A 121,896-nucleotide genomic window follows, 5' to 3' on the forward strand; every position below is an offset into this window, starting at 1 on the left:
TTGGCAGGCAGATTCTTTACCACTGAGCCACCAGGAAAACCTTTAATGAATGTTAGCACTTGTTAACTGCTCTGTACCTGGCCTTTCACACAAGTTGAGTGTGAATGAGTGTTACGTGCTCAGTCCCATCCAACTCTTTGCGACCTCATGGACCGTAGCCAGCCAGGCTCCACTGTTTACGGAATTTTCCAGGCAAGGATACTGCAGTGGGTTGCCATTTCCTGCTCCAAGGGATCTTTCCGACCCAGGGATCTAACCTGTGTCTCTTGGCGGGTGGATACTTGACCACTGCGCCACCTGGGAAGCCAGTATGGTAACATTACTAGGAAAAAAAAACACCAGTACTATTTCCATTTTGGGCTTCCCTGGTGGCTCAAACGGTAAAGAATCCGCCTGCAATGCGGGACTCCTGGGTTCGATCCCTGAACTGGAAAGACCCCCTGGAGGAGGGCATGGCAAACCCACTCCAGTATTCTTCCTGCTGCTGCAAAGTCGCTTCAGTCGTGTCCGACTGTGTGTGACCCCATAGACGGCAGCCCACCAGGCTCCCCCGTCCCTGCGATTCTCCAGGCAAGAACACTGGAGTGGGTTGCCATTTCCTTCTCCAGTGCATGAAAGTGAAAAGTGAAAGGGAAGTCGCTCAGTTGTGTCCGACTCTTCGAGACCCCATGGGCTGCAGGCTACCCATGGGGTCCTACCATGGGTACCAGGCTCCTCCGTCCATGGGATTCTCCAGCCAAGTATTCTTCCATGGGGTCGCGAAGAGTCAACACGACTGAGCGACTAAGCACACATTCCCATTTTACAGAAGAGAACGCTCAGGTCCTGGAGCCTCATCACCGGGACGATGATGCACACAGATAGATGTAAAGGCAGGAACCTGGAACCGGCCTCCGAGACCGCCCAGTGTACCTACAACTCCCGGCATGCCGCGCGCACCGACGCTCCCTTACGCCTCGCTAGAACAGGAGGCCTAGTTGCGCTGCGTCTCGGGAATTGTAGTCTCGCCGCAAAGGGAGGCCGGGCTCTGAGAGGTTGGTGGATCTGGAGTTAACGAACAAGCAAATCTTATTGAGCTCGGGGCTGAGGAGCCAATGGGCTTGCGGCATCGAAAGGGAGGGACTTCCGGCCGCGAAATCAAGGTGAGCGGCTGCGCGAGGGCGGCCACTTCCTTTCCGAGGGTGGTGGCGGTCGTGGGTAGAGCGCCATGAAGGCCTCAGGGACGGTAAGGCTGGCGCGGTGGGGCAAGGAGTCAGAGAATGCGACGCGGACTGAATCGGGGGTTGCGGGAGGAGGCATGGGACACCCGGGGAGTGCGCGTTCCGGTTAGGGCCAGTGCGCCGAGGTCCCCAGTTGCGGCCAACATGGCGGCCACTGCGGAGCCGCGTGGGGAGGCCAGAGCGTGGCCCGGGCCGGCTCGGGAACCGCGGGGTCCGGGGAGTCCGAGTCTCCTTTCCACAGAAAGAGACAAATTGAGCGGCGTGGAAACACGCGCCACGGGACCTCATCGACCTTCCGAGCCTCAGTTTCTCCTTTTGCGAAGTGAATATGGTGCCAAGGGTGGGAGTTGGCGGGCAATAGTGTTGTGTTTTCTTGGTATGGCTGTAAGAGAAATAGAAGAAAATTATTATAACTCGGGGCTGACATGGGGAGTGGGAGTCTTAACCGCTGTGGCAGGTGATGGGCAAAATCAGCGTTAGGGCTCAGAGATGAAAGAGTAGACCCTGCGGAGAAGCATTTTGGGTGGGTCATTCTCAGCTTTCCAGCTCCAGTTTGCACACTGGAAAGGGGTCTGACCGCATCGGTCCCTTCCTGAATGGGTGGTCTGGGAGGCCGATGAGTCAGATTGAGAGGTTAAAGTAAGAATGGAGTTTGTGATGTTTGGGGTTATTTTCTACTGACATTAATTAGTAAAATGGTGATGAGCCATTTTGTGGAGATGGCTCCTTTCTACTGTATCCCAGGATTTGAACGTAGCAGATATCATCCCTGTTGCATCTGTACAAACAGAGAGCTTCTGCTTGGGAGTCCAAACCTCTTGGACTGCAACTGGGAAACTGAGACAGCTGCAAGTCATGACCTAAGTCCGGGAAACCCATAGCTGGGCAGGGAGCTGGATTCTTGTCCTGATTCTGCCTGGAGTTGGCTGTGAGATTACCAGCCGGTCAGTCTCCGGAGTCCCGAATTTTCATTTTGACAGGTTGTTGTGTACTAGATGAGGTGTTGGAGGAAGGAGGCAACCCCCCCCTCCCCCCGGTCTATGTCTAGCTAATGTGAAGGGAGAGAGGGGCTGAGAGCCTCACCCAGCTTTCCTGAGCCAGGGCAAAGGGCATTCAGGCACCTGGGTTAATCCTCCCCACTCTCACTCCTTTTTATGTGGAAGGCTTGGACACTGGAATGACCCCCAGTCACCCAGATATCCCAGGAAGGCGCTGGGGTGGGACTTGACCCTCTCTATCCCCTGATCCGGTTGTCAACAGGCTTGGGGAAGGGAGCAGAGTGAGTCTCCGCAGTCGCCTCTAGACTTTGGGTGCTGGTCCCCACCTCTAGACTTCGGGTGCTGGTCCCCACCTCAACCACTGTTTCTTTTTTAGCTTCGAGAGTATAAGGTGGTGGGGCGCTGCCTGCCGACCCCCAAATGCCACACGCCACCCCTCTATCGCATGAGAATTTTTGCACCTAATCATGTTGTTGCCAAGTCCCGCTTCTGGTACTTTGTGTCTCAGTTGAAGAAGATGAAGAAATCCTCGGGGGAAATTGTCTACTGTGGACAGGTATGGGGTGTCTGAAGCTGGGTGGGATTGGGGTGAATTTACACTTTGCCATGGGGCATCTGTCACCCTTCAGAGTTAGCAGACTTTACAGCCTCTGATCCTGTTCCTTTGTGGTCTTCATGCCCTACATTAGGATGGGATAGGTGGCTTGGTGCCCTTTACCTAATGAGAAAACCCTGGGCTTCATCTGTAAAGTGGAGGGGGCGGTGCTGGACTCTGCACAGTGAGGCTGCATTGGGTAACTGATGGTTTTATGGCCCAGATGGTCCCAAGAGAATTGTTGGTTGGTTGGGGGGATTCCGAAGTTTTGTCGGTCCCCGTCGGGGGAGCATCCCAGCCTGGACTGCCCTGCATCCCTCTGGTTAGCGTGGAGATTTCCCCTCAGGTGCCTGAAGGTGCTGGGACTGGGAGACGGGCAAGAGAGGTCCAGGGACTGGACCATCCTTCGTAGCTTTGGAGGCAGAGGTTCAGGAATGGTGGGGGGCCCTGGTCGAGGCCCACTTGTTCTATCCTCAGCCCGTGTCCTCTCCTTGACAGGTGTTCGAGAAATCCCCCCTGCGAGTGAAGAACTTCGGCATCTGGCTGCGCTATGACTCCCGCAGCGGCACCCACAACATGTACCGGGAGTACCGGGATCTGACCACTGCCGGCGCCGTCACCCAGTGCTGTAAGCCGCCGGGCCTCTGCTTTAGACTCAACAGGGCAGGCACCTGCAGCTCAGTCTGACACTTCCCTATCAGACAGATGCACAGGAAATGCAAGAGGCTTCTTGGGCTAGGGGGCAGTCCTCAGGGATCGAGGCAGGGGAGGTATTTGCTTTGGGTTAGGAGTGGAGAGGATGCCCCAAGTGTGCCTTTTTCTGGAACCTGGCAATAAGTGGACTTGGGCCGGGGGTGGGTGGAGAGGAGGGGGTCTGGTTCACCAGCACCAACTGCATCTGAACCTCCTCTTGAGGTTTAAGGTCAGCCCTTATATAGATGCAGCTACCTCCCAGAAACCTAGTCCAGCCCCTGTCCGGGGATGGGACCTGGCATTAGCAACCCTGGGTGCTCCCAGCGTATGTCACCTGCCGGGACCAGAATCCAAGCACCTAAACCCAAGAACTGCTGTTTGTTGTAGCAGTGGTTTAAACAGAGGTGCTAACAGCAAATGTTACCTCGTCGCCTTTGTGGGGCTGCAGCCGTGCCCCTCAAAGTGAATTTGGAGGTTCTACACACTTGGTAGCCGGAGCCTGCTGGGGCCAGATGCTTTGGCTATTTGGTCCCCGAGTGCCCTCCTTCCCCACCCATGATGGAAAAGTGTACACATTCACCCTGCCCCCTCCTGGTCTCTGCAGACCGAGACATGGGCGCCCGGCACCGAGCCCGGGCCCACTCAATCCAAATCATGAAGGTGGAGGAGATCGCAGCCAGCAAGTGCCGCCGACCCGCGGTCAAGCAGTTCCACGTGAGTGCCCTCCGGGTCCTGCTGGGCGGGCTGGGCTGAGGGGGCTCTCTTGGAACACCAGACTGGTCTGGCAGCTCCCCCAGCCTTCGGAGATGCAATGAGGCAGCGGGTTTGACGCAGGAGCCCAGTGGGGGGTGGCCACACCTCAGTGGTCCCTGGGAGACAAGGTTAAGAGCCTTCCACCACCGCCACCCTCCCTTACCTGCCTCTTCTTGTCCCAGGACTCCAAGATCAAGTTCCCACTGCCCCACCGGGTCCTCCGTCGCCAGCACAAGCCACGCTTCACCACCAAGAGGCCCAACACCTTCTTTTAGGTTCAGGCCCTCTGTCCCCAGGGCTGCACAAATAAAACTTAGTGGGAAAACTGAGTGCCCATATACACTTCTTGTTTTCTTTACACACCCTGCAGAACTCAAAAGGGTGCAGCCAAGCTGTGAGTGCGCTGGGAGGGGTCCTCTTCTCCTTGAGTAGGGGCCCAGCACTGGATTCTCCCTAAGGGGAGGTGGTCTAGGAAGGGCGAGCTCCTCCCCACTCAGCTCTCTCTTCATTCAGTGCCATCAGGCAGCTCTGCTGTGAGCTTCGGGGTGTGCTGCAGGCCCCAGCTTTGGCCCCAGATCTGGTTTGCCTGCCATGTTATATGTATTTCTCAGCTCTGTGCCACCCCCCGCCGCCCCCCCCCCCCCAATCATTTCTTGGTGGTAAAAGGACAGCTGCACCCTGGGGGAAAAGCCTGTGGGTTTGGTTCTATTCCAGGTGTGATCTTCCCTACCTAGCCTCCAGTCCTGTTGTAGATCCTCAGAGCAGGCACAAGGGGGCGCCCAAGAGCGTTGTGCGCCTGCTATGCTAGCTTGTTTCCCCTCCGCCAGCTGGGGGCCCCTTGAATGAAGCTGTCCTAATCCCACCTAGGAGGCCACGGTCTCTCAGTGGGCATCTGTCTACTTGAGGCCTGGGGAATTCCAGGCATGAAGCTAATCCCACCCTGAGCTCCTCAACCAGGAGGCTGAGGCACAGCTAAGAATTCAGTTCTTGGTGGTGTCACCTTGGACAATCCAGGCACTTTGTACCTTGGTGTCGTCCTCAGAAGATCAGGGCACTGACTAGATTTGCTCAGCTGCCTTGGGGAGTCACTGTTCTGCAGGCAGTGGATACACAGGTCAGTCAGGGCCTGCCTTGTCTTCCAGAGAACCGTGGATGGGGAAGAAGCTGCGGCACAAAGAGGTAGTGTGGAGTGGGGGCTGGGAGGAGCATGGTCCTGGACAAGGGCACAGCCTCCCCTCCCCGACCTGGCCAAGGAGGGGTTTAGTTGGCGTGATGATCTTGGGTGGTTTCCAAAAAATCGGCTCACTTCAAATCCCACCTGTTCTTGGAGAGGTTCCCGGGGCAGGTCTCAGGCATGACTAACCATTCTCACGGGAAAGACAGGCCCTGGGTCCTTGGTGACTGCTTTGCCTGTTCTAGCCCCTGCCTGGGGCTTGCCAGTGGTGAAGAACCTGCCTGCACATGCGGGAACGTAAGAGACACGTGTTCAGTCCCTGGGTCGGGAAGATCCCCTGGAGGAGGGCGTGGCAGCCCACTCCAGTATTCTTGCCTGGAGGATCCATGGACAGAGGAGCCTGGCGGGCTACAGTCCATGGTCACTAAGAGTCAGAACTGAAGTGACTGAGCTCACACAGGCCAGCACCGGCGGCTCTTCCCTACCTCCCTACATTGCTGAGCCCTCTGCCTAGACCACAGATCACTGCCTCACTGGAGATTGTAGACCATACAGTGATGGAGTCACAGGACTGTCCCACACCAGGCTGAGGGCACAGACCACATGTGTCACTGTGACCCCAGGAGGAGTTAAAAATAATCTGAGGGTCATGGTGGCCAATGAACACTCTTCTACCCCCATCTGCACCATGTGGGTAAGCCCAGATCTGGCAGTGCTGGGCCAGATTTTGTGTATTAATGCCAAAATGCCTACCACTAACATACTAATTAACTCAATAAGAGGACTATTTTCCTTCAACCTTGCCAACACCACGGGTGAACTAGCTGATGGCTGAAAGGAAACCTTAGGATTTGCTTTCCCTTATGTGGAAAGCATTCTGTCCTGAGACAAATCGCTCATAGAAAAAAATCTCAGGAACTTGACTCGTTCCTCTCAGGGGCTGCTGGGTTGGTAAGATACAGGCATTCCTTAGTGGTGCAGTGGTTGGGACTCCATGACCAACTGCTGGGGCCTGGGTTCGATCCCCGGTCGGGAACTAAAGATCCTGCAGGCCTTGTGATGTGGCCAAAAAAAAAAGCTCAGGTATGTGGAGCAAAAGGCTGAAGAAATTTCCCCACATACGCTATAAATGCTTTTTCCTCAGGGCAGTTCCTCCTGATTTTTAAGATATATTTGTCCGGCCAAATTTTTCTGGAATATTTGCTTAGATAATTTCATTAACCCTGTGATTTCTGGCAGAAATTCCTGGTTACCCTAAAGATTTCTTCTCTTTCATTAATAGGTGTCTCCATATCTAGATGCCACCCAAGAAAAGTTTGGCAGCTTCCTTTCCATTAAAGGATGGGCGTGTGATACTAGCAGTAGTGATGCATGCATTTCCAGGAAATAATCTGGCTGGGATATAGGAACATGGCTGGTTCTCCAGCAGTAGTTTGGCCAAGAAACTCCTGATCTCTGTTCCTGGGGCAGGTCACAGCCCACTCTGAGCCTTAGTTTTTTCCTGTATAAACTGGAAATGGTGATCCCTTAGGTTTCAGGCTTCAGATGAGCTAGAGGTTGAGAGGCCAGAAATGTCAGGTGGGAGAATATACCACCAGGAAAGTGGAAGGCCAGGGAGGGCCCCACAAAGGCCCCTCATGCACACCCACCCCCGCCTTGAAGCTCTGCCAAAATTTCATCCACATTACAGCCTGGGAACCAGCTGGGGAATGGGGTCAATCTCATAGGAGGCCCTCAGCTTGCTAACACACCTACTCATACCCCCATCCTGCAGTCTACTTGTCGTCGCATAACCTTGTCCATTGACACCACCTACCACGTAACCACCCCTGGCAACTACCCCACAAAGCGTGCATAGCGCAGTCGTCCAGAAGCTGGCGAGAGGTGAGGACCACTGAGGCGAACCCTCAAGTCTCCAGTGGCAGTTGTGCCAGGACCAACCAGCACAAAGGCCCGGAGCCAGGGAGAAACGGGCCCTTCTGTGTGGGCCTGTGGAGCAAGACGGGCCACCTGGATTGCTGGCTCCCCTCAGCGGTCAGCTCGGGCCCAGGGACAAGACTTTTCCCAGGCTCACGCAGCCAACCCAAAGGCGGGCAGGAATCTGCACCTCACAGGCCCTTAGGTGCTGAGGCACTTCCAGGTCCCGCCCCCGGGCTTCTCCAGGTGCCGGGTGTCCCATACTGGACAGGGCTGGGAGCCCTGGAGGAGAGCCGCACCTCCCCGACCCACCCCGCACCTCATTTCTGTGTCAGGCAAGGCAACCGGGGGCCCCGGGTGACCCGTGATAGATCCTGAAACCCAGAGAGACTCTGGGAACCACAGGATCAGAATCCTCAGGACTTGGAATCAGGGAATCTTACAGGAAATGACAGCCACTGGTAAAAATGGTTTGCTTTTACTGAAAGCAGGATGGGATGTTCAAGGACATACCCAGCAGGTCATGCTGGAACAGCTCACAACCTCTCTGACCCCTGCCCTGTCTCCAAGGAGACATGAGAACACTGGGGATGCCCAGTCAGCAGCCAGGAGTGGTGGCAACAGAAATCCTCTCAGCACCCCGACATCCTTGCCCCTTTTGCTTAGACCACTGCTGCTGGGCTCTCGGGGACTGCCCTGTTCCTCTCCCCCATCCAGGGGGAGTCCTCGGGTCCTGCCTGCCCTCCTCCCATCCCATAATTGGAATCACAGTCAGGGAAGGCATAACTGCTTCCCCTTTCTCCCTGCCCTCCTCCACACTTCCCCCCGCCCCCCACCAACCACCCAGCAGGGCTTCCAATTCTGAGCCTACCATCCAGGAAATCCACAACATGTTCTGAATCTACCCATTTTTCCCCACCCTCAACCCCTGCCGTGGACCTGGTGGGTTTTTCAGAACCTGTGGTGATTTAGTCGCTAAGTCGTGCCCAAATCTTATGACCCCATGGCCTGCCAGGCTCTTCTGTCCATGGGATTTCCCAAGCAAGCAAGCATGCTGGGGTGGGTTGCCAGTTCCTTCTCCAGGGGTCTTCCTGACCCAGGGATCGAACCTGAGTCTCCTTTGCAGGTGGACTCTTCATCAACTGACCCATCAGGGAAACTAGGTCCCTCATTTGCTCCAGACTCTCCAATTTCTCCCACCCAGTTCCCTCAGAATAAAATCCAGACCCCTTCCAAGGCTCAAGGTCTACAGTGATCCTCCCTGTCCTGCTCTTTCCAACCTCAGAGCCCTATCCCCAGCTCTCTCCAAACCTGGCTCATTCTCTGCCTGCAGGGTCCTTCTCTGAGGCCTCACATTAAGTGTCCCCCACCTCCCTCCCCCAGGCTGTCTCCATCTCTGACCTTGCTTCACTCTTGTCATCTGTTAGCTTCTGAAATGGGTATTCGTCTGCTGGCTTGATCAGAGCCCTGCGGCCACGAGCAGGGCATGTCCACCTGGATCCTGTTGTGTGCCCAGTGGCTGGTGCAGGGCCCTACACACAGTAGGTGCTTAATGAAAGGGACTCAGCCCAAGTGTTGTCTGCAGCCTGGACCCTCCTTCCACCAGGGTAGGAGAAGAGAGGAGCTGGCAAGGGACAATTCCCCACCCCAAACCCCTTGGGGAGACAGGACAGCTTTTGCCCGAACTTGCATCAATCTGCATATATTTGCATTTTATTGCTTGCCTTTGTGGGGATCTTCCAGCATTTCCCTTTCCCAACAGGTTTTTGAGGAGGATGCAGCAGAGAAGGGAAGGGAGGAGGAACGTGGTATCCTCCGCAGCCTTCTGGCAAAGGCAAAGGGTGTTCAGTTCAGTTCAGTTGCTTAGTCCTGTCCGACTCTTTGTGACCCCATGAACCGCAGCACGCCAGGCCTCCCTGTCCATCATCAACTGCTGGAGTTTACTCAAACCCATGTCCATTAAGTTGGTGATGCCATCCAACCATCTCATCCTCTGTCGTCCCCTTCTTCTCCCGCCTTCAATCTTTCCCAGCATCAGGGTCTTTTCCAGTGAGTCAGCTCTTTGCATCAGGTGGCCAAAGTATTGGAGTTTTAGCTTCAACATCAGTCCTTCCAATGAATATTCAGGACTGATTTCCTTTAGGATGGACTGGTTGGATCTCCTTGCAGTCCAACGGATTCTCAAGAGTCTTCTACAACACCAGAGTTCAAAAGCATCAATTCGGCGCTCAGCTTTCTTTATAGTCCAACTCTCACATCCATACATGACCACAGGAAAACCCATAGCCTTGACTAGACGGACCTTTGTTGGCAAAGTAATGTCTCTGCTTTTTAATATGCTAAGTTGGTCATAACTTTCCTTCCAAGGAGTAAGCGTCTTTTAATTTCATGGCTGCAGTCACCATCTGCAGTGATTTTGAAGCCCCCCAAAATAAAGTCTATCACTGTTTCCACTGTGTCCCCATCTATTTGCTATGAAGTGATGGGACCAGATACCATGATCTTAGTTTTCTGAATGTTGAGCTTTAAGCCAACTTTTTCACTCTCTTTCACTTTCATCAAGAGGCTCTTTAGTTCTTCTTCACTTTCTGCCATAAAGTGAAAGGTGCATCCCAGCAGACAGTAGATGCCCGTGAGGAGCCGCGGCATCGCATCTCCAATGAGGAGTAGGTCGGCTCTGCAGCCCTGCACGGCGACAGAATAAGACAGTCCTGGGTCAAACGAGAGGCTGCCTGGCCGTCACTGGACCCAGCTTGGGTAATGTGTGTAGGCCAGAGGAGGCCACCAGGGGGCGGCAGAGGCCGAGGAGGGTCCCAGTGCCCTAGGAGGACAGATTCTCAGATCCCTCCCGCTTATGGAGGAGGGAATCCAGCTTTTGGAGATCCACCTAGGACTCGAACCCAGGGGCCAGAACCTCCAGATGACAAAGTGTGGGTTTCTTGAGGGCATGACCCAAGACAAGGGACTGCCTCTTCCTCTGTACCTCTGGTCTCATTTGTGGGACATGCCAGACCCTACTTCCCCAGGTAGTCATGTCCTTCCATTTTTTGGGAACATGGTCATAGACAGCCCCTCTGCCATGACCACCATTTTACACTTAATGTCTGGCACAGAGTAGACTCTCAATGCATGTTTGGTGAAGGAACCAATGAATACATGAAGAAATGAATGAATGAGGTACTTGTTCTGTGCCAGGCTTGTGTTATACAGGTTCAGTTTGTTCCTCTGAGGCAAGGGCTATTTTATGCCCATTTACAGATGGGGAAACTGAGGCCCAGAGAGACGCAAAGTCTCTCTCAAATATGGATGGCATTCAGGACTTGAAGGAACCTGTTGCCTTCCACTCAACTTAGCCTGAGGGCCAGGTTTGGTGATGCCCTCCTGCTAGGCTCTAGAGAAATGGAGAGGGTCAAAGTGCCAATTGAGGGAGGGGTTCAAGCAGAGCAAATTTTCCCTATGGGACCGTGCAACCTTGAAAGTAACCCCAGTTCTGTGGGTGAGTGAGCTCCCCTTAGCTCAGGGTACAAAAGCACAACAGGGGTCTGAACGCTGGGCCCCTGCTCCCAGCTGTGTGGCCTCAGTTTCCCTACCTGTCCTAGGGAGACATTAACAGTTTATGGTCAGCGGAAAGTGCCCCACAAAGCAGGGGGGAAGGGGGCATTTGGGAGCCTCCCCCCAGCCCCGAGCAGCCACCTAAGTGTCCTGTCCACAGGGCGGAACGGGTGCGGGTCCTGCCCGCCCCAGGTCTGGGGGCGGAGTCTCGCCGACCCGGAGCCCAATAAATCCGCCGCCCGCCGCCGGCGGGAGCTGCCCCTTTAAGCCCCACCAAGACCTCCTGCTGTCAGCCCTGAGCACAGCTCCCAAGGACGGGGACAGACGTCCGGGCGGGGGGACGTACCGCTTGCACCGGGCGCCTGGACGGAGCGAGAGACCAGGTGGACGGACAGACAGACGCGAAGACGAAGAGGGGTGACAGGGAGGCAGAGGAGCTGCAGCGAGGAGCCAGTTTTCTCGCCCAGGGAGCCCCGGGCCGCGGGGGCCCAAAGGGGACAGGCGCGCAGTGTCGCTGCCGCCGCTGAGCATCCTGCTACCTGCGCGCTGTCTTGCCTCCTCGGCCGCTGCCAACTTCCCTCAGCCGAGACACGCGGGGTGGCTGGAAGGGGCCGAGGACGCACCTCATGGCCACCGTCGAGGCAAAGGAGCGGGCCACGTTCGGAGCCTGGGACTACGGGGTCTTCGCCCTTATGCTACTGGTGTCTACCGGCATCGGGCTGTGGGTCGGGGTAGCGCGAGGCGGGCAGCGCAGCGCCGAGGACTTCTTCACTGGGGGTCGGCGCCTGTCCGCCCTGCCGGTGGGCCTCTCGCTGGCCGCCAGCTTCATGTCGGCGGTCCAGGTGCTGGGGGTGCCAGCCGAGGCCTACCGCTATGGCCTCAAGTTCCTCTGGATGTGCCTGGGACAGCTGCTCAACTCTCTGCTCACTGCCCTGCTCTTCCTGCCGGTCTTCTACCGCCTGGGCCTCACCAGCACCTACGAGGTACTGGGCAGGGACCCGGAGGGCCTGAGGACCTGCCTGACTGTGAACGCGGGGACGCGGCAGGGGAGGCCCTAAGGCTCTGAACCGTGGTGCAGGGGGCCGCAGGCGGGCTCCCGGGTGCTGTAACTGGGGAGCCTCCGAGATGGACAGGTGGGGAGGGTTCTGGGAAGAAGCCGCAGGCAGTGAGGCCGGGGCAGGAAAGAGGAAGAGGAGCCGGCGTCCGGGTTCTCTTTGGTGGAAACTTGCTCAGGGCGGAGCCAGGCTCGGCCAGGGGCGCGCTCACACGTGAACAGGCACACCCCTACCCCCCCGCCCCGCAAGCCTGGGCTTGCGTCCACCCGAGTGACTGCCTGGAGGCAGGCTCCGGATTCGCAATCCCGCTTCCCCGCAGCTTGCTTCCTACCTTCCTCGAGGGGTTGCCTCTCCTCTCGGGTTGCCCAAGACCTCGCTCCAGGGCAGTGAGCACGAAGATTACAATCTTGACCGGTCGTACAGTAGACAGCCAGTCACAGGCACTGTCTGTATCTTGCGAAAGTTGACTCAGAGCGGCGGCAGCCCCAGGGGAACGATCAGACATGCGTGGGAGCGTGTGGGACCAACGTGTGCACTCTTGATGGTGCAGTCCTACGGGTACACGCCCTATGCACAGGCGCGGGGATGGCGAGTGTGCACAAGTGTGTGCAGATAGATTGGAAAGGATGCTTGGCGGGAGCCCTCCGCCCCCCTCTCCCCCGTGGGCAAGAGTGTGGAGTTGGCCTCCTGTGGGCGGGCAGAAGCCAAGAGGGCGGGTGAAGGACCCAGAAGCCTCGGGTCCCTGAATGGGGACTCTCCAGGTGACCACGAGCCCTCGGCTTCTCCTTGTAGTACCTGGAGATGCGCTTCAGCCGGGCTGTGCGGCTCTGCGGGACTCTGCAGTACCTGGTGGCTACAGTGAGTGGCCTCGGCCCCGCACTCGCCCCCAGGGTCCAGCTCGGGTCAAATATCGGGTGGTTACGCCCACAACCCTGCTCCCACCCCTCACGACCCCACTCCCACTCTACAAAGCCTTGTCCAGGCCCCACCCACAATCCTCCTGGCCCCGCCCTAGGAGGCTCTATTTGCAAGTCTGGCCCACCGGCCTCTCACAGACCTCCTACCTGACCCCATCCCGATCCCGCGTGGCCCGGCCCATCTGCCCTCAGTCAAGTACCCCAACCGGCCTCCTCCCCCTAGCTCCTTCCTAATACCCTCTTCGCACAGGTGCCCCCCAACCTCCCGGCCCTTGCCCTCTATCTGCAGATGCTGTATACCGGCATAGTGATCTACGCCCCCGCGCTCATCCTGAACCAAGGTTTGAATGGGCGGGGGTGGGAAGGGGTGGTGGCGGGAAGGAACAAAGGCTTAGAGACTTGCCGGGGTGAGGGACAGCTCTAGGAGAGAAGAATCCTACTTGACTCCCCAAAAGGCCCCAGGACAGTGAAAGCCAAGCTTTCCGCCTGCAAATTGACCTAACAGGAGGGTTTCCTTGCAGTGACAGGGCTGGACATCTGGGCATCGCTCCTGTCTACCGGAATCATCTGCACCTTCTACACTACTGTGGTGAATGTCCCTCTACCCCACCCCACGTGGGCTGCATGCCCACTGAGTGGGAGAGCCCCTGGGCAGGCCCATTCACTTCCCTCCCTTCCCTTTCTCCAGAGGAAGACTGTGTCCCAACTGGGCCTACTTCCTCATCTTTATTATGAAAGGTGATTTGAAAGGCTTATTGCTGAAAGTCCAAGGATAAGGCATGGCTGGATCCAGGGACTACAACAGAGCCCTCTGTGTTCCCTCCCATCTGTTAAGAACCTCATTAGCTCTGGGCTTTCATCCCTTTGGGCTTTATTCTAGCAGAAAGTGAGTTCCTGTTTCAGGATGGACTGACTGAAGTCCCAGGAGGGTTCTGTCTGGCTGGCACTGGTATTCAGTGAAGGATGAGCCATTCGCAGAGGTTTGGGGAGCTAGGATGTTCTGTTGGCTATTCCTGGAGTTGGGAGCAAGATTAGCCTCACCTGAATGACCTGGAAGTGCGGAAGGAAACCGAGGAGCTGCCAAGGGAAGGCAAAGATGTGAAGGCTGGACGGGTAAAAACAACAGCTAATAATAACAGCAGTAGTAATAATGATAATAATAGTGGCAGCCATCACTCACTGAACACTTGTATGTGACAGATGCTCATCCAAATATTTTTCTTGTATTAATTAATTTATTCCTTGCAATGATACCCCAAAGAAGGTACTATTATTAACCCATTTTACAGATGAGGAAACTGAGGCAGAGAAGACCATTGGTCCCAGCCACTACTGGAGGCCAGGCCAAATCCCCGCCAGGTCCCCCATCTGACTCCTCCTCCCTCCCACCTCTGCTCTGCCCTACAGGCCGCAGACAGATCCCCATCTGACCCCCTATCTCCCTCTCTGTCACACCTTGCAGGGCGGCATGAAGGCTGTGATCTGGACCGACGTATTTCAGGTCTTAGTGATGCTGAGTGGTTTCTGGGTTGTCCTGGCTCGTGGAACTGCGCTCGTGGGTGGACCTGGGCAAGTACTCGAGCTTGCCAAGAACCACTCCCGGATCAACCTGATGGAGTACGTGAAAATGTAGAGGAAGATATGGCAGAGTGATGGAGCTGGCATCTCTGCCCTGGGAGGAGCCAGCCAATGGCACCTCCCCCAGGAAGCCCTTCCTGCTCCCCTCCCCAAACAGAAAATCTAGACAACACCCTGGCTCCCCCTCTCTGGGAATTGAAGGCTCTCTGAGATCCCAGTTAAGCACAGAAAAAAAATGTTTTTTTTGATACATGCGGATGACTCAATAAACCCATGAAATTTTAGTCTGGCAAACTCCTGTTCACACTTCAAAACCTAGCCCCAAATGTCCCTTTAAGACCCATCAGGTCCAGAATAGGCATCTGGGGCAACTTGGGAGGGAGAAGTCAGCGTAGCATTCCCACATGGCTGACTTGCCCCGTCCTCATCCAGCTTTGACCTGGACCCGAGGAGCCGCTACACATTCTGGACTTTTGTTGTGGGTGGCACGTTGGTGTGGCTCTCCATGTACGGGGTGAACCAAGCACAGGTGCAGCGCTATGTGGCCTGTCGCACGGAGAAGCAAGCCAAGCTGTGAGTATTTGGCAGGGTGCCTCTGGGATGTGCCGGCCCCTGCCTGCAACCCTGAGACCACCTCGCCCCTCCAGGGCCGTGCTCATCAACCAGCTGGGCCTGTTCCTGATCGTGTCCAGCGCTGCGGCCTGTGGTGTCGTCATGTTCACGTTCTACCTTGACTGTGACCCTCTCCTGGCGGGGCGCATCTCTGCCCCAGACCAGGTGAGTCTGGTCCAGGCTCCTAGGCCACTCCTATCCACCCACCCCCACTGTGAGCCTCTGGGTGAGTCTCTGGGGGTGAAGCTGGAAAAGTATTCCTAGTGGAGAGATAGTCTGTGCAAATGTCCAGAGGCAGGGAAGAACTCAACACAGAGGAGGATCTGGGAGGTGAGGCAGTGTTATGGGGGAGGGGAGGGGCATTTCAGACTCCCTGAGGGATATCAAGGAGGCCATGGGACCACAGTTCAGCATGAAATGATGACACTGCCAGTAACGACCAGCTCTCACGTTCCAAGTACCTACACTGTGCCTCACGCCTCTTCACGAGCACTTAGTTTCCCATCAAAATCTTTCAACATGTGATGAGGCCAAGACTGCCATGGCCCTTGATTTACAGATGAGGAAACTGAGGCAGGAGATCAGAAGTAAAGCAATTTCCTGAGGTCCACAGGCAAGTCAGGGGTAGCACCAAGGCCAGGACCCAGACGTGCTCACTCTGGGGGGAGCTCTGACCATGGGGTTCAGAGTCCATGGGGTCGGATCCCAGACTGCCTGTGTAACCTCAAGCAAGGAGTGACCCCCTTTGGCCTGACTGGCTTCATCAGTAAAGTGGGAATGACTCAGGATCGCAGAGTCAGTCAACAAACATGCGCTGAGTGCCCACTGTGAGTCTGGTCTGCACTGGGTGTTGGGAATGTGCAGTGTGAGGACAGGTAGATGCCCTCACCCTTGGGGCATTGCTGTCCTGGAGGTTGACCCCTGACTCCCTTCAGTACATGCCCCTGCTGGTGCTGGACATCTTTGAGGACCTGCCTGGAGTCCCTGGGCTCTTTCTGGCCTGTGCCTACAGTGGCACCCTCAGGTGAGTGACCCTGCTCTCTCACTTGGCCACATCTGAGCCCCTGGGGCCTTGTTGTAATGTTCTGAGCATGTCCAGCGTTTACTGCTCAGTCCCCAGTAAGTGGGGTCTAGTGGAAGGCATACCCTGGGCACAAGGAGCCCAGATCCGGGATCTTTACCCCTGTTGCGCAGCAGGGTTACACTCAATTCCTTTCCCTTTCTTCTTTCTGTCCTCCCTCCCTCAAACAAATGTTTGTCGAGCACCTACAGGGCAGGTACTGCTGTTCTGAATACTGGGGCACAGCTGTGACCAAGCGGTCCCCGACTCCTGCCCTTGGGCCTCACACTCTGGCAGTTTCAGATCTCCCCTGACTTCTGGTCGCATCGCTGCTCCTGCTGTGACCACAGTCTATGTGGCTCTTCTCTGCACCCCATCACTGCTTTGTAATGAGACGTGTCATTCATGTCCTCAGTCATGGGTGTCCTTGCTCCCATGAGGGTATCTCAGGTCTGCGGGGAGAGTGGGGAGGCGGACCTCTCCTCTGCTCTTGAAGGATTCTGTTGCCCAGGCTTCTGCCCTTGGGCTGGGCTGGGTCCTGGCAGGCCAGTTGGTGTGGGTAGCTGGGGGCCTCCTCAAGCAGGTAAGCCCTGGGGGCAAGAGGTGGCCAGTCCCTGAGGACACCCCTCCTTTGTACTCCCCTGTTCCAGCACTGCATCCACCAGCATCAATGCCATGGCTGCCGTCACGGTGGAGGACCTCATCAAACCTCGGCTGCCGAGCCTGGCCCCTCGAAGACTGGTCATCATCTCCAAGGGGCTCTGTGAGTTGGGGGGACCTGGGTGGGGGGCCGGGGCAGCCTCTCCCCACTGACAGAGCCATCCCCATCCGCTACAGCGCTCATCTACGGCTCAGCTTGTCTCACCGTGGCGGCTCTGTCGTCCCTGCTGGGGGGCGGTGTCCTCCAGGTAAGTACCCCACCCCCTCCAATCTTCCCAAGAGGTGAGGCATCATCACTTTGAGACTCAGAGAAGGTTATACATGTCGATGGCAGAACTGAGTTCTGACACGCCACCAGCAGGATAGCCACCGCCTGGCCTGAAACAGGGATGCTGGGAGGTGGGAGTAGTGACCTAGCAGCAGAAGGGCCTCCTCCTGGCATGGCCACGGAACCAGATTTGTCAGGAGAGAGAATCCGCATCTTTGGGAGAGAGAGAAGAATAGGGGATCCCTTCCCCTTTAGAGAAACGGAGGCATAGAGGAGTCTCAAGACCGCCAGTGGAGTTCCCCAGGTCTTCCTTTCCCAGCGGGTAAACTGAGGCTAGGAAAGGTGGGACGACTCTGCCTTCGGTCGCCCTCGCACCCACTCTCCCAGGGCTCCTTCACCGTCATGGGCGTCATCAGCGGCCCTCTCCTCGGAGCCTTCATCCTGGGGATGTTCGTCCCCACCTGCAACACACCGGTGAGTATTAATAGGCGGGTGAGGGACGAGGAGTGCCAGGGGGTCAGCGTCGACCCCCGCTGACACTGGGCCCCTCACCAGGGCGTCCTGTCCGGGCTGGCAGTGGGCTTGGCGCTGTCGCTGTGGGTGGCCGTGGGCGCCACTCTGTACCCGCCTAGCGCGCAGTCCATGGGGGTCCTTCCGTCGTCAGCATCCGGCTGTGCTGTGCCCTCAGCCAACGCCTCTGGTCTCCTGGACCCTCTTCTCACTGCCAACGCCTCCAGCAGGGTCTCCAGGTAAACTCTGAGCGGGGAAGCGAGGCCAGAGAGAGTGTGGTTGCGGAGGGATCCTGAAGCGGAGTCCCTGCTGGGAAGGAGAAGATGCGGGGCGGGGCTTGGGTATGGGGAGTAGGGCGTTCCCCGCAGAAGGAAGAGAAAGTGCGAAGTCTCTGAGGCCAGGGTTCAGTGTATGCTTTCCAACTATGGTGAGGTTAGAGTGGATTTAATGGCAGAAGAAAGGATAGGAGATGAGGTTCAACCAGAGAAATTGGATTCTTTTTAAACTGTGATATCATTTACAGACCAAAGTAGCCATTTAACAGCGGTTTCTAGTATATTCACCAGGTTATCCAACCATCACCACTATCTCAAGAACATTTTCATTACCTCAAAAACAAAAAAGACAAAAGCCCCAAACCCTGTACAATTTAGCAGTCACTGCCCATTTTCACCTCCCTCTAGCCCCTGACTTCCCTGGAGGCTCAGACGGTAAAGAATCGGCCTGCAATGCGGAAGACATGGGTTCAGTCCCTGGGACGGGAAGATCCCCTGGAGAAGCGAATGGCTACCTAGTCCAGTATTCTGGCCTGGAGAATTCTATGGACTGTGTAATCCATGGGGTCACAAATGGTGGGACAGGACTGACCGACTTTCACTTCTAGCCCCAGGCAACCATTAATCTACTTTCTGTCGCTATGGCCTTGCCTGCCGAGGACGTTGGTATAAATGCAATTGTGCACCATACGGCCGGTTGTGCCCAGCTTCCTTCACTCAGAAGGATGTTTTTAAGGGTTGTCCACACTGGAGTGTGTCCCAGTGCTTCATTCTTTTATGACCTCATAGTATTTCACTATAGGGATGGACCAGTTTGGTTTATCCTTCATCAGTCGATGGGCATTTGGGTAGTTTCTACTTTTTGGTGAGTGTGACTGGTGCTGCTATGAACGTTTGTGTACAGGTGCTGGTGTGGACATATGTTTTCTTTTTTCTTGGTATATACCTAGGAGTAGAATTGCTGCATCATATGGTAATTCTATATTTAGCGTTTAAGAAACCACTAGATTATTTTGCATAGCCACTGCATCATTTTACATTCCTACCAGAAATATATAAAGATTCCAACTTCTCCACATCCTTGCCAATACTTATTATTATCCCCTTCCTTTTTCTGAATTGTAACCATCCTACTGGGTATGAAATAATACTGGTTGTGGTTTCGATTTGCATTTCCCTAATGACTAATGATGTTGACAGTCTTTTCATGTGCTTCTTGGCCATACTTGTATCTTCTTTGGACAAATGTCTTCTCAAATCCCTTGCTCATTTTTAAATTGGGTCATCTGTCTTTACATATTGAGTTCTAATTTATATGTTCTTTATATCTTTATTCTTGATATTAGATCTTTATCAGATGTATGATTTGCAAATGTCTTCTCCCATTCTCTGGGTTATCTTTTCATTCTGTTGACAGTATCCTTTGATACACAAAAGTTTTCCATTTGGATAAAGTCCAATTTATCCTTTTTTTTTTTCTTTTTTACTGGAGTCGGTTTCCATTTCCTGCTCAAGGGGATCTTCCTGACCCAGGGATCAAACCTGCGCCTCCTGCATTGGCAGGCGTGTTCTTCACCACTGAGCCACCTGGGAAGCCCCTCTGTGATTGTTCTGTTTGGCCATGTTGTACTGCTTGCGAGATCTTAGTTCCCTGACTAGGGGTTAGACACAAGCCCTCAGTAGTTAAAGTGTGGAATCCTAACCACTAGACGGTCAGGGAATTACCTCCGTTTTCTTTGGTTGCTTGAGCTTTTGGTGTCATATCTAAGAAAGTATTGCCAAACCCATGGTCATAAAGATTCATACCTGTTTTCTTCTTAGAGCTTAATTTGGTTTGATTCTGAGGGTGATAAGCAGAAGCAGGAGGCAGCCTGAGGTACATTTTATTTGTATGTGCTCAGTCATGTCCAACTCTTTGCAACTGTAGCAGACTGTAGTGTGCCACGGAATTCTCCAGGCAGGAATACTGGAGTGGGTTGCCATTTTCTCCTCCAGGGGATCCTGACCTAGGGATGAAACCCACGTCTCTTGCACCTCCTGCACTGGCAGGCAGATTCTTTTTTTTTTTTTTTGGCAGGCAGATTCTTTACTGAGCCACCTAGGAAGCCCTGAGTTACGTTTTAGTAATGTTCCTCTGCTTGTGTGTAGACATTGCCTGAAGGTGTTGGTGGGATAGCAAGAAGGAAGGAGAATTGGCATACGTCCAGACAAGCAATCATGAAGGACTGGGCTGGGTTGTGAGAGTGTAGACAGGAGGAAGCAAATGAAATGGATTTTAGATTCATGCTCATCTCTCTCTCTCTTAGCTTGGAAATGGACCCTGATCAGCAAACCTTAGCTGACAACTTCTATGCCATTTCCTATCTCTATTACGGTGCCTTGGGCACAGTGTGCACTGTGCTATGTGGAGCCCTTGTCAGCTGCCTGACGGGTAAGGAGGGTATATGGCATCCTTAGAGGTCACCCTGTCCACCTTCTGCCTCTAGGACCCGCAGGGAGGGGGAGGAGGACCGTTCTGTCAGTCAGGCGGCCACTGTATACTGGCCGCATCTGCACCCTTTTGCTGCATCGCCTTCATGACACCCTCCACCTTGTGGGATTTGTCCTATTTTGCAAAGGCAGAAACTGAGGCATCCCCTTTCCACCTCTCTATTCTCTCTTCAGCTCCAAAGATAATGTCTTTGCTGGAGGATGTGGGATGGTGGGGGAGGGGTCACAAGACGCTGTCCTTGGTGCTGAAATATCTTTTCCCCGAAGTCTTGGCAACTCCATGCCCTTCTGGAAACTCTGAATCCTGTCAAGAAGTGGAAAGAGATTAAAAGAAATCAATAGTGATAAGAATACCTATTCTTTCTTCCTGAGTCTCAGACTTTCCATTCACCAGGGCTCTACTGGGTCCTTCTCCAAGTTCGGCAATATTCTAGACACTGGGGACACAGCAGCAAATGGAGCCATGTGTTGGACCTCCTGGCCACCCACTCTTGTCTATTACAACCTCTCACTGTGTAGATGAGAAAGTGAGACCCAGAGAAGGGCAGAGACTTGCCAGTGTCCCCAGTGGGTCACTGTCAGATCTGGGTTTGGAAGCCATCAGAGATCCCCCTTTTCCTCCCCAGGGCTTGGTCTCCAGTTTTCTTGCCACCCTCCCTAAATAACTCCATTTTCTCTCTGCCCCCTCAGGCCCCACCAAGCGCAGTGCCCTGGGTCCCGGTCTACTCTGGTGGGACCTCATGCGGCAGACAGCATCAGTGGCCCCCAAGGAAGAGGTGGCCACCCTGGATGATGGTTTGATGAAGGTCAGTCTCAGGGCTGGGATCCCAGAGCAGGGGGAGGGGCAGTGAAGTGGCTTCAGGTGCTCTGTTTGTGACCTTAACTCAGGGAAGTGACATGGTGAGTCACCGTCTTCTTTCTCAACTTCTTACCGCCAGTGGAAAGGCACAGTTGGGAGCTAGTACGTCTTCAACGCTTTCTATTACTCACTTTAACAAGGACTGAGCAGACTTTCATACTCTTTATTTTCATTGTATCTGTTTTTACAAATACCTCCGGTCTATGACAAGTGAAACTGGCTTGCCTTTCAGTTATTGACATAAAGTCTGTCCTGAAAATAAAATTGCTTAATTCAAACGTGAGTCAACTTAGAAAAAAATCTTACATAAGAAACAGGATAGGGGGTAGACCAACATTGACCAGAGCCGTGTGGTTGCTATGGGAATGCCCTGAGTTTAGGAAACACTGTCCCTGGGGGGTCTGACCCAAGTCTGCTCCTGCTTTGGATTCCCCATTTCATTCCCTTATTCATTAAGCACTAGCTGTGTACCCAGACATGCTCTGGCAGGAGCAGAAGGAAGCTAAAGCAAGAAAGGAATAGGGTCTAAGCAGGTGGTGAGTATTAGGAAGAAAATAAAACAGGATATGGTGATGGGGGTGGCCTCTTGGATGAGGTGACGTTATTAATGTCCAGAATGAGAAGGAGACAACTACTGGGAAATCTGAGTGAAGGAGGAGGGCACAGCAGGTGCAAAGGTCCTGAGGTCAGAGCAGACTCAATGGTGAGGGCAGGGATTTGGGATTTGAAGTGTTTTAAAGCTTCCTCCAGCTGCTGTGGGGAAATAATTTGTTTTCTTGAAGAATAGGTGGAGTCAGAGAAAGGAGAGGTAGAGGCATCCATGGACGCACGGACAGGCTTGACCATAGGTGACACAGCCGTGGGGGAGAGAAGTGGGTCGAGGTTTTGGAGGCAGAAGGGACAGGACTTGCCAAGGTGATATTGTGCCACTCTTCCCAGGCTCTGTCCTCCCAGAGCTTCTGTCCCCATCTGGAGAATATCTGAGCTGACACGGCAGAAATGGGGGCTCTGACAGTGACTTTCTTCTCTCCTTCCCCCAGGGTGCTGAGGAGTTGCCTGCTGGAACCAAGAGGCCTTCTGACTTTCTGCCCACCGATGAGTACCATCTGCTTTACCTGGGTCAGAAGGAGGTGAATGGGGCTGGTTCCAGGCCACCAGGCAGTGAACATGACAAAGGTCTTGACCTGAAGGAGACAGACCTCTGAACCAGTTGGGGACTGACCACCTGGGATGGGACCTCAGGGGGCCCATCCCAGACCATAGGCCAATGGCCCTGGGCTCTGATTGGTTAGGTCACATCATATGCAAATAAACTTGGGGCTGCACAACCCCGCCCTATGGGAAGAGGTGAAGCCCCACTTCCAGAATATCATCTGATCCTGCCTCCTGCTTCCAGCCAGCCCCAAGTCTTAGATGCTATACCCCTGCCCATTCTCCCAAAACAGCCAGAGTTTTCTCTACCTATAAGAGAAAGAGGTTGGAGTCCCCTCTGGACAACATAGGAAACCCCCAGGCCCAACATTGGCGTCTGAGAAAGACCCCAGGTCTTCCTGGGAGATATCTGAACCTTAACAATGATTTTGGAGGTCCTCAGGCCCAAATTTCTGTAACTCACTTCACAGATAGGGCAGTTGAGGCCTGCAAAGGACCACTGACTTGGCCAAGGTCACAGAACAAAACAGACTCATTGAGAGCTGGAGGTCAACTCTCCCTCCTTCATCTCCTCCTTGTTTTCCTCCCTTTGGCCTCTGATCTTGGGAGCAGAAAGACAGGAGAAAGGAGAAATAAGGTTGTCAGCCTTCCTTCTGTGTCTGGACACTTTTACCCATCTCATCCATTAAGGACCATGGACCAACTTTACAGAGGAAGAAACTGAGGCTCAGCAAGTCCAGTCGGGGAAGGGACAGGCCTGGGTGCTGCGTGATACTGAGGCTCCATCAATGACATGTCACTGATGTACAGAGTAAGATGGGCCAGGTGAGCTCACATACCAGAGACACGTCTGACTGTCTGGCCCTTGGTTGGAGTCTTCATCCACACACATCAAATAAATGGACTCTTGATGTTCTGTCCTCTCTGAAAAATCATTCTGGCTGTTACCTTAAATCTCCACAGTCAGATCTGAGTGCAAATCTCTGTATCTCTTGCCCCGAGCCTGCGAAGAATAAACCTGAGTATTTAAAAGCATCAGAGCAAGGTGATCACTCCTGTACCAGGGTGCATTATACTGTCCTTCCAGACACATAGCTCCCTCTCCCCTCCTGACTCACTCCTGAAGCCTCCCCTCCTCACCCCATCCATGCATCAGCCCTTTTCACTCCATCCATGCATCAGCTGCTAGGGTTTCTGAGAGCTGTCTGTACACACCTCTATCCATGCATCTGACATGGTTCCCATGGCCTCCAGGGAACCATGCTCTGCTCACTTAGAAGTTAGGGCCCCTGTACCAGGTTCAATATGGTACCCTCAAAATCCATGTCTACCTGGAAACTCAGAATGTGAACTCCATTGAAAATAGGGTCTTGGCAGGTATCCTTACTCGAATTAAGATAAGGTCATACTGGATTGGGATGGCCCTGAATCCAATGCCTGTGTCCTTATTAGAAGAGGAGAAAAGACACAGACACACAGGGAGGAAATCATGAGGACACAGAGGCAGAGATTAATGCACCTATAAGCCAAAGGATGCCAAGGATTCCTGGAGCCACCGGAAGCTGGGAGAGGGGTACAGGAGGGATTCTCTCTTAGAGCCTTCAGAAGAAGCATGGCCCTGCCAACATCGTGATTTCACACTTCAGGCTTCCAGTACTGCTTAAAAAAAGAATAGTTTCTATTGTTTTAAGTTGTGGCAACCTCAGGAAATGAATACATCCCTCCTGATCTCTCAGCAGCCTGAAACTCTCTGCAGGTTGTTTTATGGATACCTTTAGATTTGGACTTAAAAGTGACCATCACAAATTTTGAATCCATGACTGAATAAAGTGGGACAGACTTTGGGCTCACTGATGGTCCTTCCTCAAAGCAGAGCCTAGATTTGGAGAGGGGCAGTGGTTGGGGCTAAGGCTGCCTAATGCAGGCAGAACAAGCTGATCTGGCTGCTGTTTTAGACATCCAGCCATGTTGTCCTGGGTAGTTCATCCCTTAGTATTGCTGAATAATACTCCACTATATGGATGGACCACATTTTGTTCATTCATTCACTCACATTCATATTACTTCCAGCTTTTGGCTATTGCAAATAAAGTTGCTGCTAAGAACATTAGTGTACAAGTTTTCTAACACACACTTGAATTTCTCTTGGGTCAATTCCTAAGAATGAAATGGCTGGGTCCAGTGGTTGCTGCTGCTGCTGCTGCTAAGTCGCTTAAGTCGTGTCTGACTCTGTGTGACCCCAGAGACGGCAGCCCACCAGGCTCCCCCGTCCCTGGGATTCTCCAGGTTGGAGTGGGTTGCCATTTCTTTCTCCAATGCATAAAAGTAAAAAGTGAAAGTGAAGTCGCTCAGTCATGTCCGACTCTTAGCGACCCCATGGACTGCAACCCACCAGGCTCCTCCGTCCATGGGATTTTCCAGGCAAGAGTACTGGAGTGGGGTGCCATTGCCTTCTCTGGGGGTCCAATGGTAGGTATATGTTTATTTAAGAAACTGTTGGGACTTCCTTGGTGGCTCAGTGGTAAAGAATCAGCTGCCAATGCAGGAGACACGAGTTCGATCCCTGGCCCGGGAAGATTCCACATGCCATGGGGTGACTAAGCCCGTGCCCCCCAACTAGTGAAGCCGGCCATCCTAGAGCCGGAGCTCTGCAACAAGAGCAGCCACTGCAATGAGAAGCAACAAAGAGTAGCCGCTGCTCGCCACAACTAGAGGAAGCCCAAGCGCAGCAACAAAGACCCAGCACAGCCAACAAATTAATCCATTTTTTAAACTGTCAAACTGTTTTCCAAAGTTGCTGATTCATTTTATGTCACAAACAAATGTATGAGTTTCAACTGCTCAAAATACTTGACAGAACTTACTCTGGTCCATCCTTTTAATTTTTCCCTTTCCAGTGGCTGTGAGGTAGTATCTCACGGCGGTGTTGATTCATATTCCCCTGATAACCGGAGATGTTGAACATCTTTTCACATGTTTGTTATTCATCCATGTAGTTTTGGCCAAGTGTTGTTCAAACTTTTGCCCAAATTTTTTTTTCTTTTGCCCAACTTTCAGTTAGATTTTTTATTTTCTTATTGCTGCAAAAATTATTTTTATATTCTGGATACAAGTTCTTCACTGGTTATATTTTCTTCCAACTTGTGTCTTGCCTCTTCAGTTGCTTAAGATTGCCTTTGAAAGATAAGAATTGTAGCTTTGCTTGACCAAAAATTATCTTTTTCTCCCCCTTTTTCTCTTTGTGGCAAAATTTACATAAAAGTCATGATTTTAACCATTTTATGGGTATAGTTCAGTGGCATTAAGTATCTTCACATCATGTACAATCACCACCATCCATCTCTAGAACTCTTTACTGATCTGAAACTGAAACTCTCTGACCATGGATACCAATTCCCCATTCTCCTCTCTGTCCAGCACCTGGTAGCCACCAGTATATTTTCTCTGTCTATGAGTTTGACTATTCTAGGAGTTCATTTAAGTGGAATCATATGTTATTTGGCCTTTCGTGTCTGCCTTATTTCATTTATAATAATGTCTTCAAGGTTCATTCATTCTGTAGCAAGCGTCAGAATTTCCTTCCATTTAAAGGCTGATTAATATTCAGTGGTATAGATATATACATTTCCTTTATATATATACACGATATACCATATTTTATTCATCCATTCATCCATCAGTAGACATCTGGCTTGTTTCCATCTTTTAGCTATTGTGAATAATACTGCTGTGACGTTAATAGCAAAATATCTTGTCAATATTTGCTTTCATTTCTTTTGGGTTTTTTACTCAGAATTAGAGAACTGAGGGCTTCCCTGGTGGCTCATTGGTAAAGAATCTGCTTTCAATGCAGGAAATCCTAGTTCAATCCTCGGGTTGGGAAGATCCCCTGGAGAAGGAAACGGCAGCCCATTCTGGTACTCTTGCCTGGGAAATCCCATGGACAGAGGAGCCTGTTGGGCTACAGTCCATGGAGTCACAAGAGTCACACATGACTTAGCAACTAAACCACCACCACCACCACCAGAAAACTGGATCATGTTGTAGTTCTGTTTAATTTTTTAAATACAGTTTTCATTCCTATTTTAAATACTGTTTACATTCCTGTCAAATATTAACAGACATAAAAGGAGAAATTGCCAGTAACACAATAATAGTAAGGAATTTTAACACCCCATTACACACCTGACATGTCATCCATGTAGAAAATTAATAAGAAAAATTGGCCTTTAGATATGTGGAATCTAAAAAATAAAGCAAGTGAATGAATATAAAAAACAGAAGGAGACTCATGTATATAGAAAACAAACTACTGATTACCAGTGGGGAGAGGGAAGGCGGGAAGGATAAGACAGGAGTGGAGTAGTAAGAAGTACAAACTAATATGTATAAAATAAATAAGCTACAAGGATATACCACAGGGATATAACCAATATTTTATAGCAACTCTAAATGGAGTATAATCTATAAAAAGTTTGAATCACCGTGTTGTACAGCTGAAACCAATATAATACTATAAACCAACCATACCTCAATAAGAAAAAAGGAAGTAATGCAACTTTTAAAAAACTTCCTTTTTCTGATTTGGGGGTGTTGATTTATGTCCTGCAATGTAAGGATTTCCTTTTCCATATCATATATTTGATTTTTAAAGCGATTATTATTTTTTTGGTTGCTCTTGGTCTTCTTTGCTCAGTTCAGTTCAGTTCAGTTACTCAGTCGTGTCCGACTCTTTGCTACCCCATGAATCGCAGCACGCCAGGCCTCCCTGTCCATCACCAACTCCTGGAGTTCACTCAAACTCATGTGCATTGAGTCGGTGATGCCATCCAGCCATTTCATCCTCAGTTGTCCCCTTCTCCTCCTGCCCCCAATCCCTCCCAGCATCAGGGTCTTTTCCAATGAGTCAACTCTTTGCATGAGGTGGCCAAAGTACTGGAGTTTCAGCTTCAACATCAGTCCTTCCAATGAACACCCAGGACTGGTCTCCTTTAGGATGGACTGGTTAGATCTCCTTGCTGTCCAAGGGACTCTCAAGAGTCTTCTCCAACACCACACTTCAAAAGCATCTTCAGCGCTCAGCTTTCTTCACAGTCCAACTCTCACATACATACATGACCACTGGAAAAACCATAGCCTTGACTAGACGGACCTTTGTTGGCAAAGTAATGTCTCTGTTTTTGAATATGCTATCTAGGTTGGTCATAACTTTCCTTCCAAGGAGTAAGTGTCTTTTAATTTCATGGCTGCAGTCACCATTTGCAGTGATTTTGGAGCCCCAAAAAATAAAGTCTATCACTGTTTCCTCTGTTTCCCCATCTATTTGCTATGAAGTGATGGGACTAGATGCCATGATCTTAGTTTTCTGAATGTTGAGCTTTAAGCCAACTTTTTCACTCTCCTCTTTCACTTTCATCAAGAGGCTCTTTAGTTCCTCTTTACTTTCTGCCATAAGGGTGGTGTCATCTGCACATCTGAGGTTATTGCTATTTCTCCCAGCAATCTTGAATCCAGCTTGTGCTTCTTCCAGCCCAGCATTTCTCATGATGTACTCTGCTTTGCTACCTGAGGGCTTTTTCTTTTTCTCATCGGTGAGCAGGGGCTACTCTTCCTTGTAGTACACAGACTTCGCACTCTGGTGGCTTCTTTTACTGCAGAGCATGGGCTCTAGGCACACACGCTTCAGTGGTTGCAGCTCCTGGACTTTAGTTGCCCATGACATGTGGAACCTTCCTGACCAGGGATCGAACCTGAGTCCCCTGCATTGACAGGAGGATTCTTATCTACTGTACCACCAAGAAGTTCCAAAAGCGATTCATTTTTATAATCAGAAGAATATTTTGAAACGCTTCATGTTTGAGCATAGACTATGGGCAAAGCAGTTATGTTAGAAATATTGATGTTTGGGACTTCCCTGGTGGTCCAGGGATTACGAATCCACCTCCCAATGTGAGAGACATGGGTTTGATCCCTGGTAGGGGAATCAAGCTCCCACATGCCACAGGGGAACTAAGTCTGTGCTCCACAACTGGAGAGAAGCAGCTGAGACCTGATGCAGCCAAATAAATAAATAAAATTTTAAAGTCTTTTATGTTTATTTGACAGTGACTCAGCAGTAAGCACATATTTTGTAATTGTTTTACTGATTCATTTTATAAATTTTATATAAATTTTATAAATCAGTAAACTATATTTTAGGGAAGTTTTAGGTTTAGGGAAAATTTGAGCAGAAAGTTCAGAGAGCTTCCATATGTCCCTCTTCCCCCACCAACAGTTTCCCTCATATTGAACTTTCATTAAAACAATGACTGTGCCAACATTACAATCGCTGAGTGAATATTGATGTATTATTACTAACTCTGAAGTCCACAGTTTACATAAGTTTCACTCTGTGCTGTGCATTTATTTCATTCGTTTGATAAATGCATCATGTCATGTCTCGCTCATCACAGTATCCCACAGAATAGCTTTACTGCCCTAAAAAACCCTCTGTGTTCCATCCATTAATACACTGGACTTGCTGTCAGCACCTTCATTAGGTTCTATCCATTTTCGTTTGCTTATTCTTTTTGATTTTCTATAGACGATTGTGTCATCTGGTTTCAGTTTTTCTTCTTATCTTTCTTTTCTTATCTTATTGCATTGACCAGCACCTCTGCATCAGTGTTAAATATTAGCCATGACTGCAGCCATGCCTCGTTTGGGAATATGTTACCTCTTCTGTTTCACCACCCAACACAAGGCAGATGTTTTCTTTCTAGTAATGACCTTGGATCAGACTACTTTCTTCCTATTCCCCATTTACTAAAAAATTTTTTAAAAGATTGGAAGGGGTTGCTGAATGTTATCCAGTGTTTTTCCAGCACGGTGAGATGATCATTTGGTATTTTTCTCTTTTCATCTCTCCACATGAGGCTTCCTGAGGCTGAACTTTCCTTGCTTCCTTGGAGTAAAACCCTGCACACCCCTGGTATGGTGTCCTTTAAAGAGCAGCTGAACTCAATTTGCTAATATTTTATTTAGCATTTTTGCATGCACCCAGGCTCCTGACCCCTTCCTGGCATCTCCATTGCTTGCAGTTGAGCTGATTCCCACAGGGTATGGGGCGGAGGTACAGGGTACATGCTAGGAACATCTGCATGAGTTCAACGGGGTGACTTCAAGCCAGCAGCTTCCTAGCCTCCCTCGGAGAACAACCCCTCCTCCCAGGGATCCTGATGCACTCTGCAACCCTAGGAAGCATCCTAGATTTCTGCTCCTCCTCACTCTCTATACCCCATCCCCCAGTCTTATTGACTCGTTCTCCTAAATGGGGGAAGGGGCAGGTCACACAGCATTCTGCATCCCCTACACACACACACACACACACACACCCCAGAGGGCTGAAGGCATGTCTCAGTCTTTCCTGCTGATCTTGGCATCTGCCACTGAGGCCAAGACAGAGGTCCCAGATTCTTGTTTTGGTGCAGTGGGAGAGCGGTCAAGAAGCCAGCCTTCGCAGAAGACAGGACGTGGGCATGGTCCCACCTGCCTCTCCCCGGGCCCACTGCACCTTCAGGCTCGGCTGGTTCCAGTGCACCTGGGGCACAACGGTGGAAGGACGCGGGATCCACCCTTAAACCCGTCCTCCCCTGGGCCAGCCCTCGGGCTGCGAGCGGGACCCGGGATGCCGCCCCCAGCCAGCAGCTCCTCAGGAGACGGCTCACCTCACGCCCCACCACCCGCCAGGGCACAGTCGTGAAGAAATCAGGTCTGCTGCCCCACTCTGAGTCGTGGACGTTACTTTCTCCAAGTCCTGACCTGACACGGAATCACTCAAAGAACAAGTCTGACTGACAGTAGCCCCAGCCACGCAGAACCCCTACATGATGGAGAAAAGATCTAAAGAGGGAAAGGTTTTCTTTCCCTTTAAAATAAACCTGAGTACCGGACCACGCTATTCATACTACCATGAAATTTACTATTTTCCTTCACAAGTAGAGCATAGAAATATTTCCTGGGAAGTAATTATAAATCTTATTCATCTGATTTTAAAAAATTTTGAATTTTTTGGTTACTTTTTATCACATCATATTAAGGATAAAGAGCCAAGTTGTTCTGAAAGTCTTGTTATGACAATCTGAAGCACCCCCCCCCACACACACACACAGTTCCCATGCTTGATGAAATCAAAAAACAGAACACAGTGAGAAATACGAACCTCTCTCTCACCCACTCCCAGCACCCACTGGTACCCTGCTTCCTGTCATTCAGACTCTGAACCAGCCAGTGCCTCTGTCTCTCCTTCCAGGGCTCTGTCATCTACCCTGCCTCCCCCACCCCAGAAGGGTCTAACACCCACCTCTCTCCCCAGCTTACACACCCCCATAGCTCCCTATTGCCTCAGAACAAAATCCATCTGGTGACGAAATCCACCTGACCCCCTGCTCTCCCTCCTTCTTCCCCTCTTCATCTCTGCTCCTAGAGAGACAAGGAGGACTCTATGTTCAAATCTTGACTTTGGTGTTTACCAGCTAAAGTGACCGGGCAGCTCAGATTTCCTGGAAGCTTCAGCCTTCCAGTCCACAAATGTGGGTGCGAGTTCCAAAGATTGTATGAAAGCATTGCCCTTTACTGGAGGCATTGCCAGGGAGACCACAGGGTCTGAGGGGACCCCAGCCCATGGCTGCTGGTAGACGCCCATGTTTGATGTAGGGAAAGAGGCACCTAGTTGACTGCTATCGGGGCCAAGTGAAAACACACCCGGGGTGTGCGAGGACAGCAGGGAGCCCACAGATCGCATCTACTGGGGAGAAGGGTCAACCCCAGAAAGCAAACAGTGGCTTTGCGTCCTCGAGGGGGCTGGTCACGGGTTAACGCCTGATCCCCACCCCGGCCCGTTCGGTCACTGACATCCACACGGAGGTGCAGCATATTTGCTGAACTCAGCGCTTGTTCAAACATTTGTTTTCAAGACCAGATGCCTGGAGAGGCCTCGCATGCCCTTTAGCCAGGGTTGGATCCCACAGCTGGACTGGAGGAGGAGTGAAGCACCCAGCCAAGGCTGCCCAAGACTGCATGTGACTGGACCCATAGGCTTCTCTCCAGGCCTGAGACTTGGGGCCAGGACTCCTGCGGTGAGTGAACACGCATCGCTTGGAGCTACGGACTCAGCAACTCCAGCCCGCACCATAAAAAGGAATGAAGTACTAAGAGACACAAGAAGTGGATGAGCCTTTACGCATTGTGCTCTGTGAAAGAAGCCAACCAGAGAGTCACAGGGTGTGTGGCTCATCCATTTGCAAGGCATTGGGGTTTCAATGGTAGAATTCTCGCCTCCCACTCATACGAAATATCCAGAACAGGCAAATCCATAGAGACAGAGATCAGGTTGGGGGTTGCCAGGGACTGCAAAAGAGGGGAAAGACTGCTATTAGAGCTTGGGTCTCTTCAGGCTGATGAAAATATGCTGGAATCAGATAGGAGTGGGGGTCACGTAACATCATGAATGTATGAAATGCCACTGAGTTTTACACTGTAATTGGTGAACTTGATGTCGTGTGAATTTCACCTCAATAAAGAAAAATAAAGTAATTTGATAGAGACAGAAAGTAGAATGAGGGTTGCCAGGGGCTATGAGGGAAGAAATAGGGAGTCCGTGTTTAATGGGGACAGAGTTTTAGTCTGGGATGATTAAAAATATCTATGGATGGATGGTGGTGATAGTTTTGCACAATGATATGAATATACTTAATGTGTCACTGAACTGTACACTGAAAAATGGTTAAAGTGATAAATTCCATGTTATGTACGCATGCATGCGTGCTAAGTTGCTTCAGTCACATCCAGCTGTTTAAGATTCTATGGTCTGTAGCCCGCCAGGCTCCTCTGTCCATGGGATTCTCCAGGCAAGAATACTGGAGTGGGTTGCCATGCCCTCCTCCAGGGGATCTTCCCGACCCAGGGATGGAACCCACATCTCCTGCAGCTCCTGCATTGGCAGGGGGGTTCTTTACCACTAGCGCCACCTGGAAAGCCCATGTTATATATATTTTACCCCAAGTTGAGAAAAGAATCTAGAGTTTTCAAGTGTCAGATTCCTAGAATTTGGGGGTTTAGGGGTAAAAACCTTTTGCTCTGAACCACAGCAGGCAGTACCAATAGTCTGTGACACCCTCTCGTGGTCCTGTCACGAGCTCTGGTTGGATGATGCTGTGTGAGTTGGGTTATTGGCTCCTTATGACTAGGAAGACACACGCCATGGCGACCTGTGAGCTTCTCAACCAGAGTTCAAAACCAGGCTTGTTTTTATATTTGACTTCAAGGAGCTAAGGGGCTTCCTAGGTGGCGGTAGTGGTAAAGAACCTTGCCTGCCAATGCGGGAGACATAAGAGATGTGGGTTAGATCCCTCGGTCGGAAGATTCCCTGGAGAAGTGAATGGCAACCCACTCCAGTATTCTTGCTTGGAGAATCCTATGGACAGAGGAGCCTGGTGGGCTACAGTTTATGAGGTCTCAAAGAGCTGGACACAATTGAAGCAACAATTGCATTCATGCATGCAAGTCCTGTATTAGCTATCTACTGGTATGTAACAAATGACCCCAAAACTTAGCAGCTGAAAATAACACTTATTTCACAGTTTCTGTGGGTCAGGAATCTGGGAGTGGCTTATCTGGCATTGACCTTAAACATAAAATAACCAGTTATTTTACCAACAAAATGGGTTTATTCAGGAATAGCAGAGAGCTGCAATTCTGGACAAAAACTAAAGGCAAGTCCAACAAAGGACAGGAATGTTATTTTTAGAGAAAAGGGGGACTTTGGGAGGGGTGGGTTTGAAGGAAAGTCCATTGGAAGACAGCAAGAGTTCAGGGGAGTGATGCTTTCTGGTTGGCTGAGTTGTGACCATTCTCATGGTCTGGGCTGTGACTGTGCAAGAAGAAAACTTTCTTCCTCCTGTTGGGGTAGTAAAGTAGAGATAATTTCCTGCTGGGAATGCAAGGTAGGTCTCTTCCTGCTGGCATCTGTAATTGATATCAAGCGGTAGTGCATGAGAGCCCCTGCTCTGGCTTCCTGACTCCATTTTAAATGAAATTTCCTTTACTCAGTTTCACGCAGGGTATTTGGGGCTTAAGATCTCTTGTGAGGCTGCAACCTGGGCTGGGGTCAGCTCAAGGCTCCACTGGGGTCAGAGATCTACTTCCATGCTCACTCACTCCACAAGGCTGCCTCATGACACAGCAGTTGGCTTCCACCAGGGTAAGTGTTCCAAGAGAGGACACCCAAGACGGAAGTCATCGTCCTTTTTTTTTTTTTGGCTTAAACACATGGATGTATTTTTTTACATAACAAAAACACCAGAATCCGGAACTAGGCAGATACAGGTGTCTTTTCGCCTGCCCCACAATACCACAGGCTTTCTTTTTTGGCTCTGCCATCTTTCGTGTGTCCTCTTTATCGCCAGGCTTTTTGCCTTCTGATTGCAGAATGACTAAATTCAAGACGAAAAGAATGGGGAAGATGCCAGCTGCATCTCCCTTGTATCAGGATAAGAAAAGCTTTCCTTGAAACCCCCACAGCATAGATGGCCTCCTTTACTGCAAAGGAGGCTACGAATTTGGGGTGTAGGTATTCATAGTCTTAGAAACCTAATCTTGGAAGTGGTATCTCATCACTTCTGTTGTGCGATATTTATTAAAAGCAAGTCAAGGGACTTCCCTGGTGGTCCAGTGGTTGAGGGTCCACCTTGCAGTGCAGGGAACACAGGTTCAGCCCCTGGTTGGGGAACTAAGATCCCAGTGTGGAGAAGCGGTTGGGCCCTTGAGCTACAACTGCTGAGCCTGCGCACTCTGGAACCAGCGTGCCATACATAACCAGAGAGTCCTTGTGCCACAACAAAAGATCTCACACAACACGACTAAGACCCGATGCAGCAAATAAATAAATGAATGAAAATATTAAAAGGAAAAAAAATCAAGTCAAGGGAATTCCCGGTGGTCTAGTGATTAGGACTCTGGACTTCCACTGCAGGCGGCTCAGGTTTGACACTTGGTCAGGGAACTAAGACCCTGCAAGCTGCACGGTGCAGCAGGGGAAAACTAAACAAACAGCAACAAAAAGCAGTAAGTCCAGCCCGCTCCAAACGGAGGGATTTATGCACATGGCAGAAAATACTGAGTGGTGGGGGATCGATGGGAGCCATCTTGAGAACTTGCCCTCATGGGCCTCAAAGCCAGGAGCCTAGCTGACCAAATCCAGGCAAAGAAAACATGTCCCACCTCAGCTAGGGGTCTGTGCTAGAGATCTAAGCCGCTTTTTTCTTTCTTCTGGTCAGACTGTTCTGCTTGACCTGCAGTATTATCTTGTGCAGCAGGAAGTGTGTTCCAAAAGCATAGACTCCCCGGGGCGGCTACAACGAGGAAGTCAAGACAGGCGAATTAAATTGAAACGGGTATATGCGGGGCCTCCAGAGCAGAAGCTGGATCTCTGAAGAAGCAGTAATACAGAGAGGGTTTCTCTGCTGGCTCAGTGGTAAAGAATCCGCCTGCCGATACCAGAGACACAGATTTGGTCCCTGGTCCGGGAAGATCCCGCTTGCTGCGGTGCAACTACCCAACTAGTGAGTCTGCGCTCTGGAGCCCGGGAGCCACAACTACAGAAGCCCGCGTGTCCTGCAGCCCGCACTCCACAGCAGGAGCAGCCACTGCAATGCGAAGCCTGGGCACCCAACGGGAGAGCAGCCCGTGCTCACCGCAACTAGGGAAAGCCTGCACAGCCACGAAGACCCTAGCACAGCCACAAATAAGGAATTATTTCTTAAAAGAAAGAAACAGTAATCCAGAAAAGGAGGGGCTTGAATGGGAACACAAGTACTGTTTCCCACAGCAGACATGTCACACACCTGTCTCTTAATGAGAAAGCTTTTCTGAACTGGCTGGCCGAGGCGTCTCTAAGAGGAACGCACTGATTATCGTAGGGAAGATAACCCAAATATTTGGCTCCGTTCTTGATAGGCTGGGTTTGCTGATACAGTGGTAAATGATCTCAGCAGAAGCCTTTTGTTGATCTTAGATCAAGTTCTAATTTTTAACCAAATGACACTTGGGATTAAGTAGGTGAGGAAAGTGTACCTAGTAGGAGGGGCCTAAAGGAAGAAATCTCCTCGATTCATTTCCTCAGAATGCTGTAACAGAGGTCCACAAGTCGGGTGGCTTAAACCTACAGCTATTTATTGGGTTGGGCAAGAAGTTCATGTGGGTTTTTTCCTTAAGATGCTATGGGAAAGCCCCAGCAAACCTTCTGGCCAACCCAACATTCTGACTTCCTCAGGTTGAAATCAAAGGGTCAGCAGGCTGGATCCTTCCGGGGACTGAGAGAGAGAACTGTTCTGGGCCTCTCTCCTAGCTTTTGAGCTGGCTGCTTGCAGTCCTTGGAGTTCCTTGGCTTACAACAGCATCGCTCCAATCTGCCGCCATCCTCACAAGGCCGTCTCCCTCTGTGCGTCTGTGACCATACTTTCCTCTTCTCATAAGGACACCTTCACTGCATTAGGGCCCATCCTAAATCAACTATGACCTCAAAGCAATATGATTATATCTGCAAAGAGCCTATTTCCGAATAAGGTCACATCTCCAGGTGCCAGGGGTTAGGATCTGAACAGATTCTTTGGGGAGAAACTATTCAACCCTCAACATCTACCTTCTGAATTGTTCAAAGGAATAGTTATTACATTTTTGTCAGCAGAATCAGGTGGGGAATGAAGGTGCAACAATCCCAGCTGTTATCCAGAAGAGTAGCTGTGATCTGTGAAACACACACAAGAGAGTTGTTTTCTTACTTAAGTGGCAGAAGAAAATCGTGGAGATCTGTAGTGCAGGATGGTGAGGAAGAGCATACTGAGAAAACTTTCAGCCATTTAATATAGGGTGTCAAAATATGATAATAGGCAAGATGAACGGGGTGAAGACTAAAAACAAGCCGTGAAATCAGAAAATTAATCTTGTCTTTTTGGGTGGAAGCTGTCCAAAGCCTCAGTCATCAGCTTGATCCAATGGTTACAGAGTTGGGGGTAAGGTGCCGACGTTTAAAATAGCCAGTTATTTTACTACAGAAATGAGTTTATTCAGGAAAGGCAGTTCACTTCAGTTGCTCAGTCGTGTCCAGCTCTTTGCGACCCCATGGACTGCAGCATGCTAGGCTTTCCTATCCATCACCAACTCCTGGAGCTTGCTCAGACTCATGTCCATCAGGTTGGTGATGCCATCCAACCATCTCATCCTCAGTTGTCCCCTTCTCCTCCTGTCCTCAATCTTTCCCAGCATCAGGGTCTTTTCCAATGAGTCAGTTCTTCACATCAGGTGGCCAAAGTATTGGAGTTTCAGCTTCAGCATCAGTCCTGCCAATAAATATTCAGGACTCATTTCCTTTAGGATTGACTGGTTTGATCTCTTTGCAGTCCAAGGGACTCTCAAGAGTTTTCTTCAACACCACAGTTCAAAAGCACCAATTCTTTAGCGCTCAGCTTTCTTAATGGTCCAACTCTCACATCATACATGACGACTGGAAAAACCATAGCTTTGACTAAACGGACCTTTGTAGGCAAAGTGATGTCTCAGCTTTTTAATATGCTGTCTAAGTTTGTCATAGCTTTTCTTCCAAGGAGCAAGCGTCTTTTAATTTCATGGCTGCAGTCACCACCTGCAGTGATTTTGGAGTCCAAGAAAATTTCAAGACTCCTCAATTTAAGGTTTCCCAATGGAATGGACACCCACTGGTCAGGATAAGATGGTATAGGCTTTTTAACTGGAAAACACAGATCCTCCCGTCTGCACCAGAGTCTTACTTTTGTGCTTGTTATTTACAGAGCCTGATGAAACTATTTCCATCGAGGTTCAAGGGCAGATTTCCTCTAATGACTTTTTCAGAACACTATCTCTTGAGGTTTCAGGTGATGCTTGGACCACTTGCATGGTCACTATGGAAGGGCAGCTTGCGTGTGTCAGTCATATTGTGTGAATGTCCTCTGAGCTTCCTGCAGTATTTAGTCACATTAGCCTGCGATAGGGTAGACTCCAGGCCTGGGAGTGGAACCATCAAATGCACAGCAGTCTACTGTTTACTCACAATGAGATAACTTTCAGGTCCTTGAGGGGTTTGATTTTTCATGCCCGACAAAGGCTACTCGCAAGTTTAAACCTTGGAATTTGGAAGATTTCTGAGATCTTTGCTGTGTTTTCTTTTAGAATTCCATTAGTTGTTGAAGTCATAATATCCTGGCTATTTTAGGCTAAGTGAAATCTATCAGGAAATGAATTCCACCTGTTCCTTTTTACTTTTTGTGGTGCCTGCCTGCTGCTGCTGCTTAGTCACTCAGTGGTGTCCAACTCTTTGTGACCCCATGGATTGTAGCCCATCAGGTTCCTCTGTCCATGGGATTTCTCAGGCAAGAATACTGGAGCAGGTTGCCATTTCCTTCTCCAGGGGATCTTCCCAACCCAGGGACTGAGCCCGCATCTCCTGCTTCACAGGCAGATTCTTTACCACTGAGCCACCTGGGAAGCCCCTAGGAAGTTTTAAGCCATATTAGTGGCCTACCTTACATTTCTTTCTTTCTTTTTAAATGTAGTTGGCTATGCCGGGTCTTAGCTGTGGCACATGGCATCTTGTGGCATGCCTCTTAGTTGCTGCATGTGGGACCTAGTTCCCTGACCAGGGATTGAACTGGTTCCCCTTCATTGGGAGCGCAGAATCTTTGCTACTGAACCACCATCAAAGTCCATTTATTTCTAACGGACAGCACAGCTTTATAATATTGTCCCTCAGTTGAAATAATTTTTTTTTTAAGATTTCTTTATTTTTGCCTGTACGGGGTCTTCGCTGCTATGTGAGGGCTTTGTCTACTTGCAGTGAGCGAGGGCCACTCTTCATTGCGGCTGCTCAGGTTTCTCAGAGCAGTGGCTGGCTTCTCTTGTAGAGCTGGGCAAGGCTCAGTAGTTGTGACACTTGGGCTTAGTTGCTCCATAGCACATGGGATCTTCCTGGACCAGAGATCGAAACCAAGGCTCCTGCATTTGCAGGTGGATTCTTAACCACTGGACCCCCAGGGATAAGTCTTTAATACAGGGAGGCAATTGTGAATCCTCCTCTGGGGAGGGGAGAAGGAGGTCCGGGTTTATAGTGTCATGGTGATGGAGAGCCATACGTGAAGGAGAAAGCAGGAAAATGTCAATATGTCTCAAGAGCTGAGACATGCTGCTTTCTGTGTGAAGCGCAGTCGGCAGGTATGGGGTCCAATAAGTTGAGCGGAGACCCCAGAACCCAGTCGCTGAAGCTCCCACAAATTCTGCTGTTGTTGCTCTGGCTCTTGCACAGGGTTACAGAACCCAATGAACGATTGAAAATAAACAACGGTGAGGGACGACTCCCATGTGACAGAGTCAAGAACCCCACTGTTCTCCCCAGCCCTTTCATTGAACAACAACAAAAAACAAAACAAAAGAATTTGTGGATCTAGAATGCAAGAAACAAATACTTTTTTTTAAATCAGGTAAAGACACACTGTGTTTTTATTTATGTCTAAATCAGTGAAACAAAGTATTCACTGCAAGGTACAGACTTTTTTAGCTTGAAAAGTACAAAATCTTATATTTGAACATAAAATATCTTGCTGAATTTGAAAAGTATGTCTTAAAGTGAAATTCATTAATCATCAGTTATTTTGAGACTATGGAACAAAGAAAAATTAGGTTAATTGGGGCTGCTTAAACTGTATCTTTTGCAGATGTTTTTTCTTAAAAATTCCTTTATACTTTTACGATCATAATTAGATATAAAGTGATCAATAGATTTTATACTATATTTATTTTCTGGACATTATTATTTCCTTTAATTTATGAACGTAACCAGAAAGTTGTTCTATTGAGTGAGTATTAAAAATTACTCCTCTTGTGTGTTCACTGTTCACACTACTGTTGGGGACATTTTATTGCCTAAAACCTTTTATAATTCAGCTCTAGGGTCTAGGCTTTTTGTTTTGCTTTGTTTAGGCTGAGAATTTTCTCACCTATTTCTAGTTTCTTAAGAGTTTCTGTCAGGAATGTGTGTTTGTTGTGTACTTGCTGAGTCGTGGTTGATTCTTTTGCCGACTGTAGCCCACCAGGCTCCAAAACAAAAACTTTTGAGACTGCTTTTTTAAAAGTAATCTTTGTGCTTCCAAGTGGCTGTGCTTCCTTTAACCTGAGAAGTATACAATGACCATAAATCGAAAGATCTTTATCTTAGCATATTTTACTTCAATACAATGACCATACATTGAAAGATCTTTATCTTAGCATATTTTACTTCAATACAATGAATGGAGGAATATGGCTTTCTTTTTGATTTGTCACTTTTTAAACTAATCCTAAATTTGGTAAATGAAAAAGCTCTAACAGTTTGAAATTAATTAAAATTTGGAGAATTCTAGACAAGTTTGATATTCCTTTTGTCCTTGCTTCTTTAGGTGAAGGAACACATACCTGTGTTACCTAAAGGTGATTTCAGGATGCCCAAAGGGATTTGAGGCATAAAAGACATCTTCTTCTTGTGTTCAGGTAGGACATAGATGGGCTCCAGGTTGGCCATCTACAATCTTCCCCTTGGCATTCCCTGAGATGAGATATGGGTGGGCTCCAGTTGAAGAATTTATAGCCAACAAAAACAGGGTAATAGCCAGTCTTTGTCTCTTAGCTTAAGGGAATAATCATGGCATGGACAAAGGAAAAAACCCTGCCTGATAAGGGAGACGCTACACCTGTGCAGAAAGGCTCCTTGGAGTCAAAAGTCAGAGGGTAATTCCAGGCCGTAATGAGTCTTGCTCCTCCCAGAAGCCTTCATTTCAAGATCCATCTTGGCGAGGGTGCACATGCGCACTCCAGGGGAGGGTCCTGAGACAAATTAACCAGCAGGGACAAACAAGGTGATGACCTGAGGGAAGACACAGATGGAGAAAACAGCCCCTTTATAAAGGATTTAAACTTCCCAAAGGCACAGCTCTCTCTCTGAGCTTGCCCATGCCCCTTTCCACATGTACTTTTCTTTTCAATAAACTTTTTTACATTATTCTTTGCGTTCTGCCTCCTCGATTGAATTCGTTCTTGGCTAGGCAGGAAGAGACTAGGGACTCTAGCCCTAACTGCTGTCTCCTGTGGTCCAGTGGCTTGGAGAAGGCAATGGCACCCCACTCCAGTACTCTTGCCTGGAAAATCCCATGGACAGAGAAGCCTGGTGGGCTGCAGTCCATGGGGTTGCTAAGAGTCAGACACGACTGAGCGACTTCACTTTCACTTTTCACTTTCATGCATTGGAGAAGGAAATGGCAACCCACTCCAGTGTTCTTGCCTGGAAAATCCCAGGGACGGGGGAGCCCGGTGCACTGCCGTCTATGGGGTCGCACAGAGTCGGACACGACTGAAGTGACTTAGCAGCAGCAGCAGTGAGCATCTAAGAGCTACAGAATGTCAGAACAATAGAAGTCAAGAGCCCTCAGGGTTGGGAGACATGACCTCTAGCCTGGGAGGTGGCAGAAGTCACCTTGCAGAAGACTTAGCTTGTTCTGGAACCATTCACTTGACCTGCACCCCCTTAGTTATGTCAATAGACCTAAGAGGCTCCTTGTCCTCAGGAAGGTGTGACAAGTCTGGCTCTTTTTTTGAAATTAAAAAAAATATATTATTATGTTTTAAAAACCTGGCTCTTTACCAGCAGCTTAATTAGGTGTTGCCTTTGGCACCGCCACATCCCACCCAATACTGAACAATGATAAAAGTTTATGCTGAGCCCGTTCTTGTTGGTGACAAATATCACATCAGGTGATATCAGGTTCCATTTTCCAGACATCATAGCCAAAGGGGAAACTGAAAAGAAACACTTAAACCAACAAAACAAGTTGATGCGATGCAGGAAATAAAAAGAGGGCTAGGGGTGGGGCACCAACTACTTGAAGAGGTCCAAGGTCTTTCTCAGAAAGGGATATCTGAGCCAAGGCCTGAAGGAAGTGAGGGAGTAATCCATGGGGAAAGCTGAAGGCAGAGGGAACTGCACTGGAGAATTCCCTGAGGCAGGACTGTGCCTGGCAATTCGGAGAAAGGAGCCTGGTGTGGCTGGAGCTGAGAGAGAATAAAGAGGCGGCAGATGAGATGGGAAGGTGCGGTGAGTCCTGCAGTGCAGTAGGGAACCATCTAAGGCTAGAGAAAAGGGAGATATACAATCCCACTTAGGTCCCAGCAATGTCATTGGTGTTGCTTTTTGAAGAATGAACTCTGTGGTCCTGCCTAAATCGTCCTGTCTAAATCCCTAAATCCCTGCCCTGCTTCCCCCCTACAGCTAGACCCAGTATATCATTTTCAGACCCCTAGTGCTACCGTTTTTACAGATGACACTGCAGAAAATCGTTAAGTATAGGTGCCTACGACAAACAGCGCCCCGCCCCAAACCTAATTGCTGAATAAAAGAGTATTTTATTGTGCGGGGTGGTGGAGAGCAATCCCAGAGGAAGGTTCACTAGAAATTTTGAGTCCTTCGATTACATTTTGCTCGAATTCCATTCCTGGTCTGTAAGCCTGTTTCCTCGACGTGGATGGCGCAGTGTTTTAGTTTCTCTGTTCCTTTCTTCTGCTCCCTACCGCTTAAGCTTCGCAGTAGGGAGGCAGACAAGAGTAGGAGAGCGGCTTCAAAGCACAAAGCGATGGTAAAGGGCCTAGGAGGCTTCCACAAGCGAAGCGCTTATACCGGCCACGCGGGGACCACGGATTCTGGCGCTCCCTGCCGGCCAAGCAACTCTGGACTGACGCCGCCAGACCCGCGTATGAAACCAAGGACGCCGTTTTTCTTCTGGGCAACGGCCATCTCGGTAAGGACAGTGGTCCAGTTTGTAGTTTATGCTCCCCTCTCCTGACTAGTTAGTATATGAAGTGAGCGGAAGAGATGAGGATTTATAAAATATTCGCTTCTTGCACACAAAAACAAATAGCTAACGCCCTTGAGTTGGATTGGAGATAAAAAGCAGTATTTCCTCTACCAAGATGGCGACGAAGCCCAGACGTAATCAGCACGCGCTGCCTGGTGGGTGTCCATGCGCCAGCCCCGCGGTGACGTCACGGAGGTGCGACCGGGCCGGCGCCGGGGGAAGGAGGTAGGAATGGCAGCGGCGCGGGCGGAGCCGGGGGGCGGGGTGCGGGTGAGCCCCGCGGGGTAGCAGGACGTGAGACCACCTCCCCGGGAGGGCTGGAGGTGGGGTTCTCAAAGACGAACGCACTTCCGACCTCCAGTCTCCCGGGTTCCCGCGGGGGCTATCCCCATTTCCCGGAGCGGACGACTGAGATCCAGCGGGACAGCGTCGTGTTCGAAGCTACTTAGTTCTGGTCGTGCTCCTGAGCAGCTTACAGGCTTGCGGGTGACAGAGCTGGGTACGGACGTCCCTGGCCTCATGCAGTAGGATCGGAGCTGGAGAGAGGGACGACGGGTTGGAGGAGCCTAGAAGGGGTAGCTGGAGGATTTTCTTGGAGGAGGCGGCGTTGAGTTTCCTGTTTTATTCTATCTTACTTTCACATCTAATCAACCACGTGGGTATTGATTCCCTCCTAAGTGTACTCCCTGATTTAGCCAAAACCACTCCTTAGACCCTCCTGGTTGAGCTTCATGCTTCTATCTCAGTCCTCCGTTCACCACCTCAGCAGCCCCAGAGGGCTCTGAGGTCCTCCGCACCTTCCCATTACCCTGAAATAGAAATCCGCTCTACCCAGCCTGCCTCCCCCCCGACCACTGGGGGCTTGGGTCTCCCCACACCCTTAGATTTTTCCTTTGATGTCTCCCCCAGGAAGCACTTTTTCACCCCCTGGGTCAGAAGCTCCCTCCCGACTTCCCCTGGCACCTGCATGGCCCCATCACAACTCTGATCTGGAATTAACACTCCTGTTGTCTATATCCCACCCAGCCTGGGAATCCCATTTAGTCTGGAAGCCCATCAGCACTGCCTCTTTCCCCAGCATCCCACTCATAGTAGGTGCTGCTATTGTTTCAGTTCATTTCGGTTCAGTCGCTCAGTCGTGTCCGACTCTTCGCAACCCTGTGAACCGCAGCATGTCAGGCCTCCCTGTCCATCCAACAGTGCATGTTTACTGAATGACAAAGTGTGTGTTTATTAAACAGAAGAAAAGCTGTCTGTTTTAATCAGCTCTGGCTGCTATAACAAAATACCACTGACTGGGTGGCTTAAACAGCAGAAATGTGGAGGCTAGGACGTCTAAGATCAAGTTGTCAACCAGTTTGGTCTTAGTGCAGGCTTCTTCCTGAATTGCAATGGCCACCTCACTGTGTTCTCACGTGGTGAAGAGAGCAAATTCTGGTCTTTTTCTTCTTAAAGGGACACCAGCTCTGTTAGATTAGGACCCCACTCTTAGGACCTCATTTACCCGTTATCACCTCCTCAGATGTCCTGTCTCTGAATACAGTCACACTGAGTGTTAGTCACAAAATCAACATGTAAATTTTGGAGGGACATAACTATTTCAGTCTTGGTCTGAAGGAGGGGGTCAAAAAGCCCCTTTTCAGGCTTTGGGATGGAATCAGAGTCTTAAGCAACAGGGGGAGGGGAGGGGATGCCCCATCTGAGTTGCTGCGAGTGGACAGGGTTTTCACAGGAGGAGGGGGACGGGTGTATCAGGAGAAGGCACAGCTAGAGAAAAGGCTCAGAGGCTGGGAGGAAAGTGAGTGGGAAGAGAAATGAGAAGCTGAGTTTGGACACAACGCAGCGTGTGAAGTAAATACTGAGGGTACCCTGAAAATAAATGCTTGTTTATTCATTTGCTCAAAACATTTTTTGAGCTCCCATTATACGGGACACTGATGAAGGCAGTCCCAGCCCTGCCCTTGCAGAGCTCTCAGCCTAGTGGGGAAGATGGTTGTTGTTCAGTTGCTCAGTCATGTCTGACTGTTTTTGAGTCCCCATGGACTGCAGCAGGCTAGGCTCCTCTATTCACTATCCCCTGGAGTTTACTCAAATTCATGGCCATTGAGTCAGTGATGATATCTAACCATCTCATCCTCTGCCACCCTCTTTTCCCCTTGCCTTCAGTGTGTCCCAGCATCAGGGTCTTTTACAGTGAGTCAGTGCTTCGCATCAGGAGACCAAAGTATTGGAGCTTCAGCATCAGTCCTTCCAATGAATATTCGGGGTTGATTTCCTTTAGGATTGACCGGTTTGATTTCCTTCCTGTCCAAGGGACTCTCAAGAGTCTTCTCCAACACCACAGTTCGAAAGCATCGATTCTTTGGTGCTCAGCCTTCTTTATGGTCCAACTCTCACATCCATACATGACTACTGGAAAAACCATAGCTTTGAATATATGGACCTTTGTTGGCAAAGTGATGTCTCTGCTTTTTAATACACTATTTAGGTTTGTCATAGCTTTTCTTCCAAGGAGCAAGCATCTTTTAATTTCATTTGTTCAATAATCCTGTAAATGAACATAAGATAGCAACCCAAAGAAGTACCTCAAGAGAAAGTTTATCATCTGAGAGTCAAGGGGAGTTTCCAGAAAGGGTTCCTGAAGGTAGCAACACTTTGGAGTTGGGCCCCCGCAGTTTCAGTTGGAATTAACTGGGTAAAAAGAGGAACAAATGTGGAGGGCACAGCAAGTGCAAAGGCCCTGAGGTAGGAACCTGCATGGTAGGTTTGGAAAAAGGCAAGGCAGCTGGTGTGGCTGCCGCTGAGAGTGAGAGGGGGAATTGGGGGAGTTTCCTCAACTGAAACTGTGACCCCCACCAACTTCTTAGAGCTCTCCTGGGGAGTCCAGAGAGGTTTTCTGGTGGGTACATTGTAGATGCTCAGTAATGAATGGGTTAGGGGGCTCAGGAGCAGGATGGGGATCAGGCTGGCATGCTCAGCCCTGCCGTGGCAGGTCTTACATCCTGTGCATAGAGGGACGGTAATCAACCCTACTTCTCAGATGAGGAAGCTGAGGCTCAAGGGGAGCATGTCAGCCACAACTGCAGAGCCAGGACTCAACCCTGAGTCTTCTGGGTCTGCTGATCTCCCCAACTTTGCCCTGCTCTTCCCTGTGGGACTCAGTCCCCCATCTCACCGTGGCGGGACTACCTCCCTGTGTCGGGCACAAGCGGCCTCAGAGACCCGATCTGCCTTGATGTTCCCTGAAGGGCCAGCTGGCAGCCTAGAGTGAGGCAAGGGTTAGAACCAAGTTGGGACTGAGGGGCTGGGCCTGGGTTGGAATCTGGGCCCCTCCACTAAGCCACGGGGTGGCCTTGAGCATGTCACCCTCTCAAAGCCTCAGGTTCTTCATCTGTGAAATGGAAGAAAAGTACCTGGCCTTGCTGCTGTCAGGGGATGACATAATTTAGACTGCAACATCGGTCAGTCAGCGTTCCAGTTATTGCCCAGCTCCATCTGACTCCAAACTTCTGGTTCCGCCCACGGCACCGTCCTAATTCGCTCAGCATTTGACTGCCACCCTCAGCCCCTCGCCCACCCACATGACACCATAAATCAGAACAGGTTCATGACCTGCTCAGAGCTGCCTAAAAGTTCTCTGGTGCCCAGAGAATAAAATCCTTGTTCTTCCTTACCCCTAAGATCCTGATCTATCAGCCTCTCACCTTCCCTGTCCCCTCCCCACCCTCCCTCCCCCCAGCACTCCCTGCCTCCTCCTCCCTCCCAGTCTCTCTCTCCCCCTTCCCTTCTTCTCTCTCCTCCCCCACCTCTCCTCCGCATCTTTTCCCTTCTAACTCCTCACTCACCCACACTGGCCTCAGTGGCTTCCATGCTTTCTCTAGTGCATGACTTTCCTGCCACAGGGACTTTGCACATCCTGGGCCCTCTGTCCAGGAGTCTCAGCCCTTCATTTCCACAGGGCTGCTTCCAATCCATCTTTCAGGTCTCAGCTTGGCCATCACCTGCCAGGGTTGTGAGAATTCACTAAGACACTGTGTGTAAAGCATTGCAACTGCTGCAAATGGGAGCTGATGTTAGAGTTTCCATAGGGGCTCAGAGGTAGATTTCCGCTCCTCCATAAGCCACACAGCTAGGAGGTTGGTGGGGGTGGGTTGCTTGGTGGTCCTGAGTCAGGATGGACCCCACATTCTCTCCCCTTCTTTCTTGGTTGCTGGGCCTACTTCTTCAAGGTTCAGTAAGGGACTGAGCTGGAGATTCTCAGTGGGGAGAAAATGGACACCAGCCCATTTCCCAGATGAGGAAAATTGAGGCTTGGAGAGCTGAAGGCTTGTGCCATGACCTCACAGTGCTTGTGTCAGCACTCTGGAGGGAGGGTGCTCTTAATTTCTTGGTTTCCCTTCCTCACCTGAAAGGCAGGCTTTGGAGGTGAGACCTGAGGCTCAGTCCTGTGCAACTTGGCTAGGTACCTTGACTTCCCCATCCTCAAAAGGGAATAAGGACAGTCGCCGTGTTTAAGACTTTGTGCTGTGTGCCAGTGTGCTAAGTTGCTTCAGTCATGTCTGATTCTTTGCGACCCAATGGACTGTAGCCCGCCAGGCTCCTCTGTCCATGGGATTCTCCAGGCAAGAATACTGGAGTGGGTTGCCATGCCCTCCCCTAGGGAATCTTCCTGACCCAGGGATCAAACCCACATCTCCTGCATTGCAGACAGAGTCTTTATTCACTGAGCCGCCTAGGAAGCCGGTTTAAGGCTTTGGGAGCATTCAATGAAGTTGAGCCATATAAAATGCTTAGTAGGGGGCCGGGTGTGGGGAGGGTGGCTCCTCCCATTTGAGTGTATCGTGATCACCCCAGCACCCGGCGAGGGGCTCACACAGAGCAGGCGCCCACACTGGACAGCAGCTTTACGGGTGTTAAAATTCTCATGGCTGTGTGAGCCTGGGCCGGGTCACTGGGCTCTGCTTAGCCAGGGGGGAACTGCTTACCCAGGGGGAGGGGCATTCAGCTGTGGGATCAGAGGAGTGCGGCCGGCCGCAGAGGTGGCAGGGTGGGAGGGTCCTCTTGCACTGGCCCACGGGGATCTATAGCAACATGACTTGTAAGAGCCGAAATGTAGAAACCACCCACAGGTCCACCATCGTGGACAGATGGATAAACATAATGTGGTCCGTCCATATAGTGGAATATTACTCAGACATAAGAAGGGAGTGATGCACTGCCACATGCTTACACGTGGGTGAGCCTTGAAACCACGGTGCTAAGCGAAAGACGTGCGAAGAGGCAGATCCTCAGAGAGCAGACTAGTGGTTGCGGGGAGGGGGGATGTGGACTGATAGCTAATGGGGTCAGGTCTCCTGGGGATGGTGGAAATGTTCTGAAACTAGATGGAGGTTCCGGTTTCACAGTATTGTGAACGTGCTAAATACTACTGACTTGGGCACTTTAAGATGGTTCCTTGTGTATTATGTGAACTTCACCTCAGATTTTTTTTTGAAAGAGAGATTAGTGAGTCTGAAGCCCTGGTTTTATAGGTGAAGCCCCAAGGGGGCCCCAAGGGGGTCACGGCTGCACAGGTGTGAGTGTGAGGCTGTGGACGGTGGATGCCCTTGACTCACTGTTCCCTGCCCCTGTCTCACAGCCTGCTGAGGGATGCCCAAGAAGTTCCAGGGCGAGAACACCAAGTCGGCAGCGGCCCGGGCGCGGAGGGCTGAGGCCAAGGCGGCGGCGGATGCCAAGAAGCAGAAGGAGCTGGAAGATGCGTACTGGAGGGACGAGGACAAACACGCCATGAGGAAGGAGCAGCGCAAGGTGAGGGCCCCACGCCCCGGGCCAGGCGGGGCGGGGGGAGGCGGTGGGCGCCGGGGTCTGTGGCCTGAAGGGTGAGGGGCACTGGACGTGGAGCACGGCAGGGAGGGAGACGGGAGCAGGGGGGCCCTCTGCCCGCAGGGCAGAAGGCGGCGGGCGCCTTGGGTCTGTGGCCTGAAGGGTGGACACGGGCAGCGGGGGAGACAGGAGTAGCAAAGGCTTGTGCAGGGTCCCGGAGGGGGCTGGGGTTTGGCACATTTAGGCAATCACAAGCCCTCCATGGGTTAGTTTCTCTCCTTTATGTGATGCCAGGATCAGACAAGACTGCCAGTGCCTCACCCTTGAGCACGCAGGGGACACCTGGCAGCAGCTGGAGGCGTGTTTAGTTGTCACAGCTGGAGGGTGCTGCTGGCATGCGGTGGGCCGAGCTATGGGAGGTTGCTCCACACCCAGTGGTGCTGAGACTGAGAGACACTGATAGGTCCCGTTTCTGACGTGCTGACGCGGTTCTTCCAGGTGTTTATAAAATCACAAGAGGGCAGGGATAGTGACTGTCTTCTGCTGGGCCCCAGTGCCTGGCACACAGTGGGTGCTTCATTGATGAGAGGTTCAGGGCTGACGCTGACCCACTTGGTCCAGTAGGTGGCGCCAGAAACCATTCTAAGCCGCTTGTCCTCCTCGCCTGGGTGGGTCCCAGGTTCTAGCATTGCAGTGGTGACGCACCATCCGTGCGTGCCCAGTTCTGGGAGATCCTGGGTGCTTTTGTGAGTTTTTCCCACTGTCTTCCTGTGTAGGGAAAGACGGATCCTGCCTTGTTTTTAGCTGGAATTGAATATCACTGATTCCCTCTCCCCCCAATCTCCCCGCCCCCATGCTACATTCTGGGTCCATGGACATCTTTCAGTTTTTTCTTTTTTTTTTGGGTGGCTCGCAGGATCTTAGTTGCCCGACCAGGGATTGAACTCGTGCCTCCTGCAGTGGGAATGCAGAGTCCTACTAAACTGCCAGGGGAGCCCCTGTCTCTTTTGACTGTCAACATTTTGACAATACAGGAAAGTTAAAACCCAAAAGAAAAAACAGTGTCTGCCAAGGATCTGTTCTCTAGACAGAAAAGCCAGAGACCTTTCCACAGTCCCCGAGGCAGCAGCCCAGCCCAGCCCAGGAGCCCTCCCCAGGCCTGCATCTTTGGTATCCCATCCTCCAGGTGAGGAAACTGAGACACAGACAAGGCAGGAAGCCCCAGTCACAGGGCTGTGAGTGGGACTGGAGCCGGGCTGGGGGTCTGCCTCCAGGTTTGCAGTGAGTGTGCTTGCCCCAGGGGTTGCCCAGGGAGCATCTGCCTGTCCCATCACCTGTGTCGCACACACCTGCAAGGCACACAGGCGGAGGCCAGCCAGGCAGCGGGCGCAGACTCGCTCTCTAGGCCGCTCGACTGTAGCACAGGCCACTGAATGCAGATAGACCACAACCAAAACAGGCCACAGTTTGCCAGCCCCTGGTCTCTAGAACATTCCCAGCCCCCATGCCCCTCCCGGACAGTCCCCCCTCCTGAGTGTTTGTGTTTTTTTTTTTTGCCGCAGCAGCAAAAGTGCTGAGTCCTAACCACTAGACCACCAGGGAACTCTCCCCGCTGAGTATTTTACATGGAGTCTCTGATGGTTCTTCCCCACTGGGTGATTTTCTGGGTTCTGTTCATCCCTCTTCCTGCTGATGGGTGAGGGGGCCCACAGTCTACAGAGCACACCTGGTCCCTCTTTCTTACGTGACAGTTGCTTTAAAAAGATAGTTTCTATGAAAAGAAAATCCGTGTTTGTTCTAAAGCACTAAAAAAAGCAGCACCCCCCCCATCATGTGACACCAAAGGCTTTTCTCACCCAATGCCGTACCCTAAAGGCCATGTCCTCAGTTAAGTGGGATCTTGCAGCCAGATTTCTCCCTGCTGCCAGGATTCAGCCTCAAGCTGGGCCGTAATTCATCGCCCCGCCTGGAGGGTAGCATTTTGTCTCCATTTGTTCCATATTAAGCAACTCGGCGATGAGCACGTGACTCTCTGGGTTCCATCTCGATTATTTATGATGCTTATTTTTGATGGCTCCGGAATATTCCACCCGTGGCCTCATCCTTCACCCGTCACCAGATGCTGCCAATTGTTAATTGCCCTTTGTAAAAAACTGTGAGTGACTTTTTCAGAAAAATTCTGAATGTCAGAGTGTAAATGCTTACGTTCCCTCCTCAGTCCCATGTCCCAGGAGACTCACGGCCACAGTCTGCATGCCCTTCCTGGGTGCTTGGAGCCTTCTGGAATTCATTCATTCATTTGTCCAGCACACTTTTACTTAAGCACCTACTGTGTGCTGGGCCAGGGCCTGCCTCCGGGATAAGCCAGATGATTTGTGGGACACAGGAAAGAGCCATGCGGTAGAGCAGGTGGATAGGGAGCCAGGAGCTCAGGGTGAGCCAGAGTTAACCAGGAGAGGAGGCTGGCAGTGGCGTTCCAAGTGGGGAGAGCAGCTAGTGCAAAGGCCCTGAGGCAGGGTTGTGTTGTGGACAGGGTAAACGTGGGCTGTACGTGCACCACACAGCAGTCAAGGAGCCTCACGAGGACCAGTGGGGAAACCAGTGGGAAACCAAGACTCAGAGCACAACGGCCCTACCCTAGGCACCTGACCACAGATGTGGGAGCCCAGCAGCTGCGTCCAAACAGTCTTCCTCCTTTCCTATCAATCAGGCAGGTTGGAGGTCAGAGGCCCAGTACGTGTCCTCAGGAACCCCTCTTCTGGGGCCCTTAGTCCTGTCACAGGGGCACTACCAGCACACAGACCATCTCCAAGGCACGGAGGGTGGATGGCAGAGTTGCAGGCAGTGGGTGGGCAGGCGGGGATGCCTGTAGCGCAGGGCTCTGTGGGGGTGTGGGGTGGGCGGCAGCAGAATATCTCAAGCCTGAAGCCACATCGCACTACAAATGAACCAGAACCTCGCGCTGTCCCCGGAGCAGTGGAGGGCCAGCAGCCAAGGACAAGTACTCTAGGCTACACGTCTCCTCGACCAGCTGGCATCAGAGCCTTCCTGGGGAGCCAGCGTGGGATCAGTCCCAGCCTCTGTGACACTCAGCTGGGAACACTTCAGCAGTGCCTCCCCAAGGTCTGCTGGCCCATAAAAGAACCACTGCCCCAGCTGGCAGATGGGTTCAGACCCTCGAGTGGCTCCTGTCGCCTTTGGAATCCAGTACAAACCCTTCCCCATGCCCGTGAGGCTCCCTGTGGTCCCGGCTCTGCCCTCCCCACCTCTTCTCCCTTCACACTTCCCCTCCTCACTCTAACTTCTTGCTGTCCCTGTCATGCTAGGTGGTTGCTGCCTCAGGACCTTTGGACCTGCCATTCCTCCGACTAAGGACCCTCCTCTTCCCCAGCCTAGGCATCACTTTTTCTTCTAGAGCCACCCACCCTGCTTCCTTGGCTAAGGTTCCCATAGACATGTAGGATGGGAGCCCCCTGGTAGGCCCATGGTGCTCCTGTGTCCCCTAAGACCAGCATGGGGTCTAACACACAGCAGAGTCTCCATCACATGGGTTGGGATGCGAACTGGACCCCATGCCACTGGGGCAGGATCCATGCCTGACTCTCCATCCCTCAGGAGGAGAAGGAGAAGCGGCGCCTGGAGCAGCTGGAGCGCAAGAAGGAGACGCAGCGACTGCTGGAGGAGGAAGACTCAAAGCTCAAGGGTGGCAAGGCCCCCCGGGTGGCCGCCTCCAGCAAGGTCACCCGCGCCCAGATTGAGGAGACTCTCCGCCGAGACCATCAGCACAAGGAAAGCCCTGACCCAGGTGGGGCCTGGGCCCACGCTGGAGCTGCCCTTTTACCTGAGAAACGAGAGGCAGTGGGCAGACCCCCTGGACTGAGTCCAGAGGGCCTCCTCCTCACCTCCAGAGAAGTTGTGTGGGCTCTGCAAGGGTGGCTGGGTCTCCTAAGGCCTCGCTCTGAACACAGACGGTATAGGCACGCACGTGTGTAATTACTTACGCCGCACCCGACCCTAGCTTGTGCTCTCCCGGGTCCCCAAGGCTGATGTGGTGCCCCGAGGCGAGGAGACAGCAGCGGCTTAGGAGGTGTCTCCTGAGCGGTGGGCTGCAGAGAAGTAAGTCAGGGGGCTTGGGGGCAGGATTGGCCCACCCCGATAGGTAGGACTTGGGGAGGGGGTCGTGTTTCCATCCTCAATCCTCTGCCTGCCTCCCTTTCTCCCCTACTTCGTCCCCTCCGTTGTGTCTCATCTCCCTGGAACTCAGCATCTCTGCTCATGTCTCTGTTTCTGGTATATCTCTGTTCCCCTGCCGCTCCCGCCCGCAGCCGAGAAAGCCAAAAGCCACTTGGAGGTGCCGTTGGAGGAGAACGTGAACCGCCGCGTGCTGGAGGAGGGCAGCGTGGAGGCTCGCACCATCGAGGACGCCATCGCTGTGCTCAGGTACCCGGCAGAGCCTAGGCCTTGGGGGCGGGGCTTGGATCGGGGCGGGGCTTGAACCTCGGGTGGGGCTAGGCCCGGGGGCGGGCGGCCCACGCCCCAGCCCTCCTGACGTCTGCGTCTTCACCAGCGTGACGGAGGAGGCGGTGGACAGACACCCGGAGCGCCGCATGCGGGCGGCCTACACTGCCTTTGAGGAGGCGCAGCTGCCGCGGCTTAAGCAAGAAAATCCCAATATGCGGCTGTCGCAGCTGAAGCAGATGCTCAAAAAGGAGTGGCTGCGTTCACCGGATAACCCCATGAACCAGCGGGCGGTGCCCTTCAACACCCCCAAGTGAGCCTGGAACTGGAGGAGCCGCCCGGGCAGGCGGTCAGGGTCGCAATCCCACACGCCCTCCCGCTGGGTCAGCTCCAAGGGCTACAGATATCTGGGGCCATGGCGTGTGTCCTAGGGGCTTGGTGGCATCACTGGCCACATCTCCCGCTACAGGGCCCCTGCTGCAGTGACGCCCCTGCCCTTCATGCGTGCGCCAGAATCCTGGGGCCGAGTGCCCAATAAAGGTGGCCGGTGAGGCAGAGTGTGCACTTGAAGTCTACGTGGGTATGGGTCGATGTGTGAGTGGGTGGTGGGAGAGGAGAGCTGGAACGAGGGGGCCTCCAAAGCGCTCCTGTCCTAGCAGGCTAGTTGAGATAGTGTAGAGCAGACAGTGCTCTGCTTCTACCTGGGCCAGTGGTCCAGTGAGAGGCCTATACCATTATTTTCTGGAAGATTTGCTGGGTTGCTGCAAAGGGGTAGCTCAGAGAGGTTGAGGCACTGGCTTCAGGTCACACAGTACTGCAGAGATAGAACCAGAGGAGAGTTGGAGATGAGTTGTTGGCATCCTGAGATTCTGGTCCCGAATCAGCAGCCAGGTCACATACTGTGTTGGGGTCAGGAGATGTAGGCTGCTCTTCTGTTATTCCAACACGGGAGGCATCTGCGTCGAGTCCTGGGCAGGCTTTCTGGTAGAGGGTTTCTTTAGAGCACACGTTTGTGGGAAATGAGTCAGATTCCATTGCAGAGGCAGGGCACTGGGCAGGCAAGGCCCTGGAAGCTGGAGTGGGCAGGTGAATCTGGGTAGGAATGAGTGTCCGGTCAGAGGCGCAAGGGCTGGGTGAGATCTCAACTTGGTTCTGGCTTCCTAAAGCTTAGTTGACCTCAGGGAGCCAGTGGAGAGGAAGGGCAGCTGGGAGGTGGGCCCAAGTGTGTGGGGCGGTGTCCACGCATTTACTATGTCACTGCTATGGGCTTCCACCCAAGTGACTTCTCTCTGCACCTCTGGCCCCCATCCTCTCACCCTCCGCCACCCTCCAGCCCCATCATCTGCTTGTTCTCAACTTCTCCAGCACAGCAGGCTTGTTGCCCCTCATGGCCTACATGCTTAGTTCTTCCTGCCAAGAATGCTTCGTCTCCCAGACATCAAGTCTCAGATGCAGATCTTTATAGATGGCCCCAACTGTGTGGGGTCATGGCTGAGCCAAAGGGAGCCAGGCTTTGCCCGGAAGTAGAGGGGTAATAAGGCTTCATGGGGGGAGGGCCTTGAAGTATGGGAGTTCTCCACACTGACAAGGGGCAGAAAAAGCTGAAGAAACCACACGTGCAAAGGCCTGGAGGTCACAACTCCTGTTCTACAGAGTTGTTATTGGTGAGTCACTCAGTCATGTCTGACTCTTTTGTAATCCCCCTGGACTGTAACCCACCAGGCTCCTCTGCCCACGGGATTTCTCAGGCAAGAATACTGGAGTGGGTTGCCATTTCCTTCTCCAGGAGATCTTCCTGACCCAAGGATCGAACCTGGGTCTGCCTGCATTGGTAGGCGAGTTCTTTACCAACTGAGCCACAAGGGAAGTCCCTGTGATACCCATTTCCAGAGGGGAAAATTGAAACACAAGGCTTCCTAGTTCAACGGGGCCAGAGGGGGGATGGTGTCTTTAATAATCGAGTACAGCTGAAGTGCAGTATAGCAGGTGCCTAAAATAATAGCAGCTGACATAAAAACTAACCAACATACATCTTGAGCACTGGCTTAGTTTGGGGATTTCCCCAGGAGCCAACTCTGAGGCAGGACTAGAGGCATGTGAGGGGTCCAGGAAGGACCTCAGGAAGATCCCATGGGATTTGAGGGAAGGAGCCGTTCAGGGAACAGTCTGGAGAGGAGCATTGAGGGTGGAGGGTGTCGGAGACTGGACCAGCCGTGAGAAACATCCTCTGGATGCTGGACCCTGGCCTAGCACATGATAAGATTGCTGGGAGAAATATCGATAACCTCAGATACGCAGATGACACCACCCTTATGGCAGAAAGCCAAGAGGAACTAAAGAGGCTCTTGATGAAAGTGAAAAAGAAAAAAAAAAAGAGAAAGAAAAAAGAGAAAAAAAAAAAGAAAGTGAAAAAGAGTGAAAAACCTGGCTTAAAACTCAGCATTCAAAAAACGAAGATCATGGCCTCCAGCCCCATCACTTCATGGCAAATAGATGGGGATACAATGGAAACAGTGAGAGACTTTATTTTCTTGGGCTCCAAAATCATTGCAGATGGTGACTGCAGCCATGAAATTAAAAGACGCTTACTCCTTGGAAGAAAAGCTATGACAAACCTAGACAAGCATATTGAAAAGCAGAGATATTACTTTGCCTGCAAAGGTCTGTATGGTCAAAGCTATGGTTTTTACAATAGTAATGTGTGGATGTGAGATTTGGACCATAACGAAGCCTGAGCACCAAAAAACTGATGGTTTTGAACTGTGGTGTTGGAGAAGGCTCTTGAGAGTCCCTTGGACAGCAGGGAGATCAAACCAGTTCATCCTAAAGGAAATAAATCTGGAATAGTCATTGGAAGGACTGATGCTGAAGCTGAAGCTCCAATACTTTGGCCACATGATGCAAAGAGCTGACTCATTGGAAAATACTCTGATGCTGGGAAAGATTGAAGGCAGGAGAAGGGGACAACACAGGATGAGACGGTTGGATGGCATCACCAACTCAATGGACACGAGTTTGAGCAAGGTCTGGGAGATGGTGATGGACAGGGAAGCCTGGCATGCTGCAGTCCATTGGATTGCAGAGTCAGACATGACTGAGCGACTGAACAACAAATGTCTTTTCACTGAGCCCTGGGGACAGCCCCCTGTTACATTGATCCTCTTTCTAGATGGAAAAAGAAAGGCGCCTGCCTGCCTGTGTCACATACTCAGAAAGCACTCAGTCAGCAGTGTGGAGGTGGGGCCCAGAATTAGGGCTCCAGGTATCAGCTGAGTAACAGAGAAGCCCAGATGGCTCCCCACAAAGGGAGGCCTCTGCCTCTTACCTCTGGGGGCCTTAGACCAAGGCCTTAATGGGTCCGAGCCTGGTTCCTCCTATATAAATTAGGACTGAAAACAGTAAGCCTAGGCCACCTCGAGAATCAAGATGATGCCTAGGAAGGGCAGATCCTGAAGAAGTCTTGGCAAAGGAGCCTCCTGCATGGCCAGGTTTGGGGTATTTGTTGTGGCCAGGAATTAGGGAAGGTCTGGAACCAGTGATGAGTAATCGGAGGGAAGAAGCAAGCCGAGCCTATAGGGCCTTGGATGCCAAGGGTGGGATGAATGGGGCTTTACCCCAGGGCGAAGGAGAGCCATAGTGGATGTGTGAGCAGAGTAGAAAGAGTACCAGAGCTGTGCGTGGCAAGCTCTGCTGGGGACTTGTAGGGGAATGGCTGGTAGGCCTGAGTGAAGGTAAAACTCAGGACAGAAGCTAGGACTGCCTTCATTCCTCAGACACAAAGACGACGGTAACAACGACTGTTTGAAATAAACTTCTGTCTTCTGGTCCCACCCCCACGGAATCCCAGGCTCGCGCATGCGCGCAGGCAACAGGGAATCCCCGGCTTCGCTGCAGTGCACGGGAGGGGGCGTGAGACAGGAGTTCCGTGCGCTCACAGCCCTCTCCGCGCGTTGCCAGGACGACCAGGCGGGGCCGGGGACGCCGGACACTGACTGCGCCTGCGCGGGGGTTGTCTTTACAGCGCCAGGGCTTTCCCGTAGCGCGCGAGTCGGGGAGGGAAAAGCCTTGAACGGCGCGCATGCGTCGACCCCCGCCCGACCCCCGCCCTGTGGGCCAGGGAATCCTCACCTGCCGCACTGCGCACTGGGGGCGGAGCGGGGAAACCGGCTCAAACTGGAGTGGGGTTTGCTGAGGCGTGGGCGGGGGAGGGAGCGAGCGTGGGGTCTTCCCCAGGTTCCCGCTCCCTTTGTCGCCTTGGCAACCGGGCGAGCGGGCCGCAGTGCGGGGGCGGCGGCAGCCTCGGGGAAACCGGGTGGTTCTGCGCGTGCGTGGGGCTCCGCGCCTGCGGCCGGGGTTCCCCTTCGTGCGCCTGGGGGGTATCGATGGGGGGGGGCGGTGTGTGGGGATGATTGGAGAAGGTGGGTGCCAGGGAAGAGAATGAGCGCGGAGAGAGGGGCTGGGGAACGGGGGAGAATGGTGGTGGAAAGAGGAGGCGGAGTGGGTGCCTGAGAAGGTAGGGGGGCACGGGAAAGGGTAGAGGTGGTGGGGAGAGGGGTACTGGATGAGGTCGGAGGAGGGATTAATGAAGAAGATAGTAGAGGAAAGGGAACAACAGAGGAGAAGGGAGGAGGAACAGGGGGAGCGGCTGAAGGACATGGTCAGTATGAGGGGAACAAAGGGAAGCTTATGAAGGGAACACGGTAGGGTATAGGGGTGGCTACGGGGAGGGGACGAACACCTTCAGGACACCACCCCACCCCCCAACCTGCAAACCACAGGTTTTCTGAGCCAGGAAATCTGGGTCTAAGATTTCAGATTTAGAAGAAGAAAAAGAAAAGGTACAGGACACACCAGTTAAGCTTGACTTTCAGTTAAGCAATGGAATGATTTTTATTCTAAGTGTGGCCCATTCCGTGCACTGTTTTTACTAGCAGCTCTAATTTTGGTCGGACCACTTCCTTCTCCTCCCGGCCAACCCCATCCCCTGCCTGTCCCTTGAGCCTTTCTGAAAGCCACTGGGACCTCTCAGATCAGATGATTCCTTTGTTTCTTATCTCTCTGGTGCCCCACACGCCTGCATACTGGTGCCCTCCCCTGCCATCTCTCATCTTGGCTTCGAACACCACCCTGAGGTGGAGTCCTAGCCAGGCAATACAATGCGCAAAGGCATGGCACCTCCACCACTTTCTCTCTTTGTCTCTCTGTGTGGCTGTCTCTGTCTCTCTCAAGCCCCTCCAAACTCTCTGCCATGGGCCTGATCCTAATGAGATGATATAATGTCTCTGCCTATCCCAGCTGCCATCACCTCCTTCTCCTGGAACCTCTAGGGCTCCTTACTCTCAAGCCTGAGACCCAGGAACCTTGTACACCAGGCTTCCCCTCAATTTCTGGGCATATAAGTATATACTAGATACGTAGAAAAATTTTGGAGGGTAATTTTATGGAGGCAAGTCCTGGGGGTAGTATCTGATGCTTCAACACAGAGAGCTGCATTTTTCGTACCTTAGAGGCACACACACCCTGTCCAAGCTTTTGTACCCTCCAACAAAGTAATTTGCTTTTTATCCTCCTCCTTGGTTTTGAAAACAAGTGAGATCATAAAACATTATAGGAAAGCTAATAACAGAAAAGGTCAGTCCCTGGCCCTAGGCTGCCCCTTGATGCCTCCCCCAATCCCCACTTCTCATCTTTGCCCTTCGTATTTATTTGCCGTGGGAACACTCAGTCGAACCTCCCACCTGGCTTCTGCCCAACAGGCCAAAAACTCGGCCTCGTGGATCATTTTTCCCAGGGGCATGTTATTCTGGAAACCAGCGGTCCTCAGAAGGGAAACATTTGAGCCCCTGACTGTGTTTATAGTTTCAGTGTCCTAGGCAACGCCCCTGTAGAATCAGATCCTGGATCTTTTGTGCCATGTCCTAGGGGTGCTTTCTGGGGGTGGGTCACTGGGCAGAGGGTGATGCCATCCCTTTATTTGGAGCTGGGTAACTTCTGGGGTGGTCTTAGGTCAGAGTTGGACCTCTCCTCTCATCAGCCAGGCCCAGGTGGCACTGGGCACCCCCCATTCTCCCCATCCCCATTTCTGGGGAAGCCAAAGGTGAGTAAGTGAATCCACGACCGCTTCCACTAGGGATTGAGGACAGCAAACTAGGCTGATGTGCCCAGATAAGGAAGGCCTCTAGGCAGGAGGTGACATTGGACCCGGCTTCTGAAAGACAATAGGGGGTGAGGAGAGCTGGGAAAGGGTGATCCTGGCAGAAGGAGCAGCAGATGCAAAGGCCCCAAGGCTGGACAGGGTGACAGCTGAAAAGCTGGGGTTAGCCCAGACCACGTGGGCCTTGCAAGGGGGGAGGAATGAGGATCATCCTTTTGGTTCAAGGAGGAGGTGGCCGGTAATGTGGGGCAGGATGTGACCAGTCACATGGTTGACGATGGAATTCTGTGGCTGCATCAGAGAAGGGACAGTGGGGTGACACTGGGAATACATGAGCCGCGGGACTGAGGGGGCGTTCCCGGGCTTCTACAGGGCAATGGTGGGGTTCAAGGGCGGGGGACACCCCCAAACGATGCGTGTCCTGTCACCAGCTCTGGACTCTCTCCCTCACAGGGGCCTTAGCATCCTCCCACGGGCTGGAAGTCACCCCCTGAGAAGTGCTGGGTGAGGCCCCTCCTCTGTGGAGTCCCCGCGGTTCCCGCAGCCCTCCCCCTCTCTGCCCACACAATGCAGACCCCGGAGGCCCCCCGCCGCTTTGTTCTCTTTCCCTCCACACAGGGGCACGGTCACGCTGGCGGCTCCCTCTGAGCGCGGCTTACACACACATAATGGGAAGGGGAAAGAAAGCGTTCCCAGTCGCCTCCCCTCCCCATTCGCCTCCGCGAGCCGCCTCCCCCAGCCCCTCCCGCACGGCGGGATCCCCGCCTCAGGACCCCTCCCGGGAGCACAGTACCTTTCGCGAGACGCTCCCGGCCCGGGGAGGGGGAAGGCGGGGGGTTGGAGAGAGAGGGCTATTTTTAGAATGAATGGAAGAAAAGGAGGAGGGGGGACAACGAAAAAAGGGATGTAGGTTCGTAGAAACCTTCTGGCTCCCAAGAGGAAATTCCCCACACCCCAGGCCCAGGTGGAAGGTGGGTGGGGGGTTCAGAGACGGGGCGGGCGGAGCTGCGGGGGCAGCGGGCGAAGACAGTGGGCTTTGGGAGGGCGCCACGCTTCCTGGAGGTAAGGGGAAAGTTGGAGGAGACCAGCAAAACGTAGCCGGCAGCCCTACAGATCCCAAGAGCTGGAGGGACCCCAGAGGTGGGCACTGTCCAGTCCAGACATTCCGGGAAACAGACTCGGAGAGGGGCTTGCGCAGGGCCAAGGTCATCGGAGGACTGAGCCCTAGACTCAATACCCCATCCCCTAGTGACCCAGACCTCGGTAGCCGCATTGTTCTAATTTGGCAGTGACCTTCACAAACCCTGCCATCCAGGCCTCTTCCTTTCACGTTCGGCGGGGTCCTGGCATCCTGCATTTAAGAGGGCTGGTTTCAGGGTATCACGACGCAACAGTAATACGGAGAAGTTTACTGTGGTTAGTTTTCTGGACATCCCGGGTCTCCCCTCCCTCTCTGGGACCTTCCAGCCCGGGCAGCATCACCAGCTGCCCCAAACCCCCGATTACCCCTGGAGCCCCCGGGTCCCACTCAAGGTTCGTGGAGGGGGGCGCTTAATAGCCTTCCTCTGTCGCCCTGGCCTCGGCTCCTTCCCCCGATCCCGGGAGCGGTCCCCGGGGGTGGGGAGGGCGGGGACATCTGTCTTCTGTGCTGCTGGGTCGCTGGACCGAGGCCAGGGGCTCCCCCCGCCCCAGGTCTCAGTTTCCCCACCTAAAAAATGAGTGCCGTGGGCCAGCGGCGGCAGAGGGTCCTCTCGGCTCTTGGAACCTGGTCGGAGATTTGCTGGCACGCCCCTGCGGGGAGGGGGCTTGCGCGAGACGGGGATTCCCGCCCCCCACTTCTAGAGCAGCGTGGCGGGGGAGGGGGGCGCGCGGTGGCAGCCGCCCGTTGCCTTTCCCTCGGCGCGATAGGCGCCCCCTCCCCGGGCGGCGGGGCGGGGCCCGGAACGGCGGGGAGGGGGTCAGCTCTGCGGCGGCGCGCACACTCCCTCCCGGCTCACACGCCCTTGCCCGGCCGGGCACTTGTCTTCGCGCTCGGGCCAGGCGCTGGGGCTCCAGCTGCCGCGGCCGACTCCGGCCGGTGAGTAGGCAGTAGAGGGGTGGGTTACAGGGTGGAGGTCTCCGCGGCGCTCGCCGTCTCCCTGGTGGGAGTCTCGGTCAGGGTTTGCCCGACTCTGAGAATTCAAAGCGGGAGCTGCGGAAGGGAAGGAAACCCCCTTCCATCCCTCTCCCCACTCAACACCAAGCCCCGAGTCAGCTCCAGGGCCCCCAACCCTGGAGAAGGGGGCTTCCGCTCCCGGAATTTGGGATGCGGAGACATCCTCCCACGGAGGTGAGGGTGGAGACATGCGGACCCTCCCGCGTGGCCCTCAGTGTGCTGGGAAGGGGGAGGACTGGTCCCACTGCCCCCTCCCCACTTCCTCCCCCCTCCCCCCGGCTCTTTCTCTCCCAGTCTGTGGCCGGGATTCCCCGGCCGGCCTTGCTGCGGAGTAGAAGGAAACCCCCACCTGCCAGCCTACTGTGCGTTTGAGCGCCTGCTCTTTGGAGCTCGGGGCTCTTCTCTCTTCTTCTCTGACCCCCACCCCCACGGACAGGGAGAGAGGCCCAGAGAGGGTTAGCACTTAGCCAAGGTCACGCAGCTGGGCAGGAGCAGAGCAGGGGTTTATGGCTCACTAACCTTAGAAGCCAGCGGGTGGTGTCAGCTCTAGGGTCCTCCACTCCCTGCGTTTAACCACAGGTGTGAGGGCCCTCTCTGGGGGCCCCGGAAAAGGAGGAGGGTTTCTGTCATTCTCCCCAATCTCTCTGCCCTGCCAGAGGCCCCGTGGGACTGAATGGAGAACCCCACACCTCCCCACCCCACACCCCCGACCTGGCTCCTTCCTTCTGGCTTCCAGGTCTCTCATGCCTCCTAGCCCCACTCCCCAAGCCAGCCCAAGACCTGGAAGGAAACCCTTTGGGGTGGGGGGAATTCCAGATGGGCAAGCCAAGCATTGTGAGCCTATAGAATAATTTCCACTCTGATCACTCACCCGCTATTGACTTTCTACAATTCCCTGCCCTCCGAAGGGCCAGGGTCAACTTCAGAAGGTCCCCTGGCTAGATCAGGCAGCACCAGAGCCATGAACCTGGCCATGAGCCCCCACCCCAGACCTCTGGCAAAAGAAAGGGCGGCTGTGATGTTCACGGCTGGCTGAGTTTTCCCTTCAGTCCCGTTCTGAGGTCTCCCCCAACCCTGCGGCACCATGGGACCATCATGTGACCCCTTCTGCCCTCTCCTCCAGGGCGGGATGAGGGTACTGTGCTCACAGGGGGCTTCTGGAGACAGCGAACTCCGTGAGGGAGCCTCAGTCCCCACGACAGCTGCAGACCTGGGAGAATTAAGGGGCAGCCAAGAATAGAACTGGTCAAGCTGGGGATTCCTTGATTCCTTTATCCTCACACGAGCCCATGCCAGCCTCACCCACCCAACTCTTTCTGTGGTGAAGGAATTGATGGGGGTGTGTGGGGGGGCCACGGGAGAGGAAGATAGAGACCAGCACAAGGAAGGGGTGTCAGGGGAAGGAGGGGGGCCTCCAGGGAGGGGGGTCTAGTGTGGGGGGTGTATCTACAGGGGTTCAAAAAGGGGTCCACAGAAGGAAACAGGCCCCCACCTGGACAGACAGTGCCACTCCTGATCACAGGTTTCCCTGAAACTTACACGGTAAAACTCAGCTTGTCAGAGCACAGATCTGTTCTAAAGACCCAGTCTGGGAGCCTCCTGGGACCCTGGCTCCACCCCACAACCCATGTCTGGTCCTTAAGGGCGGGGAGGTGGGGAAGAAAAGTGGCCACAGCCCTCTGCCAGCCAAGTGGTAGCTCAGTAGGACTAAAGCAGACAGCTCCTTTCATCGTGTGGACCCCTGCACTCCAGGGTGAGTGAATCGCAAACTCAGGTCACCTTTGGGAGTAGGGGGGTGGGCCAGGAGTTGGATAGGAAAAATGGTGACTTCAAAGTGCCAACCTTTGAAATAATACTACTAATATAATAACAATAATTACTGTCATGACCGTGTGTTCTAGAGTCCCCTCTGGAGAGTCACTGTCCACTTTCTCAGGTCACTGGTGGTGGGGAACCTGCTCAGAGAGGCTGAGTGATCCACCCAGAGTCACACAGCCAGAAGGAGGGAGTTGAACTGAGTTGGAGTAGCTCTAAAACCCCCATAGTTTCCACAACCCAGATCCTGTGAGCTCACTCCCTAGAGACAACCCTCAGGGAGCAGCTCCTCTGATCCGTTTTTCTCCTATGAATATTGACTGACATTCTGGGCTTGGCAGTGAGCTGCCAGTATGGAGGGGACCAGGTGCCAGTGTCAAATGTGTGGGGTCGTCAGTCGACAAAGACTAAGCAGTTATGGTATGCCAGGCCCAGGGCTGGGCACTGGGAACACGGTGAGAAAAATAAAACACAGAGATGTGTTAGAGAATGACTGAGGGGTAGGAGAGGCTTCTGTAGTTGGGCCTCTCCAGGGAGCTGACCATGAGCTGAGACACAAGAGAAGAGGTGTAGCCAGTCAGGCAAGAGCAGCATACCAGGCAGAGGAAACAGCACATGCAAAGGTCCTGAGGCAGAAACGAGCTTGGCATGTTTGAGGAAAGTCAGGAGACTGGTGTGGCTGGAACAGAATAAGCAAGCGGGAGAGAGGAGGAGGAGGAGAGTGGGGGTTTCTGCAGGCACGAAAGAGTGGCGAAGGAGTGGACAGCAGAACAGTGGGGAGCTGTGGACGGTGTGTGAGCTGGGGAGAGATATATTATGATTTATGATTTTCAAAAGCCCCTGTGGCTGCCGTGGAGAACAGGGACTCCTGGGGCAGGAGTGGAAGTGATAGAAGGCCAGAAGGGAGGCCAAAGGGGCATCTGAGTAGTCAGTTCGGCTGGGACCAGGTTGGGGCTGCAAGGATGCAGAAAAGTGGGCAGATTCTGGAGTGGACTGGGCATGGAGGATTAACTCTTTGGGGCCAATTTTCTGCCTGATGCTGAAGGGCCATGGGGATGGAAGGAGGGACTTATTGTGCCCGGGGGAACTCTAGGAAGGCATCCTGGAGGAGGTGTGCTTGCTCTTTGAGCTGGTCTTTTTTTTTTTTAATTTATTTGTCTGTGCCAGGTCTTAGTTGTGGCACTTGGGATTGTTGTTCTTCGTCGTGGCATGCAAACTCGTAGTTGCAGCATGTGGGATCTAGTTCCCTGACCAGAGATCAAACTCGGGCCCCCTGCAGTAGGATCGAGGAGTCTTAGCCCCCGGACCACCAGGGAAGTCCCTGTTGTTGTTCGGTCGCTCAGTCAGGTCTGACTCTTTGCAACCCAGTGGACTGCAGCATGCCAGGCTTGCCTGTCCTTCACTAGCTCCTGGAGTTTGCTCAGACTCATGTCCACTGAGTCCATGATGCCATCCAACCAGCTCATCCTCTGTTGCCCCTTCTCCTCCTGCCCTCAGTCTTTCCCAGCACTGGACTACCAGGGGAATCCCTGAGTTGGGTCTTGAAGGGAGTTTGCCAGTGGCCAGCTGGAGCCATGCTGGGGATCTAATCATACAGATGCTGTGAGGGCCACATGGAGCCGCTGAGCACTCAGAATTAGCAGCAGCATGATCATATTTTAGCAAGCAAAGATCCCTTCTGGGACCTGGCAGAGACTGGGCTGGAGCCCAAGGGGCCAGGAAGGAGCTTTTGAAATGGTCCAGATCAGGACTTCCCTGGTCCTCCAGTGGTTAAGACTATACGCTTCCACTGCAGGGGCACAGGTTTGAGCCATGGTTGAGAACTAAGATCCTGCATGCTGTGAGGTGTGCACCCCCCACCCCGCCCCGCAAAAAAAAAAAAAAAAAAGGCCAGGTCATGATCAGGCCAATAGCAATGGGGAACATCCAGTCAGCTGTCTCAGTGTTTGTGGCACATTTAATTGGGATTAGCGCCCTAACTCCTCCCCTTGCCCTTGGAGGGTCCTCGTTGCCCTGTTCAGGAAACAGGCTCAGAGAGGGACAGCCCCTTGTCCATGACCATGGTAAGAGTTTTTTGGGGCAGCCATAACAAATGTCTACAACCACGGTTGGCTTAAAACAACAGAAATGTATTCATTTTGGAGGCCAGCGGTCTGAAATCCAGGCATGGTAGGGCCACATTCCCTCTGGAGGCTCCTGGAGAGGTCTCTTCCAGCCTCTGGTGGCTCCAGATATCCCATTGATTGTGGCTGTCTCACTCCAGTCTCTGTCTTCACGTAGCCTTCTGCCCTGTGTGCGTGTCTGTATCTTCATGTGGTCTTATAAGAACATCAGTCTTATTAGTGCCCACCAGATTGGCGCCCACCCTAATGCAGTATGTGAAGTGAAAAGTGTTAGTCGCTCAGTCATGTCCAGTTCTTTGCAACCCCATGAACTAATGTAGCCCACCAGGCTCCTCTGTTCATGGAATTCTCCAGGCAAGAATACTGGAGTAGGTAGCCATTCCCTTCTCCAGGAGGATCTTCCCAACCCAGGAATTGAACCTGGGACTCCCCCATTGCAGGCAGATTCTTTATTGTCTGAGCCAATAAAATTAAGACATCATCTTAATTTAACTACATCTGCAAAGACCAACAATGTGATCAAATAAGGTCCTGTTCTGACGTCCTGGATGAGCTGGAATTAGGGGGAGGGATACTGTTCAAATCAGAAGAGCCACACAGCGGGGCACCATACTTCAGAATCAAGCCTTGTGCCGAGGCAGGGGCTGTAGGGATGGGGACAGAGGGGTGGGCTGGAATGAATTCAGAAGTGATCATGAACTTGTCTGTCAGATGTGGGGGACTCTGGGGAGGAAGAGTTAGTCTGGAGCCTTCGAGCCCGAGAGTGGCAAGGGCAAGAGGGCAGGCTAGAGTCTGGAGCAAGGATGCAGCTACCAGCTGAATGAGCAAGACAGCCCCAGGGCAGGTCCCCTGGTGGGTATGGAGGGTCTCCCTGCTGCTCACGGGAACTCTGTGCTAATGACAGAGGCTTCTCTGCCTGCGTGCCACCCCCAGGCTCCCATCTCCTTCTCCAGAGTAGGGACCAAGGGCTCTTCAGTGGGCTGCCCTGTGGTAAGTAACAGAGGAGGCCAGGCACAGTCCCTTCCCACCCCTTCCTGGCCTCGTTTCCTCTGTGAGCCATCTGCAAGTGCCAGATATATTTATTGATTGATTCAGTATCTTATCTTGCCCACTGGCCTGAAACCCTGCGTTTGGGGGATTTTGTGTGTCTTCATCATCACAGTAGCCCTGAAGACAGGAGGTGCTTAGTAAATGCTGACAGAATGAATGAAGCTTCTGGGGTGGGGGGGTCCCTGAATATTGAAAAGCCCAGGAACAAACCCTCTGCAATGCCTTCCTCCCCCAACCTCCACAGTTGCCAGGACACTAGGGGGATAAACGCTTCATGACTTCTGCTCTGCTCAGAGTCCTGCACACAGCCCCGAGAGTGGGACCCCTGCTTGCCTCTGTGACCCCCACCCCACTTACTCCTTCACTCTAGCCCCACCGGTCTCCCTTCTCAGTAGGCTCACCTCAATGCCTTTGCCCTTGCAGTGCCTTCCTCTGGGTGTACCCTTCTCCAGCTTTTCTAGGGCTGGCTTCTTGGCCCGCCTTCAAATGTTCCTTCTTCCAAGAGGCCACCCCAGAACACCCTAGTTAAAGGCTCCCACCTCCGTTCTCGTTTTCTCAACTTCACTGGATTCTTTGCCAATGCTTTTTTTTTTTTTTAAGCTATTTTTCTTTTTTTTAAGTTAATTTATTTGGCTGTGCTGGGTCTTAAGTGTGGCACATGGGATCTTCAGTCTTCATTGCAGCATGCAGAATGTTTAATTGGGGCATGCAGGGTTTTTAATTGTGGCGTGTGAATCTAGTTCCCTGACCAGAGATCGAACCCTGGTCCCCTGCACTGGGAGCTTGAAGTCTTAACCACTGGACCACCAGGGAAGTCCCTCCCATGCTTTTGTGTGGAAGCCTTATTAGTCCTTTACTAGTAAAAGTTGTTCCCTTCCTCGAGAAGATCAACTCCAAGAGGGGAAGATTTATACCTGTCTCAGACTGCATCCTCAGCACCACACTTGGAGAAGAAACTCGGTGGGTGTGTGAATGAATGAATGAATGTGTGGATAAACGAATGAATGAGAGAGTGAGTGAATACCTTCCCCACTGTGCCATTCCCACACTCACAGGGGATTCAGGGTCCCGCCTCCTTTGAGGCAGTCTTTGGTTAGACCCAGGATGGGTCTGAGACTTCTGTGAATTTGCAGCTTGGGGGTAGGAGGGAGAGGTGGCCAGTCTGCCCCAGCTCAGGCCACTGCCTCTCTGGGTGCTTCAGTTCCTGTGAGGTTCTCCAGGTCTCCTGCACCCAGACCCATAGCCACTGCCCTGAACTTGTGGTCCACCCCTCAGGGCCCTGGAGGAGGGGCTTCATGTTTAGCCTCTACCCCGTCACCAGTCTGTAGGTCATTTTCTGGGGTCTGAGTCCTGAGGGTCTCCCAGCTGAAGTTCATGTGCATGCTCTTTGAGTCCCTTCCAGCTAACTGTGGGCTGCTGAGAGGCTCTGGAATGGAAACTCAGATATATCCCACTCAGTGTGTGCTAAGTTGCTTCAGTTGTGTCTGACTCTTTGTGACTGCCCCCCCACACCCTGGACTGTAGCCTGCCAGGCTCTCTGTCCATGGGATTCTCTAGGCAAGAATACTGGAGTGGATTGCCATGCCCTCCTCCAGGGGCTGACCCAGGGGTTGAACGTGCGTCTTATATCTCTGGCATTGCCAGGCGGGTTCTTTACCACTAGTGTCACCTGGGAAGCCGAGAGCACTACTTTTATTCACCTCTGACCTCTGTCCACCAAGGCCAGCCTTGACTCAGAGGGATGAGATTCAAGCAGACAACAGGGCCAACTTGGGCAGAAGGTGATGGGTCACCAGATTGTCCTAAATGCAGCTCCGTGAAGGAATTTCCTGATCTCTTGGGGCATGTGAGCCCAAAGGAGAGAAAGGGATCTTTCTAGAGAGAGAGAGAGATGGTAAATACAGAGCCTGCAGGGTCTGGTAGGATGGGAGGAGTGGATGGGCCTCTGTGGCCTGTGATCAATACTCTTGTGAATTTCTGGATGTTTACACAGTGGACTTGAATTCAGAAAGCATTGGATACTGCAGCGGCTTCCCAGATGGCGAAGTGATAAGAACCCATCTGCCAGTGCAATAGACACGGGTTTGATCCCTGGGTGGGGAAGATCCCCTGGAGTAGGAAATGGCAACCTACTCCAGTATTCTTGCCTGCAGAATCCCATGGACAGAGGATCCTGGTGCGCTACAGTCTGGGGGATGACAAAAGAGTCGGACACGACTCAGCACACACGCACAGTGCTGCAGGGGAATGACAGCAGTCTGTGCAAGCCTGGGTCAATCCGTAGGCACGACGAGAATGCTTTTTGTGGGGCAGGGACCCATACGGGGGCAGGCACAGGCTGTCGGGCCGGGGCATTGAATGCGACACAGGGATGTGTGCCAGACCCCGAGGGAGATGTGGGTGGCTCCATCACTGCTGTGCTTTAGAAAGAGGGCCCAGTGGCTCAGGCAAGGGAACAGCAAGTGCAAAGGCCTGGAGTGAGCTGAGGGGAGTCTGAGGAGGCCTGGAAAGGGGGGCTGGTAAGTGGATGGAGGGATGCAGGATGAAGCATGTTTGAGAATGCATCCCTTTACGGTTCCCAAACCCTACTCCTGGAGCCCCTCTGGACACAACAGGGCATGGGGTGTCCCCAGGCCTCCACTTCCCAACTAGCATTTATCATGGCTAGGCCTTCCTTAGGGTGCTCCCAGCAGGCTGGGATAAAGGACAGGCTCTGGAGATGAGGGACCAGGAGTCCCATCTGCTGACCCCCCACCCATCACCTGGCTCCACTCACCATCTCACCACCATCACTGACCCATGGGACTACCCCTGCCCAAGCCACTGTCGGCTCATTCATTCAGCCCAGCTATTTTCTGGGCACCGCAGAAAGAACAGACAGCTGCCCCAAGGCAGTGATGAGCAGTCAGATGTTTTTGACCTGGCCCATAACTCAGGGCCAGGAGGAAAATAGATGAGGGACTGGGAGAGAGACAGGGGAACTGCTGCCCCCAGGAGTTCTCAAGCCGGGGAGGACAGAGCCAGGTTCAGTCACCCAGCTGACAGGGTGGGGAAGGGTGAGGCTGAGGTGGTGAGGCTGCCTGAGAATGGAGGAGGTAAGGGCTCTCCACTTTCCAGTCCCCAAGGCTCCTCTGAGTGTCCATGAACATTGAATATGTGTTGCCCAAGGTCATCCTCAGTACCCGGGGAAAGGAGCACCATTGGAACCAAAAACTAATCTCCTGTTGGCCTGCCATCCTGGCATTGGTTTGGGGAGTTTAGGACTGGGGGAGGAGGCTAAATCTGAGTGGATATTCTCCTCTCAAAGAAGATGGCCTTTGCCCCAGCAAGCACCCCCCACCCCCAGCCCTGAAAGCCCCCACACCCAGCTCCAAGGCACTTTCTACTTGCCATCATCTTCTTTCCCCACCCCAAGACCCCCCCACACACACACAGAGCGGAAGTTTGACGAGGTCATTTCAGGAGGGAGGTGGTCAGTCACTCTGCAAAGTTGTGACCTCTGCAAGTGCGTGCTGTGCTCAGCCCCCCCAGGTGCGCCAATGTTGAGAGGTGGCTGGTTTGGGGACCTGATTTTGGAAAACGGGTGGTTAGGAGTTCTCAAAGACGATCGAGGACGGGAGTTTTCGCTTCGCCGTGGTCCTCTCCATCTCGCGGGGCAGGAGGGTGAGCTTGAGGACCAGCCGCGCGCTGGGGGGCGAAGGGGGCACCTGGGAATGAGGGATCTTTAAATGGAGGCGGGGCTTGCGGGGTCGACGGGGGCGGTGCCAACCCGGGCTCGGCCAATAGGCCGCGCCGCTGGCGTCGCACCGCCCCCTCCTCTCCCGGCCCGGGCGGGAGCTCGCCCCCCCGGCCGGGCCCGTGTACAGGGCGGCGGGGGATGCGAGCTCTGCCGCTGCCCCCGGCCCCACCGCCCCGGGGCCTCGCGCCCGCCCGCTGCTGCCCGCCCCGTCCGCAACCCCGGCCCCGGCCCCGGCCCCGACCTGGTGGTCCGTGGCCGCGTGGGTCCCTCTCCCTTCCAGCCTCGTCCGCCCGCCCGAGCCGCGTCCCGCAGGTACTGAGTGGTATGGGCAGGGGTACCCAGAGAGACATGTCCCGGAGTGAGATGCTGTTTGGGGGAGCGGCCAGGAGGGAGGATTTCCGTGGGGTCCGCAACCGAGAGGACATCGCAGTGGGGGAATGTGTGTATGTGCACCGCCCGAGTGAGTCGATTCACGGATCCCCATCCTGGAGGGGGAGGGTACTGGGTTCACTTTGGCGGGGGCAGAGCAGTGAGTGTCCAAACTCCATAGATACGGTGGGGGAGCTCTCGGGGTGGAGGCAGTGACCCAGGACTGACTTGGGGATGGGAGGAACGAGACCCTCACCACTGGCCCTTGTGTCCAGCCGTTAGGGGCAGCATAGCAGGGTTCGTAAAACTGGTCCCCTAGCTCTCCAGGACAGAGGTCGGGTACCCAGCACAGTGCACTGTTCTGGCTGTCCTGGAGGGTGGGGCCTCAGATGTGAGTGCTGGAGACTGGGGGTGCGCCAGAGATGCTGATGGAGACGCATCAGAGTGGAGGGCACTGGGGAGAGCAAGCTAGGGCAGGATAACTGCACCCTGATGGGTGGTGAAGGGCGGAATGCCTAAGGGATGGGGCAGTCAGCCAACGACTTGCTGCACCCACTCTCCAACAGCCCAGAGGGTGGGAGGACAAATGGATCCTGTCCGCCCAGCAGAGCTAGGGCCTGAAGAGTGATGGTGGAGGAGCGTCTTGGGGTCCTTCCCTACCCTCCACAGGGACACACAGCCCACACCTTGCCCACAAAACCTACAAGATTCTGCCATGTGCCACTCTATCCACAGTTCCTGGGAGCAGTGAGGTGGGCGTTTTGCCCCAGGGAGGCTCTGCCTTTGAGCGTAATGGGCAGGGGGGTACTTTCTCCTGGTCCAGCTCTGAAGGACAGATTGCAGTGTTGGGCAGTGGCACCACAGCGTACCCATGACTGTGTGCTAGGCATTTTCCACGTGAGATCTCGTTTCTTTCTGGTCACCGACCCTGCTGGGTTGGCACTAAGATGCCCCGTTACTAAAGAAGTAGCTGAGGAAGTGGCAGTGACCTCGTCCTGGCTGAACACCCAAAGGTCCCTCCGTAATCAACCCATCATTTGTAAAAGAGCTCACTTGAGGGCCTTTGCTCTCTGGTCATTTTCTTTCTCTTCCTGTTGGGTGGGAAAGTTCAGAGGAGCTGGCCTCCTTGGTCCCTGCTGCCTGCACACTTTCTTCCCTGCTTCAGGAGCCTTCCTGGCTCCCCCTGCCCCACTTGGCCAACAGGTTTCCCACACTATCTCTTGAAATGGTACAGAAGGCAGGGTCTGCTCATCTCCTTACCCCAGCATTCAGGGAACAGAGGTCTTGTGCCCCAGACATATGAGACAATTTTAGCAATTCCAAGAACCTTCAAAACCAAATACAGCACAGGGTGTTTCTCCCTTTTTAGAAGTCCTTGAAGAACTTGGGGCCTTCACCCAGAAAAACACACCCTTTCGTGGATATCGAAACCTTGGCTGGGGTTTTATAGGAGTTTCTGGTTCTTTGGGGAAACTCTGAGGATCCCGGAGACCCCACCTTTAGGGCTAGGTTGCAATGAGGAAGGGGAAGGTGAACCTGGGGATGAGTGGGGTCTCTTGTACCCAAGGCCCTCTGGTACCACCCAGTCTTTAGATTATGGGCTGGCCCCTTCTTCCGTGAGATCTCAGGCAGGCCTCTCTGTCCTTCCGCTTCCTATGAGGTCGTGGGAGGTGTCAGACAGCCACCACTCCTGTGCCCTGAGTTCTGTGGTCCCTCAAGAGTTGTGCCAGACTGACTCCTTTTCCAAATAGTCGCTGGTCAAGAGGGATCCAGGCAGATCCTGCCACCCCCAGACTGCAATAACTTAGCCCTTCCTGGCTGTGTGACCTCAGGCAACGTGCTGAACCTCTCTGAGTCTCGTGTCCCATCTGTAAAATGTGAGTAAGAATGCCACCTGCCTCGCTGAGTAGCCATAGGGATTAAATACAGTAATTCTGACCAAGGTCTTGGTCCGCCTGGAAAATCCCATGTACAGAGCCTGGTGGGCTACAGTCCATGGGGTCGCAAAAGAGACACGATTGAGCAACTAAATAACAAATAACCACATTAATGTGATGGGCCCTAGGAAGGACCCCCAGGCCTCCGCCCTCCTGGAAGTCACCTGCTGCCTATCCGCATACCCCTCCCCACTCCCTCTCTGCCCAGGGCATGTCAGGACGCGGCTGCCAGGCAAGGAGGAGCATGGCCGCCGCGTGGCTGAATTTGGCCTGTGTGTTAGGTGGCTGAGTCACATCCCCAAATTGCATCTTCATCGGTGCGTTTCAGAAGGTCGTTTGCAGCGCCCCCACCCCCTCCCGGTCCCGTCTGCCAGGCCATCACCTCTCCTGCCTGCTGTCCCCAAGCCCTGGGCAGGGACCCTTTTGTACCTTCAGGAGGGAAGCTGGGAGGACTGACTGGGTTTCCTTGTCTCTTGGGACAGAGCAGGGCTGGGGCTGCAGTGTGTGTCCCGGGGGCAGGCTCTTAGTCCCACCTAGCAGCTCACGGCCCTTCAGGTGGCCAGAAGGGACCGTAGCTCCAGAAGAAAGTGGCGCCTGACTGCTTGTGAAGACAGAGAGATCAGGGCCAAGATCAGCCTTATAAACTGTGAAGTGGTGGGCCTGCAGGCGATCAGCCCATACAAACTGTAATGTCCTGGGCCCACGGGGGGCCAGCTCTTATAAACTGTGAAGCGTCAGGCCACAGGTGGCCACAGCCTGGTTGGTAGGATGGATGGAAGTGGGACGTGTCCTAAGACTCATGTTTCTTGTGTTCTTCCTGTGTGCTGACACCCTCGTCTGGGGACGTGTAGTGAGTGGGACAGACGCTGTCTGGGGGCGGGGTGGACATGGACACAGGTGGTCCTGCAGTGCATGCGGTGGTTGGTGCCCTGGCCAGGGTCACCCGTGTCTCGCCTGGCAACCTTGCTCATCGTGGTGTGTCTTGGTGTGACATTGTCTGAGTCTCTCACCCCCAGGAATGTGGTTTCAGGGCCACGGAGGTGTCTTGTCTCTGCATGCAGCCCCCTCTCCTGAGCCCCAGCACATGCCAGCTTAGCCTTTTCCAAGAGGGCAACGCTGGACCCACAGCCCACTGCCGCCTGGCTTCTTGGGAGAATCCCACAAGGCAGCCTGATGCAGAATCTGCCTTGTAAGGAGACGGATCCTTCACTGCACAGTGAAGGGAAACTGGTGCCTCAGTTTCCCCATTTGTACAACAGGCCAAATCCTAGGACCCCTTTTTGGGGATGTTGTGAGAATTAAGGAGAAAACTCTGCGTGAAGGACAGAGCCTGGCATGTAGTGGGTGTTCAGTAAACACAGGCTGTGGTGGCAGCTGGGGGTGCCTGTGGGGGTGAGGAGTGAGAGAATGGGCTGGAGTGGGTGGAGCAGTGCAGGGTCTTGCAAGACTGGACTCCAGGCAGGCTCATCCTGTGCATGTCACCGTCTTCAAGGTCCTTGCTCCCGCATGTGACACGCGGGACCTGGCCCCAGGCAGGCACAGAATCTGAGGATATCAGAGTATATCAGCCTGTCTGCTTCTCGGTAGCCAGTTTCCTTTGTGGGGAAACTGAGCCTGGCCCAAGGTCGCAGGACCAGACCAAGGTGCTGTAGAATCAGTTCTGGGGTCTTTTTGTCTTTTGGCTGTATCACATGGCTTACGGGGTTTTTAGTTCCCCAGCCAGGGATTGAACCCGTTCCTCAGCAGTGAGACCACAGAGCCCTAACTCCCGGACCCCCAGGGGGTTCCCTGGGATCTTTTTCTGTTTAAATTTTATGTCTTTTTTTTTAGCCACACCTTGGCTTGTGGGGTCTTAGTTCCCTGACCAGGGATTGAACCCAGGCCCTCAGCTGTGAAAGTCCTAACCACTGGACTGCCAGAGCATTCCTCAATTCTGGGATCTTAGAATTAAACCCTGGATTGTTCCTTGGGTCCTGGAATCCAGGCAGGAGGGAGCTGAGGGTCTCATAGCCATAGTCGTGGTCCCTAATATCTCCCTGGCCATACCCTTTGACTGTGTAAGTATGTTCAGGCCTTTGGACAACTCCACGTGGTGTGGTGGGGAATTGGAGGCTCAGCAGAGTGAGATTAATTTGTCCAAGATTCCAGAAGTCAGGAGTCAAGTCTGGGTTGGAACCATCTCCTGACGGCTCACTGCTGGTTATTCAGTTGCTAAGTCGTATCCAACTCTCTGCAACTGCATGGACTGCAGCACGCCAGGCTTCCCTGTCCTCCACTATCCCCTGGAGTTTTTCTAAACTCATGTCCATTGGGTCAGTGATGCCATCCAACCATTTCATCCTCTGTTGCCCCTGTGTCTCCTCCTGCCTTCAATCTTTCCTAGCATCAGGGTCTTTTCCAATGAGTTGGCTCTTCTCATCAGGTGGCCAAGGTATTGGACCTTCAGCTTCAGCATCAGTCCTTCCAATGAATATTCGGGACTGATTTCCTTTACGATTGACTGGTTTGATCTCCTTGCTGTCAAAGGGACTCTCAAGAATCTTCTCCAGCCCCACAACTCAAAAGCATCAGTTCTTCAATGCTCAGCCTTCTTTATGGTCCAACTCTCATATCCCTACATGACTACTGGAAAAACCATAGCTTTGACTATATGAACTTTGTCAGCAAAGTAATGTCTCTGCTTTTTAATACAGTGTCTTGGTTTGTCATAGCTTTCCTTCTAAGGATAAGTGTCAATTTTGTGGCTTCAGTCACCATTCACAGTGCTTTTGGAGCCCAAGAAAGTATTAATAATATCTGTCACTGTTTACACATTTTCCCCTTCTATTTGCCTTGAAGTGATGGGACCAGATGCCATGATCTTAGTTTTTTGAATGTTGAGTTTCAAGTCAGCTTTTTCACTCTCCTCTTTCACTTTCATCAAGAGGCTCTTTAGTTCTTCTTCACTCTCTGCCATTAGAGCGGTATCATCTGCATATCTGAGGTTGTCAATATTTCTCCTGGCAATCTTGATTCCAGCTCAGGAGTCATCCAGTCCAACATTTCTCATGTACTCTGCATAGAAGTTAAATAAGCCCAGTGACAATATACAGCCTTGACGATTCTCTCCCAGTTTTGAACCAGTCCTCCGGTTCTAACTGTCGCTTCTTGACCTGCATACAGGTTTCTCAGGAGACAGGTAAGCTAAGGTAAAGTGGTCTTACCGTAAGATGACCTTAAGGTAGTTCCAGATGGCTCATTTAGGTGGCCTCTAATCCTCCCAGGCGAACCAGCCAGCAGAATTCCATCTTGAGGCTTTGAGAGGTGTTTCCTGAGTGTCGCCTGTGTTTATTGCTTTTAGTGTCCATGCTTTAGGTACTTGGAAACACAGAAAAGTCAATGGGCAAAGGCCTGGTAGGAGGGTGTTCCAGGCAGAGGTGCAGCAGGTGCCTCAGAGTGTGCAAGGGCCCTGAAGCAGGACCAAGCTTGTTGGAACCTGGTGATGGGGAGGTCAGTGTGGCTGAAAGGGGGTGACTCTGGGAAAGGGAGAAGGATAAGATGGGATAGAGGCCTCCTGGCCACAGGGAGGAGTTTTTATGCAATAGCGCTGGAGAGCCACGGGGAGGTTTGTTTTTGTTTTATATTTGTTTACTTACTTTTAGCTGCATTGGGTCTTGGTTGCGGCATGTGGGCTCTTCGTTGTGGGCCGCAGACTTCTTTCTAGTTGTGACATGTGGGCTCCAGAGTGCGTAGGCTCTGTAGTCGCAGCGAGCAGGCTTAGTTGCCCTGCAGCGTATGGGATCTTTGTTTCCCCGACCAGGGATCGGACCCACATCCCCTGCATTGGGAGGTGGATTCTTAACCACTAGACCCTAGGGAAGTCCGTGTGGAGGTTATGAGCCGAGGAGGGCCATAGGTTGGCTTGGTTTCTGGGGTGGTCGGTCAGTCCACATGTCAGCTGCAATGGGTTCATGACCTCTCCAGCCTCAGGATGTTCTGGGGTGGGGGTCCCTAGCCATCTGGTCAGTTGGCCAGACCCTGACATGACCATGTTCCCTGTGCCCTGCAGGTCAGCGCGGGAGCCCGGTTGCTGAGCCATGCCAGGCCCCAGGCGGCCGGCAGCAAGCCCAACGCCAGCACCCACATAGTCATGAACAGCCACAGACACAGTGGCTGTGAGGGACGGCCACTAGGTGGCGGGCTGGGTGCCCTGGGCCGAGATCCTCTGGACCCTGAGGCCGGCCACCCCCCGCAGCCTCCAAATGGCCCAGGCATCCAGGTGGTGGTGGCCAAAAGCGAGCCGGCGCAACCCTCGCCTGGCAGCCCCCGGGGGCAGCCCCAGGACCAGGAAGAGGAAGAAGATGAGGAAGAAGATGAGGCGGTCAGACAGAGGGGCTCAGGGAAGCCCCCCAGCGTTGGCCACCGCCTGGGCCACCGGCGGGCGCTCTTTGAGAAGCGGAAGCGCCTCAGTGACTATGCCCTAATCTTTGGCATGTTCGGCATCGTTGTCATGGTGACAGAGACGGAGCTGTCCTGGGGGGTCTACACCAAGGTAGGCATGGCCCGTCCCCCTGGCACCCCGGGGAGGCCCTGCTGGTCCCACTTGGCTCCCCGAGACCCCCTTGGGCATGGGGTCTGGGACCACATCGGCCCTAGGAGAGGGGGGCAGGGGATGCTGAGGGGACCCTGGAGGTGGGAAGGTGGGGGCACCCAGGGCCTCCTGTTGTTTCCACCCACTGGGGGCAGCAGGAAGGCCTCAGGTGGGGCCAGAAGTCTCCAGCCCCTTCCCTCTGCCTTGCACCATGAGGCTGCGCTTTCGCTGAAGGTAGGAAGGCGGCTGCTTCCGGGTCAGGCCCGGAAGAGACAGGGGAGCACCAGAGAAGAGCTGCTTTGAGGAGCAGGGAAAGAACTTTGCCCCTTTCGAGGGCGAGCTGGGCCAGGTTATGAGCTGGGTTGTGGGTCCCCAAGTGGATGCCAGGACGGAGGGAGATGAGAGCCAAGTCAACCTATAAACTCTAAAGTGCTGCATCTGCTCGAGGCCTGGTTTTATAAACTATGAAGTGCTATGCCCATGTGAGGCCTGGCCTTATAAACTGAAGTGCCACCTTGCTGTCAGCCCAAGCCTAAGGAGTAAGGACTGGAGCTTCACTTCCTGAGTGAAGTGACTGGGTGGGGGGTCAGGAGTGCTGCCCGCCTCCAGTGTCTGTCCTGCCCTCTGCTCTCTCTTTGCCCAGGAGTCCCTGTACTCATTTGCACTCAAATGCCTCATCAGCCTCTCCACGGTCATCCTGCTGGGCCTGGTCATCCTCTACCATGCCCGAGAGATCCAGGTCAGTGCTCAGTGGGCTTAGGGCAGCTCCCCTTCTGGCTCCCCAGAGCCCCCCACAACAGCCACCTCCATGAGTACACACTCAGTCGTGTCCAACTCTTTGTGACCCTTTGGACTGTAGCCTGCCAGGCTCCTCTATCCATGTGATTCTCCAATACTGCAGTGGGTTGCCGTTTCCTCCTCCAGGGGATCTTCCCAACCCAGGGATTGAACCTGCGTCTCTTGCATCTCCTGCATTGGCATGCGGGTTCTTTACCACTAGTGCCAGCTGGGAAGCCCCCAGGACCTGGGAACCCTCTAAAACATAGAGGGATCAATAGCCACTTCATAGAAGAAAAAAAAAAAAAAGATCTCCATGGAAACACACTGTTTAGATCACTCTGAATTTCCTGGAATGCGTATCGTCATTTTAATTTTCATCGATAATTTGGTAAAGAAGACTAACAGTGAGGGAGCAGGCAGTGGGCTGGGGTTCTGAGGTGCACGTGGATTGTTTTTGCAGCCCTGGGGTCTTCTGAGGTTTTGCAGCCATGGAGTCCGGTGTTTGTAGCCCCAGGCTCCTTTTCCTCATCCACTGGACCTGTGTTTGAAAGATTTCTCATGTGCCAAGGATTCTCCTATTTCAGGGGCTGATCAAAACCTGGTCAGGTCCCTGGAGAGCCAAGTTCAGGGCTTGTAAGGCAGGTGTTACCACAGCAGGCCAGCACCAGGGCCTGGGTATACCAAAGGGGGTCAGATCTGGCTCCTGACTCTGGCCTTTGACCCCTGACCTCAAGGAGCCACAGCCTGGCAGGAGATGGGCGTAGGAAAATCCTACCTAGGTTGTACTGTATGCAGACCTGTCAGCAGACAGAGTCTGGTACACAGGAGGGGTCCTCAGTCTGGCTAGGAGTTGGGGTAGGAGGACGGTGACCCTTGAAGTAGAGGAAGCAGTTCTAAAGGGACAGCTGGGAACAGCAACAGTTAAACATGGAGTTACCTATGACCCAGCAATTCCACCCCTAGTTACACACCCGGGAGAAACAACTACATCCACACAAAGACGTGTACGCATGTGTTCAGAGCAGCATTGTTCACAGTTGCCTAAAAGTGGAAACCACCCAAATGTCCACTGACTGATGTATGGATAAATAAATGGTGGTCCGTCCATACAAGGGCATATTATTCAGCAAAACAAAAAAGGATGAAGTACTGTACGTTTGCAGCACCGCAGCTGAGTGTCTCACACAACAGAAGTATATTTTCTCGTGGGGCTTCCCTGATGGCTTAGACAGTAAAGAATCCGCCTGCAATGCAGGAGACCTGGGTTCGATCCCTGGGTTGGGAAGATCCCCTGGAGAAAGAAATGGCAACCCACTCCAGTATGCTTGCCTGGGAAATCCCGTGGACAGAGGAGCCTGGCAGGCTACAGTCCACAGGGTCATAAAGAGTCAGACATGACTGAATGACTAACACACACATGTATTCTCTCGCATCTCTGGAGGCTGGAAGGCCAAGGTCAGGTGCTGGCAGGGTTGGTTTCTCCTGAGGCTCTCTGCTTGACATGCAGGCGGCTGCCTTCTCATGTTGACCTCACACAGCCTTTGCTATATGCGCATATACCCCTCTATGCACATATACGCCTGTATATACCCTTCTTATAAGGATACCAGTCCTGTAGGACAGGCCCCACCCCTATGACCTCACTTAATCTTAATTATATCTTTAAAGGCCCTATTTCCAAATACAGTCATATTGGGGGCTAGGGCCTTAGCAGTTGAATATTGAGTGGACAAAGTTCAGTCCATAACTCTCCACCCTCTGGCCCACCTCCCAAATCCATGTCCTTCTCCCATGCAAAATTCATCAATCCCAGCAGCCCCCAAAGTCTTAACCCATTCCAGCATCAACTCAAAGTCCAAAATCTCCTTTAAATATCATCTAGGGACTTCCCCAGTGGTCCAGTGGTTAAGAATCCACACTTCCACTTCAGGGGCCCAGGTTCGATCCCAGGTCAGGGAAGTAAAATCCCATGTACTGTGCAGTGTGGCCAAAGGAAAAAAGAAAGAAAGATTATATTTCAATGTGTGTGTTCTGTTACTCAGTTGTGTCTGACCCTTTGCAACCCCATGGACTGTATAGCTCACCAGGATCCTCTGTCCATGGGATTATCCCAGCAAGAATACTGGAGTGGGTTGCAGTTTCCTACTCCAGGGGATCTTCCCGACCCAGGGATCAAATGTGCATCTCTTGCATCTCCTAGATTGGCAGGCTAAGTATCATCTAAAACAGACATGGGTGAGACTTGAGGTACAGTTCCCCTGGAGACAAAATTTTCCTCCAGCTGTGAACCAGATAAGCTGTGTGCTTCCAAAGTACAGTGGTGGGACTAGCATAGGGTAGACATTCCCGTCCCCGAAGCCGACAGATATGAGAGGAGAGGAGTGAGAGGTCCTAAACCTGTCTCAGACCTGCCCAGGCAAATTCCACTAGGTGTGAAGGTTGGAGAATGATCCTCACTGGCTCAGCGCCCCACCTTCCGGCCTACCGAGGCGCAGCCTTGCCTCCTGGACCCTGGCTGGTGGCCTTCTGTGACTGCCGTCTTTTTCTCAGCATAATGTCTTCACGGAGTAGCGTGTGCCAACGCTTCTCTCCTCTCTGTGGCTGAGACATGTTCCATGCGTGGAAGGACCACATGCTGTTTCTCTCTCCATCCCTGGATGGACGTTGGCTGGTTTCTACTTTGGGCGCCTGTGAACAGTGCTACTGTGATTGCACGCACACAAGGATGTGTTTGAACAACTGTTCTCATCTCTCCTGCCCATATACCTAGGACTGGGAGGGCTGGGTCATTGGTAACTCTGTGTTTGACTTTGGGGGGAACACCTGTGCCCTGTTTAGCTTGAATTGTGGCTGACCCTGGGCACTAGGGGGTTTTGCCTGTGAGGCCATGTTTGTTGTAAAAGCTGGTGCGGTTTGGGGCTGGGATCTCCCGCCCTCCGTGGCCTGGGCACGTGTCCAACACCCACTGTGTCCTGCCCACCCGATCTCTGCAGCTGTTCATGGTGGACAACGGGGCGGACGACTGGCGCATCGCCATGACATGCGAGCGTGTGTTCCTCATCTCCCTGGAGCTGGCCGTATGCGCCATCCACCCGGTGCCCGGCCACTACCGCTTCACGTGGACAGCGCGGCTGGCCTTCACGTACACGCCGTCAGCGGCCGAGGCTGACGTGGATGTGCTGCTCTCCGTGCCCATGTTCCTGCGTCTCTACCTGCTGGGCCGCGTCATGCTGCTGCACAGCAAGATCTTCACAGACGCCTCCAGCCGCAGCATCGGCGCCCTCAACAAGATCACCTTCAACACGCGCTTCGTCATGAAGACGCTCATGACCATCTGCCCGGGCACTGTGCTCCTTGTCTTCAGCATCTCCTCCTGGATCATCGCTGCCTGGACCGTGCGGGTCTGCGAGAGGTGCGCCCCTGACCCCTGGGCCCTGACCTCCCATGACCCTCAGGCCCACCCACGATTTTAGTGACCCCAGGGCTCCCCCAGCCATCACTCTGACCCTGCTGAACCCCGTACCCACCCATGGCTCCGTCCCCGTGACCCCTGATCCTGCTGACCCCTCCCCCCAGTTCCTGGCCTCAGCGACTGTCTCTCACATGCAGCTTCCTCATCCCTGGGGCTCCAGCCCTGTGTCCCCAGCCACCCCCAACTCCTACCCTGACCCTCACCCCTCCGGGACTGCATCCCTCCTCCCGCTTCCCCTCCCTCCAGGGGCCCCTCCACTGGCCCCGTCTCTGGCCCAGGGTGGTGGAGGCAGCAGGAACAGGGACCCGCTCTGTCCACTTGCATCCCCTACAATTTAACCTGCTCTCCTTCTCCCCTCTGCCCACACTGCCGGACTGTAGGGAAAACATGTGAGTCCTGCCCTCAGCCGAGCTGTGTGTGCAAAGCTGCCAGCTGCCCTGCCCGCCAGGAATTTAAGATCAGCTGCCACCAGGGGAGGGAGTGGAGAGGGGAGGCGGGTGTCCGGGACCCGCCCAGAGCCCGTGGGCCATGGGGAGGGCTTGTTCCAGTGCCACCAGGTGGGTCTGGGTCACTCTCGGGCCCGGGGCCCTAGGCACCCCTGGGGTCCTTGCCACCAAGGAGGGGGCAGCAGGAGGGAGTAGAGGGAAGAAGAATTTAGCTCTGGCACCTGGTTGAGGCAGCTGGCCCCAGGGGGCAGGGACAGCTCCTTCAGTGGGTCTGGGATGAACGAGCACAGTCCCAGCTTTTAAGACCCCCATACAGGGGTTTGTTCTGAACGGCCTTGGAAGGTGCAGGGCCATCCAGCCAACTTACAGATGAGAACACTGCGGCTCTGAGGAGCTAAAGGGACACCCTGAGGGCCCAACTCCTGCTTCTCTCCAGAAACCCCCTGGGGCTTCATGGTGAGGGAAGGGTCCCCCTGGATCTCTCAGGGAAGGGAAATGCCTTGTCTGGGAGGGGGTCTCTCTTGCCTCTTGATGAGCTGGGTAGGGGCTGTAATGGGTGGTTCTGGCACTGGGCTTCCTGGGAAGTCCCTGGGCCGGACCTGTCCCCAGAACCCCAATCCTCACTCCTTCAGTTGTCCCCTCCCCCACCCCGCCTCCGCCTGATACGGGGCTCCTGGCAGAGAGGGCCCAGCTCTTCCCATCACCAAGGCTGAGGATCATATGAGGGCTCCTTATTCCCCTGACGTGCCTCTGTGCCAGTTCCCACAGACCCGAGGGCTGGGGGCTGGGGAGTGGGAGAGGGTGCCCCGTGTCAGGCATCGCTGAGGTCCAGGCTGGGTCACTACAGGGGCGCCTGGTGAGGGCGGGGAATGGGGCAAGGCCAGGGGCAGCCAATCCTAAATTCTGAGCCCTGTGACATCGCTTGACGCCCCCTCGCCCGCCTTGCTCCACCCCTGTGGCTCTGTCCCACCCCACCTCCTGCATGCCCCCCACTCCCTGGTCCAGGATGACCCAGTAGCCCCCACCAGAGCTCCAGCCAGGCCTGGAGCCTCCGCGCCCATGGCTGACAGCTGATAGTTCCCCGGCTCCCCCTGCCTCCTGGGTGTGGAGTGCTGGTCTCTGGAGAAGTGGAAGCTGGCGCAGCTTCAGGCTCAGGTGCCACAGTGAAAGACGAGGCTCGGTGCCTGGTGCCCCTCACCCAGCAGGCAGCTGGAAGCCCAGGCTGAACAGAAAGGCCTCCATCCCTCCTTCCACGTTTTGGGTTTCCATCTCCTCCTTGTCTTTTTTTTGGTCATGCCCCATGGCATGTGGGATCTTAGTTCCCTGAACAGGGATTGAACCTGTGCGCCATGCATTGGAAGCTCAGAGTCCTAACCACTGGACCTCTAGGGAAGTCTCCATCTCCTCCTTATCTTGAGCCCCTGACCCCAGCCCCATCTGCCTGGAACAGCCCTCCCCACCAGCTCCCCCTGCCCGGCCTCTGTGGCCCAAAAGGAGAGGGGTCATCTGGGAAGGGCTTCATGACCTCCCTGAGCTGGAGGGGTTTTACAAGCAGGGGACTGGGCTGGAGCAAAGCTTTGAACCACCTCCAGATCCAGAGCACAGTCCCTCAGCCTCTATGGTCAGCCTGGGGCTGACCATAGATACAATCAGTTCATAGCCTGTGCAGACAGAGTCTCGGGCTTGGCTTTGACTGGGACAAAATCATGTCCCTTTGCAAGGCCTTGGAATCTGTCCTCTTGAATAACAAAAGTTGAGTCCCAGGTCTCTGCCCAGAGCTAAACATGCTGCTGCCTTTCCCTCCTAACACGGGAAGATTCTCAGGCCTGAAGCTGGAACAGTTGCCTTCCACATGTTGACTGTCCTAGGACTCCCATCCCCAGGGCTTGCTCCTGCAGGCTTCTGTCTCCCCGTGGAGTCCTCCTCCCCTCTCAGGGCCTTGCTGATTGGGGAAGTTCTTCCTGGTGTCTGACCTGAATCCTTGCCTCTACTTCCTGCTGCTTCTGGTGCCCATGGCCACCTGTGTTTGCATCTGTCTGTGTGTCTGTCTTTGGGAGGGGGATCGTGTGCTTATGCGTGGACACATGTGGACGCTCCCTCACCTGGACCCCTTACTGCCCCATAACGAGCAGCTTGGTGGTCAGGTGAAAGGAGGGTGTTGTAAGGGATGCTGGGGAGGAGGGTATGGGTGCCCTCTGCCCTGGGGTGTCCTCAGGAGGACCATGGGGCTGTCTTGGGCACTAACCATTGCCCCACACTGCCCTACAGCAACACTTTGGATACTTTGAGCCTCCAGAGTGGTCAGCTTCCTGCGGTCAAGGCCCCCCATGCAGTCAGATGGACCCAGGGCCCTGCCTTCCTGGCACTGCCCCTGGGGGTGTGATGATGGCAGAGAGACCAGTGTGGACTGACTAGGCCCTCCCTGGCTCCCCTTCAGGTACCACGACAAGCAGGAGGTGACCAGCAACTTCCTGGGGGCCATGTGGCTCATCTCCATCACCTTTCTCTCCATCGGCTACGGTGACATGGTGCCCCACACCTATTGCGGGAAGGGCGTGTGCCTGCTCACCGGCATCATGGTAAGGTCGAGGGCCCCTGCATATCCCCACTGATGGGAGCTCACCCCATTTCGAGCTGGGCCTGCTCAGAGTTCCTCCCTGTGTCAGCCCTCCATTGCCCCCTTCCCTCTGATGCCGCATGAAACCCACCCCTTTAGGCTTCCAGGGGACATCTCTTCTTGGGTTCTTCCAGCCTGAGTCATACAGCTTCTCCTGTGCCCACCAGGCCAGATGTTGCAGTCCACTCTGAACCAAGAGTAACCATTGCCCCTTCATGCCCCACAGCCCACGTAACTCACGGCCCTTGGATCCAGGGCAAGGGGCTTGATGCTTCTGTGCCTTGGTTTCCCTGGCTGTAACCAGTGCCCACTCCTGCTTCTTGCAGGGACTCAGTCCCTTCATTTTTGTGAAATGCCTACAGCCATGAATGCCTCAGATACCCAGTCAATACCCCCGACCCCTGCCATCACAACCCAGTTCCCCATCCTTGCCTAACTCTCAGGGTGTGCTGAGCATCCCACTGAGCTCCTCAGGTGTGAAGTTTATCTCATGTGACTTTGTGGGCCCAGGCGGCACCCCGTCTTCCCTAAAGTCTTCCTAAGTCAGTCTGCAGCAGCAGCCTTATCTTTACCGTGATTCGATCATTAGGTTCCCTGCCCATCCCTTCCTTCTGGGACCTTCTTTCTCTCCAAGCTTCTTTGATCTCCATAAGTGCTTTTCCATGTTTTGAATTATGACTTGTTTGACGTATGGTAGGGAAGGCCCTGGAGAAGGCAATGGCACCCCACTCCAATACTCTCGCCTGGAAAATCCCATGGACGGAGGAGCCTGGTGGGCTGGAGTCCATGGGGTCGCCAAGAGTTGGACAGGACTGAGCGACTTCATTTTCATGACTTATGGGATCCTAGCTCCCTGACCGAAGATGGAACCCACACTTTCGGCAGTGAAAGTGTGATGTTTTCACTTCACGACCACTCGACCACCAGGGAATTCCCCTGAGGTTGGAGAAGGCAATGGCACCCCACTCCAGTACTCTTGCCTGGAAAATCCCATGGACGGAGGAGCCTGGTGGACTGGAGTCCATGGGGTTGCTAAGAGTCGGACACGACTAAGCGACTTCACTTTCACTTTTCACTTTCATGCATTGGAGGAGGAAATGGCAACCCACTCCAGTGTTCTTGCCTGGAGAATCCCAGGGACGGGGGAGCCTGGTGGGCTGCCGTCTCTGGGGTCGCACAGAGTCGGACACGACTGAAGCGACTTAGCCGCAGAAGCAGCAGCAGCAGGGAACGCCTATCCCTAGGCCCTAGTTAACACCTTCATTTTGATGCCAGAAACTTGGCCTCTGTGTACTGATTTCAAGTCAAATCTTGGAGATAGAGTTTGGGGTGAAATATAAAAGAATAGCTTTATTGCTTTGCTAGACAGAAAGGGACACAGCAGGCTTGTGCCCCTCAAAACTGTGTCCCAGCCCGGGAGGATTTGGTGAAGGGTTTCATAGCAGTGGCTCCAGGGTGGAGTTTTCCCTGGTGGTTCAGGCGATAAAGAATCTGCCTACAATGCAGAAGACCCAGGTTCGATCTCTGGATCAGGAAGGTCCCTTGGAGAAGGGAATGACTGCCCACTCCAGTATTCTTGCCTGGAGAATTCTATGGACAGAGGAGCCTGGTGGGCTACAGTCCATGGGGTTGCAAAGAGTCAGACACAACTTAGCACCTAAACAACAACAACAAATTTAATTTGCTGGAGGTGGGGTGCTGGAGTAGATTGTAAAATAACATAAGGAAACATGCATAATGCCTTTTAACTAAGAGAGGGCTGGGTCAGCTTAGCCTATAGAAGCAAGGACCCAGTGGGGCCAGAGAAGGATGTGTACCCCCAGCTCGTGTCCAAAAAGAAAGACAAAGGGCAAAGAGGGGAGAGAGCCACGGGCCTGGGGAGATGGTGAGAACGTGAGACAGTCAACGTTCAGTGAAGGGGGCCGAGTGGACCCAATGGAAACACAGCCCCTCCTTCTGCGGGAGGAAAGAAAACCATGGTGGGGATGATGAGGGACTTTCGTAGGGACAGATGCATTTCTGTACAAAGGGAAATAAGTGGCCTGGGGAGGACCATGGGGGGAATTAGGTTGACTTCCTTTGGCTTGTTTGTGTTAATTTTTTCGCAAATTGAAATTGAGCAGGACCCTGTGGGCACAGAAACCTTTCAGAGAGTTGCTGATCAGGGGAGGGGATACAGAGACAGGAGAGGAGCAGCCGGGAACCCGCAGCGCAGCCTGGGGGCAGGGCCCCGGTTCTGCCTCAGGGACACAAATATCTTTGAGCTCTTCTACGGAACTAAAGCCTCCAGCCAATGGAAGACAACGAAATACTTGGTAAAGCGGTCTTCATTCCAGAGAGGTCAGTTTGATAACCATGGGAATCACAGAAACTCATCCAGAGATCACCTGAGGCCAGGTTAAAGGGATGCAGGCCCTGCACACACTCTTGAGCCTTATCTGCAACCCCCCCACCAACCTCTGCTATGAAGAACTGTGAGCATGTCAGTCTCTCAGTCATGTCCAACTCTGCGACCCCATGGACTATAGCCCACCAGGCTCCTCTGTCCATAGAGTTCTCCAGACAAGAATACTGGAGTGGGTAGCCATTCCCTTCTCCAGGGGATCTTCCTGATGCAGGGATCAAACCCGCATCTCCTGCATTGGCAGGCGAGTTCTTAACTACTGAGCCACCAGGGAAGTCCTCAGATGAACTTTACAGATAAAAAACCCGAAGTATTCAGATAAGATGACTTTAAACCCAGAAACCCTGCAGTGAAACAGAAAAGCCGTGTTCTCTGCACTGGAATGAGCCTCCTTCCAGAAACTTAGTTTGGTATTTAGCCTGCAGCTCACTCCTGGCCCTCGCCTCCAGCAAATGCAGGAGTGTTTATACCCAGGGATGCTTCTTGCTTTTCTGTTACCACGTAGCCAGGTATCACATGAAGCCACACCTTGGTCTTTCAAGCCTTTCTGCTTCTTATTCTCCTTTTATTGTCTCCTCTTCCGTCCTTGTCCAAGTGTGTCCCCTCCCTGTCACTGTTCCATGGCCCACCCACTTCCAAAATGTTATAAAACACACATTTGCTCATCCTTGAACTTCAGTGCATCCCAGCATGGCCTCCTCTAAACTCAGAGCCTTTTGCTGGATGTGGCATCTGTGTTATTGTGTGGCACACTGGCCAGCAGCCCGTCTTCTTCCTGGCTGCATAGTATTCCACATGGAGGGTCCCAATATGTTCTTGGCCCCAGTTGACAGGGATTTCTGTTTTTAAATTTTTATTGAAGTATAGTTGACTTACAATGTTGTGCCAATCTCTGCTTATAGCTAATGACCCAGTTACACACAGAAAACAGTCTTTTTATTGAATATTCTTTTCCATTATGGTTTATCACAGGATACTGAGTATAGTCTCCTGTGCTATATCAGTAGGGCCTTGTTTATCCATTCTGTATGTAACAGTTTGTATCTGCTAATCCCGCACTTCCACCCCCTCGCTTCCACCTCCCTCTCCCTGCTGACAACCACAGGTTTGTTCTCTGCGTCTGTGAGTTTGTTTCTACTCTGCAGATAGGGTCATTTGTGCCACGTTTTAGATTCCACGTATAAATGATGCCATATGGTATTTGTCTTTCTCGTTTTTAGTTACTTCACTTAGTATGGTAATGTCTAGTTTCCCCCATGTTGCTGCAAGAGGCATTATTTGATTCTTTTTTTGTAGCTGAGTAGTAGTCCATGGTATATATGTACCACGTCTTTATCCAGTCATCTGTCAGGGGATATTTAGACTGTTTCCATTTCTTAGCTATTGTGCATAGTGCTGCTTTGAATATAGGGATGCATGTACCTTTGTGAATTGTAGTTTTGTCTGGGTATGTGCCCAGCAGTGGGATTGCTGGATGGTATGGTAATTCCATTTTTCATTTTCTGAGGAACCTCCACACTGTTTACCGTAGTGACTGAACCAATGTCCATTCCCATCAACAGTGCGGAAGGGTTTCCTTTTCTCCACAGCGTTTCCAGTATTTGTTGTTTGTGGACTTTTTAATGGTGGTCATTCTGACAGGTGTGAGGAGGTACCTCATTATAGTTTTGATTTGCATTTCTGTCACAGTTGCTGATGTTGAGCATCTTTTCATGTGCCTATTGGCCATCTGTACGTCTTCTTTGGAGAAATATCTATTAATGTGTTCTGCTCATTTTTCAACTGGGCTGTTTGTTTTTTGTTGTTGAGTTGTATGAGCTGTCAGTGTATTTTGGAAATTAAACCCTTGTCTGTTACATCATTTGCAAATATTTTCTCCCATTCTGTAGGTTGTCTTTTTTCTTTTTTTTTTTGTGGTTTCCTTTGCTGTACAAAAGCTCGTAACTTTGACTAGTTCCCATTTGTTTATTTTTATTTCTATTGCTTTGGAAGACTGAACTAAGAAAACACTGGTACGATTTATGTCAGAGAATGTTTTAGACAGGGCTTTTCTTGAACACAGACTCCTGAGTCCTCCCAAGACCCATATCCTGGCCAGAAATGCATGATGGGATCTCCTCAAGGGGTGGCTTTGTGCCCACCCTTCCCCATAAATGTTTGCTTCTATCTGTAAGAAAAGCTAGCCACTCCCCTGGTCCCCAGGGGCTGGGTTTGGGTCTCTTGCTTCCTTCCATCCTGTATGCAGCACCCACAGGAGGAAGCAGTGGGTGCGTGAGGTGCCAGAGAGAGCCCTGGTACAACCAGGGAGCCGCCTTCCGGCCCCTCAGCGGCCCCCCTCACCGGCCCCTGCCACCTGCTCCCTGGCCACTCCTGGGCTGACGACAGCTAGGTGCCCTGTGTTCCCAGGATCCCCATTCTCAGTGGCTGAATGCCCCCTTTCTCTCCCTCCTCCATCACTTTTCACTGTCCCCACTACTCCTGCCTGGCAGCCTTGCCCTCCTCCTTGGGTCCCTCCCTCCTGCCCTTCTGCCTCTCAAGTGGCCGCCAAGCGGACAAGCAAGTCCTCTCTGGCCTCCTTCCCTCGCTGGGGGACTGGCTGCCATTCAGGACATACTGGGGAGTGTGGTTGCTAAGAGCAGGGAGCCCCATCACAGGGGAGACGACCCCTCCTTTTACTTCCCCGCATCCTGGGACCTAAACTTTGCCTCTGCTGTCCTGAAAATGCGCCACCATGGTCAGCTGACCTGATCTTCTTTCTCACCGCCCTTCTGACCCTACCAGTTAGCTGCATTACTGGTCAGCAACATGTCAGCTGGGTCTCTGTCTCCATCATTAGACCCCAAAGCCTGGATGGAAACTCTTCCCATCCTCCCACCTCCATGGGCATCAGCCCCAAATGGACATGCAGATCCTGCCTGCTTCTTGTCCTTTTCCTTATCTTTGAGCCTCACTTTTCCCCTCTACCCAAGAGGGTTAAGAGTGGTCCTGCCTCCTGGGCTTGTTGGGAATCAAACGGACTAATGTATGGCACAGACTCCCTGGACATTCGGTGGTATTAAGCAAGAGGGGTTTAGAGTCAGTGAACTCAGAAGATGAGATTTGCCAACCCTGCAGGTTTGGAGGGCAAAGGTGAGGGGGGAACCAGGAAGGCTTCCTGGAGGAGGGAGGGTGTCCTACTTGCGACCCATATGAGGTGGATTCTGACACACCCCCTCACCTTCTTCATGCAGGGGGCTGGCTGCACGGCACTCGTGGTGGCTGTGGTGGCCCGGAAGCTGGAGCTCACCAAGGCAGAGAAGCACGTGCACAACTTCATGATGGACACTCAGCTCACCAAGCGGGTAAGGACACCAGCCCCATCACAGCCATTTCACCTCCTGGTCCTCAAGGCTGACTCTCCCGCCTTGCTTCCGCATGTGTGCCCGTGGGTCACACCATGCTGCCTGTGTATGCCCAGAGTGCCCTGAGCTGCACCGCCATGTAAACACCGTTGAGCTGTGCACAGAGTCGTGGCTATGGCCACAGGTGTCCACTTCCGTGCTCAGTCACAGCCCAGCCAAAGGCCACTCAATGAGAGGCAGGCAGCCAGGTGCAACTTATAAGCTGTATAAGAGACCCACCTCAGCAGGTGGGTCTGTCTGTGCCTATTTGCTCACATATAAAGTGAGAGAGATTCAACCGTGTGTAGATTCACCGAGGTAACATTAGCAAGACGTATAGAAAGGGTCTGGCCTGTGGTGAGTGATATTAGGCACCCATGCATGCACACACACACACACAGAGTACAGATGTGGCTGGGTAAACATGGTCCTGCCTTACAGTCCCAGGACCCCAGAGGGATACTTCCATTCCAGTTTCTGGGAGTTTCTGGAAGTTTCCAGAAGTTTCCAGAGCCTTCCATAGTTTTGTGCCTACTCGGGGCTTCCCAGGTGGCTCAGTGGTAAAGAATCCACCTGCCAATGCAGTAGATGTAGGTTTGATCCCTGGGTTGGGAAGATCCCCTGGAGGAGGAAATGGCAACCCACTGCAATATTCTTGCCTGAAAAATCCCATGGGCAGAGGAGCCTGGCGGGCTAGACTCTATGGGGTCACAAAGAGTTGGACATGACTGAGCAGCAGCAGCAAGGATCTGTTCTTTCTTTGGCCTCAGGTAAAAAACGCCGCTGCTAACGTTCTCAGGGAGACGTGGCTCATCTACAAACACACCAGGCTGGTGAAAAAGCCAGACCAGGCCCGGGTTCGGAAACACCAGCGTAAGTTCCTCCAAGCCATCCATCAGTAAGTCCAGCACCTTCCCATCGCGTTTCTGTGTCCACCTGGCACAGAGGCAGCCCTGGCTCGGGGGAGGAGGCTGCAGACGAGGCCAGACGGCTCGTCGTGGCTACATACATCATGACCATTCCCGTTTGGGGGGGTCAGTTGGTTGGGGCCTACGGCTTCTGTGCTGGGTGGGATAGTGGGACCAGCACTTTTGCAGGACAGTCACCTCTGATAAATCATGCAGACCACCCAACATAAGTGGCAGGAAGCATATTTTATTCTCTGGAATAGCCAAAATGTGTTTCCCCTGGACACGAAAGCAGTTTCCCCTTCTTGCTTTGGCTTCCAGGAAGCTCAGAATTAAATCTGTGGCCTGATTTGTATGATGTGGGGTAATCAGAGATTACTAAATTTCCTCCGTTGTCCCTTTTTCCTGAGAATTATTTAATCAAGTAGTTCTCATGTTGGCTGCTCATTGGAGTCACCTAGGGAGTGCTTTTTAAAATCCCATGGGCCATACCAAATGCCAGTTACAGTAGAGTCTGGGATACAGCCTGAGCTCAAGTTTAAGTTCCTCAGGTGAATCCAGTGTTCAGCCGGAGTTGGCAGACTTTTTCTGTAAAGGACCAGATATTAATTATTTCAGGCTTGGTGAGCCAAAATGTCTCTGTTGAAACTACTCAGCTCTGCTGTTGTAGCAGGAAGGCAGCAAGGTGAATGGGTGTAACTATGCTCCGATAAAACTTTGTTTTCTAAAACAATCAGCTGCCCAGAATTTGGCCTATAAACCATAATATGCCAGTCACTGTCCACAAGAAATATTATGTGAGTAACATTCATAGTTTAAAATTGTCTAGCACCCACATTTTTAAGAGGTGAAAAATAAATGAAATTAATTTGAATATATTTATTCAACCTAATATGTAAAAATCATTATCACTTACTAATATGTGACTAATATAAAAATCATTAATATTTTAGAAAGTTTTTGATACTAAATCTTTGCAGTCTGATGGGTATTTTACACTTACAACCTGTTTTTATTCAGACGAGTCACATTTCAGTATTCACTAGCTACATATAGGAGGTATGGGACAGTGTGCAGTCTAGAATTTAAACAGGTCCAAATTCTATGGGATCCGGCACTCAACAATAAATTAGAGTTGAGTCACATAGTTCCTGATTTAAAATTTTCAAGCATCTTAAGGCACTTTTCAAAATGAGCCTATGCATTCCCAGCTCTTACATTCTGGAAAACCTCATTCACAATTGGGCTTCCCTAGGACAATCAGATGGATTCTTACCCTAAGAACTCCTCAACCAGACTCAGGGGCTGATGAATCAGAGAGTGAGGAAAACAATGTTAGGGTCTGAACTAGTGCAGCAGGAAGGCGATCAAGCCAGCCATAAGGAACAGAGATGGGAGGCAACACTGCCAACCCCTGTGTGAGCAGGAGAGTCGGGCAGCTTGCTGTGGGGAGATTCCAGGGTGTGGCTAGTGTGGTCAGCTACTGGGGCACCGCAGGGTAGCAGAGTGTGGCCGTAGAAGACCAGGCCATGAGCGAGGAAGCTCAGCTAGCTAACTTTAATTTTTTAAATCCTGTTTACTCATTTTGCCTCTTTTTAAAGAATAGCTTTATTAAAGTGTAATCAACATTCAGTCAACTGCAGCTATTTAGAGTGCACAGTTTGATAAGTATTAACATATGTGTACACCCATGAAACTATCACCACACTCAAGATAATGAACAGATTCATTGCCCTAAAAGTCTTCTTGAGCCCCATCACCCTTGTCTTTTAACTAGACTTTAGCCCATTAACATTTATTGTGTTTACTGCGCCATCCTTGTTTTTTTAGCTAGAGTTTAATCCATTTACATTTATTGTTACGATTGAATTAATTTCTCATGATAACAATCTCTACTTCACAAGACTGTGGGGAGGTTTAAATGGAGTGATATGCAAAAATGCCTGGCATAGTTCATGGCACAGAGCAAGTATTCAGTTACATATGGTACCCCCAACCTCTGCTTCCAGTATCACCTAGGAAGCAGGGAAAGAAATCGGTACCCCACTTACTTGGCATCACTGTGCCCAGGTGTTTGTCCTGTTTGCTCACAAGACCCTACAGCCCTCCTTGCTGACCCTTCAAAGGTTGTTTACTGACCACAGGGTCCCAGTCTGGTCTCTGCCACCTAACTGTGGGGCCTGAGCAAGTGACTATGCTACCTCAAGCTTCATTTTTCTTATCTGTAAAGTGGAAACAGTGGTGACAGCCCTCTTCTCCAGGAATGGAGTATGGATCAAACACAGTTGGGGTGACCAGATGACTTGCCTGCGCCTGTCTACCACGTAGTATTTTCTGAAAATGGGAAGCGGTGTTGTTGTTGACACCCTCGATATGTTCATTTGGTTATCCCACAAGAATTTCCTCCACCAGCTGGTGTGCCAGGCTTGGGGGGCACAGACCTGTCTCTGCTCTGGACCTTGCTCTAAGGGATATCCCTGAAAGTTCTCTGGGAGAAGTTGGAGGGTAGGAATTGAGGACAGATAGGTCAGTGGAGAAGACACCTGCTTTGTGAGTTACCTGTGTTCTTTTGCTCTGGGGCAGGACTATCTCACCTTCAGGTCCCCCTGTACCCCCCTCAAATAGTGGCCTTATAAGAACAGCTGATGAAATCAAGAACATTTGGACTAGGGCCTGAAAGATGGATGGGGTTTGGGTAGGAACCACGAGGTGGGCATGCACACCAAGGAGTGTGCCCAGTTTGGACAAAGGTGGGCAGTGGGAATGAGCACAGGGCCCAGCAGACAAGAGGTGCCGCCTGCAGGCATGAGGGAGCCATGGCGCCTTCTGAGCTGGAGAGCCCCCACGGCGGGAGTGTGGTATGAGCAGCCGGTGGAAAGGGCGAAGTGGTCTCAGAGGGGACAGACTGGGGATATAGCATAGTGTACACGTTTCCCAGGGCTCCTTTAACAAAGTACCACAAGCTGGGTGGTTTCAAACAGAATTTGTGATCGCACCTCTGGAGGCCAGAAGTCCACAGTCAAGGTGTTGGCAGGACCATTCTCCCCCTGAGGACATTAGGGGAATGTCTGTCGCGGGCATCTCTCCTAGCTGTTGGCAGCCCCAGCGCTCCTTGGCTCGTAGAAGCATTGCTCCAATCCTCCGTCTTCATATGCTCTCCCTGTGTCTTCACATCATTCTCCCTCCCTGTGTGCGTGTCCAAATTTCCCCCCTTTATAAGGATACCAGTGTACCAGTTATCTTAACCTGATTAAATCTGTAGAGACTCCATTTCCAAACAGTCACATTGTGAGGTGCTGGAGGTTAGGACTTCAGCATGTCATTTGTGGGGACACCATTCAACCTGCAACAGGAAGGTTCCAGAGATGCCAAGAATGACTTCCCCATGGCAGGCATGTCCATGGCTCCTTAGCAAGCCTCTGTTTCGTCTCCAGGGCACCCCCAGACTTCAGTGTTGGGGTGGCCTGTATCTGCCTCCACCTCTCCAGACCGAGAAGTGGGTCCTCCCCGGGTTACTGACAACACCCAGGATGGGTGGGACCCAGGGGTCCTCTCTAAGCATCTGTCACATGTTGGATGTGCCGGGGCCTGCCTGAAATGGTCTCCCTGGGCTGGCTTAGCTGCAGAAGGGGCGGAGAGAAGGGGTGAGGACAAACCCCATGCCCGCACAGGGAGCCGTCCCTAGGCCCAAGGTCCCAGAGGCTGAGTGGCAGTGCAGCTTCAAGTCCTGGTAGGAGGCTAGTAGGCACCGGCTTTGCCCCCTCTGAGCCTCGGTTTCCCCCTCAGGAAATGTGTGGGCACAGTTTTCTGGACTAAATGCCATCTCCAGGGCCGGGAGCTTGGTACAGGCTGGCATACAGTGTGACTGCAGGGCTGAAGGCAGCTGCATATGCTGGGAGGGCCCTGTTGGAGAGAGGAAGCAGAGAGACGATGCATCCCTGAGGGTGGGTACCACCCCCTCAGAGGCTGGACCTCTTCCAAGAGCAAGGGCCCTGGGGTGGTGCACATGGGAGTGGGCCGGGCTGGGTACAGGCCGCCCAGCTGTGCTGAGATTAAAATTGCCTTGTGGTTTCTCTCTGCTCCGCCGGGTCCCACCAGAGCGCAGAAGTAAGTCTCTTCCCTGGGGCTTAGTGCATGTCTGCTGAACCATCCCCCAGGCCCTGCTGCCCTCTGCATGCCAGGAGGGGACGGGCTGCAAGGGGACCTCCGCTTGCCCCTCATCCCCCAACTGCATACCCCACAAGGTGACTCTGGGTGGGGTGAGTTGCATGGGAGACCCCTGACCCCGCTGCAGCCTCAGCACAACCCCACCTGCCCACCTGTCCCCCAGGCTCCGGAGTGTGAAGATTGAGCAAGGGAAGCTGAATGACCAGACCAACACACTCGCAGACCTGGCCAAGGTGAGGAGGGCAGGGCAAGGTGGGGCAGCTCCGGGGGCCAGAGGGGGTTGGTTGGGCCTTCAGGGGAGGAGGAGAAATGTTAATTGCTCAGTCATGTCTGACTCTTCTGTGACCCCATGGACTGTAGCCTGCCAGGCTCCTCTGTCCATAGAATTCTCCAGGCAAGAATACTGGAGTGGGTTGCCATGCCCTTCTCCAGGGGATCTTCCCAACCTAGGGATCCAACCTGGGTCTCCTGCATTGCAGGACGATTCTTTACTGTCCGAGCCACCGGAGAAGCCTGATAAAGGAGGAGGAGGGGGAGGGGGACAGGGAGGAGGAGCGGGGTGTTCAGTAAAGAACCAGGCCCAGCTCCTGCCAGGGAGGCAGGAACAGTGCTGGTGCCCATGGTACAGGCCAGGGGTGCAGGGCAGGGAGCAGCCACTGTGAACATGAGCCCTGCCTGCAAGGGTCCACTGTGACCGGAGGCTCCAGTTGTTAGAGAGATGCCAGAGATCTACATCTGTGTGTAAAATCTTTACTTTGGAATGTTGGCGGCTATTTTACACTTTTAACTAATAACTCTAATAAGAATATGTAATTAGTGGGCTGAATTGGTGAAGTGGTACTTTCATATTTAGAAACGTCAGCTACATACAGGCTCTAAAGTTTAAGAGAAAAACAAATTTCTTTTGCTATGAATATACATTCTAATTATAGACTTCCCAAGCGGCTCAGTGGTAAAAGAATCCACCTGCCAATGTAGAAGACACAGGTTTAATCCCTGGGTCGGGAAGATCCCCCAAAGAAGGAAATGGATACCCACTCCAGCATTCTTGCCTGGAGAATCCCATGGACAGAGGTGCCTGGCGGACTATAGGCCATGCAGTCGCAAAGAGTCAGACATGACTTGGTGACTAAATAAGCAAGAGAGCAGAGCCTCAGGAGAAAGCTTATTTGTATAGCAATTAATATCTTTGAGGAGATTAAAGTTAATTGCCAGAGCTCTGTAAGATCAGTTTGTGTTAGAAATGAATCTGTTTGTTAGTTCTAACGTCAGGTCCCGTCCGATTTCTTGCTTTGTGTTCATCCATTAAAAGATATGTCAACTGACTCAACTTCAGTTGGGCAAGCTCTTAGAATATTTGTCACAGTCTTCTCAACTCCCGGGGTTCCCTGGCAGCTCAGAGGTTAAAGCGTCTGCCTGGAATTCAGTTGGGCAAGCTCTTAGAATATTTGTCACAGTCTTCTCAACTCCCGGGGTTCCCTGGCAGCTCAGAGGTTAAAGCGTCTGCCTGGAATTCAGTTGGGCAAGCTCTTAGAATATTTGTCACAGTCTTCTCAACTCCCGGGGTTCCCTGGCAGCTCAGAGGTTAAAGCGTCTGCCTGGAATTCAGTTGGGCAAGCTCTTAGAATATTTGTCACAGTCTTCTCAACTCCCGGGGTTCCCTGGCAGCTCAGAGGTTAAAGCGTCTGCCTGGAATTCAGGAGACCTGGGTTTGATCCCTGGGTTGGGAAGATCCCCTGGAGAAGGAAATGGCAACCCACTCCAGTACTCTTGCCTGGAGAATCCCATGGAGGGAGGAGCCTGGTAGGCTACAGTCCATGGGGTCATAAAGAGTCGGACACCACTGAGCGACTTCACTTTCACTTTCCCAGCCCCCATCTGCCCTTTCACAAATAGTTCACATGTGAACTTTGCTAATTGACTCCATCTCCTAATCAATTAATAGATCTGAGCCTAATTTAATCTTATCCTTAGGAAATGTGAAGTCCTCTTCTATTTTACTAGTCATACTCATCACATTTTGGACTCACTCTCTTCATCATTAGCAAGAGAATGCAATTTAAGGGAGTTCCCTAGTAGCCTAGTGGTTAGGATTCTAGGCTTTCACTGCTGTAGCCCCAAATTCAATCCCTGGTCAGAGAACTGAGATCACGCAAGCCATGCAGTATGGCCAAAATAAAAAAAGAATGCAATTTAATTTAATACTAATCTACATGAACTTAATTTGGAAGGGAATGTTCTAGAAGCCTGAAGAAATAATTCAGTTGGTAGTAGAAAGAGCATAATCCTAAGAACGTGTAGAAGTCCTTGGCCAATTAATTTGATGCAAATGAGATAACAGCTCCAAATATATATATTAAATGCCTTTGAAAAACTCAGGTATATTATAGTCTGGATTATCCATTATCACACTTACTTCATGAGTATAGATGATTAAAATGTGAATTGCTAACAGTTATTTAAACCTGTAATTACAGCAGTATGCTCCTCTCAAAATACATTTAAGGAAGGTTTCTTTGAAGTAAGTCTTTCACTGGATTGGATGATATGGTTTCTAATTTTTTAAAAAAATTTAACAAGGTTAAAATGTTTTCCAGTATTAAGTTTTAATGCTTTCCAAGGTTGCTGATTTAATTTGTATCTCTCCAACGAAAACAAAATATATGTTCTAATAAAAACTTAAACCTCAGAGAGGGCCAAAAAGAACCATCCAGCCGCTGTTTGTTCAGTTGCTCAGTCGTGTCCAACTCTTTGTGACTCCACGGACTGCAGCCTGCCAGCCTCCTCTGTCCACAGAATTCTCCAGGCAAGAATATCTGAATGGGTTGCCATTTCCTTCTCCAATCCAAGGGCTGGATGCTTCCAGATGTTACTCCCTGGCCTTGGGAACTGTGTGGTCCCTTGAGGCAGGCTGGGATGAGGCTTTGTGGCCCTAGGAGGGCCCCAGAGGCATTTGTTCACCCTGGGATGGGATTTGCTTACCAGTAACAGGAAAGGGTGGAAGGAATGGCCCAGGTAAAGATTCAGGGCTGAGAGGCTGTGGGTATGGTGCGGAAAGAAGGAGCTGTGGTGTGGATGACCAATCTCCCTCCCACAGAGCCAGAGCATGGAGAGGGAGGGTGGGGTGACAGAAGCCTGAGGCCCAGAATGGGTGGTGAGCTGCGGACCAACCCCGGAGGGCGGGTGGGTAGCCGGGCAGGAGGGTCTAGTCTGCAGGGAGCTGGGCTGAGAATGGAACCACGGTCTAGCGCCACCTGGTGGCTACAGCAACATCTGCACCAAGGGCTGTCCGTGTGTGTCCCACCTCCCCCTACAATTCCCCGGCTCATCTATCTGGACACCCCTGCTTGCTGGGTTGTGAGAAGCAGTCGAGGTGGCAGGGACACCCCACCACTTGCTGTAACAGTGGCTGTTGTGGCGGTCGTGTCCCCTGGTCTGTGATGGAGTCGGATCCTTGGCGCGGTCACCTCTCCCCAAGACCCCCATCCCCCCCTCCCCAGTCTAATGTGGGAAGCGGGGGACAGTTTACAACCTAGCCTCCTCCCCCTCGACCGTGTTCCCAGCCTGGAACAACGTCAGTCCAGAATCACCCAAGACCACCCTCTGATTTTATGCACCATGTGGCTAGTTCATCCCCTCAGAGCAACTCTGGTCACACCCACTGGGCCCCAGGACCCCCCTTGACCTTCCCCTGGACTGCTGGGCCCGAGCCTGGCATTCAAGACCTGTGTCTCGCCTCACCTGCTCTCCTGCCACTCCCTGGGGTCCACCCAAGAGACCTTGGGCTGGGCTGGTAGTGCACTTACAGTTGTCCCTCACGTAGGTCCAGTTAGTGGGTCACCGCCCAGCCGGGGCTGCCCTGCCGTCTCTCTGTGCCCATCCCTCCCTCTCTCTCACCTGGTTTCTCCTCTCTCTCCCGCCTCTCTGTTCGGCAGACCCAGAATGTCATGTACGACCTCATGTCCGAGCTGCACGCCCAGCACGAGGAGCTTGAGGCCCGCCTGGCTGCCCTTGAAAGCCGCCTGGATGCGTTGGGCACCTCCCTGCAGGCCCTGCCTGGCCTCATCACCCAAGCCATACGCCCACCCCCACCCGCCCTGCCTCCCTGGCCCGGCTCCGGCCCCCTAGACCAGGTGGCTCGGAGTCCCCCACACTGGTGGCCACCCGTGGCCCCTTCAGACTGTGGGTGACAGCCCTGCCTGCCACCGGACCCCTCAATTTTGGCCATCGTGTGGCCGCCACTTCCACGCCATCCAAGAAGCCCTGTACAGTGGCGCCTCTTGGAGTGCAAGGAGCCGAAGCTGAGTTGGGCTGAGTGGACTGGGGCCCGAACCACTGCACCCCACCCAGACTGTTCAGGCAGAGAGTAGGGCCAGATGGCAGGGGAGGGCAGGTCTGCTTCCTCCCTGATTGGAGCTGGGGGAGCTTGGAGCTTCCTCTGGTCCCCTGATTCCCGTGGTACGCCCCTCCCCGACCCTCGGCTCTCTCCAGGCCCCGGGTGGGTGTGGGGCAGCCAGGAGAGGGGTCCTTGCCAGTTCCAAATAAAGCAGGACCCGCCCACTTGCTGCCTGTTGTGTGTGGCTGGTGGACACTCGTATCATAACATGGGAAGTGGATACCAGGGCCCTGGGGATTCCAGACCGGATGTGGGGGTCAAGGTGAGCCCATCCCATCCTAGCCTAGTGGTCTCCCAGGCCTGAACTCCACACCTCCCTGAGGACACCTGGTACCAAGAAAGGGACCCTGCAGAGAGCAGGGCCCAGCCCTGGCCCGCAGGGGAAGTGGATAGTCAGGACGTCCCTCCAGCTCGCTTTGCCAGAGCACCTTGTAGGGGCCAGGCTCCAGTGGGACTCTAAGTCACGGTCCAGAGGGGGAAGTGACATGAGTGAGGAGGGCCATTCCGTTTTTGATGAATGTGGATTGAGCACCTGCTGTATACAGACAGTATAATGACGAGTCTTCACCAGAACCTGACCAGGGTAGGATGGGGAGACACAGAGAAGTGAAACCATCTGTCTGGGGCTACGGAGTGAAGAGGGATGAGCCAGGATTTACATTCAGGGGTCCACAGGCCAAGGGGAAGAATGGACTCGGTGGAGGTCACTCCATGGGGAGGGGACTACTGTGATCCTGGGCTTAGAGAGGCCTCTCTGGGGCAGAATGGAGGGGAAGGTCTCAGACAAGTAGAATCAGAAAGGTCCTTCCAGGCCTTGGGCTCAGAGTCCTGGAGTCAGGTGCGGAGGCAGGCTCTTGGCAGATGCTGGGCCCTGTGGAGAGGGAGGCTACTCTGGATCCAGCTGAGAGCCCAGGCTCTGGCAGCCTCTGATAAAGCCGTGGGCCACCTGCCTGGGGGTGATAGGTGGGACACAAGAACAAGAAGGACCCGGGGAGGTGTCGGTGGGCTGAGGTAAGATGTGGGTTCGAGTCCCGAGTCAGCCACCGCTGGGTGCCTCTGGGCAGCGACTGCCTCTCTGAGGGGCCTCAGTTTCCTCTTCTGTGAGATCAGGTGCTGAAAACAGCACGGGGCTCACCCTTGGGGACACCCAGTCTGATGGAGAAGGCACAACAGAGAACACACAGCAGTCACAAACACATTGGCCAGAGCCACAAAGAATTAAGTCCAGAGCATGTCTCCGAGGAGGTGACATTTGGACATGGAGACCTGGAGAAGGGCGTTCCTAGCAGCAACCGCCAGCGCAAAGGCCAAGAAGCAAGACCCGAGCTTGGTGTGTTTGGGGAACAACCAGATGATGGCAGGAAGGCCGGGGAGGAGGCTGGGGCCGCGCCGGGTCCAAAGGTGCCGGGCAGGGGACGAATGAGTCCACTAGACAGATCCCGGGTGGTGGCCTCCGCTCCGCGCCAGCCACATCCGCCCCCGCCCGCCTCTGACTCAACAGCGCCTACCCTGCAAAAACAGGACCCGCCCCGCCCTGGGGGGTAGCAAAGTCAAACGCGCGGACACGCGGGCGGCACGTCCCCGGAGGCCCGAGCGCGTCACGAGGGCGGACACGGAGGACCAGGAAGTCAGCCAACCGCGCGCCGGCCCGGGGCCGGCGGCGTCCACACAAGTTCGCAGAAGCAGGAGAAAGCTCGGGAGGGGCGTCCGGCGCGGCGAAGACCAGCACTGAGACCAGAGAGGTCGGCAGACGCTGCCCAGCAGCGCGCCGGGCGGAGCCGCTCCGGGACACCATCCCCGCCGTGCGCCCTGGCCACCGCCATGCGCCCGGGGGGCGTGCGCAGCTTCGCGCTGGAGCTGGCGCGGGGCCCGGGCGACGCGTACCGCGGCGGGGAGCGCCTGTGCGGCCGGGTGCTGCTGGAGGTGGCGGCGCCGCTGCGGGTGCTAGCGCTCGAGGTGGCGGCGCGCGGCGGGGCGGTCACGCACTGGCTCGAGGGCCGAAGCGTGGGTGTCAACGCCGTCTCCAGCGACTACGCGGCCGCCGAGACGTACCTGCGACGGCGGCAGCTGCTGCTCCGAGGTGAGCCGCTCATGTCCCCCACCCCCGAGCCAGAATCCCTGCCACCGACCCCTCTTCTCAGGTCTGGGCGCCCCTTTCCAAGCTCTTTAGAGGCCGTGTGGGCTGGCAACCCTTCTCAAGAGGGGGATTGTCTTACCCGGACACTAGGAGTCCCTTGACCTAGAGGATATGCGGTGGAGACATCCCCCAACCCCACCCGCCCCGCCCCATATGGAGTCTGAGGGTGTTAGCAATCGCTTGCCCTCCCGATTCAGCAGTGAGGAATCAAAGGGATCAGGACAAAGTTTTGGGTGAAGTGGAAAAGTATAGTTTTACTGTTTTGCCAGGCAAAGGGAGACACACCTGGCTTCTGCCTTGAAAAACGATGTCTCCACCCCAGAAAACTAGATGAGGGGTTTTATAATAGTGGCTCAACATTGGGGGTCTTTGATAACATTAAGGTGTGAGCAGGGCTTGCAGGCCCTTAATCTCATCTCAGGTGGTTGGTCTTCTAATCTTTGTGAGCATCTCTGTTCCCTGTAATCTTGTCTCAGGGGGTTTCTTGGCTTTTCTCTTGATTAACAACTGTTCAAACCCACCCTATGAAACTCAGGAAAGGTTATGGGGGCTGGAGTCAAGAAATGGGGTCAGAAAGGCCTCTGTGCCTGGGAGCCCCACAGGACCCCCTCGGTTTCAGGGGACCCCTTGGTGGAGCTAGGAGATCCTCCTCTCTAAACTCCAGGATGTCTCATTAGCCCCAGGCCTGGGGGCTCTGATTCCCAAAGAAGGCCCGTGTCTCACCCCCGGCCAGTGCCCTTTACCAACGTTTACATGAAGGGTTGTTTGCTGGATTGGAGATTTTGGTGGTGTTTGCAGGTAAGGGGGTGGGAATGCATCCGAGGCAGGGAGAAGACTTGGGGTAGGGTCAGATCAAATTAGGAGTCCTGGACATGTCCCTGCTTGCTCTGAACCTCGGTCCTCCTCCCTTAGGCCATACAGCCAGTTGAGAGCAGAAGTAGGGGAGGCAGGGACAGAAAGAGTAAGTCTGTGCTCTAGCACCTGCTGTGTGGCTGAAGAGGATGTTGGCCTCTCTGGGCTGTTGGCTACTTCTTCAGGGAAGGCAGACCTCACTATACCCATCTGCAAGATGGGTAGAAACAGGATGCAGCTTTCAAATCTGGCTCCCTGCCACAGCACCCTTACTTCCGGCCCTGCACACACTAGATGCTTTGCCTACAGACTTATTACTTTGTCCAAACTGCCGCCAGGTGTGGGAGGCTCTCACGCTGTGCAAACCAAAGCATAGCTGGCATGGAATGAGGCAATAAGGGGCCCTGTAAGCACTTCCCTTTCCTTGAGACTCAGGGAAATCGGAGCTGGTCTCACCCTCCAGCCCTCCTACTCCCACTCAATGGTGGCTTCCTTAAGATACTGGAGGAGTGAAGCAGAGTTGCTGTGTGACTTCTGGTGAGTCCCTGCTCCTCTCTGGGTCTCTGGGGGAACCCATCTGTGAAATGGACTGAGGACACTGGCTCAGAATGAACCTTCCCAGGATTACCCTGGCAGTCCAGTGGTTAAAACTCTTGAGCTTCCATCGCAGGGGGTGTGGGTTCAATACCTGGTACCTGGTCAAGAAACTAAGATCCCACAAGTCTTGTGTGACCAAAAAGAAAGTATGAGCCATCCCATGCCCCCAAGGTCACTCTATTCCCTGCCTTTTCCTGGGCCTGTGGCCTCCTGTCTTCTTTCTAGACTTCACTTGGCCCTGGGAGAAGGTCGAGTGCCTTATTTCAGCCCCAGAGCCCTCCACCAGGCTGATCACTGAGTAGACAGCCTCTACCCTTCTCTACCGGTTTGCACTGACTGGTTGTGTTGGTTATGGCCGCCTCCCACTGGGGGTGTCCTGGCCTCAGCGGGGTTCCAGCCAGGCTGAGCCAGACTCAGAAGGGATGGCCAAGGTAAAGGGTTTTAGGACTTCCTAAAGGAAATCAGCCCTGAATATTCATTGGAAGGACTGATGCTGAAGCTGAAGCTCCGATACTCTGGCCACTTGATGGGAAAAGCCAACTCATTGGAAAAGACCCTGATGCTGGAAAAGGTTGAGGGCAGGAGGATGGTTTCATGACATGAGTTTGAGCAAACTCTGGGAAATGGTGAAGGACAGGGAAGCCTGGTGTCTGCAGTTCTGCTGTGGCTGCTAAGTCGCTTCAGTCGTGTCCGACTCTGTGCGACCCCAGAGATGGCAGCCCACCAGGCTCCCCCGTCCCTGGGATTCTCCAGGCAAGAACACTGGAGTGGGTTGCCATTTCCTTCTCCAGTGCATGAAAGTGAAAAGTGAAAGTGAAGTCGCTCAGTCGTGTCCGACTCTTAGCGACCCCATGGACTGCAGCCTACCAGGCTCCTCCATCCATGGGATTTTCCAGGCAAGAGTACTGGAGTGGGGTGCCATCGCCTTCTCCTGCAGTTCACGGGGTGGCAAAAAGTTGGATACGACTTAGGGACTCAACAAGGTAGGGAGTGGGTTCAAGCAGCAATGTATGACGCTGCCACAAGAGGGCGCAGGCACTTCGCAGATCGCGTACTTCCAAGCTTCCGACTTGGAAACCCTACTTAAGGTTCCTCTCTCTGTGTAAACAGGTCCAGAGAGTGGTTACCGTCCCGGCGATTCCATGAGCTCCCCCGGTACTTGGCTCTGTCTGTGAGGGGAAGAGCTGGGTCAAAAGAGCAAACAGAAGTTTGCGGAGGCGGGGAGGGTGGGTAATGGGGGTGGAGAGGGCAGGTGCTGAAAGTTTGGAAAGGAACGTGGGGCAAAAGCGCTGAGGCGCCGCTGAGTGGCAGTGTGTCAGGGGCGGGTGGATGAGTCGGGAGAGAGGCTCTGGGAGGGGTCGAGTAGGGCTACACCGCGATTCATGCACAACTCTCTGAGGTCGGGGCTGATTTTGTTCTGGCTCTACGAACTGGAACTCAGGCTCCGAGATGTCATTAGACCAGGTCACCCAGCTAAGCGGGTTTCAAATCATAGGTAGGGGCAGCAGGCGCCCAGTGTTGGGAGGCCCCGACCACTTCTTCCTCCTTCCCCCATTGCACGGGGTGGGGGGTGGGGGGGCCGAGCTGAGGCCCGAGGTAGGTAGTCCTAGACTCTCAGGGACCTGGCCGTTTCCTCCAGCCCCGGCTGGACATGCATCGAGTCACGTCTGCAAGTGGCGGACGGTAGATGATTAACCCGACGGCAGAACGCTCTTGCTAGGTGACCTGGCCTCGGTTTTTCCTGTTCACCCCTGCAGTCTGAGAGATACTTGTTCCGTGCCGCGATGCTTGTCTCATCCCAGGGTCCAAGAGGGTAGAAGGCCGCCAGCCGCAAGCCGGGGCTTTTGTTATTTTGCTCCAAGCCTGGGCAAGACCACGCCTCTTGCCGCGCCATTGGCGTATTCCCCTCCGGGGGCGGGACCTGCGTCTCGCCCCGCCCCTCCCGCCGTATAAATGCGGCGCCGGCGCAGGCCGTGAAGAGTCTCTGGCCCGACCTTGGAGTGCGCCTGCGCGCGCCTGGTGGGCTCCTGTCCTGAGGCTGCAGCCCTAGAGCCGCCGTGCCGCGGGTTCGAAGCCAGGGGCCGCTCGCCGCGAGTTCGTATCCCCGCGGCGATGCTGTTCGACAAGGTGAAGGCATTCGTAGTGCTGCTGGATGGTGCTAGCGCGGGCTCTGAGCCCGTGTTCAGCGGCGGCCAGGCGGTGGCCGGCCGAGTGCTTCTGGAGCTAGCGGGCCCGGCGCGAGTGAGCTCCCTGAAGCTGCGCGCGCGGGGTCGCGCCCATGTGCACTGGACCGAGTCTCGCAGCGCGGGCTCGAGCACGGCGTATACGCAGAGCTACAGCGAGCGCGTGGAGGTTGTGAGCCACCGTGCCACGCTACTCGCGCCAGGTACCAGCCGGGGGACCCTTGCACTGCGCTTGCTGTGTGCTCCGGGAGCCCCTTCGCAGCCACTGAGCCGCCCCCTCTTACTCCTACCTGCAGGCACTGGAGAGACCACAACGCTGCCTCCTGGGCGTCATGAATTCCCATTCAGCTTCCAGCTGCCACCGTAAGTCGAGTGGGGTGCAGGATTGTGGGGGAGCCTCTAAGTGTCCCTAAGTCTGCAGCCCCTTCCAGGTTTGAGACTCCACTGCTCGGTATATGGGGGCCACTGAGACCCAAGATTGTCTCCCTGGGAGGCCCCCTAGAGTGTCTCCTGTCTCTCATCCCCCAAAGCCTTTGGGGATCTCCCACCTGGGTGTCTCTGGGTCTTACCTTCCGTCCATCCCCAGGACGCTAGTGACTTCCTTTGAAGGCAAACACGGCAGTGTCAGATACTGCATCAAAGCCACCCTCCACCGGCCCTGGGTCCCTGCCCGTCGGACAAGGAAGGTGTTTACTGTTATTGAGCCTGTGGATATCAACACACCGGCTCTGCTGGTGAGTGGCTGCCCTTGGTGGGTTGGGGGCGTCGCAGGCAGGGTCCTGGCTCCATGGTGATTGGCTCCTCGCTCCTCCCTTCACAAAGTGGGGGTCATAGCTGAGCCCTGGCAGGGAGGGAGGCAGGCATGGGAATGCCGGTGGAGCTAGGTGCAAGAACCAGCTGCGCCAGTTTGCTTGGTGGCTCCGAGTGAGTGTCTCACCCTCTCTGAGCCTCCCACACGTCCCTTGTCTGTGAAAGGGGGCGCAGTCAGGGCTTACAATAGTAATGGCTTACTGAGCACTCGTTAACACACTAAGTGCCTGGCTTGTTCACTTGTTTATAGCTTAATGAGATGGGTCACGTTCCTGGATCCATTTTGCAAACAGACTGTTAGAAACCAGGATGCTTGGCCCTGCCTCAAATCTTCCTTCAGCTGAGGGTGGTTTAGAAGCTCCACAGGGTCTGTGGTTGGTACAATGGGACCCGTTTCACATCCTTTTCCTTCCCCGCCACCCCCGACCAGGCCCCTCAAGCCGGAGCTCGGGAAAAGATCGCCCGATCCTGGTACAGTAACCGTGGCCTTGTCTCCCTCTCAGCCAAGATCGACCGCAAGGGCTACACACCAGGTAACAGGTGGGAGGGCCTGGATTGGGAAGAAGGCCAGTGTCAGGGTTGCAGGTGGGGAAACTGAGGCCCTGCGGTTCCACCTAACAGGTGAAGTGATCCCTGTCTTCGCTGAGATCGACAACGGCTCCACGCGCCCCGTGCTGCCTCGGGCAGCCGTGGTCCAGACCCAGACCTTCATGGCGCGAGGTGCCCGAAAACAGAAGCGAGCTGTGGTGGCTAGCCTCTCGGGGGAGCCTGTGGGCCCCGGGCGGCGGGCGCTGTGGCAGGGCCGGGCTCTGCGGATCCCTCCCGTGGGTCCTTCTATCCTGCACTGTCGTGTGCTGCACGTGGACTATGCCCTCAAGGTAGAGTATCCTCAGAGGCCGGGGTGGTTGCATTTGCTGTGTCCCTGATGCTGGGAAAGATGGAGGGCAGGAGGAAAAGAGGGAGACAGAGGATGAGATGGTTGGATGACGTCACTGACTCAATGGACATGAGCTTGAGCAAACTCAGGGAGATGGTGAAGGACTGGGAAGCCTGGCCTGCTACAGTCCATGGGGTCATGGAGTTGGACACAACTTAGTTACCGAACAGCAACAACAACCAGCCTGGGGTCCCCTTCCCTCCTTGAGGCTAGAGCCGGGACCTCTGGGCCTCCTCCTGTAAGGAGGAGCACGTGGCCAAGGCTGCCCGCGTGACTGGTCTTCTGAATTGCGGTACTTCCCTCCAGGTCTGCGTGGACATCCCGGGCTCATCCAAGCTGCTCTTGGAGCTCCCACTGGTCATCGGCACCATCCCTCTGCACCCTTTCGGCAGCCGCTCATCCAGTGTGGGCAGCCATGCCAGCTTCCTGATGGACTGGGGGCTGGGGATCCTGCCAGAGCGGCCTGAAGGTGAACTTTCCCTCCTGCTGTGGGTGGGCATGGGTGGGAGAGAGGCGAGGGCCTGGCTGACTCTCTTCCCTTCCAGCTTCGCTTGCTGCCCCCATCTGTAGAAGTGCTCTGGAACGATCATGTTGGCAACCTGAGTCCCCCCCAGGAATCCCAATCCAGGGGCACACAGCCCAGTAGCCCCAGAACTGGCACACGCCAGCTCCACCTGGCCATTGCCCCGATGCTGGGGCTCCCATCCTCCTCTACCAGCCTCACCCACCCTGTCTCTCAATTCCAGCCCCTCCCGAGTACTCCGAGGTGGTGCCTGACGAGGAGGTGGCAGCCATGGAGCAGAGCCTCTTGCCACTACTACAGGACTCTGACATGAGCATGGAAGGCCCCTTCTTTGCCTACATCCAGGAGTTCCGCTACCGCCCACCGCCCCTGTACTCCGAGGTGAGCTTGGGGATTCACTAAGCCCCTGTGCCTCTCCAAGGCCCTGGGAGCCAAGAGGAGGGGAAGGAACCACAGGTGAATCTTCAGTAATGGTAGAACTCCTAGGGGCTTCCCTGGTGGTCCAGGGAGGAATCCACCTTCCAAGACAGGGTTCGATCCCTGGTCGGGCCAGTAGGATCCCACATACTATGAGGCAGTCAAGCCCATGCGCCCCAACTACTAAGTCCTCGAGCCTCAACTTGAGAGCCCGAGTGCTGTAAACTACAGAGCCCACACGCTCTGAAGCCTGCACCATCACCACTAGAGAGAAGCCTGTGTGCAGCGATTAAGACCCGATGCAGTCAAAACTAAATTTCTTCTATTTTAAAGTGATAAGAGCATCTTCTACGTCCTGTTCAGGGCCTGAATCCACTTTGCATCTCAGTCTGTTCCTAAGTGTTGCTCCCTAACCTAGGGTGGGAGTGGAGATCCAGGGGGATGGGGTGGGGGCGTTTCTGAGCCTCCAGGGCCTCCTGAGACTTGACGGGATCATTTCTGGCAGGAGGATCCAAACCCACCGTCGGAGGCCCGGAGGCCACGCTGCATGACCTGCTGAGTGTCGAGTGGAAACTTCAAAGGATACGGTGTTTACACATGCTTCCAGCCACCACGGACATGAGCAAGGAGCGGCTAGATGAAGAACAGACTCCGGGCTGACTACACTGAAGTTGGGGAAACTGAGTCTCAGAACAAAACAGGGCCGTTCCAACATCACACAGAGGAAGAGCCAGTCTGGAGTCTTGACACATCTGGACTGGTCCTCATAAGGTACCAGATACCCACAGTAGGATCTGAGAAACCATTCAACCTGTCTGCGTCGGCCTGTGTTCCCTCATTAGCCTCCAGACTGGGAGCGACAGAACCAGACATAAATACTTCCAGACCCACAGGACCAGAGGAAAGGACCCCGAGCTGGGAGAGTCCAAAGACGGAGTGGAGAAGGCTTCCTGGGGAAAGGGCATTTTAGCTAAGGCTTTGGTGTATGAACAAGAGCTTGGTAGGCAGGCAAGCAAGAGGAAAAGTCGAAGAAGGTCAGAGCTGACTGATGTTTGGAGACCGTCCCCTTCATCTTTGGAGTGGGGCTCAGAGAGCATCTTTGGCATATGGGCTCAGTCGAGGCCATAGTGCAAGGTCCGGGAGGCGAGAGGGCCCAGGAACGAGGCATTCAGGAAAGCAGGTCATCAGGGCCATGTGGGGCTGAAGGGTGGCAGGTGCAGCGACTCCAGCCTTAAAACCTTTGAAAACCAGAGACTCCTATCCCAGGCTGGAGCGCCTGGGTGCCTCCACACACTCCAGCACATGAGCACTGCCTGGGTACTGCATGGCCTGAAAAACACAGGTTCAAAGGCAGACAGACAAGACCGGCTACATAACTTGCAGAATGAAGCCGTGGGGCCACTTGTTCAAGAATTAAGAATTTCAAGACAGGGACAGCAGAGCATTAACCCAGGCTGTGGGGACAGAAGTCAGCCTGGGGTGACAGAGTAGGGCCACAGTATGCTTCTGAACACCCCCTGTGTCCCAGAGGGACACAACATGATGGGCAGCTGGACAAGCCTCCAAGTGCAGAGACCCGGCCGAGGCAGGGCCCCTGCCTGGGACTCCACATTTCGGATAAGCCTTAAATTGTTCTCTTTTGTACATTTTTTAAAAAATAAAAGTCACAGAGGAAGAGCTTGGGCTTAGTGGTTTATCGCCCCCAGGTGCTGAGAAAGTTGAGTGGCCTTGACCACCATCTTGGGTCTGGATCAGATGAAATTCCAGGCTAAGGAGGGTTGAGGGGCCCATTGACCAGAAGGTGAAGCTGAGATTCAAGGACAGAGGGAGACTGACACCACATCTCTCCCTTAGTGTGGTTGCAAGGCTGGGAGCAGAGCTGGCGGAGGCCTCATCTGTCTCCTCAGAGTGGAGCCGAGCAGGTGGGAGGGAGGCCAGAGGCAGGAGGATCCTGCCTGTCTGCGGAGCCTGGGCTGTTTCTGCTTTTGTTGTCATTGTTTAGTCACTCAGTCTTGTCTGACTCTTTGCAACCCCATGGACTGTAGCCTGCCAGGCTCCTCTCTGTCCATGGGATTTCCCAGGCAAGCATACTGGAGTGGGTTGCCATTTCCTTCTCCAAGGGATCTTCCTGACCCAGGGATTGAACCCACTTTTACTGAGATTCAATTCATTTGCCATTTGTAAGTGTGCTTAGCATTTAGGACCTTTCCAATATTGTGCCACCATCACCTGTAATTCCCAATTATGCTCATCAGCCCCAAAGGAGACCCTGTCCCCATGAGCCGTCACTCCCCATTCCCCCAAAGGAGACCCTGTCCCGACGAGCCGTCACTCCCCATTCCTCCTCCCTTAGCCCCAGGCAACCACTCATCTGCTTCCTTTGGTCTCCGAATTTGCCTGTTCTGGACATTGCATGTAGATGAGCTCATTGAATATGTGGCCTTTTGTGTCTGGCTTCTTTCACTCAGCATGGAGTTCAGCCACTTTTGTTGCAGCAGGAATCCATGCTTCGGTCCTTTTGATGGCCAAATGATATTCCATTGTGTAGATGCACCACGTTTTATTATCCACTCAGCCTCTGTTGATGGACATTTGGGTCATTTCCACCCCCTGATAACTGGGACTCAAGTGACTGTGGTTGTGCTTGTATGGGGTTCGTCTGAGTACCCACAGAGCTCTAGGGCAGCTCTAGTGGCCTGGAGGTTGTCGCTTTTCTGGAGCTGCAGGTGTGGAAAGTAAGTCCAACAGAATGAGGTAGCTTGCCCAGGGTCACATAGGGTTGGAGCTGCCACTCGAAATCGCCCCGGAACGCTGGAATCCCATGCAACTCAGGCTCCTCCCCAGACCAGAGGCCCCGCCCCCTTGGGTGGGGCCCAATTAGACCACCCGCTACAGCCTTGACTGTCTGCCCACCAGTCTTCCGAAAGCAGTGAAAATTAACTAGCAGCCCAGAGTGGCCGCGGGTGGGGCTGAGGGGCAGGATTGAGGGCTGGGGAGACCCTGGAGCAGGACACTAGGAGCTCAGTGTTCAGGCTTTGCTCTCTGTGGTGATGGGTTCGGAAGTCACTTGCTTCTGAACCTCAGTTTCCCTATCTGAGGCTCTAGGACACTTCCTCTTAACATCAATCACTTTCCTCCCTGGTCTAAATTTAGGCCCTGATTCCCAACATCTCCTGGTCTTGGGGTCCACCTAGTCCTCCCAGTCCAGCAGTATCTGCCCTGGGTAGCTGATTGGCCATCAAGCTTGGAACTTGTCAGACCTGGAGTTCCTGGGGGCCCAGTGGCAGGGCGGAGATGTTCCTACAGTGTGGTTACCCACATCCCCAAATGGCAGCCTCAGGTGGGGCTGAGTTCCCCATCAGCTGGATTGTGGAAGACGCAAGATCGCAGTTTACAGATTCATGTTCCCAAACTAAGAAGAGTCTGAGGTGTTTATTGCAACAGTGGATGTGGGTACACAATTATGAAAGGTTCCCCCAGGGGGCTTGGGAGGACAAGCTACCTCGTGTCCCCAGGACTCCTGCGTCTGCAACTCTCTGGAACCTGATCCCTAAAGGAGGTGGATTTTCTCGTTCGGATAAATGACAACCAGCATGGAGCTAGGCCAGGCAGCCCAGAATTCAGGGAACTCCCTGGATGTTGTGTGGGGCCCACAGAGTATAGAGGAGTGTGGCCAAATGTTCCTTTGAAATAAAATCCCTCCCCTCCTTGTTCCTCTAAGACCACCACCCACCTCTCCCTCCAGTTTCCCCCTCCATCCCTGGCTGCTGCTCAAACGCCCCAAGCTGACTCCCACTTCAGGGGCTTTGCACATGCTGTTCCTTCTGCTAAAAGGCTGTTCCCTATAGCTGGCCCCTCTTTACACACTGGCCTTAAATTTCAGGGATAGCCCAACCTAAAGTCACCACCCCTCATCATTCCCTCCCCCATCCCCCGTCCCATGATTTCTTTGCCTTCGTCAGTCTCTGAAATTTGTATTTAGATATTCACTTGTTTGGCTGAGACTGTGAGAGCGGGGCTAAGTCAGGGGCATATCTGGGGACCCAGCACACAGCAGGTAGGAGTGACTGGAGGGGAGTCCCCATCTACTCTGGTGTGAACAAAGACTGATGGGGGTAGGAGGGTCACTGCTTCACTTTTATTCCCAGGACCCCCAAGAATCAGGACTGTCACCGGTTTAGAGTCAAGGCCAGGCCTCTCTCTGCCTCTCACTGCTGTCTCTCTCTGCTTCCGCCTCAGTCACCATCTTTGCCTCCCCCACCTCCGCCTCTTCACGTCGCTGTCTCGCTGGCTCTTACCGTCTCTGACCTACCATCTCTGCCTGTCTGCCTCTCTCTCACCCTCTCTCAGTCACCATCTCTATCTCTCTCTGTCTCTGACTCCTTTACCATCTCTCTCTCTCCTGCCCTGACCGGGCCAAACCTGGGACATGGGTGACAGGCAGGCAGGGCGCCTGCTGCTTGCTTTCCGCCCTCACTGGCAGCAGGCCCAGCTGGGCTGCTGTTCAGGAATCTTCCAGCCGCCCTGCTCCAGCCACCAGGCCCAGCCACCACCAGCCTCTCCCCCCGGCACATTCTGTCCCGAGCAGGGAGTACTGGGGGCGGGCGGGCAGGGGGACATGTTCCTGCCCGGCTCCAGTTACAGGACAGCCCGTCCTGGTGGCCCTGCTCCCCACCAGCACTGCCCCCTAATGCCTCCCCTCCTTGCTCTGGGCTTAGATCTTCATGAATGGGGCCCCTCCTCCAGCTAGTCCCCACCTCAGGAACTCAGCACCTGCCAAGGCTTCCATCTGGAGCTCCCTCTCCCCAGATGGTCCCAGGACCTTCTCTGCTGTAGACCTTCCTGTCCCTTGGCCAGAGCACCTCCTTAGTTCCCCTACCCCCGCTCTGATGCATTTGCTTTCTGATCTTTGCCCTTCCCAGAGTTATATATTTATATGTTTAGGGTTTTTGTTTTTTTCTTTTTTGGCCTTGCCACGTGGCATGTGGGATCTTAATTCCCTGATCGGGGATCAAACCCACACCCTCTTCATTAAAACCACAGAGTCTTAACCACTGGACCACAAGGGAAGGCCCGTATCTGTTGATTTGCATGTCTATTACCCCAGGACCCCACTATATCCGCGGTGCCATTAGGGCTTGGTGACTATTTTAGAGTTGATGTCATCAGCCTGAATTCTGGCTCATACACATGACTCCTCATCTCCTCAGCCTGCCTGACCCATCCCAGCCCCCACACACCAGGAATCTCCCAGTTCTCTGGCTGTTGCCCAGGGAATTCCCTGTATTGCCAGAGACACCTTTTTCCAACGAGGGATTGGGTCTGTCTGTCCTTTAAGCCCACTGGGCTCTACACACAGGGGCAGCCACGAGGCACGCACACACACACACACACAACCAGAGACACACAAACAGGCCCGCGAACTCGAGCACACGCAGCTGAGAAACCACTAACCCAGACCCTCGAACACGTGCCCGCTAGCACCTGTGCAAACAGGTCTGCCAGCAAGGACCACACTCACCCCAGCGCTGGGCGCTCACAGTCCTGGTTGAGGGCGTGTGGGGTGTTCACGTGTGGAGTCCCTCAAATCTGAGAAGGCTATGGCTTCTTTGCAGGTGGGGACAGAATGCGGGATTTTAATCCATGCCAGGGTATACTCCGTCTTGTCCACACACACCTCTGCCCTTGCTTCCCTGGCCCAGGAGTCACCCCCACCCCCAACCTTGTTTTGATGTTCGGGAAGGCCAGGAAAGTCCCCAGAAAGCATCAGGCTGGGCAAGGGGCCCAGGAGGAAGTGGTGACTCAGCCGGCGGCCATCAGCGCCTGCCACGCTGTGCTGCCCCATCTCAAGGGAACCACAGAGAGCAACACGAAAGGCTGGGGAAGGGGGCACATGGCAAACAGGGCCTCTAAACAGTGTGGGGTGGGGAGGGGAGTGCCTGGATGGCCCCTCGGCACTCCTACATCTCAGCCATGCTGAGTCGAATTCACAGGTAGAAAAACTGAGCAGAAGAGAACAGGAGGCTTGGCCCAAGGCTCCCCAGCCAGGACGCAGCAGGCAGGGGACCCCTGAACCCATGGCAAAATGGTCCTGAGGGCATCTACTCTCCCTGCGCACATTTTGGTGGGCAGAGGGAGCCAGGTCCACTTCCTGCTTCCAGATGCAGACAGGTGACTGGGTCTGGCCAATTAGAGGTTTTTGTCACCACAGACTCAGGGATTGGTTCAGGGATGGGCGTGTGAATCTGACTAGGCCAATCACTGTGGGACTTTGGAGACTCCCCGGAGGTGACGACAGGGGTCCTCTTTACCAACCATGACAAGGACACCAGAACAGAGTCTGGAGGACCACAAACACCCCCCACCCTATGAAGTCAGGGTGGGGCCAGATGGGAAGGATGAGGGCTGGAGGGTCTTAGGAGGGCTAGGAGCAGGAGAGGACATTGGAGTTGGGGCTTTGATGGATGAAGAGGAGTTTTCCAGGGAGCTTGAGAAGAACATCCCAGGCAGAGGGCACAGCCTGTGCAACCCTAGCAGACAAGAGAGAGCCAAGCATGTCCTTAGCCATCCTGGTGGCTCAGGGACAGCTGTAGTTGTGTTTGTTTATTTGTGCCTGGGCTGGTCTTTCACTGACCCCCAGAAGGTGAGACCAGGTCTGCTTTATCAGCTGCTGAAGCTTCATTACTGTTTGTGACAGGGAGGGCACTCCTTGGGGGACACAGAGGGATGGGATGAGGAGAGTGAGTGGTGAATGGGAGGATTGGATTCATGGGGCAGGAGAGCTTGGGGTTGCATGGGGGTGGCCCTAGAAGCCAGAAGGCACTGGGCCACAGGCCAGGCAGGAAGGGGCAATTCCCCGTCTGTGAATCCTGGACCTCCAGGGATGGTGGTCTGGTGGGAGGCAGGTTAGAGCTCAGGGTCTGGGCTCCAGGCACTATTTCTTCCTTCCTGTGTGGTCCTTGGGCCACAGCACCTCTCTGAACCTGTTTCATCGTGTGGCGTCTGATCTCACTAGAGGTCAGGGTCAGTACTGGGGTACAGAGCGGGTGCGGGATCTGCAGGGCTGGATGGGGGAGGGTTGCTGAAGCAGTGGGGGAGGGGCTGGGCCTGTCCAGAACATTCCATCAGCAGTTCCCAGCCACTTTGAAAACAGGAAGCCAGCTCTCAAGGGAGCCCCCAGCAGTGTTTCCTGAGCCTCCTAGTGACGCAGGCTGGGGGGTGTGCACACGTACATGTGTATTTGCAGGCGGTGGGGAGATAGGTGGAGGCATGTGTGTGCAGCCAGTGTGTGCAGCATGTGCATGTGCTCGTGTGTCTGTCTTGTCCGCGGATCACTCAGCAGCATGTGCATATAAGTTGTGTGTACTCGAATGCGATCTGCATCTCAGTCAACATGGGAAGCAGATGTGGCTGATCGGTGCATTTGTGAGTCTAGGTCCAGATGTTAGGCGTGGGTGTCTATCGGCAGTGGGTACTGGTGTGCCCTGGCAAGCACTCATTTGTACTGGAGGGTGCAGGCTTGTGTCAATGTGGGCAGGCAGATAGGAGCCTATTTAGTGACCTCCCTCCCAGGCCTCTGAATCCCCAGGTAAGTCCTGATTCAGCTGTCAGTGGTCTCTCTGGATACCACCTCTTCCCTGCTCCAAACCCAAGGCCCTGCATAGCCCATGTGATGCCTCCACTCTCCTTTCCTTCTATCTCCCACTCACACATCAGCTCCTGGCCTACCTGCCTTCTTGCTGTTCCTGTAGGCTACCAAATATGTTCCTGCCTCAGGGCCTTTGCACACACTATGCCAGCTACTTCCTTCCCCTCCTCCCCTTCTTTCCAATCTCAGGACACTGGCCTTGGGCAAGACACCCCCTCTCCTGATTCTCAACTGTCTCCCTCTCCTCCCCCAAGCCCTGACTTTGACCACTTCCCTCTGCATCCTAGGATGAGTGGCCTCCCTCTGTAAACCTCAGTTTATTCTCCTGTAAGCTGGGGACAGTCTTGGTGTGGCCTCACTCACTCATAGTCATTGAGAAAGTGAAGAAGCCTGGACTCAAATTTGGACTGGCCAGATCCCAGAGGCTTTGTCCTTGCCCATATTAAGTGAGAAAAACATCTGAGGGCTGGGGACAGTCTGGGTCACTCACGTACAGGGGCCAAGTAGGGCCAAACTGGGGCTTCCGTGGGTCATGTTCCTGGGATATCTTTTTCTTGCTCACAAACTTCTACTCATCCTTTAAAATCCCATCTCCAATACCCCTTTGCTCTGACCCAGTTCTGACCTCATGGACTGAGGGCATTTGTATCTGACCATGTCTATCCCCACCCCCGACAGGTCAGGGCTGAGGCCTCTCAGGAGCCGAGCATCACCCAGACAGGTACACAGGACCGTGTTTCTCACATGCTGACTTCCTGGAGCTGGCTCAGGTCCCCCAGCCTTGCCTGATTCTCAGGAGGTACCTCCTGGTGGCTTATCACCCTCAGGACCTGCCAAACTCAATAGTTTAGAAGAGCAGGCAAAACTTTTCCATTCCACCGAGAGGTTTCTGTGTTCTGGAAATTCCCCTTCCAGAGGAGGCCTGGAAGAGGTCTCCAGCCCCTCTGGCCTTGGCTCACATCAGCTCCATGCCAGGCTGATTCATTTGAGAAATGAACCCGAGGCAGTCCAAGACACAGTGTGGTGAGGGTTTCTCGCTGGTGTGCCCAGGGCAGCCTTGGGAGCTAAGAAACAAGGCTCGGATACCATCCCCTAGACACCTTCCCCAAAGCCCCTGAGGTCCAGTGTGGCCCCCGCCCCCACAGCCTCCATCACAATAGACTTAGTTAGTCCCACCTCGGGGCCTTTGCACTTGCTGTTCCTCCTGCCTGGATAGCCCTTCCCTCACTTCTCACAAGACCGTCCCCTTCTCCTTGAGGTCTAAGTCCAAACATCCCTTCCTCAGAAGCCCTGGCCTCCCCGATCAAACCTGCCCTGCCTCATTCTGTTAACCCTTCTTTTGCGCTCCCGACAATTCAGTTACAACGTGTTTGAGGGTTCGTGGTTGTCCTCCACCTCCCCTCCGTGTGGGGACCTCTGAGAGGGCAGGGCTGATTTACGCAGCAAGTGTCCAGTGAGCATGTGGTAACAAAGGAGAACGCAAGCACCCAGACGATGTCTCCTTCAGGGAGAGTCCCCGGCCTCCCCTCTGGCCTCCGCATCCCTGTTGCCCCCCTCCCCCAGAGCTTGCTTGGTGTTTGGAGGGGAGGGGAGGTGGGGTGAACAAAAGGTCTTGCTCAGTCATCCACACACTGGCCTCTCATAAACCCTCCCCATTATGATCCAGAGCCCCCTTTCCTTCCAGGCTCCAGGCCTAGAAAGGTCCTTATTTTGGCCTCCTCAGCTCATCGCATGAGTGGGAAGTCCAAGGTCGGGAGAGGCCCTGCATCCAGGCTGAGCAGGCGCCTCCTCTACTCACTCACACTCTAGCCATCGCTCCCCCCTCACCCTCCGGAATCCAGCTCTTCAGCTCAGGGTTCAAGGTCCTGCCTGAGTGTGCCAAGATCCTTTGTTTTTCCTCTGCCTAATTCTCAGTCACCCTTTAGATCTCATCTTGATTGCATTTCCCAGTGTTTTCTTTTTAATTTTTATTTATTTATTTTTGGTTGCGCTGGGTCTTCGTTGCTCTGCACAAGATTTCTCCAATTGCCGCGAGAGGAGGCTGCTCTCTAGTTGCGGTGTGTGGGTTTCTCGCTGCAGTGCCTTCTCTTGCTGCAGAGCGCACAGTCTCTAGAACGCGGGGGCTTCGGGAGTTGTGGTGCACGGGCTTAGTTGCCAAGATGCATGTGAAAACTTCCCAGATCAGGGATGGTTGGTAGGCAGATTCTTAACCACTGAACTACCAGAGAAGCTCCATGTGTCAATATGGACTTTCACACAGTCTCGGGATACATTGACTGATGTCAGAGACCAAATACTCACTGCACCCAGCGTGTTAGCACATCAGGCTGAATGTTACTCATACTTGCAATGGTATATGAACATTACGGACCACTGCACTTGCATTTTGCACAGTATATGAACATCAGAAACTATTGAACTCATTGTTGGCCCAGTATATGAACGTCATATACTGCTGACCACTAACAGTATAGGGAACAGCAACTGCTTGGGAGCTTAGATCAAAAGTTGACAAGCTTTTTCCATTAATGGCCACAGTATAAATTTTCTCAGTTCTGCCAGCCATACAGCATCCCTTGCAACTAGTCAATTCAGCTCTCTTGAAATCAGCCACAAACAACACTCAAATGAGTGAGTGTGACTGTAAAACTTTATTTATGCAAATTAAAATTTGAATTCCATGTAGTTTTTTTGTTTGGTTGGTTTTTATTTATTTGGCTGCACTGGGTCTTAGTCAGGGGATCCAGTCCGCTGACCAGGGATAGAACCCAGGATACCTGCATTGGGAGCTCAGAGTCTTAGCCACTGGGCCACCAGGAAAGTCCCCTCAGGTAGTTTTCATGGGTCACATATCTTCTTTTGGCCTGTTTTCTACCATGGAAAAGTGTTGAAGCCCTTTCTAGGTCTGGCCAGTGCTGCAGTTTGCCAGCCTGCAAAGGCTCAGGATGGGTAACGAAGTATCAAGATTCATTGTTTACAGAGTATCAGAGCTCTGTTTAAAGTTCTTCCAGGGCTCCAGCTAAGAAACATTTAGGGCAAGTTGATGAGTAACAGTGTCTGATCATTGACAAGTAACAGGTATCAGGACTGGATGTTTACAAAGTACCAGTACAAAATGAGCAGGGATGGCTAATGAGGCGTCAGGATCTGCCTTTAAGTTGGACCCAGCCACGAGCCCTGGCACTGATGGAGCGCTGGCCAGATGGCACGCTGCTGCCCATTCTCAGAATACTGTTTACCACATATCCAGTGACGGGCTGGCCGCAGGGTATCGAGTCACAGGGCAATCACACTGAGACTCGGGCACTGTGACAACGCTAGACACCAGCTGTTTACAGTGACATGAGACCGGCTGTTTACAGGAGACCAGCCGCCCTGCTTCCGGATGCAGGAATCCAGATGGTGGGACAGGCTCCTCCTGTTTGCAGAAAGTCCTGGTCTAGGGACACCTCTCCTGTGCCAGGAGCCAGAGTCAGAAAAGTGCCTCCAACCCAGGCAAGGTGGGGCTTTGGCTCATTCAAACACCCTCTCCCCACCTCCTCCCCACCCCCACCCCTGTCCTCAGGCAGGGCTCTTTGGGGGGGAGCATTGAGTAATTGAGTATTAAGGCACTGGGCCTCATTGTCCCACTTGAATTCTTCTTCTGCCCATCCCTGGCTGTGCCGTGAATTAACTTCTCTGGACCTCCATTTCCTTATCTGTGAAATGGGCACAATGATGGATCAGGGTTTCATCAAGGTACAAGATACCCAATTAACTTTAAATTTCAGATAATTTTTTTTTAATTTTAGTATTGTTGATCAGTCGTCAAGTCGTATCTGAATCTTTGTGACCCCCATGGACTGCCGCACGCCAGGCCTCCCAGTCCCTCACCATATCCTAGAGTTTACCCAAGTTCATGTCATTGAATCAGCGATACCACCCAACCATCTCATCCTCTGTCATCCCCTTCTCCTCTGCCTTCAATCTTTCCCAGCATCAGGGTGTTTTCCAATGAGTCATCTGTTCGCATCAGGTGGCCAAAGTATTGGAGCTTCAGCTTCAGCATCAGTCCTTCCAATGAGTATTCAGGGTTGATTTCCTTTCAGATTGACTGGTTTGATATCCTTGGTGTCCAGGGGGCTCTCAAGAGTCTTCTCTGGCACCAGAGCTCAAAAACATCAATTTTGATATAAATATAAGCAATGCATATTTGGGGTTATACCAAAAAAAAAAAGTGTCAGTTGTTTATCTGAAATTTGAAGTTAACTGAGTGCCTAGATGTTTATTTGCTAAACCTGACCCCTCAGTCCCCTTTTTGAGCCGTGCCACGTGACTTGCGGGATCTTAGTTCCCCATCCAGGGATTAAACCAGGGACCCAGCTGTGAAAGTGCCGAGTCCTAACCACTGGACCATCAGGGAACTCCCTGACCACCCTTTGATGAAACCTCAACCACTGGAGTTTGTGAACATCCTGAGGGGATCCCAGGCCAGAAACAGAGAAAGTGGTACTGCCAATGGTTCATCATCCTTGTCTCCCCTAGGAGCTCAGGGGAATGGATCTGTTTTGATGATTGACTCATAAATTCATCATCTGTCTCTGGGAACCAGAGCCTGGGGACAAGAATATCTCCATTACTCAAGAGTTTCACCAGAATTGTCTGCAAGAAGCTCTGGACCACAGGGGTCCACAGGAGGGTTGGGGGTCCAAGTTGTGTCCGAATCTTTGTGACCGCATGAACTGCAGCGTGTCAAACCTCCCTGTCCCTCACCATCTCCCAGAGTCCAAATTTCTTCATTCCCCGTATCCCCCAGAAGTCAGAGTCTGGCGTGGTGCCCTGCAGGGCTCAGGAAAGAGTTACTGAATGAATGGAAGATGGGATTCACTAAGTAGTTATCAAATTCAGTGATTGATCCCATCACTCTTTATTGAATACTTACTCTTTGCCAAGTAAGTATTGCCTGCCCAGGACTTGCCTGCCCAGGACTCTTCATAAACAAAGGAGATGGATAAGTGCAAAATTATAACCTGGACAGGACCTGTCAAAGGAAGACACCCCCCGCCAAGTGCTAGGACCACCAGCATGGACTCCAGAAGGGCTTCCTAAAGGGACCTGACAGAGACCTGGAAAGGGAGATATATAGATATTATCAGAGGGAAAAGAGTTGAAGGCAGAGTGCACAGCATGTGCAAAGGTCCCAGAGTGGGAGGGAACATGATTTCAAGGGCTCTTTTCATACCATCCTCAGTTGCTTTGACAATTTGCAGACTCCCACAGATAGTCAGTAAGGCTAGGTTTAGGGTCACCAAGGTTGAGTGGCAAGTTGGGCAGGACATTGTGTCCTGAATCACCCACATGGAAAAGGATGAAAGCCCCAGAACAAACTCAGCCCTGGCGAGGGCAAGACAAACAGCACCCAGTCCTGCCTCTGCCCTGGAATTTCCAGAGTCGTCTGCCTCCCGGGCATCCCCTGCTCTCCCATGATGTCCTGGCCACCTCAGAAGACGCAGGAGGAATGGGATGGGGACACAGGCTGCTAGGTGGGGTCAGGAGGGAGAGAGAAGAGCTTCAGGGTGCCCAGCTGGGAGGTCTCAGAGGCAAGAACCAGGGCTGAAGGGCAACGATAGCAACCCCTATAATAGTAACAGTAGCTGTTGACACCTGTGAGTGCCAATAGCCACCCCCCTACCCCACCCCCGCCAAACCATCAGGAATAGGAATATAAATTGGTGTAGCCACTATAGAAAGCAGTATGAAGCTTCCTTACAAACAAACAAACAAAAAACAAAAAACCACAGAGCTCCGATATGACCCGGGTTTCCCAGGTGGCGCTAGTGGTAAAAACCCGCCTGCCAGTGCAGGAGATGTAAGAGATGAGGGTTTGATCCCTGGGTTGAGAAGATCTCCTGGAGGAGGGCATGGCAACCCACTCCAGTGTTCTTGCCTGGCGGGGTACAGTCCGTAGAGTCTGAGTCAGACATGACTGAAGCGACTTAGCAAGTGCGCTCACGCACCATATGACCCAGTAATCCCACTCCAGAGTATATATCTGGAAAAGATGAAAGCGAACTTGAAAAGACACGTGCTCTCTAATGTTCACAGCAGCATTGTTTACAACAGCCAAGACACGGAAACACCCCAAGTGACTGTCCACAGATGACTGGTTTAAGAAGATATATACACAGTGGACTATTACTCAACCATAAAAAAGAATGAAATATTCCCATTTGCAGCAACAAGGATGGTCCTGGACAATATTATGCTCAGTGAAGTAAGTCAGACAAAGAAAGGCAAATATTATATGATGTCACTTATATGCAGAATCTAAAAATTAATACAAATGAATCTATATACAAATCAGAAACAGACTCACAGATACAGAAAGCAAATTTATGGTTACCAAAGGGGAAAGGGAGGGTGGGGGTGATATATGAGAAGTATAGGACTTTGTGATATAAATAGATAAGCTATAATAGGTAAGCAATAAGGATTTACTGTATAGCATAAGAAACTATAGGGCTTCTCAGGTGGTGCTAGTGGAAAAAAATCCACTTGCCAATGCAGGAGATGTGGGTTCTATCCCTGGGTTGGGAAGATCCCCTGAAGGAGGAAATGGCAACCTGATCCAGTATTCTTGCCAGGAAAATCCCATGGACAGAGGAGCCTTGCGGGCTACAGTCCATGGGGCCACAGAGAGTCTGAAAATGACTTGAGAATGCACGCACAAGGAAGTATATTCAATGTCTTCTAATAACAGATAATGGAAAACGGTCTGAAATACACA

General features: G+C 53.2%; 5 protein-coding genes and 1 non-coding gene across 9 annotated transcripts; all 6 read left to right on the forward strand.

Moving 5' to 3' along the window:
• The first annotated feature begins 1,131 nt into the window (after positions 1–1,131).
• On the forward strand, positions 1,132–4,588 carry RPL18A (ribosomal protein L18a). The gene is made up of 5 exons (XM_005897891.3): positions 1,132–1,225; positions 2,595–2,774; positions 3,312–3,441; positions 4,111–4,220; positions 4,442–4,588. The coding sequence occupies exons 1-5, from the start codon at positions 1,208–1,210 to the stop codon at positions 4,532–4,534; spliced, it is 531 nt and encodes a 176-aa protein (XP_005897953.1). The 5' UTR covers positions 1,132–1,207; the 3' UTR covers positions 4,535–4,588.
• LOC138988691 (small nucleolar RNA SNORA68) lies at positions 3,858–3,991 on the forward strand. The gene has a single exon (XR_011464957.1). It is a non-coding gene; the product is annotated as a small nucleolar RNA SNORA68 (small nucleolar RNA).
• A 6,410-nt stretch (positions 4,589–10,998) lies between the features above and the next one.
• On the forward strand, positions 10,999–22,685 carry SLC5A5 (solute carrier family 5 member 5). The gene is made up of 15 exons (XM_005897892.3): positions 10,999–11,885; positions 12,750–12,815; positions 13,164–13,215; positions 13,396–13,463; positions 14,337–14,491; positions 14,885–15,025; positions 15,100–15,229; positions 16,000–16,088; positions 16,775–16,887; positions 16,962–17,032; positions 17,440–17,526; positions 17,608–17,801; positions 20,144–20,268; positions 21,018–21,133; positions 22,227–22,685. The coding sequence occupies exons 1-15, from the start codon at positions 11,529–11,531 to the stop codon at positions 22,389–22,391; spliced, it is 1,929 nt and encodes a 642-aa protein (XP_005897954.1). The 5' UTR covers positions 10,999–11,528; the 3' UTR covers positions 22,392–22,685.
• Positions 22,686–42,359: 19,674 nt separating this feature from the next.
• Positions 42,360–53,108, forward strand: CCDC124 (coiled-coil domain containing 124). The gene is made up of 5 exons (XM_005897893.3): positions 42,360–42,488; positions 47,902–48,071; positions 51,702–51,891; positions 52,412–52,526; positions 52,654–53,108. The coding sequence occupies exons 2-5, from the start codon at positions 47,913–47,915 to the stop codon at positions 52,859–52,861; spliced, it is 672 nt and encodes a 223-aa protein (XP_005897955.1). The 5' UTR covers positions 42,360–42,488; positions 47,902–47,912; the 3' UTR covers positions 52,862–53,108.
• Positions 53,109–69,684: 16,576 nt separating this feature from the next.
• KCNN1 (potassium calcium-activated channel subfamily N member 1) lies at positions 69,685–99,190 on the forward strand. 3 transcript variants are annotated; one of them, XM_070373299.1, is made up of 10 exons: positions 69,685–69,892; positions 75,935–76,417; positions 77,100–77,195; positions 80,230–80,648; positions 83,592–83,733; positions 89,406–89,516; positions 90,326–90,428; positions 94,250–94,407; positions 94,794–94,863; positions 98,566–98,704. In XM_070373299.1, the coding sequence occupies exons 1-9, from the start codon at positions 69,719–69,721 to the stop codon at positions 94,812–94,814; spliced, it is 1,707 nt and encodes a 568-aa protein (XP_070229400.1). In that variant the 5' UTR covers positions 69,685–69,718; the 3' UTR covers positions 94,815–94,863; positions 98,566–98,704. The 3 variants fall into 3 exon arrangements, 2 of the variants coding, with proteins under 2 accessions (XP_070229400.1, XP_070229399.1); XR_011464726.1 differs by lacking the exon at positions 94,250–94,407; XM_070373298.1 differs by lacking the exon at positions 94,250–94,407 and having other exon boundaries at positions 90,326–90,453; positions 98,566–99,190.
• A 1,456-nt stretch (positions 99,191–100,646) lies between these two features.
• On the forward strand, positions 100,647–109,159 carry ARRDC2 (arrestin domain containing 2). Of its 2 annotated transcripts, none has more exons than XM_070373300.1 (8): positions 100,647–101,106; positions 105,092–105,158; positions 105,382–105,529; positions 106,036–106,138; positions 106,227–106,483; positions 106,849–107,011; positions 107,289–107,446; positions 107,988–109,159. In XM_070373300.1, exons 1-8 carry the CDS (start codon positions 100,848–100,850, stop codon positions 108,039–108,041), a joined length of 1,209 nt encoding a protein of 402 aa, XP_070229401.1. In that variant the 5' UTR covers positions 100,647–100,847; the 3' UTR covers positions 108,042–109,159. The 2 variants fall into 2 exon arrangements, with proteins under 2 accessions (XP_070229401.1, XP_005897957.1); XM_005897895.3 differs by lacking the exon at positions 100,647–101,106 and adding an exon at positions 104,432–104,998.
• Positions 109,160–121,896: the final 12,737 nt, after the last annotated feature.

The sequence above is a fragment of the Bos mutus genome, chromosome 7 (genome assembly GCF_027580195.1).
Source record: "Bos mutus isolate GX-2022 chromosome 7, NWIPB_WYAK_1.1, whole genome shotgun sequence".
NCBI classification, from domain to species: Eukaryota; Metazoa; Chordata; class Mammalia; order Artiodactyla; family Bovidae; genus Bos; species Bos mutus.

Excerpts from the sequence above, each read along its gene's own strand:
- RPL18A (XM_005897891.3), top strand. Across the intron at positions 2,775-3,311 it reads AAATTGTCTACTGTGGACAG|GTGTTCGAGAAATCCCCCCT; the intron begins GTATGGGGTGTC and ends TCTCCTTGACAG. Across the intron at positions 4,221-4,441 it reads CCGCGGTCAAGCAGTTCCAC|GACTCCAAGATCAAGTTCCC; the intron begins GTGAGTGCCCTC and ends TTCTTGTCCCAG.
- SLC5A5 (XM_005897892.3), top strand. The coding sequence starts at position 11,529 with ATGGCCACCGTCGAGGCAAAGGAGCGGGCCACGTTCGGAGCCTGGGAC. Across the intron at positions 11,886-12,749 it reads GCCTCACCAGCACCTACGAG|TACCTGGAGATGCGCTTCAG; the intron begins GTACTGGGCAGG and ends TTCTCCTTGTAG. Across the intron at positions 17,033-17,439 it reads TGGGGGGCGGTGTCCTCCAG|GGCTCCTTCACCGTCATGGG; the intron begins GTAAGTACCCCA and ends CCACTCTCCCAG.
- CCDC124 (XM_005897893.3), top strand. The coding sequence starts at position 47,913 with ATGCCCAAGAAGTTCCAGGGCGAGAACACCAAGTCGGCAGCGGCCCGG. Across the intron at positions 51,892-52,411 it reads CAAGGAAAGCCCTGACCCAG|CCGAGAAAGCCAAAAGCCAC; the intron begins GTGGGGCCTGGG and ends TCCCGCCCGCAG. Across the intron at positions 52,527-52,653 it reads GACGCCATCGCTGTGCTCAG|CGTGACGGAGGAGGCGGTGG; the intron begins GTACCCGGCAGA and ends CGTCTTCACCAG.
- KCNN1 (XM_070373298.1), top strand. The coding sequence starts at position 69,719 with ATGCGAGCTCTGCCGCTGCCCCCGGCCCCACCGCCCCGGGGCCTCGCG. Across the intron at positions 69,893-75,934 it reads GCCCGAGCCGCGTCCCGCAG|GTCAGCGCGGGAGCCCGGTT; the intron begins GTACTGAGTGGT and ends TGTGCCCTGCAG. Across the intron at positions 80,649-83,591 it reads ACCGTGCGGGTCTGCGAGAG|GTACCACGACAAGCAGGAGG; the intron begins GTGCGCCCCTGA and ends GCTCCCCTTCAG.
- ARRDC2 (XM_005897895.3), top strand. The coding sequence starts at position 104,725 with ATGCTGTTCGACAAGGTGAAGGCATTCGTAGTGCTGCTGGATGGTGCT. Across the intron at positions 104,999-105,091 it reads TGCCACGCTACTCGCGCCAG|GCACTGGAGAGACCACAACG; the intron begins GTACCAGCCGGG and ends TCCTACCTGCAG. Across the intron at positions 107,012-107,288 it reads CCTGCCAGAGCGGCCTGAAG|CCCCTCCCGAGTACTCCGAG; the intron begins GTGAACTTTCCC and ends TCTCAATTCCAG.